Below are 144179 nucleotides of genomic sequence, written 5' to 3'. Positions count from 1 at the left end.
GGCTAAATTTCATATTCCCCTCCTCTCCATATTTAACTGAGTTGTGAAGAATGAGATAAACTGAATTCTGGTTTATTAGAAAAACCCTAACTGAGAGTGCTACTGATAAATACAATTAACTTTGCTTAATTTCATTTCACCATAGTTTGTATATTTTGCCTGTGAATAGTCAGGATTTTAAAATACAACTCAAAGTAATGTTTTTGATAATATCTATTATAATTTAAGAAAAAAAGTGACTATCTTATGTCTCCCCTCTAAAAAAAATAAAAGTGAGGTTGATAATTTGGGAGAAAATAATTACATTTCTAGAGTTCTTCATGAAGTAGAGTGGAAAAATTAGCCATGAATCTTGGATTGTTTAATTGAGAATTTAGGTAAATTTGAAACTTTAGAATTCAGAACCAATACTTTTAAATCCACATTTGTGAAATAAACTGTAATTTATTCTCCCTTACCATGCAGATATTGTTAATCAATATGACAGTGTATACTACCCTGAGAAGTCTTCACAGGCCTTTTGAGCACAGTCCTCGAGGAAGCTACTCCAATAGTCAACCTGACACATATGATAAAATTTATTTGCTATTCTGGTCTTGAGACATAGGTATAGGAAAAATAGAAACATGCATAAATGTGTCCTAATAAAGGTAGCTTTTAAAAACAGCAATAGTATCAGTGAAAGGGATTATGAAAGTAGATTCAAAGAGATTATAAGGGCTTGATATAGTCCACATAATTTCCTTACAATCTCTGAGAAGCCATGAAACTTTGACTACTTCTATTCCAGATTGTCAGGAGTAAGGGATGTTTTAGACAGTATCTATTCTATTTCCCATCAACTTAAAACATGGAAGAAAAAAAAAACTGATGCAAAGATATTAAATGAATTTTACAGTGTCATAAATCAGCAAAATTGATTTCCAGGACCCAAGTATACAGAATTGATTGCAGTTTGTTTCTACTTTGCCCAACTTCTGCAACCTGGTATATACTTTTAAAAACTCCCTCTTGAAATCCTCCTTTTCCTGCATATCCATCATAGAAGAACTCAAGAATGAAGTAGACATCAAAAGAGACCCATGATGAGAATGTTGCCCAACTTTCACTAATTCACATAAAACTGCATGATTTTCCTCATATCCTCACTCTGTACTTCCTGATCACTAGGTAAACGTAGGCCAGGTCCACAGGCTAAAGGTCATTCACAGGGGCAGTTTGTTTGCACTGCATGATGATTGAGAAGTGTTTGCTTAAATGTAACAATGTCAAAAGATCATAAAATTGGGTATCTCTTGATGCACATTCTCAAAGGCAGTAAATAGATGGAACAGAGGTATAGCTGACTCCTTCCAATGAGATATAGGAGTCTCCATTTTGTCAAAATCCTCACCATTCCCTTTCATGTTTGACACTAATATTGAACATCATTTGCCTTTCATCATTATATTTATACTGACATGTTCTTATAGCATATAAATTGTGATCCTGATTGTAGATCTATCAAAAGCTTGAGGACAAAAACCATGTTAACTATGTGATTTTCTCCTTTACTTCTTAACTCTACCTGTCTAGGCCCTATGAACATTTGTGTTTATAACCTTTGGCCAGCCGATGTCTTATAAATTAGATTCATAAGCAAAAGACCATACAACCTTTCTTAAATTGCCAATAATGAAGGAAATAAGAAATGAAAAATTGGTTCACCATTTCCTCTTCTATTACGGGAGCCTGATGTATAATTACTTTCTGTATTCCATTTGCCCCTAAGACATGACTAAAAATAACTCTCCTTTTGAAGTTCAGTATTTATTATGGCTTTGGTAATCCACATAACACCCCTAAATGTCAAAAGATTTAGAAACACATGGCAAAGTAGTTTCTCATAGCAGATGAATTCTATAGGTCAAAACTAGAAAAATAGACAGCTAAGCCTGTAGTAAGTGGTGATGTAGTTGTTTTCACAGTAGAGGAAACCTGTGGCTAAATTATTTTGTCCTTTACCGGAGTGACCTGGCAGGCTGTACTGTGGAGAGCAGACATTTTCTCTTTTCTCAGGTAGTTTCATTTACAATCAACATCTTCACATGAATTTCAAATAATATAGGCAAGTGACAGATAAATATTCCAGATATGGTTTAATAAACCTTAAGGAACAATTCTGATCTTCCCACCAGTTTTCTTTTATATAATTTAGGTATTGACTTAAACTATCTCATTTATTTCCAAGGAAATAATCCTATTAATTGACCTTTTATATTTTAGAATTCAAAGATTATACCTCTACTTTTTTTTTTTAAGATTTATTTTTTAATTTTTATTTATTCCCCCCCTCCCCCCCGCAGTTGTCTGCTCTCTGTCCAGTTGCTATGTGTTCTTCTGTGACCACGCCTATCCTTATCAGTGGCACCAGGAATCTGTGTTACTTTTTTGTTGTTGTTGCATCATCTTGTTGTGTCAGCTCTCTGTGTGTGCAGCGCCATTCCTGGGCAGGATGCACTTTCTTTCACGCTGGGCGTCTTTCCTTACGGGGCGCACTCCTTGCACGTGGAGCTCCCCTGCGTAGGGGACACCCCTGCGTAGCACGGCACTCCTTGCACGCATCAGCACTGCGCATGGGCCAGCTCCACACGGGTCAAGGAGGCCCGGGGTTTGAACCATGGACCTCCCATGTGGTAGGCGGACACCCTAACCACTAGCCCAAGTCCGCTTCCTATACCTCTACTTTCAAGTTACACCTTTACTTTTCCAAATGTAGAGAGCTAATTCGCGAAATGATCACCACCTCTCTTGACCTCTTTGTACTTAAATGATAGTGTAGCTTATTTCCCTGTGTAATTATCCAATCTTCACTGTGAAACATTTGACCTTTTGTGTAATTTTTCTCTGCCAAAGGCTTATGACATAAGCCTCATTTAAAAAATAAAACTCAATGATATAATTCCATCAAGAAAGAGAATCCAAGAGCTGTTTTTAAAGTTAGTTAACAAAATATGAATATATCCTCCAAAATCTACTATTTGGAGCAAAGATGAAAAGATGACACATGTTATACCATTTTCCCCTTGCTGCTTCTTTTATCAACAAGATGAAGAATGGCTGCAGACCAGTCTTATTAAGAATTCTTATTTTTAAAAAACAAATCAATTTTATTGATACATATAAATAAAACAAAAATCTATCCAAAGTGTACAATCAATGGTATTTGGTATAATCACATAGTTGTTCATTCATCACTTCAATCGTTATTGAGCATTTTTGCGGTCACCCCTCGGGCTGAAGTGTGGTTTGCTGGCCTGGCAGGGGAGCGGCCTAATTCCGCTGCCCCCATAATAGGGTGGTTGGTCGGGCCCACCGCCACCCCTGAAGGAAGCTCGGCATGGGCGCAGAGTGCCCTCGGGTCTCCCCTTCTCAGCAGCCATGCTTCCGCAGCCGCCCCTCCTCCCAGATGGCGCCACCCGATGCCTTGTGGGGCGGCACCCTTCTTCTTCCTTCTCCCTGCGCAGGCGCAGGGCAGAAAATTCCAGTCTGCCCTTTTCCCCTCCCCCAACAGCAGCAACAGCCAGGTGTGGGCGGAAAAATCCAGCCCGCCCTTTTCCCTTCCCCCGACAGCAGCAACAGCCAGGCGTGGGCGGAAAAATCCAGCCCGCCCTTTTCCCTTCCCCCGACAGCAGCAACAGCCAGGCGTGGGCAGGAAACTCAAGTCTGCCCTCCACCCCAGCAACAGCAGCCACCAATCCCTAAACCCTGCCCCTTCCCCCAGCAACAGCGACAGCCAATCCCTAACCACCACCCCTCCCCCTGTCCAGTACCGCCCACTGACCTTTCGCTGGCAACCAATCAGAACAGGGCGTGGCTTCGACCAATCAGCCTTCCCCAGCCCCTATAAAACTGTTGCCTCTCCCTCAATAAAGTGGACTTGCGTGTTTACCTTGTCTCCGCGGCAGTTCTTCTGCCGTGCGCCCTCCAGTCCTGAGAGCCCCCGACAAGGGCCTGGTCTCCCTTGTCCCCAGTTCGTCGCCTGCTTCTCCGGGCGACCCCTTCGTCGCCTGCTTCTCCGGGCGACCCCTTCGTCGCCAGCTTTGCCGGGCGACCCCGTCAGCCGAACCGCGCAACCCCTTGTGAGACCGATCCCTCGTCTGCTGCCGGACCGACCCCTCGTCCCAAGTGGGACTGACCCTTCGTCCCAAGCGGGACCGACCCCTCGTCCAGAGCTGGACCGACCCCTCGTCCGCAGCCAGACCCCACCTCTACCGACTGAGCAAGCCGCCGCACATTTTCATTTTCCAATGTATTATAATAATAATAGACAGACAAACCCATCATCTCTCAATTGCTGTATGCTTCCCCTGCTGCTTTTCTGTTTCTCTCTAGTTTGTTTGTGTTTATATTTTATAAAAACAGTCTTATATATGCAATATTACCCATATTCATATTTCACATGAGGTTTTACTAGGTTATGCAGTCCCATGTTATGTTTTTTAGCATTCCTTCTAGTAATACACATGTCCTTAGACTTTTTCTTAAACCACTTTCATAGCCACACAATAACTCTGCAAGTCACACACACTACGATGTGCTTTCACTGTTTCTACTTATTTCCAAAGATTTACAAACAACCTCTTAACCAATTCTGCACAAATTAACCCTCAGCTTTCCATTGTCTACCCTCCTTCTATTTTCTGGTGACATATATTCTAATTATTAACTCCATGAGTTTACACAGTTTATTTAGCTCATAATAGCACAATCAAACAGTATTTGCCCTTTTGTGTCTGGCTTGCTTCATTCAACATAATGTTCTCTAGATTCATCCCTGTTGTCATATGCTTCACGACTTTATTTCTTCTTACAACTGCATAATATTCCTTTGTGTGTATACCACAGTTTGTTTATCCATTCTTTGGTTGATGGATCCCTGGATTGTTTCTATCTTTTGGCAAATGTGAATAACACTGCTATGAATATCAGTTTGCAGATGTTTATTCTTGTCACAGCTCTCAGCTTTTCTGGGTATATACCCAGTAGTGGTATGGCCAGGTTAAGAATTCTTCTTATTAAGAGTTCTTCTATTTTCATGTATAGGGAGAAAGGAAAATGTAGAACTCTACAAAGCACACTATTGGATGTGGAATATTTTTATTTTTGCTACTGCTACCATTTCTATGGGCTGTTTTTCTCTTTTCTGCACTTTTTGTCTTTTTTTCCTTACTCCTTGGTCTTTTATTGTTTGCATCTTAACTATTTTCTTTGGTCCTTATAGAATTATTATATAGTCATGAGTTTGAAGCTCAGCTCCATTAGGTATAAATATGTTAACTATTGTAAATTGTTTATTTTCCCCAAGTCACTGATTTGTCATTTAAAAATGTGGATAATAATAGTTTATTCATGCTATAATGGTAAGGGTTAAATGAGGTAACATGCTTAGCATAAAGTCTGGAATATAATAGTTACTAAATTCTAATACATTGTATCATTTTTAGAAATCATCTTTTATGGATTTTCTGATTTTAAGAGATTTAGGTATTCCTAAGTGCTAAGAAGTTTCTCTCACTTGTATGACAGAATTGTACCTGAAAGAAAAGTATACGTTCTGCAATTTCATTTGTGAAAAAAATGTTTGGTTGGTTTATGTATAGTTCTCTAACTTCCTGCTCAGCCAAATCCAACCCTAGTCAGAAATCTGGTGAACTTCTTTTCAGAACTAGAAGAAAATGAAAAATGATGACACAAGGGCATGATATAAATGCCCTAAGGGCATGTGTGCTCTTCCCTGCCTTTCTCTGTTTTTGAATCTGTTGAACCATAAAGATTCTTTTTCCCAAGAAAGTATGATTTTATAGGGAATGTTGAAAGAGACTAAAATTATGATAGGTGTGAAACTGTATATCAAGAACTAAGCTGAGAATTTGGTGATCAAGAATGAGTTCTACTTAACCCCAGGTTTATACTTTTTTCTTGCATTGTCCTAATATACTAATAACCTGATATAATAAATCATATTTCACAAATATTTGTACTATTTTTACTACTATTAAAAATCAGAAGACCTTATTTACCTTCTGAGTTGGATATGTGTTACTTTCTATCTTTTAACACAAAAGCTGGCACTGTAGTAGGTACTCAATAAATATTTGCTAAATCAATTTAAGAATGCATATATTATTTAAACAGAATTAAGTGATTAAGTGACTAATGTGGATGGACCCTTAAGATGCCAGCAGAGAGAAGCATGTGGAACTATCATTTTTTTTAATTGCAGAAGTAACTTTTCAAAGCGACTCACATATACCAATCTTTAAGAAATGTCTATTGGACATCCTAGAGGGTGTTTTTTTTCCTATACTTTTATGTGATAGAGAGTGACATAATAAAGATGGCGCTATAAGACATCCTAGAAAGGTTTCCCCTCAGAAACAACTAAAAAAGGGGCAAAGCCCACTTGCTTAGAACTCTGGTGAATGATAGAGACTGGAGAAAGACTCCACAACTGCTGAATTAAAGAAATGAAAAACACCATTAAAGAAGGTAGGTGACCTGTGGCTAAGACCATCCAGTCCAGACCCCTAGGTCCTGCACAGCTTAGAGTCACACAGAAATAGCTGTTGGCCCCGGCACTTCCTTCCATGGTCATGTACCACAGAGCCACTCACAGCAGAACCCTATATATATTCAGTCACAGGGCTTCAAGGCCACATAGAGCCAGGGCAGAACCCAAGTGGTCAGCAAGCATGTGCTACAAAAGAGCCCCCAGGAATCAAAAGAGACTCACAGTAGAACAGTTGGCAAATGGCAAGCACACCCCAATCTAATCTCTAATTGCTGGAACACCTAAATGAAAACTAGACATTTCTTAACACTGTCCCTGTCTGACGTCCTGGAGCAATGTGAAAGTTACTGGAGGAACGAAAGCCTCACAGAAAAAAAGGAAACTGCTTTAAGGCAGGATGGGCCACAGGAATGAATATTGTATTGAAAAGGTGACACTAAGCATGGGAAAACATTTGAGTAAACCATGTGGAAGAAAATTTGCACAAAAATAATAGATTTTTTTTGTTCTTCTCCAGTGGAGAAGGAACAGAGGAAAGGAAATCTTCTCTTGGAGGTGAAACTATTTCAAATAAAAGGACAATCTTAAAAGTTGCACCATATGTCCAGAGCAAGACATAGGTAGTGAAGACCTGAGAAATTTTGAACAGTGACATGTGAGCTGCTCTATAGATTCAGTGTAACCTGGACCACACATTGAAAAAGAGCCTTAACACAAAGCCAATATACAATAAGACCTTAGGCAAGAGGGAGAAACCAACTTTCAGAATTAGTACATCAAAACAATCAAATACCCAGACATCAGTAAAATAATCACAAGCCATGCCAATAAATAGAAAGATATGTTCATTCAAGGGAAAATATTGAAACTTCAGAAGAAACACAAACTTTTGAACAAATAATCAAAGAAGTTAAAACAAATCTCTGAAATCAATTTGAGGAAAATATGGATAGAAATAAACTAAAGGATATTAAGAAGGCAATGTGTGAAATAAAGAACTAGAAAGTTTAGGAAGAAAAATAACAAATTATGGGGATAAAAAACACAGTAATGGAGTTTAAAAATATACTAGAGGCATGAAACAGCAGATTTTTTTCTGGCAGAAGAAAGAACCAATGAACTAGAAGACAGGACAACAGTGGGAATGAAAGAAAAAGAAAAAACTGAGCAGAGTAAGGGACCTGTACGACAGCAGGAAGTGTACCATCTGGGAAGGAGAAAAGGGAAAAGGGACAGAAAGAACATTTGAGGAAATAATGCTTGAAAGTTTCCCAATCCTTATGAAAGATATGAATATACTCATATGAATAGCTAAAACCATCTTAAAAAGAACAATGGTGGAAAACTCATTCTTCTGATTTTTAAAACTTATCACAAAGCTACAATGTCAAGGTTTTATAGCACTGGCATAAGGGCAGATATCTAGACAAATGGAATTGAACTGAGAGTTCAAGAAATATATTTACTCTCACATCTATGGCCAATTGATTTTTGATGAGGGTGTTAAGTTCATTCAGTGGGGGAAAGAAACGTCTCTCATGAAATGTTGATGGGAATTGAATATACACATGCAAAAGAATGAAGGTGGACCCCTATCTCACACCATAATCGAAAATTAACTCAAGATGGATAACATGCCTAAATATAAGAACCAGGACTATAAAACTTCTAGAACAAAATGGAATGGATCAAGTTTCTTAGAACAACAAAAGAAAACATAGATAAATGGAAGTTCACCAAAATGAAAAACTTTTGAAGTATCAAAGGACTTCATCATGAAAGTAAAATGACAACTTATACTATGGGTGGAAATATTTGGAAACTGCACATCTGATAAAGGTTTAATATCCAGAATTTATAAAGAAATCCTACAAGTCAAAGATGAGAAGACAAAAACCCAATCAAAAAAGACCAAATATTTGAATAGAGCTTTCTCCAAAGAGATATACAAATTGCCAAAAAGCTCATGAGGAGAAGCTCAACATCATTACATATTAGTGAAATGCAAATCAAAACCACAGTGAGATACCAATTTACACTCACTGTAGTGGCTTTTACTAAAAAGTGAAAATAAGTGTTGGAGAGGATGTGGAGAAACAGTCATGCTCATTCATTTTTGGTGAGAATGCAAAATGTTGCACCCACTGTGGAAAAAAATTTGGCAGTTCCTCAGAAAGTTAAGTATAGAATTATCATATGACCTGGGAATCCCACTTTTAGCTATATACTCAAAAGAATGGAAAACTGGATCTCAAACAGATATTTGCACACTGATATTCATAGCAGCATTATTCACAATTGCCAAAAGGTGGAAAAAACTCAAGGGTCCATCAACCAATGAATGGATAAACAAAATGTGGCACATAATCACAGTGGAATATTATGCAACCATGAAAATGAATGAAATTCTGATACATACAAAAACACGAAGCTTGAAGGCATCATGTAGAGTGAAATAAGCCAGACACAAAAGGATGTATATTGTATGTTCTCATTATATGAAATAATTAGAATATGCAAATTCATAGACTCAGAAACTAGAAAACAGGTTACCAGGTACTGGGGATGGGGAAGGGAATAGGTTGTTAAAGCTTAATTAGTCCAGAATTTCTGATGAAATGTTTTGTTAATGGATGATGGCGATGGTAGTGCAATATTGTAAATATAATTATGATCACTGAATTACATGTCTGAATATGGTTAAAGGGGGGAATTTTGGGTTTTATATACGTTATTAAAATAAAAATTTTTAAACATCTTCCAACCTAGGAAAAAAGTACATTATTTAGAAAACTGAAAAAACTAGAATATGCACTGTTGCTTTATGCCAATGTTAAAGTCCTGTGAGTTCATAGCTGTACTGTATTTAGGTGGTTACTTAGTGAGTGTCTTTGTTTTCAGGAAACATACCTGGTACTGTTAAGTGTTAGAGGAACATGATGTATGCAACCTAAATAAACATGTTTAGATAATAGATAGATAGATAGATTGATAAGTAGGCAGATGGATATAAGGAAGGAAAAAATGGTATAACAAATGTTGCAAAATGCTGAATGTTGGTAAAACTGGTTATCTTGGTGAGGGGGTATATTGGAGTTCTATGTATTGTTTTTCTATTCCTTTTGCAACTTTCTTGTAAGTTTGACCATTTTTCAAAATAAACATTATGTGGGAACACCATAACCCCCTGTAGTCTTTTTTTGAAACTTCCTCACTCTTTTGAAATTGAAGTCTCGTAATTTCAAGTGGCACCCAGATGTTTAAATCAAACATTTTCTCAACTCTTAAGCTCTTTCAATTTTTTTTCAGCATTTGATACCTTTTGCCCTTCTATTTTTTTGTATTTTCACCTCTCTGAAAATTTACTTGAGAATTCACTTGGTCCCAGGCAATATTTTAGTCTTCCATAACTTATTTATTCTTCTTGATACCCACATGAAGTAGGTATTTGTTATCCCCATTTTATAGATGGGGAAATTTGTCCACTATCATTCAGCTTGCATTTGTGAAAAAGAGAATGTGATCCCAGGCCCTGAACCCAGTGTCCACTTTCTTATCACCATGTTTCGGGGGTACAACACAAGAACCAGGGTCTTTTCTGGTTACTTTTCTGTGTCCTTTGGTCAGCTTGGCTGGCTGGTTCCAATTTCACTATCTACCCCTCTCCTTCAAAGTGACAGTAACAACCACAAAACAAATTGTGATTGCCCTCCTTCCATTTTTCCTTTGCAAATTAGTGCTCTTTGATCACATCCTATGGATTTTGAAATGAAGGATTAATTACTATTATTGGTTATTTCTTCAGCAGTTGTGCTTTTCATTAGTAATAAAAGAACAAAGGATGTTTAGAAGGCTGTTTTACTATTTCTGAGGTGCTTTATATCATTTTTTATTTCTGAATTCTATTGATTTTAAATTAGATTGTAGTCATTGGAGGTAATTTTTAATCTTTCCACTTAAATAATTTATTGAGTTTCTCCTTGTGGCCAAATATATGCTCACAATTTTATTAATGTTTCATGAGAAATTGAAAAGAAAATGTACTTGTCTTTTTTCAGAGTACTCTGTTCAATGCCAATTCTCATTAATTTTCTTTTATTCAGCTCTCATGCTATTTATTATTTTATTTGGATAAATACTGAGATTGTGTGTTAAGACACCTTGCTATTTCTATCTACTTTCCTTGCATACCAGAGTATATTGACCCTATATATTTTGTTCTCTGATATTCAAATTTCATAGATAAACCACGGTTATATCTTCACTGTATGTTGTACCTTTCAGTATTATAAAGGTATCCTCTATTTCAAGAAGTCTGCTCTGGGCCAAATTCCTAGCTGTGATCCTTCAGGCCTTTATAAGGCTTTGCTTGATAGGTCTCATGTGAGGAAGCTTCCCTCCCCATACCAGACTTGGTCTAATGTCAATGCATTGCAATTTTTTGGAAGGAGTTGCTCTCAAGGATACCCAGGCCAGCCACATTAATATACTTATCTGCCTTTAGGAATAGTGCTCCCATTTATTGCCCTACTTTCAGAGGTCAATTCCCAAGCTCCTTCACTGAGGCTGTATTATTGGGGCGCTTTGAGGCACTTTTCTCAATCTGACAGTAATTTCCAACTCATACTCCTTTCTCCTCAACCTTTTCCCAGTTGGGTCCACAAAAAGCAGAACCTTTTGCTTGGGACAATCCCCTGCCCTGCCTCTCTCTCCCTGTGCTGTATTTCCTCTGACTCTTACCCTATGCCATTCTGTGGGGAAAAATGCAGCACTGGAGAGCTGGTACTTTTCTCTATTGCTTCTTACCTGTACTGTCCCAGGAAGTGAATAAAGATTTAATTTTTGCTTTCAGTTTGCCTCATTGGCTTAATTGACCATCTTGACACCTCGCAGCTCCAAAAACTGGCAACTTCATACTTAATATTAATTTTAACTATTTCAACTTGAAGAGTAATTAGTGACCTCTGCATATTTTCCCATGTATATTGTATATTATTTAATCTCAATAGAGCTCCCCAGATACCTGATACATAGTTTCACTCCACTACTTGTTGTATAAATAAATAAATAAAATTAGCTTCCTGGGTTTACATGCATGGTTTCTCCAGTCTAGCATTTCAACCAAGAACAAATACAAGGACAAAATTATTGAAATATGTTTCTCTGAAATTAATTTTCGAAAATATATCTAAAGATAGTTGTCACTAGAAGATTATATACTCTTTCCCAAAATCAATATTTTTTAGCCTGTTTTATCCCTTTGGATACTAAGCTTCACAGATGAAAGTTGCTTGAAGGATAAGTTATTTTATTGTCCTGAATTCAACAAGCTTAAGGTATTATAATACCCATGGTCAGTTTTCAGATTGTACAGTATAAATATCATTGTTCCAAAGAAGGCAAGGTGAATATTTTATTTAAACATTACTCTTTTAAATTCACAGTATGATTTACTATTTATTTTGAATTTTTTCAGTGTTTAGCTCTCATGGTAATGTTATTAATCTAATAACTTATTTATTATAATTCAAACAATTCAATATGCCATATTCCATAAGCCTGGGAATACTCTTTGTAGCATAGTTTGATCAAGGTACAATCAATGTCCCTGGATAGAGCTGTTAAATGGTTAGATATGTCTTTGAAAATGTTTTTTAAGTCATTTTCAAAAGAAAGTGAAAAAGTGTGAGAATATTGCTGTTTTCAGGATTTTTGATTTCATGATGTATTTTGTTTTCTGTCTTATGCATTTTATTTGAAATCAAATATTAACATTATTGATTTAAATAGCTTTGATTAAAAATATAATTATCAATATCATTGCAATTTTCTGATAAGTGTGAACATAGGGAAAAAGAAACTAAAACAAAAATTCTCCCACAACTGGTTGACCAACATACCTTTAATTACTTCTACACCTATAGTTACTTTTAGTGTGAAGTCATCTGAACTATACATTCATTCCATTGAATCCAGGGTGTGACATATCTACTTTACCAACCAATGAGATCAGAATTACCACATCAGAATGATTGAAGTTATGGATAGAAGTTAGTAATGAAAGATTTAGTGTACATGAGAATTGAGTGGGCCTATAGAGTTATTCTATTTTAGTTTAAACACCTGACACAGACAAGCATTACTTCTTATTTCAGGAACTTTTAAAATCATCCAAGGGTTCAATAACCAGACTGAGTTCTTATTTAATTCCAGTAATTTCTTCTAAAAAATGATACTGATTTTGTTGTTTTTAAGTGTCATTATACAGTCTTACTTGTGGAACTCAAGCATAACTTGAGTCTGGTTTGCTTAAACAGGAAGCTTCCTCTCAGTTTTTATAATCCCATTTTCTTTCCTTTTTACAGTGTTTCATCATTAAGAATCACAATGCTGGCTTTTACAGAGAAGTCTCCATATGCTCATCCCCAATGCCCTTCTAAATTATATTTTTGTATGTGTGGAAGCAGAGCAAATCTTCAAAATTTTTGCAGAGTAGTTAATACTTTTTTTTGATAAAGTGTATGCAGGATGGATTCAAGGTTGTATTCCAGTACTGACAATCATATTTTTTTCACAAGGATAAAATTCCTTTGAGAAAAGAGAATAATTGTATTTCAGCCAAATTTATTAGTTCCAATGCAATTTCAATGGAACAGAGCTGTGGCCAAAATCTCCCCCTTATTCAGAGAATTGAATTATGAGAATGAGTTTAAAGATTTCCAGGGTCTTTTCTGTCTTTCTGTTTTTCTGTCTCTCTCTCTCTATATTTATGTATGTATGTATGACTATGTATCTTTATATATATATTTATCTATGCATAAATATGTATATAGTTATATTTGCCTATATTTGTATCTATATTTGTATGCTTTATCTACATATATAGACATTTATTTAAAATCAAATATATATGTAATAGATATATAGATATGTAAAACTTTTGATGACTTCCAAGGAATGACAGTTTAGTTAACTCAACCAGTGGAATATGAGTGTGGAGTATTGTATAATTGAGCTGCGCATTTTGCCACTGGCTATTTTTATTATTGGATTATTTACTCACTTGTATTTACTTTTATCCTTACCTATAAAAGGAGCATTTTAATATCTGCCTCGCTTTATTCCTATTTTGGCACATGAAGTGTAAAATGTTTGCTTCTAAGATAAATTGCTACAACCAAGTTTTGATGTTTCTTCATTTTTAAAATGAAGATAGTAATATACTTATATGTAATTTCATAAATAAAATCATGTTTATAAAGCACATGTCATAAAGCATGACACATTGCAAATGCTCAGTAAGAGTGACTACTCTTATCATCCACACCCTCTTGATATTGGAAATGTACCTAAAACATGGGATATAAATTTAAACTCTTATTCTTCCTCTCAACTTTCTGATACTTTGAAATTCATCTCAAAATACTTCTAGCTTCCTTAATATTTGAGTGACAGTTGAGCCAAAGAAGTTTTGCTCCTTGTACAATGGAGGTAAATTTTCCCCTTGTTTCTTTTCCACTTTTCATTTTACCCAAAATTACAGCAAATTTAATAGTAGACTATTAGTTCCAGAAAGATATTTTAAGTCTCAACTTTTACTTAGCAAAGCAGTATATTTAAACATGCACTGTCTTCTAGGCAACTCTTTCTTAGACTTGGAATGTTTATTTTTGTGTACTGAGTCACCAGACATGGCATTGCTTGATCTCTTCCCATAGCTCATTGGAAATTACCTGCTAGTCCTCTCTTCCATTCATCATTAAGAAAGGAATGAAATAAAATGGGTCTAGAATAATTGATCATTTGTCCAAAATCTGCCTAGCCCATACCACTAGGGGGAAAGGATTTCACATCTACCTTTAGTTCCTTGAAGTGATAATAATATAATGAGGACCCTACAGGGAAGACTCCACTGTTGCACCTTTCCCCTCTAGATCATAGAACACTAGACTTGGGCATGCAATATTTATAAAATTCTCAGGTCAGAGAAAGATGTCACAAAAAGTATTTGAGTTAATATTTCAGAAATAGGCTGAAATTTTAGATGATCTCTGACAACTTATCATATCAAATTCAAAAATGAGTCTCAGTTTTTGAAAATTTGTTCCAGATAAAATCTGAATGCTCTATAATATAGTAAACCTACCCTTGGGGGTACCTAGTTAATGTGCCTTTCTAGGACAACAAATAGAAACCTACAGCACTGTTTTCACTAAATTTGAGCCATTAAGGACCATGAAAGATTGACAGGAAGTATGCAGCTTGCCATGTTTGTTTGTGGCAATGCAAACCAAAATTGGCGAATGATCTGATCAGCAGGCATCAGCCAGAAGACATCTTTCCATCTATTATTACATACAACCTAGAAAGAGCTAAGGTATTAATATTATTCTTAAACATAACTATAAAAATCCTGCCCTCTAAGCTGTGTCAGGAAATTCAACTTTATACCTTCCTTTTTGTAGGGTCCTTGGCACTCAAGTTATTGTACTGAGATCCTAGAAGTAACCTGGGCTCTGAATCATTAGATATTTCCATAGTGAATAGGCCATATGCCTGTTTCAAACACTGGATGTGGAAATGCCCTTTAACAATTTATTTGGGGGAAAGTTATTCAAACCTAGTCTGTCCTCATTTTCCATGATAAATTGTCCTTTTAAATTCAATTAGAAAGACTGAAATGTACTTAAATGACTGATAAGAGAACTATTAACCACATTTTAGTAGAAAAGGCAGCATAGATTTAATATGGCAACACTTTTAAAACTGTTATCCAATGCTTAATGCATCTCTGGCATCATCTCTTTTGAGAGGTTAAAGTAAAAATTTTATTCTGCGTGGGAGGATGTTTGCTATGGTTCACTTGTATGGATCAAGCAACATCTGCAATACGGTGCCGCTAGATTAGTAAACCTGTAATTTAGGACTGAAAATATCTATTGCATTTTTTTCCTCTCACACTTTCTGCTTCACTTTTTGGAATAGTTTCTTACTCATTATATTTAATTTAGGCAAGGTTAGAGCTGCTGAAGGATGGAATAAACTGCTATCTTCAGAGACAGCATTTGAGGGTGAACTCATTTCCTCTCCACTGCAATTATTCATGTTTAAACAATATTTTGTCCTCCAGAAAGATTTCAAATTCATGCAAAGATAATTAGGAGTTACAGGCATTTTGTTTTCTCCTTAAACATTATCATTCAGAGATTTAGACTAAACCAGTTTTAATTGCTGTGGGCTTAAACACAGCTTTTAAATGTAGTCAAACCACCCAGAGATAATATTTTTAAAATGTTTTAGCTTGAACTAGCAAAACATAAGCAAGAGACATTGCTATGTGTGATTAGGAGTGTATCTGATTAAAAGGATAACATATAAGGACAGGGAGGAATGAATATGATAAAGAGGAAGAACTAAATGGTTGAGTAGAGTCATATACATAAAAATAAAGCAAGATTGGGCTGGGAATCAGGAGTCTTAAATTTGTAGCCTCACACTGCTTAATTTACCCTTCTTTTTCTCAGTTTCCTCATGTGTAAGAAGCCCAAATTAGGTAATTTTATTGGTTATTTTTAGCTTTGTTTCTAGACAGCATAAGGTAACCAGTGATGAAGGAGATGAGTGCCCTGAAGGGTCATTTTTGTTCATAAAGAAAAAACTGTTGTTTAGAATATTTAGAGAAAAAGAGATGGAGACTATTAAGCATTCCGTTTTTTTCATATAATGTTAAAGCTGCACACAGGATGAGTTTTAATTTGTGGTATATTCTAAGAGAATGGTTCCCAAAGTGTAATCTATGAATCTCTAGAGATCACTAAGACCCTTTCAGGAAGTCTTTGATGTCAAAATTATTAACATAATAATACTAAAATACTGTTGGGGATTATATCCCGACCCCCATAAAGACATGCTTAAGTCTTACACCATGTCCTTGTGGGTGAGAATCCATTAGTAAACGGAACCTTTAAAGATGTTATTATTAATTAATATAGGGATTCATTTGTGAATAGGATCTTCAGAGATCCTATTTAGTTGAGGCTAAAGTGAATCAGGGTGGGTTTTAATCCATATGGCTGAAGTTCTTACAAGGAAGGGAAATCGAGACAGAAATACAGATGACTAAGCAGGAGAAGTAGAAGCCAGAAGGATGCAAGACTTGCAGAGATGCAAGTCAAGGAACCCTAAGCAATGCAATCGAATGCGTCAAACTCCAGGAGAAAGCACAGCTTGTTGATATCTTGACTTTTACCCTACAAAAATGTAAACAGTAAATTCCCCTTGTTTAAGCCAAAGATACTATGGTATTTGTCAGAGGAGTCCCGACAAGCTTAGAGAGATATTTAAAATTTTTTTCATATTTGAGATTTTGCGCTAATGGGACAAAAAAAAAAAAAATGATGGGCCAAACTGCTGGTGCCTTGGGACAAATCAACACAGTAGGAGCAAGCCATACAATTAATACTGAACCATTATACACTCACAGCACAAAAAAAAAACAAGCTACTTTCATATTCTGGATGCACAGTAAAAATGTTAGTTTAATAGATATCAATCCTTGAGTACACATCTTTTTAATATTCTGTGTGATAAAATAGGAAGTGTGCATACAGCACTTCTGGTGCATACTGAAGTATGATGGTTGTCTGAGGTGCAAGCTGAACTAGCAGCTTTTTTCAGCAGGCAGACATTAAAGAGATTTGCAGAAATATGAAACAATGATGTAGTTTTCACTAAATAATTTTTGTTTTTGAATATATATAGTGATTTTTTTTCATAACAAGATGTTATTCATTTTAACATATTATCAGTTTATCCATGATATTTTTTAATGGATTAATAAGTAAATATTTAAAAAATTTTCAGCTTTAATGGTGAATATAGCTAAAACCCACATCCTCTGGAAGGGTACCAGATATTACCTCCCAGCCACACTGAGCCAGCCTTGAGGTTTCTTCTTCTTCCTCTGCTGGGCCAGCTATGGTGGCTGTGAAGACCCTGAACCCCAAGGCTGAGATGGCCTGCACCCAAGTGGCCAAGTCAACATTAAACATGGCACGAGGGCTGCAGGACATGCTGAGGACCAATCCGGGTCCTAAGGGCACCACGAAGATGCTTGTTTCTGGTGCTGGAGACATCAAGATGACTAAAGATGGCAATGTGCTGCTTCATGAAATGCAAATTCATTACCCAACAGCCTCCTTAATAGCATAAGTAGCAAATACTCAGGATGACAAAATGTACTGCAAATAATGCTTCCAACATCCTGATCATTGGAGACCTGCTGAAAGAAGAGATCTACGTTTCTGAAGGTCTTCATCCCAGAATAATAAGGAGGATTTGAAGCTGAAAAGGAAAAGACACTTCAGTTTTGGGAACAAATCAAAGTAAGCAAAGAGATGGACAGAGAAACAATTCTGGATGTGACAAGAATATTTTTCTGTATAAAGTTCACACTGAACTTGCTGATGTCTTAACAGAGGATGTAGTAGATTTCACTTTGACCACTGAAAAACAGGATGAAACTATTGACCTTTCCATGGTTGAGATCATGGAGATGGAACATAAATCTGAAACTGATACAAGCTTAGAGGGCTCGTTTTGGGCCACAGGGCATGGCATCCTGATATGGAAAAAAAAGAGTAGAACATGCATACATCCACATGTGCAATGTGTCCTTAGAATATGAAAAAGCAGAAGTGAACTCTGTTTTTTTTTTATAAGAGTAGAAGAGAGAAACTAGTAAAAAGAAAATTCATTGAAGATAGAGTTAAAAAAAATTGAACTGAAAAAGAAAGTCTGTGGTGATTTAGATAAAGGGTTTGTTGTCATTAATCAAAAGGGAATTGACCCCTTTTCCTTAGATTCCCTTGCAAATGAAGGCATAGTAGTTCTACTCAGAGCTAAGAGGAGAAATTTGAAGAGGCTGACTCTTGCTTGTGGGGTTAAAATTGAGTATCTTAAATATATAACAATCATATTTGATTTGATCCCAGCTTAACTTCAATAGCACACACATACCTTGAGTTAATACACATTTTGTTTTACATTAAAAAATATTCTGACTACTGTGAAAATCATAAAAGCACCTTGTTGGTTTTTAATAGGGTGTATATGGTGAAAATGGTTACTGTAATGTGGTATATTGGAAGATGGGGATTATTTATTTTGTCTCTTTATAGCCATTCCAAGGAAGTTTAAGGAAGCCCTATGTAGAAAGTATACAAACCTCTGGATGAATTTATTAGAGCAACAATTTATCTTAGCTCCAGAAATAACACTGAATCAATAATTAAAGGTAAAATCAACCCATGGAAATAGGTATAACAGATTGTGTAAATGAAGCATAACACAAGCATTATTATAGGTAATTTCATGTGTAAATGCACTGCAGACCAGACCTTATTGCTAATTTACCAAATTACACTGCACAGTGGAGTGAAAGGCAAAAGATTAACAGATTGTGCTTGGAGCTAGGCAGGACGCAACAAGTAAATGGTGATTTGTTGGTGTGCAGGTCATTCGTTAGGGACTGGAAGGAAATTCTGTTTGGGAACATATCATAAATTATAAACTTGTCCTGTCCACAGAAAAACCCTCATTTATTAGTTTTTCTGTCCTCTTTTGTTTTTGCAAAGTATTTTATGATCTGCTAAATGAAACTGCACTGGCTGTTCCCTCAATGGAGCTAAGACAATTCTTCACAAACTGTTCCTCAACTTATCCATGGAAGTGAATACTAAGCCAATATGTAATATGCTTGCTAGATTTCTGAGTGGCAAGCTCAGAACTGGGCTCCACCGCAAACACTAGTTCCTGCTCTGCAGGAGCTTGCAGCAAATTAGGGTATCAGTGACATACCAAAGGGTTTGGAAGCATGGGCTTTTTAAATTCTCTAAAGCAGAGTACACGATAACAGAAGGGAAGCCAGGGAGTAGTAATTGATAGCCTGGATATTGTTCAAAGACTAGAATGACATGATTATAAAAGACTTTTTAAAAAAACTTATGAAATAGTTTCAATGTGCAAAAAGACCCAGACGGTAATTTAATAGTCCTCAAAGTTAACACTGTACATATTTACCAAATGTGAACATTTTCCTTTATTTCTTCAAATCTTTTTTCTCAAAAAATAAGAATTTGCAGGCTCAGTTAAAAAATATCACTTACTCTTATCCTATTACCCTCTTTCCTCACAGTTATTCTGAAATAACTATACCTTTACAATGCACACTTTAAAATTTTTGATAACTTGTATATATGTAAAGCAGTATACAGTAATGTTTGTGTTTATAAATTTACATAATTAGACTTATGTGTATGTATCCTCTTTAAAGAATCATATTGACTATCACACTTATAGTTCAAAGAAATACATGTTTTTAAAAGGAGACTTAAATAATATTTTAAAAAGCCAAAATTAAATTCACTAGTAATCCTGTCCTTCAGACATAAATCCAATATTTGAGTGTGTCCTTCAGGCATTTCCTCCATTGGTGGATATGTATTCTTTGTTCTTTTCCAATAATAGGATCATACTCTATGTGAGGACATTGTATAATGTCTTCTCCCCAAAGCTTCTCCTCTTCAACTCTTTCCCATGAATGTAGCACCTTCAACTAGTAGATTCTAGTTAAGAAACAGAACTTGGAGTCATTCTTAACATTTCCTTCTCCTCACTCCCCATATCCAATCAACCCCAAAGTTCTAATAATTTTATTGCCAAACTATCTCCTAGATCCAGTCAGACATTTTCAACTACAGTACAACTGTGGCCACCAACATTCAACTTACCGCTGCATTTCACCTGTACTCCAGCTGGTCTTACCGTCATCCATGTCTGTCCCTCTAATCCATTCTCCATACACTGGAGCTAGAGTCATTATGAACCAAATATTTTATCTTTAATGCATTAAAGTTCTTTCTATCACAATTTAAATTTTAAGGTCCCACAACAGCCTACATTTTTAGCCACATCTTGCCTTACACTGCCCCTGAAGGATGCTATGTATGGGTTTCCATGTTGTGTACCGCACAACCTCAAGGAGCACTTAACATTTTGTAGTCCATGTGAATGAAGCCACCTGGCTTCTGCAGTGTCAAAACCTATATCACTATATGAAGCAATGCAGTTTCCCCATCTCTCTTTGCTCTCAAGCCTTACTGGCCTTATTTGATGTCCTCAAATGTGTCATGGACCTCCCTACCATAAGGCATCTTACTAAAATTCTTTTGCCTTCTTGGGATGAAAGAATTCTATTTCCCCTTTAGGTCCATGTAGTTGCCCTTTGTATCATGCAATTATTGGACAATTTGTTGCTCTCGCAGGAGTATGAAAGGCAGGAACTATGTGTGATTTGCTCATGATCGTATTGCAAGTGACAGGCACATAGAGGAAGCCCATTAAATTGGTTGACTGATGAGTGTACAATGTCAGAACCACTTTTTCACCTAATAATGTCACTCCTTTTCCAATTATTACATGATTATCTACAGCATGTTTTAACTGGTTGCACAGTAGGTCACCACATACATATTCCATAGGTATTTTGACATTCTAATCTGCTAGACATGTTTGTCATTTCCAGTTTTCTACTAATTTTCATATTGCCTCATTTCATACCATTATTCATCAGGTGGATTAGGAGAGGGAACTATATCCTGGATTAATGTATAGCTGAGAGAAAGGTTATCAGATGGGAAGAAAAATATATTAAAAAATATAGTTAAGAGGTAGCAAAAGGTTAGTAGCGATCTGGGCTTGGTAGGTCCAGGAAAAGATTTGAGATGTAATAAAAAGTAAGTTTCTTATGAAGAGGAAATAATTGGAAAGTTTACTGATGTTGTAATGCCTTCAACTTTGGAGTGAAATGCTTAGCTTTTGCCAAATTGCTCAGTTGAAATAAATTCATTGGTTTGGGGAGAATAGAAAGAGTCAAAGATGCTCCTGATTTAATAAAAAGAGTAACAGTTTATCTTTTTTTGTCTTTTGTGGCAGTTTGAGATTATGAATTGCAAAAGGAAAGATTATGTTTGTAAACTGGTCTATTCCTCTGAGTGTGATCACCTTGGATTGCACTAGATTCAGTTTAGAAGTTTTTTATTAAATTATATTAATATTAGGTCTTTTTTTTTTTTAGTAGGGTGAAACTCAGTTTAAGTTTCCACCTCCAGGTGGGCTATATAAATGGACACACACAAAGACACCCAGAAGAAGATATACGGGAAGAGAGAACTTTGTCATGATATGGAAAAGGAGAGAACTTTGATCCTGTGGCCCTGGGAAGACAGACAAGCTCTACACCCACCTGTAGCTAAGAGAGAAGAGAGCTGAACGCTCACAGAGATCAGGAGATCAGCAACTGTCTTGCTTCAACATGTGGCAACAGTCTTTGGTGAGAAACCAACCTTGAGTTGAACTCTTCAGGGCCTTGTAACTGTAAGCTTTTGCCCCAAATAAATACCCTTTATAAAAGCCAACAGATTATCTGGTACTTTGCATCAGCACTCCTTTGGCTGACTAATACAAAATTTGGTGCTGAGAGTAGGATGGTGCTTTTGCAATTACCAAAAGTGCTGGAAGAGTGTTATAAATGGGTTAGGGGTATTTTTGGAGGAATTTTGAGATGCTTGATAGAAAAGGCCTGGATTGCTTTGAAGAGACTGATGGTAGGAATATGGACACTAAAGAGACTTGATGAGGTCTTAGAAAGAAATGATGAAACTATTATTGGAAACTGGAGGAAAGATCATCCATGTTTGAAAGTTGCAGAGAACTTAGCAAGATTGATTCCTGATGTTATATCACACACATCACATCTAGACAGGATAAGAAGAGATAATATAAATTCCTACAGGTTTCAATAAGTAAAAAAGGCCTCTTTCTAAGGAGCCCATCCAACAAATTCTTACTTGTATCTCAAAAGAATTATGTTTCAAGACTCTTCTTGTGCCAGTTATTAGACCAAAGGGTAGGCTTGCCATTATTAGTTTAGAAGAATCATTTAGAGTTGGAGTTGATGTTTGATAGCCAACCACAATAAGAAATATAGCAAATAAATACTGTACAATATTAAACTGATACAAAGATGTTAAATTATTTGAAACTTCATTAATGCAGACTGATTATGGTAGAGTTGATAAGTATTACAGCAAATGTGGAGACTTCTTTCTAGAAAAATACATGGCTTTAATTATTTTTATGACTTTTCATAATATAGATGTTTTGACAGTTATTTTAACTGCTTCCAAGTTTTAGTTTTCATAGTTTGTTCCCTCAAATCTAGTCTATTATCAAATAACTGAGAAAGGCTCTTATTCATTTAGGAGCTATTTCTAGGTTCTGGGAACGGAGTAATGCACAAAACAGAGAAAAATCCCTGCCTTCGAGGAAATTTTATTTAGAGGTAGGAGGTAGAACATAAACAGTGAAAAATAATATATCAATACTGTGATTTAAAATACTGATGATTATCTTTGGGAAATAAAGAAAAAACATCACATCACACAAGCTACCAAACTAACCACTCTTCAGGCAGGCATTTCAGAAAAAGTGCATATAGATTGCAATTAAAATAAATTAAGGCATGGATCACCATTTGGCTGTGACGAGAATTTGGCTTTGATTAGCGTTTGATTGTGAAGAACTTGTAGCTTGCCATCATGGTATGCAGGACAGATTCAGGATCACTAGCAGTGTGGCAATGCGCCAATTGTTTAACCTTTCTCTATAGTTCAGTTTCCTCATCTGTAAATTAGTATAATAGTACTACTTACTTCAAGGCATTGCTATGGGGGTTAAATAACATGATAGCTGTAAAGAGCTTAACTATGCCTGACATATTCTAAGTGCTGTGTATATATAAACTAAATAAAACAAAATAAGTGAATTTTTATCAGGCAGGTGATAATGCCTGGTTCTCTTCCATTGTATGCAGGGATTAGAAATGGACTTTAGAACATATCTGGTCCAAATGACCTCATTTTAAAAAGGAATAAATGAGGCTGAAAGGGGGACATTTTCAGCCAGAATTAAATTTGAAATCTTTTTCATTCTTGCCCACTGTCCCTTCTGCTATTTTATTCTGCCACAATTTCCATTCACATGTTTTGAGTACCTACATCCTCAGGAATACAGAAACCTGACTTTCTCTGAGGACCCTGTCTTAAAGAGCTGTGAACTTTTGCTGCAGAAACTACCTCACTGTTACGCTTGGGGTCTTGAAAAGGTGTTCATTTCGTGAGGTGTGTATTCATAGCCACAGTGCTATGATTACCTCAGCAAGCAATTCATGTAGTGGTGTTTTTGGTTAAAGTCATAATTAGCCTTCTGTAGCTAATGAGCTTGTGGGATATAAATCTACTCATTATTATGAATGATAGGACCAATTCTTCAAGTTTGCCAATTTTACACTAAGACCTAATTATTTATGAAAAGGCCTTGCCCCAGAAATGGAAAGCATAATAATTAGGTTTAATCTTTCTATGGCTTATGTATTTTTTTCCCCCAGGGAAATAGATGCCTAGAGGGTGCTAATTACTAGTAGCTGAAATTTTCCCAACCAGACAAAGCAGAAAGACAGGATGCTCAATCCTGGAACTTTTAGCCACCACTTAGCCATGTGTCTTTAGAAAGAGGCGATCCACAGAAGCTTCCTCTCTATTAATGGTAGATTTGTCCTATATAATATCACCAGCTGAGTATCTTACAGCTTTGCTTCTTTAGAAGGCAATGGATTTTTTTTGGTGATTTTCATAAATGGTTAAATAGATTATAACAAACTTTCACGAAAGATTTATTGATCTGAATAAAACTGGACTATGAATAAAATATCGTGTAAGGAAATGAACATCACAGTTCATTAGTCAGGACACTGAGTTTCACAGTGAAGAATGGGCTGACCCAAGATGCCTACAGCCAGTGGTAGTTCACAAACTGCAACTCAGGTGTCTTGATTCTCCAGTCTGGATCAAAATTATAACTATTCCATTTTCTTGAATTGAGTACTATAATAAGCATTAATTAAGTTTAATAAAATTTTTAATTTTAAAAATTAAGTAAGATCAAAATATGTTGCTGGTGGTCCTTCATAGCTAAAGATTTTAATACAGTAATACAGGTGAATTAGGGCTGGGGTAATCTTTAGAGACCATTGGTCTAATTTTATCTGCCAAGATCCTGTACGCAAGTTCTCATTTAGTTGAGGATCCTGAGGTAGGGATAGGCTATATGATATGCAGTGTTATACAGCTACTTAGGGAAAATGCTGGAACTAGAGCACAGTTTGCTTGGCTAGTTCAATATGTTGTTGTTGTTGTTGTTTTTAAATTCAAACTCTGTATCAAATATAAAAAAGAAAATAACAGGCAAACGGAAGCTCAACAAGTTATGGATGTATTACTCCTAAAAAGTTCCACCCAGGCACTTTTTATCTCATCTAATTCCAGCAACAAACTCAATTGTTCTGCTAGTATTCAGAAAGACACACAGATGAACACTGATTAGTTAAATGATATAGTCAAGGTCTCCTTACTAAGGAAAAAAATGTAAAAGAAAAAAATGCTAAATCACGTTCCTATCTCACAAAACCAAACCCCATATTCTTTTTTTTGGGGACTGTTTAGCATTAATATAGTATCTTTGTTGCTTTTGCTACAAGAATATTACAATATTGCTAACTATAGTCTGTAAATAATATAGGGAATGTATAACAGTGATTTGGGTGGTGGATGAAGATTATGGTTGATAATATAAATGCAGGGATTTCTTCTATGACTGTTAAGACTGTGGTGACACATGGGAAAAATATAAATAATGTAATTTATAGTTCATTATGCATTTAATTATACCTCTCAGCCATCAGCTTGTCCTTAGCTAGTCAAAATATTCATCCTGCCTGATAATCTTCCCAAGAGATTGCTGTCTACAACACTGACTTCTGCTCATCAAGCCCAGCTAAGAAAGGATACACTTTTTATTAATAGATCCATTTTCAAGCATTAGCAATGACCCTAGAAAAAGAGGTGTGCAGTACATAGGTACATCTCCCTTTTAATTACACTCTGGCTTTCAAATCTTGGCATTGAATCTTGATGGATAAAAATGTGAATTCTGAAAGCTGACTGCTTAGAGGCTCAAATCACACTGTCTTCATAAGCTATGCAACACTGAGCAAGTTACTAAACTCTCTGGGCTTCTGTGTTCTCATCTGAAAGAAATGAGGCCATTAGTAGTAAACACCCCATAGATTTTTGTGAACATTAAATGAATTGATATTCATAAAGCACGTAGAAGAGTTCCTCGTATACAGTACGCTTGCGAAATGGCATCTATTATTTTTAATGACATCAGGCAGAAATATATCAGTATAAAAATAATAAGGATTATAAATGTATTAAGCTTCCAAATGCTTTACATAAATAATCACTTATATTATCTAGAGGCAACCCAGCAACCCTAAGAAGCAGGCAGTAGCCCAGCTTTACAGATGACACTGAGACCCGGAATGATCACCTCACTAGCTCATGGTTTTCAGCAAGGCCCTGAAAACCAGTTTCCAAAACACAGGCTTGTTGGGACACTTAAGCCACGTAACTTTTGCCACTCTATCAATTCAGATTCCACGGGTTGGTGATTACCCTCTAAATATTTAAATTGCAAACATTTAAGAGGCTTTTTTTTTCCCTTAAAAATTGAAAATCATAAGGGATTGACAAAGAATGCTATCTGAGGAGTTTTTCTAGGGCTTTTCAAAAGGACTAAGCTTGTGCTGCCACACCATGCAGGATGCTGTAATTCTTTGGGTGAATTCTAAAATCATAGGGGAGTACTTTATTTCGTATTGAAGCATACCTGGCCTGAGGGATGACCGGAGAAGGGTGTGGATTAGAAGCTCAGCCACCTGTACTGACTGACCCCAGTGTCCCTTTAAGGCCTCCTACTGACAGGGTTATTTTCTAATAAAGATCCCTGACAGAATGGCATCATCTGGCCAATGTCAGAGGAGAGGGGATGGGAGCACCAGCTGCCAGACTTTAGCAGCAGCCGTCTGCCTATACTGCCAGTAACTGAAACATGAATCGGCTGGAAGGGTCTGGGCTCCCAGCTGAACAAATATGCTGCCACTCCCCAGCTTAGTCCTTTTTGAAGTTTTGTATAGAAATACTCCTTTGAAGACTCCTGAAATTCTCATACATCCTTTTATGCTTGGATGTTACATTGATATCTCTAACTCCAGATGTTCTGAAATTGAGCTCATGATGTCTTCATCCGATTACCTTCACTTCCCCAAACAAGGTCTTCTAGTGGTTCTAGCCAATGATACTTTAATCTATTGAGGTGGGTAAACCAGAAATGAGCATGTTACACTTGCTACTTCTCTCTTTTTCTACCCTGTATGAGTTCTCAGTCTTAATTATATCCCCTGTTTATATCCCACATAATACAGTGTGATTTTTTTGTTCACAGAACTTATCAAAATTTGTGATCCAAGAGTTACATTTATGAGTATTTCATGAATATGAGAATGAGGCAGGGACTATATCTCTGTTTGCTCATTGGTGCTTATATATGTTTTTTTTTTTTTTGCATTAATTCCATTGTTTATCACATAGTAATTATTGTATGGATCTTCATTCTCTTTGTTACAGTATTTACAATTCTGTGTCCTTTGAAAAGGAATTGTTAATAATCAGAGCTAGGAATTAGAAATGGGCCCACACTGGAAATGTTGAGAACTCCATCACTGGTTTTCAGCAATATCTGGATGGTCTTCTACCATGTCGAATTTATAGGAGTTTGGAATAGATGATCTTTAAATCCCATGGTTTATGATTCTTTTGTGGTCAATAACGTGACAGTAGATTTGCATAGAGAGAGCTTTGCATTAGAGAGTTAGAAAACCTGGGTTTCAGTTCAGACCTGAATAATCGTGATCTACTCACCTCCACTATTTGCCATCCTTTCCCCTCATCTTTAAAATGAGGTGCACTGGAAAGGAGAGGTCAGGTTTCAGTAAAGGGTTAACTCTGCAGGTTTGGGGAGCTCAAACCCTATATATTCCAAAGCAAGGAATTTGGCTACTGGGAGATAAATTCTGAGTCCTTGGGATATTTTGTTTGATAAGAGTGTGTTCATATTCCTGAGGATTTGGACCCATCCAAATATCCATGTGATTATGGTGGGGTCTTTGGACCATGCTGTGTCAGTTTGACCTCAGGAGGGACTGGAGATTGGTAACTAAGATCAGCCATTTTGACATTCATGCATATATGACTGGCCTTCCCAATAAAAATCCTAAACACCTGGGATTGAGTAAGCTTCCCTGGTTGGTGGTATTCCTTGTATATTTTCATATATAATTGCTGTAAGAATTCATCACTGTACATATGACTCCACTGAATGAGGACACTTGGAAGCTCATACTTGTTCTCCCTTGGATTCCAGTTTTATTCCTTTTACCTTTATTGATTTTATTCTGTGTACTTTCTCTGTAATAAACTGTAAGAATGAGTATAACAGCTTTTCTGAGTTCTGTGAGCCCATCCAGCAAGTGTTTGAACTTGAGGGTGGTCTTGGCGAACTCTAGCACAGTAAATTACCCAGAAATACAAATAACTCCATTAACACATCAACAAAGTTCATTTTTCACTCATTTTTTGTGTTCCATGGAAGTGGGCCTGAGGTTCTGCTCCACATAATCACTCAGAGACCCAGGATGATGGAAGCTCCAATCTCTTAGAGCTGAGCCATGTGAACATGATGCTTCCTCAATTACCTCATCAGTAGATCAGAGAGATTGGAGAACTGCATATATACTTTTATTGCCTAATCCCAGAAGTGAGGCTTATCACTTCTGCTCACATATCGTTGATCAGGTCAAGACACTGCCTCATATAATTTTGAGAAATGTAGGGGAGCAAGTAGATTAGTTGGAGATCATGACTGTCCCTTCCACATGAGGAGATTTTTACTTATTCGCTTGTTTTCTTAAGCAGTTAACACATTTCTTATAATGCAATAAATAAATATAGAAAACAAATAGAAGTGAAGCTATATTAATGAAACCAGAGGTGGCGAGACCTGGACCTCAGCCTGCTTGTTCTCTATGTCGTAGCACCCAGGTCATGTAATTATACTCAAAGCACTTTCATGGAACACCTGCGGCTCCTCTGAGCATTATGTGAAAACCACCTGGCCAGGTGATCGCTAAAGTCTATATTTCTAATTTACAGGTCCTTCTGAAAATTTATGACACATCTGTATATGTTTGTTAAATGCCTGTGCCAATTCTTATGGAGTTTTAGAATTGATTTTTTAATTGAACATATGATATACTGCTACTAATAAAGGAACCTAGTCTACCTATAATCCTTAACAAATTATTTTTATTTACCTTTAGGTCTTGTCAAAATTCATTTATATTTTATATAGCTATATTTACATGCAACTTAGTATTTTTCATTTCACATTGTATCATTTTTTTCATTCTACTGGTCCTTTATATTGATTATTTATGAAAATGGATTGTTAGTGACCATTATTAATGAAATCAATCATAAACGCAATAATACAAAGGCCCTTAACTCAGTATCTAGAAATGTGCCAGTACTCAAAAGTGACAATTTTTATTAATAATAATAGCAGGTTGAATTTTTAAGAGTAAATTATAAGTTAGATAAGCAATTAATAAATTAGGAGAAATTTGCCTCAAGGAGAGCTAGTAAGCTGAGTGATGTCTGTCTGAACCAAGCATATGATCTGAGCTAATATCGGAATTATTCATTTCTTGCTGAAATTATACAAAGTGCCATTCATTGTCCATGCACTTCACATGAGTTACTTAATCCTCACAACCCCATATGAGAGATTGGTAACATTATTTTACAAACCATTTTACAAAGGAGAAAACAGAGACTCAGAGATGTTAGCATTTTGTCCAGTTAGCCAACTAGATAGTACCTTAACCCCAACTCAAACCCCTATTTATCTTTCTCTGAAAACTAGACTGTCAGCTACTAAATTGAATTGCCTTCTGTGGCAGTTTGATATTATTTATAAATTCCAAAAATGAGATATAGACTATGTTTGTAAACTGGTCTGTTCCTCTGGGCATGATAAACCTTTGATTGTATTAGATTCAGCTGAGATGCCTTTGATTAAATTATATTACAATTAGGGCTTTGCTTTGACCACATCATTAGGGCATGAGTCCCTACCCTCTTGTTGGGATGATAAAATAAACTCTTACACAGAGAATTAGATACACAGAGAAGGTATACAGAGGATCCCGAGGCCCAAGGAAGAGACATGAGCCTAATAGTTTTCAGCTGGCCTTGTGAAGAGACCAGAGCAGCTGAGCCCAGAAAGAAACAAATCCTGGAAAGAGATGAGCCCTATGCCAACCTATAGCTGAGATCAGAACAAGTGAACCCATGGAGCCTTAAGAGGAAAGAGGAAGGCTGAACCCTCACAGATATCAGCAGCCATCTTGCATCAACATGTGGCAACAGATTTTGGGTGTTAAAGTATCTCTGATGGTGACTTGAATTGGACTCTTTAGGGTCTTGTAACTGTAAGCTTGTACCCCAAATAAATACCCTTTATAAAACCGACAGATTTCTAGTACTTTGCATCAGCACCCCTTTGGCTAACCAATACACCTTCCTTCCATTAAATTAAGAGATGTTTAAAGGTAGCTGTCCATGGTAAGGACAAATTGGTGAAGAGATGTAATTCTTTTGCTGGCCTTCCCCATTCTTATAATTCTGCATTTTAAATTATCAGCATTCCAAAAATACATTAAAATTTAGTTTGAAGATATAAAACATAAGTAAAATGTTAAGGAAGGTTTTTAAGGGTAATATAATTTAATATGTTTTCCTGGTGCAATTTACCATACAATTAATGAAGGTAAATTAATGCCAAATTACTCTGTGGGTTAATATTGGTCCTGTCTTTTTACCCAGTAAAATTGACTAGTAGAGTGATATAAATCAAGGCTAGCAAGTAAATAAATTATTTAAACTGTCTTCAAACCAATGTACAAAATACTAAGGACTCTAATAGTGTAACAAAAGGGAAAATGTTGTAAATAAATATTATTAAATATTCAAGTATGTAAAAAGTCCAGGCTAAATGATTTTGACTTATATGTATAACTCAACTTTGCATTTAGGAGCAAAGACTATAAAATTGAATATCCAGTTTCTTCTAAGGTCTATATTACCTTTGTGACACTTAATGTAAGAACAAAAGATCAGTCTTGTTGATAACATTTATCTCCTAATGTAGAAATTTAAAAAAATTTTGTCTCTGAGTCAAGATGTGCTCCAAAGGCATGTTTTATGTGGCCCAAGTAGTATTAATGGTTATTTGCCTGTATTTTAAATCCAGAATTGTAGTAGGCAGAATTGTGTCTTCTCAAAGATGTCATCACCCTAATTCCTTGAACCTGAGAATATGTTATGTTACCTGGCAAAGGGACTTTTCAGATGTAATTAATATTATGGACTAGATCTTAAGATAGAGAGATTTTCCTGGATATTCTGGGTAAGCCCATTTTAATCACACAAGAATTTTCTGTGGCTGGAGGAGATGGAGCAGAGGGGATTTTGGAGAGTTTTGAGTCATTAGAGGGACTCAACCTGCATTGCTTAGGTGATGGCATGTGGAAAGCTTGAGATGGAATGTGGGCAAGTCTTGTATCAAAGACTAGTCCCCACTGCCAGCCAGCAAGGAAATAGGGACTTCATCCTACAACTGCCGGGAATTTAGACAACAACCAGAAAGAGCTTGGAAGCAGATTTATCATCGAAGATTCCTAAAAGAAATGTAGCCTTGATGACATTTTGATTTCAGATTTGAGAGTCTATAAGCAGAGAACCCAGTTGAATCACAATCTGGAATTCTGAACTACAGAACTGTGATATAATAAATGGGTGCTATTGTAAGCCTCTAAGTTCATGGTAATTTCTTCTGGCAGCATAGGAAATGAATACTGAGAAATTTCACATAGAAATTCATATTTCTGTATACACTTTCTTGTTTGGCAGCATTGGACTCGAACTGAACAGTAGCAGTCCCCTTTGGTTGGAGCCTTTGACTTTTATTTACTCAAGTTACCACTAGGCATATTTTGTTTTAGTTTCCTAGCTCCTAAAACAAATACCATACAATGGGTTGCCTTAGCAACAGGAATTTATTGGCTCCCAGGCTTTCAGAGTGGGTATTTTCTGGCTAGCCAGAAGATGGTTCCTTGGTCTTTCCATTATATGGCATTGCACATAGTGATAGCTTCTCCTTTCTCTTCTTGGTTCCGTTCCCTTCCAGCTATTACTGCTCCCCAAGGCTTCTCCTTCCCAGTCCAATTTCCTTTGTTTATAAAGACTAAGCCATATTGGAAAAAGGCTCACATTCATTCTGAGCACAGCTTCACTAATAACGTCTTTAAAGTCCTGTTTACCTGGAGGTTCACACCCACAGGACCAGGACTTGAACAAGCCTTTTGTAGGGGACATGATTCAATCTCCAGCAATTTATTTATTTATATAAACTACATGCCCTATTGCTATGTGTGTTTTCAACCACTGATCTAAAAGTTAAAATGGACAGAACTGGGGAGGGATACCAGTGGTGAATCTGGGGATTTCCCAGGCCTCAAGCAATAAACCTGATTTCAGCATTCCTAATTTTATCATAATAATACTCCACCATTTCTCATGAGCACACACTCTATCCCTTACTTCCATCTCTCTCATTTTGTTTACTTTTATTATTATTATTTTTAGCTATTTTTAATTTATTGAAGTATATCACTCATACATAAACAATAAGTGTATGATAATAGTTGTGAACTTACAAAACAAATATATATAACATCATACAGGATTCTCATAACTCGCCCTACCACCAATAACTTGCATTGTTGTTAAACCTTTTTAACTAATGGTTAAAGAACAATGTCAAAATATTACTACTAACCAAAGTACTTTTCCCCCGACCAACCTGTTATTATTATCTTTATATCATTTTTATATGAACATACATAAGTAATTAAGTGTATAGTAAAAGTTGTGAACTTACAAAGCAAACATGCATAACATCATACAAGGGTCCCATACATCAACCCTCCACCAACACCTTGTATTGTCGTGAGACACTGGTTACAAATTGTGAAAGAGTATTGTCAAAATCTTACTATTAATCACAGTTCTTATCTTACATTTGGTGTGTTCCCCCTCCCATTATTTTTTAAATATATTTTTTATGACAGAAGTTGTAAACTTATAAAACAATCATGCACATATGCAGAATTCCCAAACCACACCCCTCCATCAACACACCACACTATGGTGGAACATTTGCTGCTGATAAGCTAATATCACCCGATTGTTACCATGTCCATAGTATATAATTGGCTCACATTTTCCATACTGCCCCATTATCAACACAGTACATCTTTCACAAAAATGCAAGAATATTATATTATTACTGCTAATCATAGTTCATAGGTCACTCAAGCTGTATTTTTCCCATGCTTCTCCACATTCCCAACACCCTGCAGTAATGATGTACATTTGCTCAAGCTCACAAAGGACCCTCTTGAATCTGCACCATCAACCACAATTCACATTCACCTCTTGCTTTACTGTGCTACTCAGTTTCTAGATTATTCTCTCACATTCTGTCAATTGGTATTTACATACCTAGACTACCATTTTAGCCGCATCCCCATTAATAAACTAGCTGTTACTCTCTATGTGTTACCATTCACTCTATACATTCCCATTCTTTTACAGTAAAGCTAATTGAAACTTCTACATACATTAAACATCAGTAGTCCATCTCAGTCTTCCTCTTATCTCCTTTAAGAATCCACCACCTACCACCAGGTCCTGAAGATATTTTCCTACAATTTCTTCTAGAACATTTATGGTTCTTGCTTTTATTTTTAGGTTTTTTTAAAAATCCATTTTGAGTTAATTTTTGGATAAGGTGTGAGATAGGGGTCCTCTTTCCTTCTTTTGGCTATGGATATCCAATTCTTTCAGGACCATTTGTTGAATAGACTATTCTGCCTGAGCTATGTGTGTTTGACAGGCTAGTCAAAAATCACTTGACCATACCTGTGAGGGTCTGTTTCTGAACCATCAGTTTGGCTCCATTGTTCTATATGTCTGTCTTGGGCCAGTACCATGCTGTTTTACAACTATAACTAGGTAATATAATTTAAAGTCTTGAGATGAGGGTTTGCTTTTCCTTTTTATGATGTTTCTAGCTATTCAGGACCCCTTACCCTTCCAAATAAATTTGATGATTGTGTTTTCAATTTTTTTAAATGCTGGTAGAATTTTTATCAGAATTGCATTGAATCTGTATATCAATTTCAGTAGAATTGACATCTTAATGTTATTTAGTCTTCCAATCTATGAGCATGGAATGTTCTTCCAGTTACTTAGGCCTTTTAAAATTTCTTTTAACATTGAGTTGCAGTTTTCTGAATACTTTACATTATTGGTTAAGTTTACATTATTGTGCTTTACATCATTGGTTAAGTTTATTGCTGACTATTTTAGTTTTATCTGTCATATTTTATTTTCGCCACTCTTTTGAAACTTTTAGTTACTTTTATTGATATACTCTTCATTTCTAGACTCTCTTCCAGGCCCCTCTCTCCTGTCTTTTCTTTTCAGGGTCTAGCACACCCTTTAGTATTTCCTGAAAATCTCATCTCTTGCTTAGAAATTCTCTCAGTTTCTGTTTATCTGTGAATATTCTAATTTCGCCTTCATTTTTGAAAGACAGTCTTGCTGAATATAAGATTCTTGGCTGGAAGCTTTTCTCTTGTAGTATCTTAAATATATCAGACCACTATCTTCTTGCCTCCATGGTTTCTGGTGAGAAATCAGCACTTAATCTTATTGGGTAACCCTTATATGTTATGCATTGCTTTTCTCTTGCTGTTCTCAGAATTCTCTCTCTGTCTTTGGCATTTGACATTCTGATGAGAATGTGTCTCGGAGTTGGTCTATTGGGATTTTTTCAGATGGGAGTACGATGTGCTTCTTGAACATGGATATCTATGTCCTTCAATAGGGTTGGGAAATTTTCTACCATATTTCTTCAAATATTCTTTCTGCCCCTTTTCCCTCCTCTTCTCCTTCTGGGACACCCATGACACATATGTTTGCATGCCTTTTGCTGTCATTTAGTTCCCTGAGACCTTGTTCAATTTTTTCCATTCTTTTCTTCATCTTTTCTTTTGTATGTTCACTTTCAGAGGACATTTCTTCAAGCTCACCAATCCTTTTTTCTGCCTCCTCAAATCTGCTATTATATGATTCCAATGATTTTTTTATTTCATTTATTGCACCTTCATTCCCATAAGATCTGCTATTTTTTTTAGTATGCTTTCAAATTCTTCTTTGTGCTCATCCAGTGTCTTCTTAATATCCTTAATCTCTTTAGCCATCTCATTGAATTTATTAGGTATATTTGTTTGAACATCTATGATTAGTTGTCTCAACTCCTTTATGTCATCTGGAGGCTTATCTTTTTCCTTTAACTGGGACATAGCTTCCTGTTTCTTGGTGTGGATTCTAATTTTTCATTGTTTTTTGGCATCTGGATTACTAGAGTATTTATTCTGGGTGTAGTTTTTCTCTTTAGTTTAAGGCTTCCTGCCCTTTTTTCCTTACTGGTTGTACAGTAGGAGCCAAGGTTGTAATTGGTTCTATAGCTGTGGAGGCTCAAGCTGCCTTCCTTATGCGAGGGACTGATGAAGCTTCTCCCAACTTTCCCCTTTGCCAGGGTTAGGGACAGATTCACAGCTGTGTGGAATAATTCAAGTCATGCATGCCTAGACTGTAGTTGCCCAGAGAGACTGATGAAGTTTCATGCCCCTTTCTCCCCTGCCTGGTGTAAGAATGGAGCTGTAGTTGTGGGCAGCAATCTGTGCAGTGAGGATCCACGATGACTACAGTTGTCCCAGTAGACTTCTGAGTTTCAGTCAGTGCCTGCCAAATGTACCTGGAGTTACCTGGATAGGTTGATGCAGGGCCCATAGGCTTCCTCCCTGCCAGAGGTGGAGCTGAAGCCCAGTCTAGGGCTGCAGGCAGATCTGGGTGAAAGAAACTGGTTCCTACCATCACCATGATTTTTGGTCAGCCCAGCTTCCTCTCAGGCTGGTGCAGAGTTAAAATGGCTGCCACAGGCCTCTTTCTGACTTGGGTTGATTCATACCCCAGCTGTTCCCAGGGTTATATCTTAGCCAGTTGAGTCTACCAATCAGTAGCCAAAATTGGCAGCCAACTGTCTCCTCCTCCCCTCTTTTTTGGGAAACGGAGCTTCCAATTCCAGTCACAGAATAGCTCCTGGGGTGGCTTGTGCTGCCAGAGTAGGATAATCACAGGTCTCTGCAGCTTGGTGGGTAACTTCCCGGAGAGGCTGGTGCAGATCCCCGCCAATTCCTTCCTCCTGGAGGTGGCACTGTGGCCTAGGCTAGAGCTGCAATCTGACTGGATGGGAAGAAGCTGGTCCCCACCAGCACTGGCATTTTCAGTCCGCCCCGCTTCCCCTCACGCCAGGCACTGGGTTAAGATGGTGGCTCCTGGCCTCTTTCTGACATGGACAGGTTCAAACTTTAGCTGTTCTCAGGATTATACTTTAGCCCACTGAATTTACTCATCAGTAGCTGAAGTTGGTGCCCAACTGTCTCTTCTTGCCTCGTTTTGGGGAAGTGGATCTTTTAGTTCCAGCTGTAGAACAGTTCCCAAGATGGATTGTGCTTTCAGGGGAGGAGGGGCACCAGCCTTCGTGGCATGGAGCACTCTACTTATGAGTCTTCTCTGCAGGCAGGCAGTCTCCTCCTTCCACTCCTTCAAGGACGTTGCAGGATGCTCTTCTGGCCTCCTGGAGCCCCAAAACAGGTGCTTCAGCTAGCTCCAGAGAGCTCTGGGTGTTTTCTTATTGCCCTGTAGCAGGAGCTGACTCTAGGCACTCCTTACTCTGCTGCCATCTTGCTGATTGTCTCATCATTTTGTTTACTTTTATTATTTTTTAAATAGAGCTGAATGGACCCAACTAAGTTGGTTGCTATAGAAACAACTCTTTATTTTAACAAATGTTTTTAGAGAATAAATGTCATTATGCAATTGATTTCTCAAGTTGCTCTCAAAGCCTCAGTTGCTATGGAGTTTCCTTCCTCCATTTATTGAACCATGTTGGACAAATATTTTTACTGCAGCATCCAAGCAAATTCATTGCTTCAATATTTTAAGTTTAATTAGTTGCTACATTGAAGACAGGGCACTCGATTATATAGGAAGTGTAAATAAGTACATCTTGCTCTTGGTGTTATCGGTTAAAATAATGAAACAAACATCTGCCTCAGCAATAAAAGTATCTTCTGGCACCAAATATTTGGATGCTTCTTGTTCTAGTTGTCAAGTATATCAAAGAATATCATGATTTGCTTTATAATACCTCATGTACCTCTATATTTTATCACTTTTCACAACTGAAAATTTAACATTTATTTGCATACTTAAAATGTTTAGTTTTTTTCCCATGAAATATTTAAGATTTCTGCTACCCATTTAATACTAAGCACTTACAATGAAGCTTGTATCATTACAACTTTCAATGATTCCTTGTTGAATGAATGAATGAAAGACACATTTTAGTTATTATCTAGGTGGATAGAGTTAGGTAGACAATATCTAATTCTGAATCATAATATAACAAAGCTTTCAAGACAAAGCATTCAAGTCTAAGAATGATTCAAAAACAATTTTTTCAAGGAGTTGAGGAATCCAACGTCCCAGATATATTCATATTAGGGTAATGCCTCTGCCAGAGAACTAGGTATATTCCACATCCTGTTAAATAGCAGCCCAATAGCATCACGTATACTATAACAGGAAAATACAGAAATATAAGCAATTGATGATGGGCTACAAAATGTTGCAAAAGGGTGCCCAGCATCAGTTAGTCCCTAAAGCCTGCTCCTCAGAATCTTCAGCTACCCGTGTTGAATGTCAGTTTAAACTCATCTTGTCCAAAGGTCTTCTAGCTGTTCTTTGCAAAACTATAGCTCTCCTGTTGGCCTCTGCCTTAGCATGTCTCAGCTGTCCTGAATGCTGTTTGCCTTGGATCCTTGTTGATCTCACATTTCTTCTACAGTTTCTTTTTTGGTCTCTCACACTGGCTATTGCTCATGAACTCATGTAGCAGAAGATGGGGCTTTTCCTCTCTAAAGAGCTGCCACTGACTCCTGGAGGCCCAGAATGATTAGGTGGGTCCAGAGCCTATTGGTACTAATACCTGGAGTGTTGCTTTTGTGGCCAAATGAATTGAGCCTCACTTTCCTCTTCTTCTCTTTCCAATAAATTAACACTTTCACAAAATTAGTCCTGGTATTGAAAATATTACTACATACTTCCTGGTGTAAAGATTGATACAGAATGTAAGTAAGAAATTAAAGGGAACGTACTTGTTCACCAGTGTTTGTAGCAGTGTTATTCACAATAACCAAAGTGTTGAAAAAAACCACAGGGTCTATTGACAGATGAATGAATAAACAAAATGCAGTATATTCTTACAGTGGGATATTATTACTCAGCAGTAAAAAGGAAAGAGGTTTTGATACAAGCTACAACATGGATGAAACTTAGAAACATTATGTTGACTGAAAAAAGACCCCAGGTACAAATGGTCAAATATAGTATGATTAAACATGTAAGAAATATCTGGAATAAACAAATTCATAGAGACAGAAAGTAGACTAGAGGTCACCAGGGGACAGGAAAGGGAGAATGAGGAGGTATTGTTTAATGAGTGCAGAGTTTCTGTTTGATGCTATGAAATGTCTTGGTAATAGATTGTGATGATAGTAACATAACACTGTAGCTATAATTAATACCACTGAAGTGTGTACCTCTAAGAATGGTTAAAATGGAAAATTCTGTTTTGTGTATATGTTACCACATTGAAAAAAATATATAGAAAAAGCTCATGTTTGGCTACCTAGAGTTATTAAGCTTCCTCATTCTAGAATTGTTTTATCTAGCCTCTCCAAAGCAGCTTGTTCCTACTCTGGGTTTTCCTTCCTCGTTTTCTTATGGTTCTATATTCACCCTGTTTCTTCTTGATTTGTAGCCTTGTGTTCTTCTCCCCATAGACTCAATTTTCTACTGGAGAAGTATCATGGACTTATTATCATTCATTCATTCAACAAATATGTCTTGAATGTCTACTGTATACTATAGGCACTCTTTTTCTTGTTTGGGAACAAAATGGTTTGTAAAGATCCCTGTTCTCGTGAAGACAGATAATACAATAAATATGATGAAGTAAATTATATACTGTAGCATGTTGGAGGTGTTATGGAAAAAAGGAAAAAGTAGAGGAGGGAATGGTGATTGAGAGTGTAGGGCTGGGGAAGGGGGCAGGTTGCAACTTTAATCATGATAATTACAATGGGTCTCCTCGAGGAGGTGGCATATGAGCAAAGGTAGGAAGGAAGTGGGAGGTTAGTTCTGTGAATTTTGGAGAAGCATTCCAGGCAGAGAAAACAGAGACTACCAGGGCGAGTAGGGAGTGAAAGTAAAGGAGAGGGGCGGTCAGAGAGGTAGACGTTTGTAGGGGAGCAGATTACCTAAAGCCTTGAAATTCCCTTTCAGGAGTTTAGCTTTTACTTGTGAGAAGGCGCCCTGGTAAAATTTTGAGTAGAGGAGTGCCAGGAAACACTCTAGCTGCTATGCTGAGAACACTTCTTCTGTATCATATTCAGTCTTATGGCATATTCTAGAATCTAAACATTTTGCAGGTATCAGTGATTGCATTTACCTCTGTGCCCTTCCCAATAAATGGTTAAAAATGTGTTGACTTCTTTCTATTTTTAAAATAGTGACTTACTCAGAACAATGATAAAAATAATGATTTCTTCTCTCCAAATCCAAAATATAAATTGACTAATTTAAGAACACTTTTGCTGACTACTTATTATCACTCTTATATTTGAGATGCCTCGGGCAGTCTTTGCAGGTTTTACCCCATTTTTACAGCTCATAATCAGATCCTACTTAGAGTATAGGAGTTAATTAATTCTTAACAGTTTTCTGCCACATGCATACGCTGAGTACTAGTTTTAATTGGTAGATTTAAAAATAGATATTTGGAGGGGGGGGTGAGGAGTCATGCAATAGAATTGTACTTGCCCCCAGCTTCTCCTAATTCAGGCGAAAATGTTATTGGATATATAAAACATTAAATAAGCAGTGGTAAATAGATCTATTCATATGTGCCTTGCCTTGACCAGTGGGTTAATCGGTTTTGCCCTTGTTTCCCTACTTGCTTTTAATTTGCAGCAGGACTTATAGAAAAGCAAACGTATTGAAAATATGAACTGTCTAATATTAGATCATGATACCTTATAAATACAAGTACAACTTTAACCAATGCACTATTTAAGAAATGTTTCACTTTTTATTGTTGGAAACACTTTTTGTTTGTGAGTTAAATAATAACACTTAAGATTCAAATTAAAGCAAATTTAATTTGTACAGTCTCCTCAGAAAACTTTACTTTTTTATTCTAAAGAAGTAAATTATATACTATGTTAGAAGATGACAAATGCCTTGGAACATTCATGTTTTATGGTCCTCTAGATGATCATTAATACCATATTATATTTGTGTTCAAAGTATCCAAAAGTATTCTCAGAGCTTTTACAGTACAACTGATTTTTATCAACTCTGAACTGCAGTAGAGAAAAAAGAATAGAGAAAAAAGAGAAAAAATTTTTAAAAAGAATAGAGAAAAAAGAGAAAAAAGAACCTCTTTCCTCAAGAAATGCTGAGGATACTAATGTCAGGCTCTTCAAAAGTTTTAAGTAAATATATAGACTAATAGCTAGATGAAATAGATTAAGAAATCACTGAGTCACATGAAGTTTAAAGATAAAAGTTCAAATCAACCAAGTGTTAAAAAAAACATGGACAGCAGTTTCTCAGCTATTTTCTTTCAGGCTTCCCCTGTGAAATAAACCTGCAAAATAAGAATCCAGAGAAAATTACTATATAGCCATTTAATTTTCTGATTGGTTTTCATAAGAAAATTAAACTTGCCCCACAAAGGAAAAATTTTCCAGCACACAATAAATTCATGTAATAAATATTTTCTATGTGCCTATCCTGTGCTAGATACTGTATTTATTAATGGGGAAATAATAGTGAATGAGACACTTGTGTTCCCCATTCTCAGAGATTAGATATTCTGGAAAGAAAGAATATTAAAAATAAACAGATGGATGAGTTAAATAATTTGCACATTCTAGTAACAGCCATAAAGGAAACACATAAGAGACTTAGGTAATATTATAATTAAGGAGAGCCTATTTTTGGTAGGATGGCTAAGGAAAGTTTCTCTGTTGGACTGGCATCAAACTAAGCCCTAAAGAAAAAAATGAATTGGGCACATGAAGGGGTTGGGGTGGGCTAAGGGTTCAGAGAGGGAAAAGGAAAGCATGCCAGACAGAGGGAGTGGAAAGAGCAAATGCAAAACCTCAGGGTGGAAAAATGACATTGGGGTATTCCAGGGTTTAGGGCTTCTGAAGGAGTACTGTCAGCTATAATGAAGGTGGAGAGAGGCTTTGCAGAGTATGGTAACATTTTTTTTTTTTACTCCAAAGTGTACTGGAAATCCACTGGCAGGTTTTAGGCAGAAGAGTGGCTATGGTAGATTGAGGTACCAGAAAAAACATGTTCTTAATCTTAATACCACTCCCGTGGATGTGAACCATTATAAATAGGACATTTTGAATACAGTATTTTTAGTTAAGGTGTGGCCAAATGAATCAGAATGGGTCTTAATCCTATTCCTGGAAGTCTTGAAGGGGAAACTGAGGGAGGATCCCAGAACTGGAATGGAACCCAGAAGACAAAGGAGAGGTCATTCCCATGTGAGGGGAAGGCCAAGGAACCTCGCCAGCCAGAATGCTATCGACCCAGTTGTTAGGCCCACCCATTCTGTGGTATTTGTCATAACAGCTGGGAAACTAGGGGCAGCAGTGGTGAGTGAAAAGTGAATTTATCAGAGATATTTCAGAGGTGATCTCTTAGGGCCTGCTCATAGAGTGGTTGTTAGGGGTGGGCAGAAAAAAGGAAGAATCTAACATGTCTGGTTTGAGCACTTGAGTGAACAGAGACACTAGAAGAAAAACAAATGTGAGAGGACAAACCAAGCACCTTGATTTTGGACATGTTGATATTGAAAGGCTGGTAAGTCATCCAGGTAAAAGCAGGTAGACAAGTCAGCAGTTCAGAGAAGAAGTCTGGGTGAGATGTGAAAGTATTAGACTAAAAAACATACGTATATATATGGCTGCATCAGTAGAGGACAGTTTTGACATTTATTTACAGTGTTTTGCCTAAGGACTGCATCCTGGCTCTTTCCTAAGTATGTATTGGCCTTTCTTTTAGTGCCAGCTTCTCTCTACAGTCTCCTTCTGGTGGATTATTAGACCTCGTCCCCTCCATTTCTTTTTGGTGCAATGACCGATTGAGTACCATTTTCTCTTTTTCACTATGATCTTTAGTTCCCTTCTCTTTTCTGCCTTCATAGATAATGGTTGTGTTGAAATGTATCATTCTCCTATAATATAATTTAAAATGTTCAATGTGGAAAGGTCTTCAGAGAATATTTATTATAAATAGCAGCCCTGCAAACTGCACCTGTGTTATAGATGAGAAAACAAAGAGAAAGCAAAGCAGCTTCCCCAAATTCAAGTAAGTAGTAAGGGGCAAGCAGGGTCTTAAATTCAACTGGGCTGACACCAGCTTCTGTGTTTTTTACACTATCATAATTTTTGTGTCCAAAATGGCATTTCACAAATTAACTTGAAATAAGGATTATGTAATGTTGAAACTGAGATCATCTAAAACATTGGATTTTCTGAGTTCTGCTATGAATCAAATTCCTTTTAACTTCTTTATAAATAAAGGATGACTTTCTAGTTTAAATAAAATATAGTATTTTAGAACTGCTTTAGAGATCAATCCTAATTGAGGCCTAAAGAAATTGCTTATCTTCCTCAAGGTCATGTAACCTACTGAAGAGAATAGCCCAACCTAGAAATGAGGTCTTTTAAAGTTTACTCTAGAGCTTTCTTCACCAACCTCCTAAAGTAATAAGCGTTGTGCAATGCAAGGTAACTTTTACAGTGCTACTCTGCATAAATTAATGATGATTCATTGTCAGATGATTAGTCTTATTTTTTCAACCATTTCAGAATATTAATTTTCCTTTCTGTCTGTCTTGATAGAAGGAAGTTTCTCAGAGTTTATATGGAATAAAGCACGCTTTCTGCTGGAACACGTAAGCCCTCTAAGCATTACCTTTTTCAAAAAATAATTTTGAATTTATTTACTGAACACTTGCTCTGTGGCCAGCTTGGGCAAGAAAAGCATTAAAATCAGGCTGTTTCTCAAAGTGTTCTTCATAAAGGTGAGAGAACAAATAGAAAAGAAAAAGACTATGAAAAGGTTTTGGGCAATTATTAAGCTCTTTGATACAGATTATAAGTGGTAGGTTAGGTCTGAGAAGAGTTAGATTAATCTGAACTAATTAAGACTTCAGAAATCAGACTGAGATGGATTTTTAAGAACAGTAAATTTTGTATAGAAGGGGGTTGGGTCCTATAAATTCAGGTTTGTAGATTTAATTTTCATGAATTTTATTACTCTTTACATGATCAGTCCTGTAAATTGCCTGCCACCTATGATATTTCAGTAATTCTCCATGGTTTAAATATTATCAGACCACCTGTCTAGTTAACATAGCTCAGTACACTCATCAAAAATTACTTTGAATAAAAAGAGCTAATTTAAATATTACCAAATATAAAATGAAAATTTGAATTTTTTAATGCCATGTGAAATTTGGCACTTTACTCATTAATCTTTAAGTGTTATCAATCCCTGCTTAATCTAAGCTTGGTCTGATTTCGAAACTAGATTTCCTTGGGGCTCTATATCCCTTTTCCAAAGTTAGTTTATATATTAACATATACCTTCTTTCTGGTTGTAAAAGAACAGTGAGGTATAGAGACCAGTTCACTCCTCTATGCCTCAAAACACATGGGTTTTAATCCAGGCTAAACCACTAACTTCCTGTGTGACAGTGGTCATGTCTCTGGGTATCTTCCATCATCTCAATCATCATATAAAATGAGGGGGATATATTTAAGGACCTTTTCATATCTGATGGTCCATGAATATGATACGATATCTCTTTCCATCTGCACAACTCTACTGTTTTATTTGCTTAATTGAAATAAAAAAGCTCATTTCCCTTCTTTTGTTTAACAATTTAATGAGTGGCTATAGGAATTGGTTCCCTAGCAACAGTTCAGCATATCTACAGATTTCAGACAACTTCAGAAAATGGGGCTATATATACTTACAGAAAACATAACATTCAAAACCAACATTTAAACACGATTTATCAAAGTTTTTAAAATTTTATCTTTTTTTAAAAGTTAATAGATCACACAAAATGTTACATTAAAAATATTGAGGTTCCCATATACCCCTCACCCCACTCCTCCCACATCAACAATCTCTTTCATCACTGTGGCACATTCATTGTATTTGGTGAATACATTTTGGAGCACTGCTGCACCACATGATAATAGTTTATCAAAGTTTTAAAATAGAGTTGTTGTGATTTCAAAGGAAGTGATTCTGAAGTCAGAGGAGTAAAAGAGAAAATTTGACCTATGTAAAGATCTGTAAAGATATGCCTGAGCTGAATGAAGAATGCTTGTTCTGGGACACATTATAGATAAAACAGGCTTGAAATATTTCTGCATTGTGATTGTGGTGATGGCTACATAAATCTGTACATAAGGTACAATTTCATAGAACTACACACACCAAAAAATGAGTGTATATAAATATCGATAAAATCTAAAGGAGGTCTGTAGATTAGTTAGTAGTATTATACTAATGCCAGTTTGCTGGTTTTAATAATGTACTATGGTTAGATAAAATGTTGACATTGGGGAAAGCTGAGTAAAGGGTATATGGGAACTCTCTATACAATATTTGCAGCATCTTCACAGTCTAAAATTATTCCAAAATACTAAGTTTTTTTAAAAAATGGATTTGAATACCAGATGGAGGAATTTAAGTTTAAAATAAACTTCAGTTAAACTTGACTATAATTAACTCTATTGCCTCCAATAATCTTTTAGTTATTTTTATACCAATCTTTTCAAGACTAAGGAGACATTACAATTGCATAACAAGATGCTAATTTGAGATCAGGTGTCTTTCTCTTCTACCCCTAAGTGCTTTTTGGGCAACTACTATGTGGTTGGATGCAATAATGAGAAGAAATGAGGTTTTGTAGTCAGATGGTTCAGGATTAAGTCCAGATTTGACTGTGCATCAGTTTCCCCATTTGGAAGAATGGGGATGATTACAATATCCATCTCATGGGGCTGTTGTAGGAATTAAATGAGGCACTGCATGAAAATCCCATTGGAAAGAGTTTGGCCCTTAGTAAGCTCATTTGACAATGAAACTGGAAATATGATGCATTTAAAATAATATGAGCCTTTCACATCCCAAGGTTTTTTTCCGGATGGGGAATCAGGCTAAACCATGCCCTGATAAACCTTATCCTGTTCTTAATAATGAGCAAAATAGGAACCCATGAAGGATGAAGTGAACACAGCTAGAGTGAAAGTACTAGAGAGGAGACTGGATTCAGCAAATATTATATATTCTTGGCAATAAAACAGATCTTCAGTTATTTACTTAAAACTTGCCATTATTCTAATCTGTAGAGAGAATATCATTGTAAAGTACCTTGAGTGTCTTGATTGTTAAAGTCCCTCTATATAAAAAGCACTATTATTGTACCCCTAAACAATAGCTGAATCCTAAGAATTTATTTAGTATTCCTGCTGAAGGCACCAAGGTTAGCTGCAGGCGATTTGAAAAACAAGAAAGATAAACAAACTGAAAATAAACCCTGAAGAAAGAGATCCACTTTTGAGTAGTGATTGTATACTTCTTATAGCAGTTTATTTATTTTTGAAGTTCTTTTTGGATAAAGAAAGTTGATTTGTCCTGCTCAGCTTCAGTAGTTCTTAAGTGGTCCTTTGAACTTGTAACTTCTAAAAATTTTACTTCCAATTGACTGCCCTTTGATAATTTTTATGTTGCTATAATATATAAAAGGGGAGTTAATTTTCCTGTTCAATGGATTCAAGTAGGTTTTATGTGTAGGAACTCTTATCAGATATTCAGCTGTATTATGTATATCCTACATAATTGTAGACAAATATTTTATTTAAATCAGTAATCAGTTTTGAAAGGAAAGATTCAATTTCATGTAAGGAGGCAGATAGTAATAAAAGTATTAAAATTGCTAGAGATGGATCAAAGTATCCCTGCTTTTTTGTTTTTCCTATGTAAACCATCCAAAGTCCCAAAAATAAAGCTATGTTTGGACATGGAAGGGAGAATGAAGTTATTCACCCTGTGCAGCTGTGAGTTTAAATAATGGTAATGTACATTCACATATAAAATGATCAGCTTCATCTGCTCACTGCAATAATAATCTCCAGCTCTATGAAAAATGCAATTCAAGCAAGATTTTATTTTCAAAAGACATGAATGAATATTTTACAATGGCAATAAAATAATTTTTTTTGGTTTAAATTTGCTTTTATTGTTTTATGCTGCTTCCACTGATATCCTTTTTATTCTCAGATTATTATACTGAAGATCTCTTTAGATATATCTTCATATATATATATATATAAAGTATATATATAAATTTTTTATTGAGTCTTTTTCTTAATTCCAGACACTGTGCTAAATATTTCTATGCTTGTTCAGGGCCATACTACTAGCAAGTGATGGAAACGGGATGGAAATAGCTTTACTTAAATTGTAAACCCATGCTGATTTTTATTCTAGTTCCTTAACGACAAAGAGTTACACTTACTATAAGACCAAAACTAGAGTTTTTCAGAGGCTCAATTAATGGGCGTTCATAATTTCAAGTTATCTATGAAAATAAATTCCAAAAAATTTGTAATTTTGACCATGCTTTATCAAAGAGAGTATTGATAGATACTTCAATGTATTTCATTCTAAATTCTCTGCTTTTTAAATTTTAGGAATATTTGTTGTTTTTAAAAAATGTATTTAAGAAAAAAGGGAGAGGAGGAGGGTGAGAGAAGCTCAGAGAGCAGAGAAAAGGCCGGCGAATTGCATCCCGCTTCCGCGCTCGAGTTCTTTGTCCTCTCCCTCCGCCCACTGTGATTGGATCAAGGCGCTGAGAGACGTCCTGCCAGGACGGCCAATTGCAGGAGTGTCAGGAGCTTGGTGCACGCGCTCTGGCCCCTTGCCCTCTCTCCACCTGCCGCTCCCCAGCTCACCTCAGCCACTGCTCTGCAGAGGCCGCAGCTGGCGTGAGGCCACACTCGCTTGCCTTGGTCACCCCCAGTCCCAGCACTGCCTGGGGTGGCTGCTCTCGGGGATCGTGGCCCAAGTAGCAATGTCTACCCTGCCAGTTGAAGATGAGGAGTCTTCGGAGAGCAGGGTGGTGGTCACGTTCCTTGTGAGTCTTCTTGAGTCAAAGTGGGAGGAACTGGCAAGTCCAAAGCAGATGTATTTGTTGTTGGAGTGGAGAGAGGCCATGCTTTCACCAACACCAAGAAGGATTTTGAAAAAGATTTTGCAGAATTCTGTATTGTAGAAGAAAAGGCTGCAGATATGCATAAAATGAAATCTACAACCCTGACAAATTGGATGAGTGTAGATGCTGTGGAAATTGAGGCACTGAGAAAAAGTTAAGGATTTTTTTTTTTTATTTTTATTTTTTGCTTTTGCTATGGAAAAACTTTAGGCAAATTAACAGTGGTACTCGTCCCATACCAGATGTTAAATAGACCAGTCGACTATGGTAGTTTAGGGGCTTCCTGAAGAGGTTGTCTTTAAACCTCCTGAGAATTATGGTCTTGAAACCCTGAAATGGACTTTGAAGAACAAAGCAGGGATTTCATTTATCCTAGAGCCAAAGAAGTACCTAGGTGGTCGCCTGGCAGTACCAGATGGCAAAAGGTCAATACTGTCTCCACATGGAAGTTGTGGCCTCATCAAAGTGAAAACTGAACCCACGGGAAGACTGGCATTTCTCTATAATTGGCAGCTGTGACAGTAAAGGAAGAATGAGAAGATCCTGATTGCTATCAATACAACATTCAAGGAAGCCATCATTCTTTAGAAGGCAACATAAATGGAAGCATCAGCTGAAGATTCTATTCAACATGTCCCTTCAGAAGCAAATAACGACCCTGAAGTTGAGGTGACTGTTGAAGGTGATGATTATTTTCTACCTACTGAGAGACCAAAGACCAGTGATCCACCACAGCCCCCAGTTACTGAACCTGCCAGTGCTGGAAAATGGAAAGTGAGGGAGTTCAACTTTGGGAAGGGGGATGCTTGAATTACTGATCTACATAAGCAAGTTGAAGAGTTATTTGGAAAAAATACACTCAAGCAATAAAAACTAGAGATACATGGTTTTTATACCTGGTTTTATATGATGATCCCAAAACCCATTTTCCAGTCTTTAAGTAGAAGGACTTCCTGAAGGAATTACTTTTAAATGGCCATCTACTTATGGAATTCCTCACCTTGAGAGGATATTACTTGCAAAGGAAAGAATTTGTTTTGTGATTAAGAAGCATGAACTTCTGAATACAACATGTAAAGACTTATAACTTGATAAACCAGCTTCAGAAATAAAGGAAGAATGGTATGCCAGAATCACTATATTAAGAAAGATGGTAGATCAGCTTTTCTGCAAAAAATTTGCTGCAACCTTGGGGAACACTGCAGCCAAGGTTGTATCTTACCACTGTAAGTTACTCAGTCATGAACAAATACTCCAGTCAAAGACTGGAAGGTAAGAATTCCCAGTCTACACAGACAAGTGGAAGACTTTTTTAATTTAAAATTTGCTCAAGCTCTTGGACTCACCATACCCTGTGTTTGCATCAAATCTTGAGTTCCTTTATGTGGAAGTTTTGCCATAAGGAATTCCCTTTCGAAGCCCTACCCAGTTTGGAATTCCATGACTTGAAAGGATTGTGAGTGAGAGTAATAAGTTAAGTTTGTTGTTAAAAATCCTGAACTAGTTGTTTCTTATTTGCGTCCTGGAATGGCAAGTAAAATAAACACTAAAGTGTTACTGTCCCAGAAAAGATCCCAAAACCCTGGGAGTAATTCAGAGTTTCCTGAAATTGAGGTCACTGTGAAAGGTCATTATAACAAACTCAAATGGCAGCTGTTTGAATCCCTACCCAGACTAACAGTTCTTTCCTTCTCTTTGAAACATTTTTCTTGAAGTTTCACTTTGTATACATATATAACAGCAGTATGGAAGGGAGGGAGGGAGGGAGGGAAAGAAGGGAAGCAGATGGAAGGAAGAAAAGGAAGAAAAGGAAGAAAAAGAAGAAAAGGAAAGGGGAAAGGAAAGAGGAAAGGAAAAGTGAGGAGAAGAAAGGAGAGGAGGAGAGGAAAAGAAACTACAACAAAAAGGAAAAATTTTAATGGAATTCTATCATACACATCAATTTTTAAATTAAAGTTTAATTTTAGTTCTATAAAGAATGTGAGGTAAAACTGAAGGAACTGTTGAATGCTTCCTCATTAATAAAAAGAATTACTTTCTAAAAAACCACACTAAAATTTAGAAACCTGATTCTATATTCAAATAGATTCAATACTTATCCTTTCTTTTTTCACGTGGTCCTTCTAATTCCTGAGTTATTTATTTTGACTAATCTTTTCATTGGTTGAGTTTCATACTCCAGTGAGAATTTTGTTTCATTTTCTATGGTAGATTCTAGTTCCTAGTTTCTTGCATGCTTGGGCATGTTGGCCTGGGTATAATATTCTTGGGACATAGTTACAGTGCATCAAAATATTTTATATATTGTGTTTGTTTCCCATGGCTCTTGTTAACTAATTTTCATAAACATGACAGCTTAAAAGATGAGAAATTTATTTTATGATAGTTCACGAACATAAGTCTGAAACCCAGCAGGACCATGCTTCCTCTGGGGACTTTAGGGGAGAATCCATTCTTTGCCTCTTCCATATGCTGATGGTTCCAGGATTCCTGGGCTTTTAGTGCATCTCTGCAAACATCTTTGCCTTTGTCTTCACATGTCCTTATACCTCCATGTATCTGTGTGGAATCTCCCTCTGCCTCTTTCCCAAGAGAAAACTTGTGATGACATTTAGGGTCTACCCAGATAGACCAGGAAAGTCTCCTCATCTCTAGATCGTTAACTTGATCTCACTGGCAAAGCTTCTTTTCCCAAATAACATAGCACGTACAAATTCCAGGGATTAGGGCTTGATATATTTTGGTGACCTTTATTCAATCTACTACACACATTAATCCATTGTCACTGAGTGTTGTCATAGAGGAGTCTGAGGCAAATCAGTTTTTCCTTAGGGCATTACTCAATTTTCCTCTTTAGATCCATATTAGATTGATTCATTATTTTTGAAATTCAGTAATCGTACCTCACTATATCACCATATATCAATAGAATACTGTATTAATATATGGGATGCTTTTTCTATCTAAATCTCAGTTTGTTTTTGCTTAACTTTAAGGAGAGTTTTATTATATCCTGAATATTTTTTATGGCCAAAGGAGTGCTAATGCAAAGTACCAGAAATCTATTGGCTTTTTTTTTTCCTATTGACTTTTATAAAGGGTATTTATTTGGGTAAGAGCTTATAGTTACCAGGCCATAAATCATAAGTTATTTCCCTCACCAAAGTCTTTTACTGAGTGTTGGAGCAAGATGGCTGCTGACATCTGCCAGGGTTTATGCTTCCTGGGTTCCTCTCTTCCTGGGGTTCATTTCTTTCTGGAATCAGCTACTCTATTTTCTCCACAAGGTCACCTGGAGACTGTCAGGTGAACAGCTCTGTATCTCTCCCCATGGCTTCTGCCATGTCTAAGGAGCTGTCTCTACTCCTCTGTTCTGTGTATTCACTTCCTGGGCTCCAAATCCAACAGCAAAACTCCAGCGTCACAATGTCCAACTCTGTCCTTTGCCATGTCTTTTATCTGTGAGTTCCTACCCACCAAGGAGTGGGGACACAACACCCTACTGATGTGGCCCAAAGCCCTAACCATAATTTAATCATGCCCAGGTATAGACCAGTTTACAAACATAGTCCAATATCTATTTTTGGAATTCATAACTATATCAAACTGCTACAATTGTCTCTTCTTCAGATATGCTTTGTATGTCTTCCATATTTATCATTTTCTCAATGCAATTTCATGCATACATTTTGTGGTGGCTTGTATTGGATTCCTAGTTAATTTTTAAGAAGTCTGGCTACTTGCTAAAGAATAAAATAAGGAGGGATGAGGGCAAACTCAAAGTGGAGAAGTCTGTGGTTCTAAAGAGAGTCTGCTGGTTATTTGATTAAAATGCAAAAGCTGACATTTTTATTATATTTCCCCTAAAAATTGGCTGTTCAAGAAAAATCTTTGGAAGATTCCCATTCTGTCCATAATGTAGTCCCCAACAACACTTTATTTTTCTCCTTGACCCTACTTTACTTCTAGGAGACTTGGTTATAGGGCAGGTTTTCCTAAAATTGTATTATTCCTTTATCCATCATTGGGATTTTTTTGGTAATATTGATATATTGTCTATATTCATATTAACTGAGTATTTTTTAGATCAATACACTTTTGTTATTTAAATTAATTTATCCAAGGAGAAATCTTTTATCATAGTAGTGGGTTAAACCCTAGAGTCACTTGCTATAACTAGTAACAGGAAAATAAAAATAACATATATTACCTCTAAAAGCCTACTCATCCTTTATGAATGATGTGATTGTCATACTTTATAGAGAATGGTAAAGAAATATTTTTATCAGAGACCATCTTGGAAACTTCTCAGAAGATTGAAAGGAATTGAGAAGAGTAACTCAACTAAAACAGAGGTATATTTTGAACTGCTTTATGTTCTGGATTTTCATGCAATTTTTGAAGACAAGTTTCCACTACTGAAAAGATTTGACTTCACTATTCTAGATTATATCTGCAACTCTGAAATATGGGCAAGGAAGTGAAGTAATGATGTGCTAAATTTCCCAATTTTCACAGGGGAAATTCACTGGATTCTGCCTCTTTCTTGGCAATATTTTAAAATAAAAATATGTAGAGCTATATCTTTGAGAACATAAAGTATGAAAATAAAGACTTCTAAATAATGACAGAAAGCTGGTGCTAGGGTAGATGGGCCTATAAATATAATCCACAGTTCAGTAATTGTGAAAATAAGAGAAACAGCAAAGAAACTTGGATATAAAATGTTTTAAACAAGAAAATAACAGTAAGACCAGGCAAATAAAATAACACAGTACATATAAAAATTAATATTATAATTTCTCTTTTAAAGTCAATGATTTTCAGGATGGGTAAAAAATAAAGCCATCTGCAATGTATATTATATATTCTTACTTACAGGAAATACATCCAACAAAATTATGCCCAGTTTAAAAATAGAAAAATGATCAGAGGCAAATAAAACCCAGCAGAGGACATGTGATGAAGAAATTATGCTCCTAGGTATTTATGGAATTGATTTGAAAATGTATGACCATACAAAGACCTGTAAGCTACTTATAAGTAGCTTTATTCATAGTAACTCAAAACTGAGAGCAATCGAGAGGTCCTTCAATAGTTGAATGATAAACAAATGTAGTAAATCCACACCCGGCATAATATTTAACAATAAAAAGGAATGCACTATTAAACCACAAAAAGTAGTTGGTTGAGTCTTAAATGAATATTACTAAGTGAAAGAAGCCAGTCTGAAAAGGCTATATACTGTACGATTCCAATTACATAATATTCTGGAAAAGACAAAACTATACAGGTAATAGAACAATGTTTGTCAGGAATTTGTGGGGAAGGAAGGCGGGGTTGAATAGGTGAATCAGAAGGGTTTTTTAGAGTGCTGAAATTATTCTGCTGCATGATAGTGCAATGGTGGATTCATGGCACTATACATTTGTTTCATAGCCATGAAAGTTTACAGCACAAAAAGTATCCTTAACACATGCAGATTTTGAAAAAAAATCATATGGGAGTTTGGAAGATTTCAGGATTGAATGCATAATGTGACAAAACAATCTAACTGTATTAAAAATATTTGAGACAGGGAAGGGACTGTGGCTCAATCAGTTGGGCTCCATCTACCATATGGGAGGCCCTGGGTTCATGTCCCATGGCCTCCTTGTGAAGGCAGGCTCACCCGCACACTGTGGAGTGCGACCCAGACCGCAAGCACCGCAGAGAGCCAACTCGGCAAGGTGATGCAACAAAAAGGGAGACAAGCAAAAAAAAAAAGCAACAACAGAAGAACGCACAGTGAATGGACCCAGAGAGCAGACAGAATGCAAAAAACTGCGGGGGGAGGGGGGTGATTAAAAAATAATAAATAAAAAATGTTTGAGACAAATCTTACTGAAGAGGGACTGATGGTGGTGAAGTACTGAACTGAGTAACTAGAAATAAGTGAAGACTGTAAGATTAAAGGCAAAATAACCTGTACTTATGCACACTACTCTAGCTGATAAAGTTCTTTCTATGGAGATATTGATTAGCAATTCTGATATTGATAAAGTGAACAACTAAGTAAGTGGATGATAGATGGTGGAAACCAGGTTTCCCACTATTGGAGAGGCAGGTTACAAATAAGCAAGAGGAAGAGGTTGAAATAATCCATGTGGTACTAGAGTAGAGGTAATGACATCAGTATGAACTCATGTTTAGTTTAATACAGATACAGGTAGATGTGTATAGAAATATGTATATATTTGTGTGTATTCACTATACACATGGGTTTGTACACACGCATATATTTCCTTATTCAGTTAGCTGAGAGAACTTAGGACAAGTACATGCAGTAGCTATGAACACTTGTAGTACCACATTTCCCAGATCCTTGTGTCTGTGCTGATAAAAATAAATAAATGGGTAATGAAGAAATGGGGGAGAAGGGACAAATTAAAAAAAAAAAAAGGATTTCAAATAATTTGTGTAGAAACTGCCCCCTGAAGGAGGGAGCATAAATCTCCACTTCTTAAGTATGGACTGCACACAAGGACTTCCTTCCAAAGAAAGAGTATGGAAATGGGGAAAAAAGGGTAAATTTACAGTGGGAAAATCTGATAAACACTATATCAGTCGAGTGGTCAAATTCAGCATCAATAGTGACTAGGTATGGTTGGTGATAGTGTGTACCTTGATAGAATATGATAATGGCACTTTACGTCTGTGGTCTTCCTCCTCAAAACGCATAACCTCAGTCTAGTCATGAGGAAACTATCAGACAAATCCCAATCAGGGACCATTCTGCAAACTACCCAATGAGTACTCTTTAAAATTTTCAAATTCATCAAAAACAGGCAAAGTTTATGAAACAGTTACAGTCAAGAGGAGACTACAGATATGATTACTAAATGTAATATAGTATTCTGGATGCTACTCTAAAAGAAAATGGACATGGAGGAATAAAACTAAGGAAATCTGCATGAAGTATGGGCTTTACTTAATTATGTATTAATATTGCTTCCTTAATTGTAACAAATTTACCATAGTGATATGCGATGTGCAGGAAATAGGTGCAAGGTATATTGGAACTCTCTATATTCTCTTTACAATTTTTCTTTAATGTTAAAACTGTTCTAGGGAAGTGGATGTGGCTCAAGCAGTTGGGCACTCACCTACCACATGGGAGTTCCCAGGTTTAGTTCTTGGTGCCTCCTAAAAAAAAAAAAGAAAAGATGAGCACACAATGAACAGACAGAGAGCAGACAGTGAGGGCAAACAATGGTAGAGGGGGTAAGAAATAAAATAAATCTTAAAAAAACTGTTCTAAAAAAAGTTTATTAAAAAAGAAAGCAGGAAAGCAGACATGGCTCAACTGATAGAGCATCCATCTACCATATGGAGGGTCCAGGGTTGGATCCCCAGGACCTCCTGACCCATGTGGTAAGCTGGCCCACACGCAGTGCTGCTGTGCACAAGGAGTACCATGTCATTCAGGGGTGCCCCCATGAAGGGGTGCCCCATGCACAAATTGTGTGCCCTGCAAGGAGAGCCACCCCACGTGAAAAAAGTGCAGCCTGCCCAGAAGTGGTGCCACACACACGCAGAGCTGACACAGCAAGATGATGCAACAAAAAAGAGACACATTTTCCCTGTGCCACCTGACAATGCAAGCAGACACAAAGGAACACACAGCAAATGGACACAGAGCAGACAAAGGTGGGGAACAGGAGAGAAATAAATAAAATAAATCTTTTTAAAAAAAGAAAGTAGAAGCAATTAGGTAGTCTATAATGTGGGAAGATATCAATCAACAATCAAGGGAAATAAATTAAGAGGAGAGAAAGTATATCAGTTATCTACACTTGATAACAAACCACCCTAAACTTAGTGACATAAAAGCACAAAAATTTATTAAGCTTCTGGATTCTAAAGTTAGGAATTGGGAATAGTGCAGACTGGGTATGGTTTTTCTCTGCATCATAACATCTGAGACCTCATCTGGGAAGACATGAAGGTTGATGTGACTCTAAGACTAGTACTTGGGTTCATCTAAGGGATTCTTTACTCACACAACTGGTGACTCATGCTGGCTGCCAGATGGGAATTCAGTAGGAGCTTTTGTCCATAGAGGTGCACGTGACCTCTCTTTGTGGCTTATGGAGCTTCCTTCAGGCCTGGTGGCTGATTCTAAAGAGCAAATGTCTCTATGGAATGAGGTGAAAGTTATATTGCCTCTTATGAACTAGGTTCATAAGTGATACAGTGCTACATAGGTTATAGTTATCAATCTATCCAGATTCGATGCAAGAGAACATAAACCTCATCTCTTTTTAAAAATTTTTAAATTTTTTTACATAAATTAATTATTTTACAGACAATTTCTATTATATAAATGTTTTATCTAAAATATAGAGGATTCCCATATACTCTACCCTCTCTCCCTCCCACACTTTCCCCTATTAACAACATCTTTCATTATTGTGGTACATTGATGAAAACATGTTGAAGCAATGCTACTAACCAAGGTCTATAGTGTACATATTGGTTTACACTTTATACTGCACAATTTTATAGGTTTTGACAAAATGTATAATGGCCTGTATCCATCAATCGTAATGTCATGCAGAACAATTCCAATGTCCCTAAAATGCCCGATACTACACCTATCCTTCTCTCTCCCTCCCATCAGACCCTCTGGTGACTACTGTCTTTATATCAATGTTATAGGTTCTTCCATTACTCAAAAAATGTATCTACTTTAGTTTACAGTTGCATTCCCCCATTATGTTTGTTTATTCCTTAATCTTGAGGATTTTTGGGATGGTGAAGTCCACTGTTTCCAGTGGAGATAGGGCTTAGCTCTCTGGGGGCAGATGAGTGGATTTGCCGTTGTAGATACTCTCTGTTTGGGGCAATTGGTGTTGACCATCATCCTTTTGTTAGTTGTCCTGTGTGAGTCCGATAAACTGGAGAGTAGTCAACCTTACCTCTTGATGGGAGGAATGTCAAAGTCACACTGTAAGAAGACCATTTAGCATAAGGAATATTGTTGCAACCAACTCTCAAAAATAAAATCTGGCACAGAAAGGTATGAAGATAAGTTATCAGAAATAAAATGAGTTAAATTAATAAATTTAGAAGTACACAAATAGAAAAATACAAATATTAAAATTCAGTTTTGGGATTTCTGTCTTTAAAAATACCCCAAAGCACTTCTGAAAGATTCTAAAGATGAGGTCTTCTTTCAAGAGCAATTATCTTGGGCTGGCACACTGGATGAGTGAAGCAAGACCCACTCTGTTCTAGAGATGGTCCCACATGGAGAAGAGAATATTGAGTTGCAGGAAAATTGAAAGAAGACTGCAGAACCATAGAAAGCTTTTCATTTTTTCATCTCTAAAACTTGGAAGAGCTCATGCTGAGGGCATGATCAGAAGATTTAAGGAAAGGCTAATTCCATGTGTCATTCCTGCTTGCCTTGCAATGGAGCTTCTACTTTACTGTACTAATATTAAAAAACAAAGAACACACAACTGAATTACATAGAAGCCAAAGGCAGAGGATGTTATGATCTAGGTAAGTCCTTATTTAGATGTGTACAGTCAAGTGTGTGGGAAGAATTTAACTCACAAATATAGAATGAAGTAAATAATATAAGGTTAATTTGGGCATATGTTCTCTGGTGCATATACGGGATTTGAGGTGCATCGTTTGTCACACTGGCTTATTCTAAAAGTTGCCAATAAATCAGTTAGTTTCACATTAATGTTATTATCTCACATGCTTTATCTATCTGTGTTCCTGCCTAGAAGTAAGCTGTCATTGATAAATATCAATGTCCATGCCTTTTAATATAGTCAAGGTGATTACAGCAAATGTAGCAAACTGCTCTCCCATTATTCTGCATATTCATAATATTCCCTTTAGTGAGAAGCTGTCAAAGATCCTGTCTGCTGTAACAGAAAATGTGGATAAAACTGGACTTAAATAATAAAGGAAAAATATTATCTTAGGGTGGATTCTGGAGTTGGTTGTCTTTGTGACATTATATTATCAACCACCAAGTTCTTTCCATCTTTCTGTTTTGCTGATTATAATATGCATTAGCTTTTTCCCAGGATGGCTTTTTTCATGGTTGCAAAATGGCTGCCAACAGCAACTGGGATGACATAATTTCTTGTTATAAACATAAAGAGAAAGAGAGAAAATTCTCATTCAAGCACAAAATATAAGTTTATCTGTTCATTATGACTGGGCAAACCATTAGGAATATGAGGAGAAATTATTGTTAAAGATTTACACAGCTCTCTCTGTCTTTGATAAAGACTGAGAAAAAAACAAGAATTTAGAAAATTTGAGTATGTAATTGATATATGTAATATATAAATATAAATTCTGTATATTACAGAAAATATGTTGATTTTAAAATTAATGCTGATGATTTATATTCTGGGTTCCTAAACAAATCTGAGCAAATTTCTCAAAGCAGAAGATGTATACAGTTTACATTTACCAATATCAATACCATACACTGGAAACAAATTTTACAGTGTTAAGAAGCACCAACATGCTTAAAATGAAATAAAAATCCTATACCCTCAGCATGAAATAGAGATCAAACTCAAATAATATACTATTTAGTAAATCATGATAATTCATTAAACTTAAAAATTATACTTATGCCGGAAAAGCTGTAATCAGATGAAAGTGTAGTGTCTTAATGTTTTTTTATCACTACACAAGAAGAAGAAAATAAATAAGAATTGAATTTAGAAATTATCAAAGGACAGTAATATAAACTGAACAGAATAGTAAATATAAATGGATAAATTCATGAGGTCCAAAAGAACAAAGGAACAGAAAAGGGAAAACCCAACTATAAACAAACATTGGAAGTGTACATACTACTAAAGAAAACAACATAGATTTATGAGTATATTATAAAAAGTATTATAAGCCTCGGAAACCTTTGAAATGGACTAATTTCAAGGACAATACCAATTATAAAATAATTCAAGTTGATGCAGAAAACTAAAATAGACCCATGACTTTGAAAGGAATTGTAAAAAATAGATGGCAAAAATTATGTTCTCCAAAAGGTCATCACTCACTGCACTGTTCTCCTTACACTTCTCATATCTGGGACCCTCTGATCTTTCAGCAATTAAGTATAACCCCTTTTCTTTTCTTTTTGTCTGCGAGGGTTTTCCGCCCCTAGTTTCTTCCCCTTTAGGGTATCCTGCCTGGGGAGCCAGATGTTGTCAATCCAGAAAGCTGGTTTACTTGTTTATGGGTCCAGGCAACAGAAAGTTCACTGAGTGAGCACACCACTTGCCAGCCATTCTCCTACAGTCTCTTTCCCCCCATGGGGCCCCTTTGGTATGCAGTACTCCTCAGGTCGTCAGAGGCTTGTGTTCTGCCCTGTCTGCTGACTTGTGTCCTTGTGCCTAGATGTGGATGTGCGTGGTGTTCTAATTCACTGCTGTGAGTGACTCTACAGTTTGCATCCAAACTGCAGGCCACTGCCTCTGAGCAACTCCCAAACCGTGTGGGACTGAGAGGGGTGGGGAGTGGACCGGCATGTCCAGGATGGAAATTTCCTACCTGATCTTTTTCTTTTTCTCTGATTCTACTTATATGAAGTCCTTCTCCAGTCTCTACCATCCTCCAAAGTTCTAAGTAAGTGGGATTTGTCCTTTTATTCATTGACTCTCTGGGGAGGTTGTTCAGGAAATGTTTTACATTGCCATGTTGATCACATCACCCCTTCTCTTTCCTGAATCTTTTGAGGTTGACAATTCACCGTAACATTTCTGCCACAGGTAGAATGGTAGTCACATTCTACTAAAATAGCCAGAGTGCAACTGAAAACGGAAATGCAATTAACAGCCTTGCCCATGTGTTAGTGATATCACTGGGGCATGAAAGGAGACCACGTGGAAGGTATAATCACACAGAACTAATTATCAGAAGTTTGTATATCTATATGGAGAAGGAGGACAATTTAAGGGAAATGTTTTTATTCTAATTTTTACTTAGTTTCTTGGAAACTGCCACTTCCCCTTTTGCCTGCATCTTGGTGCATATTTAAATTGATCCTTCCAGTGGCAGTATTGAATGTCCCTCATCTTAGTACCATTTCAGTTATGTCATATATTTACAAAACCTTGTCTATTTACAAGGTTATATATTTTCATAACTCTCTGGAATATTACACTTACATGGGACACAGTTGGGTTACAATTACTTAGTGTCATTTTGAAGACTGTCAGGGATGTGAATTCTGATTTGGATCAACTGGCTTTCATTTCATTTTTCTCCCAATCAGGATCCAAGCACGGTCACAGCTATGTAGCAGTTAGAATATAAGGGAACGCTGCAGCTAGCCCATACCTCCATAGTTCCTTCAGGAGATGTCTAAAGTTCAGGGGCAAACATAGCCTGTGTGCAGGGAGGAACTCTCTAGGTCAAAGGACCTCTGAGCCACAGGCTCACTGCAAAGGGAGATGCATCAGCACTCAGAATTCCAATGACTATTGTAGAAAAAGATGCTAAAGGAGTGGATTCTCAAACATTAGCATTGGAATCATGTGGAGGGCTTGTTAAAGTACAGATAACTGGGCCCATCACCAGAATTTTCGAGTTAGTAAATCTGAGACAAGGCCCAAGAATAGCATGTATAACAAGTTCCTCGGTGATACTGATTTTGCTACTCTGGGTACTATATGTTGTAAATCAAAGTTCAAGATTTGCATACTTTTGTGTTTTCTGTCTTACTCTGTCAAGTTCCTGACTTGGAAATGACCTGCCAAAAGCTGTCTGGTAGTGACATAACTAATGTGAACATTAGTTATTAAGAAAAAAAAAACATTAGGGGAAAAAACTTTAGGTTTAAATCAATGTTACCAGAATTAAGCCCTTATCCAGATAATGCATACCCAAGTTCGCTTCTCCCTCAGTTTTATAAGCAGAGCCATGCTGTTGATAGGCAGGGTTAGACACACTGCTGGCCATAAGTTATTCAGGATATAAATAGCATATTCTTCCAGTCTTCACTAATAAATACTGATTTGCATCAGAAGCCTTTGAAGGTCAAAGAACTTGCCATTGAATACATTATTACAGTGAATACAGATAAATGACCTTACAGAGAAGCAGCAGTAATTGCCACACTGAAGACTGTCCAGTTTAATGTTCATTTGTTAACCCAGACAGAACCTGGTCTCATGCTCTGCATTTAATATGGTGGTGATGAAGCTCTAATCTAATAAGGGAACTGAGTTAAATTTGTTTAGCCCTAGTGTTGAAAATGATCAGCAAGAAGTTATTTGGGAAAGCATTTTTACCAAGAGAGACATCTATGCAAGGAAATTTGGCCATGGAATGCTGTAATTAAACTTGAACTTCTTATGAAGAAGCTTGAAACCTAACTTGAAATATAAATCAAATTTAAACTTGTTTTTAAAAAGGTGGAAAACGTCTGTATATTTCAGTGAATAAGGACTTAAGGATATCTAATAAATTACTGAAAGATCTAAGTTTTACATATTCGGATATTTCTTTCAAGAGTTCTCGGGTGGTTTCTTAAATCCATTTTTAATGAGAATTTTAAATAATCAAATCATAAAATGTCCCTTCATTGAGCTATTCTAGGTATAATCAAATTAGAAATCCAGGAATTCCTTGAGATTTCCAATTAAGTTTCAAACAAGAACAGTTCACATTGTAGGGGGTATTCAAAACAACTTGTGGTGGGAGTGGACTTGGCCCAGTGGATAGGGCGTCCGCCTACCACATGGGAGGTCCACGGTTCAAACCCCTGGCCTCCTTGACCCATGTGGAGCTGACCCACACGCAGCGCTGATGCGTGCAAGGAGTGCCGTGCCACGCAGGGGTGTTCCACGCAGGGGAGCCCCATGCACAAGGAGTGCTCCCCGTAAGGAGAGTTGCCCAGCGTGAAAGAAAGTGCAGCCTGCCCAAGAATGGTGCCACACACACGGAGACCTGATAAAACAAGATGATGCAACAAAAAGAGACACAGATTCCTGTGCCACTGACAACAACAGAAGTGGACAAAAAGAAGAACACACAGCAAATGGCCACAGAGAACAGACAACTGAGGTGGGGGGGAGGGGGAGGGGGGAGGGGGAAGGGGAGAGGAATAAATAAAATAAATCTTAAAAAAAAAAAAAGTAAATAACTTGCTAAACAGCCAAACTTAGCTATCAGAATTATTTTGAAACAGCCAGACTTAGCTACCAGACTTAATTCTTTTGAAAGGCATGCCAACAATTAGGTAAATGCAACCTTCCATTATTTTTGTTCCACAGAAATGTTACTTCATTTCCATGAATTTTTGCTAACTACCAGATGATGCAAAAACTTCTCAGTCATTCCAGTACTCTTAAAAAAATTCCTTGACAAATGTGAGTTTAGTTGTCTATGTTCATTTTGTCACTGTGTCAAACTCAAGGAATAAATTAATTAGTGAATGGCATGCTTGTTAGTACAAGACTTTGCTTCCAGTTTGATTACTGCTGAAAATATGCTTTTTAAGACTTTGAAAATAATTAGTTCCATGCTGACTTCACAAACGCCTAGGCAATGTCCTTCTAGTTAGTCATGGGTACAGCTTCAGAGTGATTTCTTCTTGTAACAGTGGCGAGTTACGCTATGTAGCTTACTCAAAGTGGGCATAAAAGGATGTAAATCATTGAGAATCTATCAGGGGCAAGGTGTTAACGAGTAAACCTGCCATAGCTGAAAGTTTATGAACCACATTCAGTGAACTCAATTCAATTACAAGGGTAGAAACAACTGTGCAAACAGTAGGAAGCATGATTCTTCTTGGGCTTTTGAAAAACCTAAGAGAAGAAATGGCAATTGAGAACTTTAAAGAGAGAAAAATGTGTTGCTCTCTGAGTGAGAAATGGAAAAGCATGAATTTTTGTTATAATTTTTGCTCCATTTTTAAAATTTTGAAAAAAATCAGACAATTATGAAAGTGACAGAATATAACTATAAGCTGATCTAGGAAATGCTACTACCAGTTCAGACAATTTCCTTCCAGTCTTTTCTTTATACATATAATTTGTATATAAATGTGTACATGTATATATTCCTGTTTGTATGTATATATATGCGTGTGTGTGTATATACATACAATTTTTACTCACTTGGCATTTTATATACTATTTAATATAATGAGTTTTTCATTTCAAATTATGCCATGAACATATTTCATTATTACTTGATCTATAATAAAATATTAAAATAAAAATGAAGACAAAATTCTCATTATTGAAAAATATGGAGTATATTGGTCTTATACTCAAAGTTATTGCTTTCAAAACTGAATTAGAACATCCTATCTACACAGTTGTATGTTTAAAGTCAAGTAATAATGTGGTTTGGGTTTCTGTTTGTTTCTTTATGATATCGTCATTATATAAATTGCTTTTCCTGTATATCTAGATGGTGATGTTGCGGGATTTTCTCTAGGTTCTTGGCTATGTTACAAAAAAAGAATTTTAAGTTCAAGCCAGTAGTTTAGGCCAGTAGTTTATTAAGAAAATGAGAGAAGAGAAATGGGAGAAAATAACAGATTATGGGTCCCAGGTGAGAGAGGAAAAGGGCTAAAAAGGTATAAAAAGGGCTGATTTACACACTACAAATCCCCATTATAGATTACAAATCTCCAGGTCTACTTGCATGCTAATCTGGGAAGAAAGAGAAAGGGTAAAACAGGGATGAAAAAGACTAGAAAGGGGTAGACTTAACTTCTGTGCTTCCTTTTTAAATCATTAATTATTCCTCCCACTTGCTAATTTTGGGGGAAGAGTCCCAGTTGTTTACTATTTTGATAGCTTATCACATCCATCATTTGACCAGGGGGCCCAATGACAAGGCCTCTTGATAATACCCAGGGCTTTTCCTTGATCCCAGAGGAAATCCCTTTCTGAATGGGGGTTCTTGCAGGGTTCTACCAGCAGCCATCTTGTGGGGTCTCCATGGCCATGTTTTTCACAGCCATGTTTTTCTGCCAGATCTCTCTTTATTCCCTAATCTAGCCTGCCTCTGTGAGTCTATCTATATGAATCACTAACTATGTTAGGGGAATATTTTTGGGTAACCAAAATAATGCATTCCCTGAATCATGGAAATTTTTATTTTTGAGATAAATTGGACTTCATAAAATAAATCATTTTCTATGACATTGGTGAATCCATAAGTAGTAAAGCCATAGCTCCTTCTTTGAAAGAATCATGATTCACATTTTCTTAACCTATATCCGTTTTTTCAAATAGCACTTTTTTATACACATTTTATTTTGCAGGTAAAACTAAAGGATGAATTTTTTCTATTTCATAACAGAAAAACGGCATTAATTATGTGTTCTGAATATTCACCCTAAAATGTGAAGCTAGTTCATGCAGTTGTTATGCTGAAATTTCCAAATGTATTTTTTCCAAATGTCAGTGTGTTTTTTTCCTAAATCCCAAGGGAACTTGTTAGACAAAGTACAGGTGTTATTGTAAAAAATAACTCCACAATGACTAAGGATATTCTCCTCAACACTTTAGCTAATATTCATTCTTTATATTTTTTCTCAATAAAAGATCTTCTATCACAATATGCATATATAGGTCTAATTTGATTAGAAATGTTTTATTAAATTTTTTTTTGAGAGAATGAATATATTCAAGTGGTGAATCTATGTAAATGGGAAACTGATTTTAAATGTATTATATTAATGCAGTGAGGTTCCTATAGTGAGATTTGTTTAGACATTCTGGTGGATAAGCCTCTAGATAGATATTTTTCAAATATAGATATTCAGTTCACTTAACTACTTTGTGGTAAAGGTCAACTTTTGAAAAGTAAACTCATGACTCTTATAGGTACAAAGTAAATATACCAAAGACTTTAGTTAATTCATTAATTAGTGAGGGAACCAGTATGAACCATTTAAAACTGATTCAAAGACCAATTTGAAGAACTCGTGTGTGTTTGTGGGTGTGCATTTATTTGTATGCAGGAACATTAAAATGAATTTGTTAATAGATGCAAATTTGGTTACTATCATATATGACAATACAATGTTGTGTTTATTTTCTATTCTGCAGGGCATACACCAATTTAATCTGCACTAGGCAAAATTAATTTACATTGTTATGGGTAAGAATGATTTGCATTACCATCAGATTTCTTAAATTAATTTTAGTCACCAAAGAAGTATAAAATAGCCTACTCATTAGACTATTAAGTCAGACAATGGTGTCTGGTCTTAGAGAATCAAAACATCCCCAGAGAATTCTCTAGATAATACCAAGCATGCTCCTGTAAGACACTCAAGTAATCTCTTTTGCCCATTTCCACGGTTAGAAAAAATTTTCCTGACATTTGTGATTTAACTGTGCTTTGAGAGATTGAAGTCTGAATGCACTACTTTTCCAGATTTGCCTGTTAAATTGGAACAAAAAAAGTGCATGAGAGGATGTATTTTTAAAAGGCAACTGAGTCCATATACATACTTCTAGCCAATACCTCTTGGCTGTGTTGGAAATTCTTGGTTACATATTCCAATTATTTTAAATATCGTATGACCCAGCAGAAATGTATCAAATTACTTGTTAGTCTTTTAATATGCTCAACCAACTTTTCTATTTCTAATACTTGAGTTGTTTGATATTCAGGGTTCCTAACCCAAACACTTTGGTTTGTTGAGAAAACACACGGAAATTGGGAATAAATGCACGCTTGTGTCGTAGATTGAATTATGTATCCCAGAAAAACTTGTTCTTAATTGATTCCTGTGGGTGTGAAGTCACTGGAAATAGGATCTTTTGAAGATGTGGGTTTAGTTAAGGTGTGGCCAATTCAAACAGGATGGGTCTTAATCTGGATTATTTTAGTTCTTTAAAAATGGAAGGCATTCAGTAATAGTGAGAGAAACCTACATGTGAAGGTAGAAGTGGAAGTCAATGAAACCCAGAAAAGAAAGGAAAGGGTATTGCCATGTAGCAGGAATGTCCCGTACCCCAAGGATAGCCAGGAACCAGCTCCAGAATGTCGCAGTCTTAGGGGAAAAAGCATTACCTTGCTGATGCCTGGATTTTGGCTTTCTTCCAGCCTCAAAATCTTGAGCCAATAAATTCCTGTTGTTTAATCCAACCCATTGTATGGTATTTGTTTTTTGCAGCTGGGAAGGTTAGATGTGCAGTATAGAAAATGGCCCACAGCTGATTATAATAACCCCAAAGGTGTTATTTTGAGTATATTTTAACTTAAAAGATTTCATAACCAAAATACCAAATCCAACTTATCTTCCTGCTTCTAATTACCAGATAAACAAATCAGTTATTCCTTCGATCTGATATTTAGGCCACCCCCTTTCTGTTCTACACCTCCCAGCAGATGGGAAACTTAACATTCCAAAGAAAATAGAAGCTGTTAGGTTGCAACACTTATTACTTGTCTTCTTCCTATTTCTAAACATACTTGAACTTCTTTGTCATTGCATCATTCTTATCTGAGAATAAGCAGTGCATTGTACCTCTCATCAATTCCAAATTCTTTAAGAATTTGCACATTAGTTTTCAACTCTGTCTGCACTTCTATTGTCTTTTGTTTATAAGCATGCTTGGGTATTCCTATTTCCCCTCTGCATCCAAAAAACAGCCAGCACTCACTCTTACCACCTCCCTTAGCTAGCCTCTGATTAGTGACTTTCTTCCATCCTTCTGGAACTTCTAATAATATATATTTATTATTCTTACATCATTGCCTCATTCAGACTCTTCAACTCATTATAACTGGCTTCTATTCCTACTACACAGAAAGTCTTCTTGCAAAATCCAGTTTTTTGTGCTCTAATTTCCAAACTCAGAGGCCTGTTTTTTTCTTGCCCTTTCTTCAGTTTTTCACTGCCTTGACACTGTCCTCCTGCCTTTGTCAATGCAATCTTTTTGTGGCTTCAAAAAAATCATTCCCATTACCAACTGCTCCCTCTCCACCTCCATGCCCCTAGTTTTCCTCCAAACATTAAAAAGAAATTAACAACTTTATTTCAAATTCACAAAAATACGTGAACAGAAAAGGCAGCTCAACAAATTATGGAAACGTTGCTCCTAAAATGTTCTTTTTCAGGCACTTTTATTTCATATAATTTCAACTGCTAACTCAGTTGTGACTCTAGTGTTCAAAAAGATACACATATTAATTAAACAATGTATTTAAGATCTGCTTATTAATTTAAAAAGGGGAAAAATCTTAATCATATTCATATCTCATAAACCAAACCCCATATTCTTTTATAACCTTTAGAATTAATATAGTACCAACTTCACTTTTGCCACAAAACATTACAGTGTTATTGTTAACCTTAGTCCATAAATTACATTAGTCATATTTTCCCCATATATCACCATGTTCTTAACACCATGTAGTAAAACACTCCTGTATTTATATTAACAACAATTCTCATATACCTCCAAAATCATTGTTATATATTGCCAATATTATCTTCCAGCTGTCTTCCTACTAACATTAACCTTCCTAGATGGCTTTATTCAGCCACAATCATATCTATAAATCAACAGTGTTTGTTACATTCATTATAATGTGTTACGATTTAAGTCAAACCAATACTACATATTTACACTTGACCTTATTAAACATTCTACATACATCCAGCATCTTCTCCCCCTTCTCATTTGACATTCCATATCCCACCAACCTACAACTTCATATTCCAATTCCATAGGTCTATTCATTGTATTTATTTCCTATCAGTGAGACCATACAATATTTGTCTTTTGTGTCTGACTTATTTCACTCAACATAATATCCTAAAGATTCCTCAATGTTGTCATGCACTTCCCCAACTGATTTCTTCTTACAGCTGAGTAATATTCCATTGCATGAAGATACCACATCTTGTTTATCCATTCATCCAGTGATGAGACTTAGGTTGTTTCCATTTTTAGCAATTGTGAATAATATCTCTATGAACCTTAGTGTGCAAATATCTGTTTGCATCCTTAATTTTGGTTCTTCTCAATATATTCCTGGTAGTGGGATTGCTGGATCATATGGTTCTATTATTTAGTTTCTGGAGGAATCTCCAGATTCTTTTTTACAGAAGTTTCATCATTTTATAGTCCTACCAATAGTGGAGGAGTGTTCCTATTTTTCCATATCCTCTCAAGCCCTTGAAGTTTTCTGTTCTTTTAATAATGGCCATTCTTTACAGCGAGCTGCTATCTCATTGTGGTTTTGACCAGCATTTCCCTAATGGCTAGTAATGTTTAATATTTTTTAATGTGTTTTTTGTCATTTGTGTTTCCACTTCAGAAAAATGTTCAATTATTTTGCCCTTTTTAAAAATGGATTTGCTTATTATTTTGACATTAAGTTGTGTGATCTCTTTGTATAAGATGGAGATCAATCCCTTATCAAATCTGTGGTTTCCAAAGATTTCTTCTGATCGAGTAGGCTGCCTTTTTACTTTCTTGACAAATTCTTTTAAATAATAAAAGTATTTAATTCTGAGGCAGTCCCATTTACCTATTTTTCCTTTTGTTGCTCATGTTTTGGGTGTTAGGTTTAAGATACTACCACCTACCACAAGATCTTGAAAAAGATGTTTTCCTACATTTTCTTCCAGGAGTTTACCAGTATGCTAAGTAATTTGCTTTAAAGTTAGGAAGTGAGAGTCTGCCAACTTCATTCTTCTTTTAAAAGATATTTTTGGCTATTCAGGGTTCCTCACCCTTCCAAATAATTTGACAATTGGCTTTTCCATTTCTGAAAAAAAAAGGATGCTGGGATTTTTATTGGAATTGTGTTGAATTTGCAAATCAGTTTGGGTAGAACTGACATCTTAATGACATTTAGTCTTCCAGCCCATGAACACAGAATACCCTCCCAATTCTTTAAGTTTTCTTCAGTTTTATTTAGCAATGTTTTATAGTTTTCTGAATACAGATCATTTATGTTCTTGGTTAAATTTATTCCTAAATATTTGATTCTTTTAGTTGCTATTATAAGTGGAATTTTTTCTAACTACCTTTTCAGTTTACTCATTAGTATAGAAATGCTATTGATTTTTGAGTATTAACCTTGTATCTCACCACATTGCTGAAATTGTTAGTCCTAAAAGTTTTGTTGTGAAATGTTAGCGATTTTCTAGTATAGGATCATATCATTAGAGAACAATGATAGTTTTACTTCTCCCTTTCCTTTTGGGTATCTTTTATTTCTTTTTCTTCCCTAATTACTCTAGTTAAAACTTCTAACACAATATTGATTAACAGTGGGGAGAGGGGGCATCCTTGTCTTGTTCCTAATCTCAGTGGAAAAGCTTTTAGTCTTTCACCATTAAGTACAATGTTAGCTGTGGAGTTTTCATACATGCACTTTATCATATTGAAAAAGTTTCTTTCTTTCCCTATCTTTCAGTGTTTTTATCAAGAAAGGATGTTGTATTTTGTCAAATGTCTTTTCAGCATTGTTTGGAATGATCATGTGATTTTTCTTCAATTTATTAATGTGCAGTATTACACCAATTTATTTTCTTATGTTGAACCAGGCTGGCATACCTGGTATAAAACTCACTTGATCATGATGTATAATTTTCTAATGTGATTTTGGATTCAGTTAGCAAGTATTTTATTGAGGATTTTTCCATCCATATTCATTAAAGAAACTATAGTTTTTCTTTTTTTTTTTTTTTTTGTAGTACCTTTATTTGGCTTTGGTATTAGGGTAATGCTGATTTCATATGATGAGTTTGGTAGTTTTCCTTTCTGTTCAATATTTTTGAAGAGCTTGAGCAAGATTGGTTTTAGATCTTTAAATTATTGGTAGAATTCACCTGTGAAGCCATTTGGTCTTGGGCTTTTCAGTTTGGGGAGTGTTATCATGACTGTTTCCATTTCTTTACTTGTGATTGGTGGTGTTAAGGTCTTCTATTTCTTCTGGGTTAATGTGGTTTGTTCATGTACTTCCAGAAATTTGTCTACGTAGCAGTTTGGCATTATTTATGAATTCCAAAAATAGATATTGGTTTATGTTTATAAACTGCTCTGTTTCTCTGGACATGATTAAATTATGATTAGGGCTTTGACTGGGTCATGATTTTAGGACCTTGAGTCTCTGCCCTTTCAGTAGGCAAGGGCTCACAGAGAAAACTATATGGCAGAGAAGAGAGTAAGAGTTTTCGAGCTGGAGCGCTGGGGTATAAACATGCAGGAGAAGAACACAGAGAAGCAGATATGTGAGGAAACAGAGAAGGCTCCGTTAGACACAGCAAAGGCCTGCGAAGAGAGATGAGCTGTTCATCTGATAGGTTTGCAGCTGCAGAGACCAGGGCCCTGAGAAACTGAACCTGGAGAGAAACGAGCCCCAGGAGAGGGATGAGACTTATGTGAGCCTACAGTTGATATTGGAAGAAGCTGGGATCACAGAGTTTTTGGAGGAAGAGGGAGGTTGAACCCTTGTAGATATCAGCAGCCATCTTGGTCCAATACATAGCAACAGACTTTGGTGAGGGAAGTACCTTATACTTTATGGCCTATTAACTGTAATCTTCTACCCCAAATAAATACCCTTTATAAAAGCCAACAGATTTCTGGTACTAGAAATTAGCACCCCTTTGGCTGACTAATACAGTCCATTTCATCATTGTTGTTTAGTTTGTTGACATACAGTTATTTAAAGTATCCTCTTATGATTTCTTTTATTTCTATAGGTTCAGTGGTAATATTTCTCATTTTTTATTTTATTTATTTGCTCTCCTCTCTTTATTTCTTTGTTTATCTAGCTAAGAGTTGATCAGTTTTGTTGATCTTTTCAAAGAACCATATTTTAGTTCTGCTAATTTTTCTCTATTTTTTTTCCTCTCCATTTCATTTATTTCAGCTCTAAACTTTATTCTTTCTTTCTTCTTGCTTTGGGTTTGGTTTGCTGTTCTTTTTCTAATTCCTTCAGGTGTGCAGTTAGGTCTTGGTTTTAGCTCTTTCATCTTAATACAAACGTTGAGGGCTATAAATTTGCCCCTCAGCACTGCCTTTGTTGTATCCCATAAATTTTGTTATGTTGTATTCTCATTTTCCTTTGTCTTGAGGTATTTACTGATTTCTTCTGCAATTTCTTTTTTAGCCCACAGATTATTTAAGATTATATTGTTTAATCTCATATATATGTGGATTTTTTGTTTTTCTGCTTGTAATTTTTTCAACTTAATTCCATTATGATCAGAGAAAGTCTTCCATGTAATTTCAATGTTTTATATTTTTTGAGATCTGACTTATGTCCAATATATGGTCTATCCTGGAGAAAAATCCATGGTCACTTGAAAAGAATGTGCATCCTGTTATTTTGGGGTGTAATGTTCTATAAATGTCTATTAGATCTAGTTCTTTTATCATATTATTAAAGCTTTCAATTTCCTTGTTTTCCATCTGCTCAGATGTTCTATCTAATGCTGAGAGTAGAATGATAAAATCTCCAACTATTATTGTAGAGGCATTTATTTCTCCCTTCAGTTTTTCCAATGAGTGTGTCTCATGTATTTGGGGATACCTATATAAGGTGCACAAATATTTATCGTTGATATTTCTTCTTGGTGAGCGCCAGTTTCACTAATGTGGGGTAATCTACTTCATCTCTTAAAACAGTTTTGCATTTAAAATCTATTGTATATGATATTAAGTATCACTACACCAGCTCTTTTTTAATTGCTATTAGCATGTAGTATCTTTCTTTTCCCAACCTTGCACGTTCAGCCTGATTGTGTCCTTGTGTCTAAGGTGAGTCTCTTGTAGACAACAAATAAATGGCTCGTGTTTGTTTTTTAATCCATTCTATATGTCCATGTCTTTTAATTGGGAAGTTCAGTTCATTAACATTCAGTGTTACTACTGTAAAGATGCTATTTACTTCACCCAATGTGTCCCTTAGCTTTATGTTGTCACCTCTTACTATTTGTTGTCTGTCTTTAAACCTTTCAGTTTCTCTTGCTTATGTTCTTCATTTCTACATTCTTCTCTAGGGCTCTCTTCCTTGTCTTTTCCTATCAGGGTATAAAACACTTTTATTATCTCTTGTATATTCAGTCTCTTGGTAACATACTCTCTCAGTTTTTATTTGTCTGTAAAGACTTTAAATTTGCCTTTATTTCTGAAGGATAGCTTTTTGTTTTGTTTTGTTTTGGTTTAAGGTACCGGGGGCCAGGGATTGCACCTGGAACCTTGTATGTTGGAAGCATGTGCTCAACAACTGAGTCACATCTGCCTCCCTGCATTGGTCTTTTCATTTGTCTTGTTTGTTGTTTGTTTTTTCAGGAGGCACTGGGAACTAAACCTGGTACCTCCCATGTGGGAGGCAGGAGTTCAATCACTTGAGCCACATCTGCTTCCCAAGGATAGTTTTGCTAGATAAAGAATTCTTAACTGACAGTTTTGCTCTTTCAGCTCCTTAACTTTATCATACTCCTGCCTTCTCGCCTCCTTGGTCTCTGAAGAGAGATCAGCACTTAGCCTTATTCAGACTCCCTTTTAAGTATTACATTGCTTTTCTCTTGCTGCTCTCAAATCCTCTATCTTTGGCCTTTGACAATCAGCATAGTAGATGTCTCAGAGTAGTTCTATTAGGATTTATTCTGTTTGGGGTATATTGTCCTTCTTAAATATTAGTATTTGTGTCTTTCATAAGAGCTGGAAAATTTTCAGTTAATATTTCCTCAAATATTCTTTCTACCCCTTTTCTGTTCTCTTCTTCTTGGATACCTTTTACACATATGTTTGTGCATTTCCTGTTGTCATTCAGTTTTCTGAGACCCTGCTCAATTTTTGCATTCTTTTTCTGTCTCTTCTATCTTTTCAATTTCAAATGTCCTGTTTTTGAATTCACGTATTCATTCTTCTAATGTTTCAAATCTGCTGTCATATGTCTCTAATGTATTTTATTTTTATTTTATTTTTTATTTACTCCCTCCCCCCCCACCACCATGGCTTGCTTGTTGTCTTTGCTCTCTGTGGCCATTCACTGCACACTTCCTCTATGTTTCTTTTTTTTTATTTGTCTCCCCTGTTTTTTGTTTTTTGTTTTTTGGATTGCCTGGCTGTGTTGATTCTCTATGGCACTTGTGGGCCGAGGGCACTCAAAAGTGCTTGTGGGCCAGGCGGCACTCTGTGGCACTTATAGGCCAGCAACTCTCTGCAGCATGTGGGCAAGCCTGCCTTCACAAGGAGGCCCCAGGACGTGAACCCAGGGCCTCCCATATGGTAGACAGGAGCCCAACTGATTGAACCACAGCTGCTTCCCTCTAATGTATTTTTAATCTTATATTGTGTCTTTCATTCTTATAAGCTCCATTTTTTTAAAGCAGGCTTTCAAATTGTTCTTAATGCTCACACAGTGAGACCTTAATATTCTTTGTCTCTTTAGTTATATTTTCCTTCATCTCCTTAAATTGATTAAGGTTTGGTTGAACATCATTTATTAATTATCTTAAATCCAGAGTTTCATATATATTATTGGCTTGTTCTTTTAAGTGGGCCATATCTTCCTGTGTCTTACTGTGGATTGTTTTCTTTTGTTAATACTGAGGCATCTGCTTATGTTGATTTTGCTCTGTTGATCAATTTCTCTCTCTTGCCCAATAGTTTTATTTCAGAGCTTTTCTTTGAATTTTTTGTTTAATTTTTTTTTTTAACTTCAATATTGCCCTGTTTAAGAAATCAAAATGTATGACAGGGAGTCATTAATAGAACCCAACCAGGTCTACCTTGCCTGGGAATGAATCAGGAGAGACCAGTCTGTCTTCCTTCACTTTCCTGATTGCCCAGGAAATGGCATTCCTGGGCAAACCCTCCCACAGAGATGAATCCTTCAACTACCACCACCTCTTCTGAGCTAATGAGTTATGGAAGTTACATTCACTGAAAAGAAGCCACAGTCAGCCCTCTGCTACACCCTCCCTCTTCCCTGGGAGGATTCTGTCCTTTCCCTTTTTCACTGACCAATCAGCTGCAGATTTTACTGACGTTATTCACCTCAGGATTGGAGGGTGGGCTGTGTTCCCAGCTTCAGGATTATCAACTCCTGGTTTTCTCTTTGTCCTCTCTGTCTGCATCCGCAGGCCCTCCTGGATGATGTGTGTAGCACTTTTCTGGCCTGCAGTGGTTCCCAAAGTGGCTCTGTCAGACTATTCTCCTCTATTTTGCAAGAGACCTGCACCCTACCTGAGCTACCTTGATACCATCTTGGATTGTGTCTCCTTTCCTCCAAACTTATTGACTCATCTTTACTCTCTTTCATTCCTTGAAATTTGGAATTACCTGAAATTTTATCCTTGTTTTTTTTCTCCTACTCTCTCTGGAGGATAACATTTACTCCCAAAATTTCGATATCCAATATACATCTAAGTGGTCAATTCCCAACTATGTGTCTACTGCACCTGCCCCTCTCCTGAAATCCCCTTCTGTATTTGCAGCTGACTTTTTACATTTCTACTGGAGGTTGCTCAGGAAATTCAAACTTAAAATGTCCAAAACAGAATTCTCTGTCTTTCTGCAGTTTTCTTCATTCTATTTCCTAATTTTGGTTAATGGAATGGCTATTAACTTTAAATTCTATGCAAGAAAACTTAGTGTCATCCTTAACTTTTGCTTTCCTCTCATTTCCCATGTAAGCAATCACAGAATTTATTATTATGCCCTTCAATGTTATCCTTACTCTGTGGTTGAAGTCAAACTACTACATTTATCTACTAAAAAAATGTTTTAAAAAAATTCCAATTTCTAATGTTCCAGAACTCTGTCTTTCATATTTACCACCCGGAGTTGGTTTCTCCAAAATACTTAATTTTCAACTGGGTAGAATCTAAGTACTTTATTTTGACATGAGACACACATAAAAATATGACACATCATTTTTTGGGTTCTTTGAAATGAATTTTTCATGCTTCTTGAGAAGTGATCACCCATGAGTTTCAACATATTTTTCCCAATCTATGCCCTTTCTGGGGATTGCCTTCTCATATTTTTAAGTATGAGAAACTCTTACTCATTCCTTAAGATGTAGTTCAAAAATCACTTTTTCTATGGCTATTCTCTTGACTGACTGCTCCTCTAGGCATGGTTCTGTTACAAAATAGTACCGTATATTAATGTCCTTGACTTACCCACTGTTTGAGAGAAGGGATGTGGCTTATATATCCTTATAGCGTCACCTCCTATTTTATGGATTAGCCCATAGTAAATTCTAATATATATCTTTTGACACAAAGGGGATGGTTGTTTTAGAATAAAAGTTTTGTCATCATTGAAGGGTCATGACATTTACTTCTCAGTGCAAACTTCCTCTCATTTCTACCCATAGAATGGATTTTGGAGCTCTGTACAAGCAAAAGTATATATATATACATGTGTGTATGTTATGTATGGGAACTTAGAGCTAGTCAGACTTCATGCCTAAGGATTCACTTTCCCTCAGCAATAACAGAATTTTCTTTAGGATCTTGGATTTTTGTAAACAAGAACCATTTCAATGCTTATGGCCATACCTCCTTTTTGGTGGTGCTTAAAATTTCTCTTTGTAAGCTGTCATTTGTGTTCTGCTTCATGTTTGCTACATATTTAGCACTTTGAGAAATACTAACACTCATGGCACATCAGCTCTAAATTTTGACTTAGCAAATAATTGGTAATTTCAATTGATAATTGATCATTTATCTCAATTGATAATTGATCATTTTGCTGGCAAATATGACACAACTATGGAAAATGATTTTAATTTACAGTAACATTTGAGAAAGAGGAGGAGGAGAAAAATGACCTGCTTCTTTATGAAAAGCCCGCATATACTTTTAATACAAATAATTTAACAGTTTTTCCAGTGCAAATTTGACTACATAGAATGGGTTTGACTATTTAGCAGAACTGACTTCTCAGGAGAAGACAAGCATATTTTGGGTTAAAATAATCTTGACTTAAAAATAATTTTCTAGCCCAAGGTCAATGAGCAATTGACAAGCTATGTGCAAGTTTGTATCTCTTTTTATCTTGTAGCTACATGCCAGTATCACATTTTTTTTTTGAAAATTGTAATTCTTCATGAAGGAAAGTGTTCCATGTGGCAACTTCAAAGATAACCTGCTGAGGAACCAAGAGAATATTTAATAATGCTTATGAGCAATGAGGCATGAATGATCAAATGAAGGTCTTCCTGGTTTAGCCATTGATTATACTTTCATGGCAGGTAACTTCAAACACCATACACAATCTTTTGAACATTACCTTCATGTCCTAATATTTCTCTCTATCTTAAGAAGAAAATTACTTTTCTTGACCTTCCATAATAGGCAAGTGTGTTTTCTAGTATTTATTAATCTTGTAATAGAATATTCTGGGTGAATAAATGAGACTCATCAAATTCAAATGAGTTATGATTGTATGAGCCTTAAAGTAACCTTTAAATCCTCACATACTTCATGCAGCAGAAAACTTCCAGTTCTCGTAGAAAGGGCTTCCAGGATACTATAAAAACGGACAATGGTTAAATTGTAGATGAGATTGTATTTTATAGTCTTTAACATCATAATGGGAAGCATCATTTGACAAATATTCCTTAACTGGTAGAAAACTAAATTATAGCTAGGTGATCTAGCTTTACGAGTCCTCATGATTACCTCTTTTTAAATGATAAAAGAATTCTAAAAATTAACTTTGAAAACAAAAGGGAAAAAGAAATCATGCTCAATAAATACCATTTAGGTATGGTAGCAATCTTTTAATGAAGGTAACAGCCATAAAAGCCATAAGCAAACCATTTAGTTTGCAATCTGAAGTGCCAGCATAGGCACAATCTACTACCTTCCTAATGTAGCTGAAACTCATCCCGCTGATTGGCTGTAGCTGTTAAATATATTCTGGATAGTATTACTAAGTGTGGCAGTTTGAGATTATTTTATGCATCCCAAAAAGAGAATGATTATGTTTGTAAACTAATGTTTTCCTCTGATGTGATACCCTTTGACTACATTAAATTCAGCTGGTCTTTGATTAAACTACCTGTTAAGATTAGGATTTTGATTCAACCACATTGGTAAGGTGTGACTCAGGGTAAGTCCCTGCCCCCTTGGTGGGCCAATATAAATGGACACTAAAGAAGACATACTGGAAGAGAGATCCTTGTCATTTTTGATCCATCCATGTGACAAATAGAAGAAAGCTCAAAGAGCTAAAGCACTGGGGAGAGATGAACCATTCACCTGATCGTTTGCAGCTGAGCTTGGGAAGAGACAAGAACAACTGAGACTGTTATATAAGGCCCAGAAAGAAATGAGCCCAGTGCTAGAAGAGAGAGGACTAGAAGCCTGGAGGGGAAGAAGAGACCAGACAGAGATCAGCAAATATCTTACTTCAACACATTGCAACTAACTTAGGTGAGCCCAACCTTCTTGAGTTGGACTTTTCATTATTATTATTTTTTAAAGACGCTTTAGATTACATCAATGTACCATCAACAATATAAGGCACTCTTCCTCCCCCCACACTTTCCTCATTAACATCTTTCATTATCGTGGTACATTTGTCACGATTGTTGAACACATATTGAAGCATTGCTACTAACCATGGTCTATAGTTTACATTGTGATTTACACTCTGCATGGCACAATTTTATAGGTTTTGAGCAAACGTATAATGGCCTGTATTCATGAACTGCAGTGCCATGCAGAAGAATTCCAATGTCCCCAAAATGTCCCATGTTACACCTATTCTTTTCCTTTCCCTCCCATCAGAACCTTTGGTGACCTCTGCCTTTATATTGATACTACAAGTCTATCATTACTAGAATAATAATGTCTACTTTAGTTCATAGTTGCATTCCTCCCCTTAGGTTTGTTCTTTTCCTAATCTCGAAGATTTCAGGATGGTGATGCCCACTCTGCTTCCAGTTGAGAGGGGGTTTATATCCTAGGGGCAGATGGGTGGAACTGTCTTCTTCTTGTAGTAGATACTTTCTATTTGGGGGAATGGTCATTGTCTATCATCATCATTTTGTTAGTTGTCCTGGGTGAGTCCATGAATTGGAGGTTAAGTGTTGGCTGCAACTGCTGAGATTCAGGGCTTAACCAGTATATGAGCAGCAGATTCAAGTCTCTGGGACACATATTTAATAGGTATAGTGCTAATTATAGGTTCAAATAAAAGGGGGTATATGTAGGAAAATTATAAATGAATCTAACTCTGATATATTGGGGGGCATAGGTTTTCATATATTCCAAGGTAAGGACCACTAACAGGGTACCAAATTCCTGGGGTTGTCTGCCCTGCCTATATTGTCCAGATGTATCTGGAATCCTCAGGAGCACCCCATACTTAATGCACTGTTTACTGTGGCAGTCAGTGAAATCTTCCTAAGTCATGCATAAGCATAAAAACTCATATTGAAATCTCTTAGCTATAAAAACTCATTTGTATTTAATATTTCCCCCTTTTGGTCAAGGTATTTTTCCAAATGCATCACTAGTTGTTACTTGGTAATAATCTCTTGGTGCCAGAGAGGCCCATCCCTGGTAGTCATTACAACCTTGTAACTGTAAGCTTTTGCCCCAAATAAATACCCTTTATAAAATCCTACAGATTTCTGGTACTTTGCATTGGCACCCCTTTGGCGGTCTGATACACTGAGCAATGGGCTTACTCTCTGATATGCACAGAAACCAATACTGTGACACCAGAATTTTGAGAAAAGAAAAAGATTTATTGTGAAGTCAACCAGCAAGGAGACAAAAGACAAGCTCAAATATGCCTACCTAATCCAGGAACAAAGGGAGATTTACAGGATGGAACAAAGAGCAGTGAGGGTAGTGACAGGGATGCAGGAGGAATATTTTGATTGTTTATAGAACTGTTCTTATATGGTAGAAATAAGCAAGTGGACTGGATCTTACCTTCTTTGTTGAGGGACCCATCACATTTCATTTGCTTCCAATGACTCCTCATCCCTGTAATTTTGGTTCCAAGGAGGATCATTTTTCTTTATAGTGTCTCGGGAATTGTTCAAGGGGCAAGAAGTTATGTGTTTGTGCATGCTCTGGTTTCTTACTTGCAGCTAAGTTTGACTTCCTGTAAAACAAGCTCAGGAAAGAACTTTAATAATGAGAGGGGAGGAAATACTGATAAGCAAGTTTTAGTCTGAGTCCTTATTTTTAGTTATGACAATAACTTAGGACTCCTGGCTATCTCACCCCTGGTTTCAGTAGGGCCAATTATCGTGATTTAGAGTAAAAATATTAAAATATCTCTATAAGCCAAAAATGATGAAATTTTAAATAAAGATATACCACAGAAAGTTGAGGGCTATTGTTGTTCCTTGTTGTTCGTTTCCAACCTGCAGAATCTATATAATATCTTGTCTCTCGCTACAGTTGCTTTATTGAGGTCACGTATCTGTGCTTGTTTCTTCTGATGTAAGAAGCCAGCAGAAAGAAAAAGTTTCTATTACCTTGGATACTTAAATCTGAAGTTCATTTTTTTCCTATGTGCCCAATTTATTATTCTATTTTATTTATCTCTTCATTTAATTGTTTATTTATTGTATATTGGGATTAAAGGAAATGAGCTGAGTGCTCTAGCTGAAAGTAAAGAGGCAATATTTTTATGAGCCCGAGATTAGGCAAGGAAACCTATGTAAACATATATGTGAATCTAGATATTGCTTATCTAGGTTCAGAGTCTGAGTATTTTAATAGTTATATTTACAGAATAATAAGTCAATATATAGAAGTATTCTTGTATTTGTTCTTATTCCTTGCAGCAATGTACTTATTGGTTCTCTGCATTTATATAACATGGAGTAGAACTACAATAATCAGCTTTTCTTTTTTCTATAGACTCTTCCATACCCTGAGATTTACCAATTTAAAAAAAAACACTAATAAAAATGGCCCTTCCTTACATTTATGCAGCACTTTTACTTCTAAAAGCTTCATGATTCGCCATTTCACTCATTTCCATGGCAACCATGTAAGTCAGGTTTCTGGAAACTATTACAAAGGAAAAGAGAAAATCAGGATGATTCTTTTCATTTTTGCTTACCTAAGTATATCAGTTATTTCTCACATATGCCCTGAAGGTCAGTAATTGAATGAGACTTGCAGAATCAAACAGGCAGTCTGTGCTTGTTCTAAGTTTACTCAGTATAACAATATCTACCTTTCAAAAATCTGATAGAGAAAATCAGCAGTTTTCTGACCCTTTACTAGTCCTTTCTCCATCACCAATTCCTCTTCTGTAAAGGTGGGTAGATTTAACATCTATTACAAGATTTTAACATAGTCTCAACATTTCGTAGTTTAAACAGGTAAGTAAAATTGGGAAGTAATTTATGAATATGCATTAATTATACATACATTTGTTGGGCACTGTTCTTGGTTTTGATGATAGAATAATGAACAAAAATGATAAGTTTTCTTCTTTCATAGTAATTATATTCAAAAAGGAGAAAAAAATAATTTAAAAACTAATGGTGATAAGACCTATAAAGAAAATGATACCAGGTGAATTGGTTTGATGGAAGAGCATAACCATCTGATATTAAGGGAAAAATGGCATTTCAGAGGCATAGAATATACAATGTAAGTAATTTTTTCCCTTAAGACTTCATGAATCTCTGCTACCTGTAATAACAGATAGGAACATAACAACCCAGGAAGTCAATAGCCATAGAGAAGGTCACAGCACGACAAGCAATATAGTGCTGCAGAACTTGGTGGTTCTCATTTGTAATCAGCAAGCCCAACCCTCCACTTCTGCCAATGAATGAGACAAGCTAGTACCTATCTATTTCTCTAGCCTCAAGTCTTTCTCTAGTCCTTGAATTTTGCTTTCCAGCTGTATTACATGATTGTATTTCAAGGTCCTTGCCCCTGCCATACTTTCTCCTGCCTTTGGAACTTGCACATTCCTTGGTATCTTGCTGGACTGCTTACCCTTCACGAATCAGTTCAGATGTCACCTCCTTGGAGAGTGCTTCTCAGACTTGTCAAGTCTTTGTAAGGTATTTATTCTACCAGGTTACACTGAAGCAACATCATTTGGATGTTACCATAATTTTTATTATAACTGTTGTAATTAACCTTGATTTATTCTCTCTCATGATAGACAAAACATATAAAGCATGAAGATGGTTAATTATTTGTTGCAGTATCTACCACCAGTAATTTGTATGGTGCCTGAAAAATATATGTTCATTAACTAAATATATAAAGACCAGGGGAGGGAAAGTTGAGACTAATTGTTTAAGAGCTTTTCAGAGTTATAAACCACATATTATACAATTTACCCTTTTAAGTATACAATTCAGTGTTTTATTTTGGACATTGATCAGCTATTCAACAATCAGCATATCAATTTTAGAACATTTTCATCTCCTCAAAAGAAAACCCTATATACTTTTGGCTATCACTTCCCAATTCTGTTCTCCTCTTCCCTTGGTAAACATTAATCTACCTTCTGTCTCTATAGATTTGCCTATTTTGGACAGTTCATATAAATGGAATCATAAAATTTGTGGTCTTTTATGACTGACTTATTTAACTAAGCATATTTTCAAGGTTCATCCATGTTATAGCATGTATCAGTATTCATTCATTTCTATAGCCAAATAATATCCAATTACATAATATAACACATTTTATTTACCAGTTCACTCATTGATGGATACTTTCTACCCTTTGATTATTATAAATAATGCTGCTATGAACATTTATATGCAAGATTATTTGTGGATATAGGTTTTCATTTTTCTTGGGTGCATACCTAGAACTAGAATTACTGGGTCAAGTGGTAGCTCTAGGTTTAATGTAAAAAAAAAAGTTTTATTGAAGTGTATCATTCACATAGGAACATACATAAAAATAAGTGTTTAGTAAAAGTTATGACTTACCAAACAAGCTTGCATAATGTCATATAGGTTTCCTATATGTCAAGCCACCACCAATACCTTGCATTGTTGTGAGACATTTGTTACAAATTATGAAAGAATATCATCAAAATCTTACTACGAACTATAGTCCATATCTTACTTTTGGTGTATCTCCCCCCAACCCACCATATTATTATTTTCTTAAATATATTTTATTACAGAAATTGTGAACCTACAAAACAATCATGGGCATGTGTAGAATTCCCATACAACACCCCTTCATCAATACACCACACTATGGTGGAACATTTGTTACAGATTATGAGATAATATCATCAGACTATTACCACCCAACCATGCTCCATAGCATACATTTGACACACTTTTTCCATACTCTTCCATTATCAACACAGTACATCTTTGGCATAAATGCACGAATATTACAGTATTGCTGTTAACCAAAGTCCATAGGTCATACCAATTGTATTTTTCCCATGCTTCTCCACATTCCCACAACCCTGCAGTAGTGGTGTACATCCATCCATTCTAGCTCACAGAAGGACACTGTTTTATCTGTATCATCAACCACAATTCTCATCCACCTTGGGGTTCACTGTGTTATTCAGTCCCTAGATTATTTTCTAGCTCTCTCTCAACTGACATTTACAACCCTATACTACCCTTTCCAACCACATTCCCATTTATAAACCAGCTGCTACTCACTTTAATGTGTTACCATCAACTCTATCAATTTCTATACAGTCAAGTTAATTAAAACTTCTACATGCAGTAAGCATCAGTAGTCCTTTTTAGCCTTCTTCTTATTCCCCAATGACCTATACTTTAAGTTTTAACTCCATGTATTTATTTTCATATTTAGTTTATATCAATGAAATCATGCAATATTTGTCCTTTTGTATCTGACTTACCTCAATTAGCATAATGTCTTCAAGATTCATCCACGTTATCATATATGTACCAATTTAATTTCTTCTTACTGCAACATAATATTTGATTGTACATATATACAGCATTTTGCTTATTCTTTCATGGGTTGATTGACACTTTTGTTGTTTCCATCTTTTGGCAATTGTGCATAATATGGCTATGAACATCAGCGTGCAGATGTCTGTTCATGTCACAGTTTTCAGTTCTTCTGGATATATTTCTAGTAGAGGAATTGCTGGATCATATGACAATTTTATATTAGCTTCCTGAGGACTCTAGGTTTAATTTTTTAAGTGAAAATGCTGAACTGTTTTTCGAAATGACTGCACCATTAAATTCCAAACAGCAAAGCATTCAGGTTCAGATTTCTTGATATCCACACCAACACTTTCTATTGCCTGTCTTTTTCATAAAAACATCCTAGTGGTTATGAAGTGGTATCTCATCATGGTTTTGAATTGTATGTCCCTGATCGCTAATGATGTTTAGCATCTTTTCTTGTGCTTGTTTATCGTCTTTGAAGACATATCTATGCAAATCCATTACCTATTTTTAATTTGATTATGTGACTTTTTATTGAGCTGCAAGTGATCTTTATGTATTATACATATATGTCCATTATCAGATATATGGTTTTCAGAATTGCCCCCCATTCTTTAGGTTACCTTTTAACTGTTTTGAGATTGTTCTTTGAAATACAAAAATTTTTCATTTTGAAGAAGTCAAATCTATCTGTATTTTCTTTCGTAGTTTTTATTGTGATATCATATATACAAAATCGCTGCCAAATTCAAGGTCATGGTTTGTGCTCATGTATTTTTCAAAGCTTTTTATAAGATTTTAACTCTCACATTTATGTCCTCTATCTATTTTGAATAAATGTTTATATATGGTATGAGGTAGTGGTCAAACTTTATACTTTTGCCTGTGGCTATTCAGTTGTTCCAGCACCATTCGCTGGGAAAAAAAATTCTTTCCCCATTGAATGGTCTGGGTACCCTTGTTGAAAAGCAGTTGACCATAGATGTTTAGGTTTGTTTCTGGATTCTCATTTCTATTGCATTGATTTATGTATCTGTTTTTGTGCCAGTACCCCTTTGTCTTAATAACTACCACATTGCTTTGTGAGCAATTCCTGAGCTAGTGGTGAGAAAGTGGCATGTTCTCCTCAAAGGGAATATCCTGCTTTAGGAGGAGTGGGGTGCTGGGTACAGGAGTGCAATTGTCATTAGTCTTGGTTATTTCTCCCAAAAGTCTTCTCTACAAATCAGATGGATTAATATGATTATGACCCTACTATTCTCGTGTGATGCCCACAAGTAGAGGAATGAGTGGAAGAAGGGAGCGCCTGACCTCTCAGCTGCACACCCCGGAATTTAATCTCTGCAATGGATTGCTGGGGACACAGAATAAGATATGCTTATATCTTGCTATTCCTAGAAGATACCAAAAATACTCTTGACTAGGAGCTGGAGAAGAGGGAGCTCTTTTTTTTTATTCTTTTCCACACCAGCCTGGAATGTAGTTTCAAACATGCTGGCTTGCTTGAGGGGAAAGGAGAGTTGGTCATGGTACAGATTCCGCAGACTTTCACTGGTCTTACTAGGTGTTAGTAGATTTCCTTGAATAAATGTTTCTTCATTTTATCTCTGCCCTTTGGATCATTTTAAAAAATAATTTTCACTAGGTTTGCTGGAAAGCAGGCCTGCAGAAGGCTTCCTTTTTCTATTTTAGAGGTAGAAACTGAGGCTATATTTTAAAACTACCATCTGGCCTAGCCTGGCTTAAATATACATCATTGTGTGGAGGGACTGATGCACTTTATTTTTCAGAGTTTAGTCTTGATGTTGCATTGATCAGAATTTGCTTAAGGTGAAGAGAATACTTTATTAATAGGAGCATGACTACCCAGTTCTTTGACTAGTAATTTGAATATCTCTTCTTAAATCCTCTTTGTTCATTTTGATGTTCTAGTTTGTATAACAATTGATCAGGCTTTCTACTTGTTTCAGCTTTCTAATGAAAAAAACACCCTGAAATATTTTGGATATGGATATATCCATAATATGTGGATGATATATGGATGCTAGCTATAGCAAATCTTTATTGAATGTAATCATCCCCCTAGGTACCATCAGTTCTGGTATTGTATGATGATAAAGATATATGTTTGGACTGAGGTACTCATCAATAACACTCAATAATGACACCTTGGAGACTTGTCATTGTTGAAAGTTGTCACACAGAATTCTGCTACTTTGAGCTAGCTTATATATCCACCCTCAATTTTTTTATTAGAATTTTCAAATATACAGAAAAGTTGAATGAGTATTAAAATGCTTATGCATACACCTACCACCTATAAGCAACAATTATTATTCTGACATATTTGCTTTATTTATCTGTCTATCCATCTATCTACTGAATCTTTTGAAAGTTAAGTTGTATATCTTGTACTTCTTCATTCCTCTATTCTTTAGTATGTATCTCCTAATATATTACTAAGTTTCAATAACTTGTGCTTTTACCTTTAATATTTCCATCAAAAATAAAACATCCATATCTATATGCATTTCATTTTCTGGAAAAGTGGAATACTTAGAGATTTTGCAGCAAATGCAGTACATTGGCTCCTAAGAACTTGAGAACTCTGATTATATTTTCATATGAAATTCATGCACTTCTAATAATAGTAAAATAGTTATTAAAGCATATAAGCAAGGATCAGGACATTTCCAAAGAAACCAACACCTTTACAAATTGATAAGTGCTACTTCGTATTTTTAAAATATTTGATTAATGGCTTATTAAAATAATGAAATAAATGGAGTTTTTTAAACAGTAGACACATTTTAAATGCAAAGTAATCATGAATTTAAAGAATGAAGCAATAAAGGTAATTTAGCTCAAGAAATGGTGATACTTTTATTAGCTTATTGAAAATCACATTTCCCCCATGAATGAATTTAAATGAGCTTCATTGGCTGTTAAGCCATTAATCAAGCTTTTATTTGTATTTGGAGTGTTTGGCATCTTTCTGGTAACCTTTCTGTAAATTTATGTGGTTTTTGCATCTGGACTCTTTGTTTTAGGTAATGAATGCCAACATTCATGAACAGCAAATATGAGAGTGATCTACTATTTTCCCCTAATGAGTGGATATTTGCTTTCTCACCATTAACTTCTTTAACCTAAGGTAATCATGGGTGCTGAAAAAAATTCATTTTGTCTACTGTAGTCCATAAAAAACAATTCCTGTTGCTGTAAGTGAAATGCCTATCACTTGTTTACTCACCTCTGAAATTTGAAGAGTCACTTCACTTTTATCTATGGAAAGAGATTTGTGAAGTTGTAGATAATGAGAGGTAAAGGTTGACACTGAATAAAAATGTGAACATAGATAGGCATAAGAAATATTTATGCTTTATCTCCTTTGATTTGATAGGCTTTAATAGCCTTCGAACTGATCATTTTTATTTTACTGTTTCAGCAAGGTAAAAGTTGCTAACAGCCTCGGTAGGTAGAAAAGATGAATAGGAAAAAGCAATCTCAGTATTTATACTAGGAAATATCCCAAGGAATTTGTTATGCAGGTTTTGCTAACTCTTCTTTAAATGACAATTACCTTATTTATTTCATGCAAGGAGTAGGTTTTGTAGAACTTACTCCTGATCTACTGCTAGGTGCCAACCCCATCCTTGTCCTCCTCTTGTCTTCTCCCTGGGATAGCTCCAAATAGGTGATGTCTGCAAGAGTAAGGATTTATTCCAAAAAAAGAGGTTAAATTAAACATGCCTAGAGATTCTGAATGTAGCTGCCTGTAATTCAGTAGGTGGCAGTCTTTCCATTTTGACTCAAACCGGGGCCTTAAATAGACGCAGCATTAGATAGAGGCGGCAAACCTGACATTAGCGTAGAAATGTGCCCACGGTGATATGATTTGGGGACATTGAAAGATCTTCCTGGCCTGAAAATACTTTACAGAACAGGCTCCCTTGTTGCAGAAGTTATTGTTCCTGAAGGACCATTTTAAGATAGTCTGAGTGATTATAGGCAATGGAATGACTATCAAAAAAGAATATAGTAAATATGTTGTTTGCATGTGGGGAGGGAACACGTAGTGGCTATAGGAGAGAACAGACACTTGGAACTCAGAACTCTGTCCTGCCATTGGGTAAGAACACCAAGTGATAGTGAAAGTGAGGAGTAGGGAGAGGAAAGAGACCCATATATTCAGACTGCTTTGTATCCCTATTGTCTAAGGCTATACCTAAAAATATTTGCTTGCATTAATGGAATTAACATTTCATTCAGATATCTCTTTGAAGTGTGCTTGTATAAACAGGGGGTCTTATGCTTTCTAATTCTCAACATATGCTCCTAAAACAACATTTACTCTTAACTCTAAAATTTATAAATTATATTAAACTGCAACATCTTCCTCAATAACATTTCTGGATTGATATGTTAATAACTAACAATTTAGATTTTCATGGTAATTTCAAATCAATTGTAAAAATTTCTTCTTGTGTTTACTATTCTCTGTTACTTTTTGTCACACATCCATGCAAATAGCAAAAGTATAGCTGAAACCATGTTATTCACTAACTGAAGGAATAAAGTTTTTGAGCCTGGAAAAAGATTTTAGAGGTTATGTGTTAATACTAGAACATCAAATAAAAATAATTGAACCTAAAACATTTGGAGCATTTATAGAGCTTACAGATTATACATTACACGTCCATATTTTCGACAAATATAATGTTTGAATAGAGTCAAATCAAAGATGAAAATCTCTATCATGTAATTAGGGAACTTCTCTAAATAGTTATTACTCTTATGAAATCGAGGCTTTTATGGTTTGGCAATTTAACTACCTGGAAATACACATAGCCCATCTGGACTCCCTAAGAGTTATGACCAAATGCCTGGCTGCAATCTAGAGACATCATCCACCATCCATCCATTCATCCATCAATCCATCCAATTACTCAATTGCTCATCAGATATTTACTGAAAGCCTATTAGGTCCAGAGAAGTGAGCAGACTTCTCCTCTCCTGCAGCTGATAAATATAAAAATGGCAGACCTCCTGTGCCTAATGATAACAATGATAATGTGCCTAATGGTAACAACCAGTACCTGAAGTCATATGTTGGCTTCTGTACATGATGAAAAGAATTGAATGTTTTTATCTATCACCTGGATTCCTTTTTACTGGAATTTAAAATATTTTGAAATAATCTCAAGTTTCCAGGAAAGTATAAGTAAATTTTTTCTGCTTGTGCTATCTGATAGTATGTTGCTGACCTGATGCCTCCACCTCAACATCCAAATGCTGAAACTCCAAGCAGCCATTAGAGTATAGGAAAAGTTTCATAGACATGGGACAGAATTAATGACTATACAAATGTTTTGATATGGAAAAATGTAAACTGGGTGAAAAAGTATGTATAATATAATCCCAATTAAATTTTTCAAGTATGTAATTCATATATAATACAAACATTAGAATCAGGATTCTTCTAAATGTTGATATTTTATTTTTATGTCTTTCAATAGTTCTGGAAAAGTCATAGCTATTATTTCTTTCAATACAGTCCCCCTCTTCATTCTCACTCTTCTTGTTTGATGCATGGATATCTATACTGGGATCTCTGTCTCTCTCTCTGTCTTTGCCTCTGTGTGTGTGTATGTGTGTGTACACAATAATTTTCTCATCTGGTTCCTAACCGCTCTTTAATCTACTCCTGGTCTTTTTTATTTCAATAATTATATTCTTCAGTGCTGGAAATTCCCTTTAATTTTATTTTTAGACATACTTGGCTATTCTTAGTAATACCTTGTTTCCTGTTCATCTTTTTTATTCCATTCTTAAAAATATATTTTAGTAATAGTCATTATATATTTAGTTGGACAATTCTAAATTCTTAAATACTGAGGAGCATATATCTGTTGTTTGTTTTTGGGATTTTTTTTTTTGGTGTTAATTACCCCTAATTTTTTTTAATTACACATTATTTATAAATGTTAGCTCATATGTTGAGTTTAATCTGTGAGAATACTAAATTTCTAAGTTTGGGACAATTTTTCTTTTCGGAGAGGATTTTCAGTTGCATCTACTAGGAGAAAGTGATAATACCCTGGGACCATTTTAGCTCTCTTCATGAGAGGCTTTGGTTTAACCTATGTTTATTTCGAAGTCCAAGCTTGGTATCTTTATCTTACCGAGTAATTGACATTTACTCCCAATTGAATTCTGCATTATTTACTGCTCATAGTGTCAGCTTTCTCTGTTCCTCCTCCTTTCTTGGAAAGTCCCTTTAATTTCTTCAAGATCTTGGTTTTATGCTAGCAGCAAGCCAGTCAGGTAATATAATCCATCAAGATACTGGAGATAGAAGACCACTCACAAATTTATGACCATAGACATCAGTGTTTGTATTCCATGTTACTAATTACATTTTTGCATCTTTAGTTTCCTTATTTCTCCTTTGAAATTTGGATTCTAATCTGATATCATGTGGCTAGTTTCCTTCTAATCCATCATCATTATTCCATCCATCTCTTTTTGCATATATTTGAATTAAGTGTAAGTTTTACTTTAAAACCACCATAGTGTTGCTTTAAGAAAATCATTCGTCTTCAATCCAGGGCAAATCAGATTCCTCTAGGTTCTTGTCTATGTTACATAGAAGAATTTAGGGAGCAGATGTGGCTCAAACAGTTGAGCACCCATCTCCTGCATGGGAGGTCCAGGGTTCACTTCCCAGTGCTTCCAAAAGAAGATAAACAATGAGCAGACATCGAGCAAAAACTAGCAAACAATGAGCAAAAACAATGAGCAGACAATGAGCAAAAAACAAACAAGCAGGGAGCAGATGTGAATTAAGTAGTTGAGAGCCAGCCTCCTACATGGGAGGTCCCGGGTTTGGTTCCCGGTGCCTGCTAAAGAAAAAACAATGAGCAAAAAACAATGAGCAGACAACCAGCAGAACAATAAGCAAAACAAGCAAACAGATGAGGGAGCCATTAGTCAGGTATGGGGAGGAGGAATTTAAGAACATGCTGATTTAGTTAGACCAGTAGTTTATTGAGAAAGTGGGAGAAGAGAACAGAAATGGGAGAAAATAGCAGATTATGCATCCCAAGATGTAGGTGTTGGCTCCTCTAGGCAGAGAGAGATTTGGCTTGTGTGGTTACCTTTATTAAGCTATTAATTATTCCTCCCCTTGCTAATGTTCAGAGGAAGGGCCTCAGCTCTTTGCTTTTATGATTGAGTACTCCTCCCACCAGGAGGCCAATGGCGTGGCCCCCTTGTGGGTATCTAGGGCTTTTCCTTGACCCTGGATGAAATCTTGGTCCACTTGTTCCAAGTAGGATATTTGTGGGGTCCTCCTGGCTCCTTCTTGGTAGCAGTCTTTCCTTCAGAGGGTTTCCGGGCAGGGTTCCGTGGTCATGTGTTTTTCTGCCCGGTTTTAGACTCGTCTTCTCTTTCCCTAAAGTAGCCTGCCTCGATCTCATTTCCCATAAATTTAATCTTGCAAATATCATTATGAGAAAGGCATGATTCCCTTTTTTTCTACCCATACCCAATTAGGATGTTGAGAACATCTTTTATCTGTGGTAATTTTTAAAAAATCAGCTTTATTTCCCAGTTGGCTTTGAAAAAAATAAATAGTAAAGAATATATTTCTAACACCTGAAATGTACAGAATGAACGTGAGAATGTAGAGACTAGTTAGGATGCCTTGATGCTTGACATAAATCTATTTAGGTAAGTGTGGTATTATTGACCTGGATTGGTGTCCTTCAATTTTCCTTATAGGAAGGACCTGCATGGCACTACACTGTCTTCCCACTGCTTTTCACAGCAGCACACCTGGTGCCACTCTGGCCCCCTTACTCTATTCATTCTCACCTCCCTCTGTTCATTGAACAGCACTTCTGTACCTGCTTTTCCTCCTTTCTGGCAAGTCCATCCCTCAACTTGTCATAGGCTGGCTCCTTTCACTCTTTAAGTCTTAGACACAAGTGCCTTATCAGAGATGACTTACTATTAGGAGTTTTAAATTGCGTCCCCCAAAAGATATGCCGAAGTCCTAACTCTCATTAGCTCCATATTTGGTCTTATTTGAAATAGGGTCATTGCAGATGGAATTAGTTAAGAAGAGGTCATGTTGGAATAGGGTGGGTCCTTAATTCAATACAAATGATGTCCTTATAAGAATGGGCAAAGAGATACAGACACACAATGGGAGAAGGTCATGGAATGAAGAAGGCAGAGACTGAAGTGTTGCAGCTACAAGCCAAGAAACACTGAAGATTTCCAGCAAACCACTGCAAGCTAGGAATAGGCAAAGAAGGATTCTCCTCTACTGGTTTCAAAGGGACCATGATCCTGCTAAAGCATTGATTTTCAGCCTCCAGAACTGGAATGCAATGCATCTTTGTTATTTCAATCCACCAAGTTTGTGGTAATTTGTTAAGGTAATCCTAGGAAACCAAGTTACTTCCTCATTCTAAAGTCGACATGACATAGATTCTTTCTACAAACCACTCTGATTTATTTGCCTTTTGGCATTACCACAATTTTAATATTCTTGACTTTATTACAATTTATTTCTTTTTGTTTTTTAGTCTTTTGATACTAAACTGCAAATTTTAACCATGAAGTGGCTTTGCTTAATGGTTTTCTTGTGTATGTCTAGTACTGAGCACATTTACCAGAAAATAGTAGACACTCAGTAAATGTTTGTAGAATGACTGATTAGATTAATATTGCATGTAACCCTGGGTGATATAAACTTTGGTATACATGTGTATACATTCTAGTTGCCAGTTAGAAGAGATGTGGATATGTTTTAGAGAGTTTCAAAGTCAGGGGAAGATTGTGAAACATACATTTGCTGAAATGGGAGGGCAGTAAGATGGTGAGTTTTGAGTGATGTGAACTCAAGGTAGGAAAGAAGTGGTTGCTACTGGGACATTGTTGCTTCTAGACTTCTCAGCAGACAGACAGAAATATATGAGTATATACTAGTCTATGTATACACATATATCTCTAATTATTTCCATATATAGCTGTTTCTATATTAAGCTAAACATGAGTTCATACTGATGTTCATCCAGGACCACATGGGTTATTTTGGCATTACCTCCTTGCTTATCTATAACCTGTGTGAGTAACCTGGTTTCTGTTTACATTTTTGTTCAATTTGTTCAATCCCAGTATGTATGTTCAGTGTTTTCAGAATTGTTAAACTGTATGCCTCTCAGAAACAACTTTACCAACTATGGCAAAATCCTTATCTATAATTTCTTTTGTCTTTAACCTTACAGGCTCCATTCATTTCCAAAGCTACTATTACTGTCATCAACTTCAGGGAGTTTATATAATACATTTATAGTATAGTTATGTTCTTTTGCCAGTATCTGCACTTCACCTTAATTAATTCAAATTAATTTTTGATTTTCTATATATTAAAGTCCACTCTTTGGGCCATAAGGTTATATGGGTTTTGAGAAATGTATAGCATTGTATATCCACCAGTATACTATTATACATGTGGTAAACAAGTCATCTAAGTGAGAATAAGACAAGGAAATTCAGAGTTTACTATACCAAGGGAATCAATCATCATCACTTCTACTTTATAGTGGAAAAAAGGAAGGGTTTCAGGTATATCCTGATTATGGGCTATTTGCATGAAGAAGCTAGAGTTGACTAACTAGAAGTGGGCAATCCTGTAAGATTGGTTAGAGTAGCCTATTTGACTTTCTTTGATTATGTCCTTAGTTGGAAGCAGTGGCAAAAATTAGGGAAGCTGTCCGATATTGATTAAATTCTGGCTATTTTGGGTTGATTGTTACAGGGATTGTGGTTTTGCTATCTGGGCTGGTTGTTGATAGTACTTAGCTTCCTGGACAGGTTGCTGCAGATAATGGGTTAGAGTTTCCTGGTCTGGTTGGTTCACGTAATGTGCCAGAGTTCATTTTTATTATGCTGTCTGGCCATTATGCATCTTACATCCTGTATCTCATACTGAATAGTTTCTAACCTGGAAGACCCTGTGCTTCACCTATGCAAATCCCTTCCAACCACTGACAGGTTTATTGTCTAGAATTTTACCTTTTCCAGAGTCTCATATAAATGGAATCATGTACTATGTATCCTTTTCAGCGTGGCTTCTTTTGCTTAGCAATATTCATTTAAGATTCATCCATGTCTTCACATGGCTTGATAGCTCATTCCTTATTATGTGCAAATCATATTCAATTGCATGGATATACCACAGTTCATTCTTTTACCTTTTGAAGGACACTGTGTTGTTTCCAGTTTTTGCTAATTATGAGTAAAACTACTATAAAGATGCATGTAAAGCTTTTTGTGAGGACATAAATTTTCATCTCAATTGGATAAATGCCCAGAAGCACAACTGCTGGATTATATGGTAAGCCTTTGTTTAGGTTTATGAGAAATTGACAAACTGTGTACCACAGTGACTATACTATTTTGTATTCTAACAGCTGTGAAGGAGAGTTCTTGTCACTCTTTATCCTTATCAAAAATTGGTATTGATATATAAGACTGTTTTTACAAAATACAAATATAAATACACTAGAGAGATGGAAATGGAATATCAGTTATGTACAGAAGGGGAATCATAGAGAGATTGAGAGGTCAGTTTTTCCTTTGCCTGTTTTTGCTTATTATTATTAATTTTGAATAATTACTTCAATCAGTATTAGAGCATTGAATGCACAGCCATGTAATTACACTAAATGCCATTGATTGTACAATTTGGATGGACTTAGGCTTTATTAATATGTATCAGTAAAATCGATTTGTTAAAAAATTGATATTGACAGTATTTTGAATTTTAGTCATTCTCATAGTTAAGCAGTAATATCTCACTGTTGTTTTATTTCTCATTTCCCTAATTATAGATGGTGTCAAGCCTATTTTGATATACTACCTTGCTTCTGTATATCTTCTTTAGTGAAATGTCTGTTCAGATCTTTTTTTTTTTTTTTTGTTCAGATCTTTTGGCCATGTTTTTTCTTCTAAACTGGGTTGCTTGTCTTCTAATTGATGAGTTTTAAGAATTCTTTGAATACTCCATATACAAATCCTTTACTGGATATGTGATTTTCAAATATTTTCTCTCAGAGAGTGGCTTTTCTTTTCATTCTCTTAGTAGTATCTTTTACAGAAGAGAAATTTTTAATTTTAATGGATCCAATTTATGCATTTTTTTTTTCCATTCACGGGTTTTACTTTTGGTGCTGTATCTAAAATCTTATCATCAAATAGAAGGTCACGGGAAACGGACTTTGGCCCAGTGGTTAGGGCGTCCGTCTACCACATGGGAGGTCCGCGGTTCAAGCCCCGGGCCTCCTTGACCCGTGTGGAGCTGGCCCAAGCGCAGTGCTGATGCGCGCAAGGTGTGCCTGCTACACAGGGGTGTCCCCCGCGTAGGGGAGCCCCACGCGCAAGGAGTGCACCCATAAGGAGAGCCGCCCAGCGCGAAGGAGGGAGCAGCCTGCCGAGGAATGGTGCCGCCCACACTTCCCGTGCCGCTGACGACAACAGAAGCGGACAAAGAAACAAGACGCAGCAAAAAGACACAGAAAACAGACAACCGGGGGAGGGGAGGGGAATTAAATAAAATAAAAATAAATCTTAAAAAAAAAAAAAAATAGGTCACACAAATTTTCTTCTGATGGTTATTTTTAAGAATGCAATTGATTTAATACAGAAAACTTTTGATTATTAGAATAGCTGAATTTATTTTTTTATTTTACTCACAAGTCTGTTCTAATTTTATAATAAGAATAATGACTTTTAGTTTGGTGTAAGAGCCCATCTTGAAGTATTGTTATATGTGTATAGAAATAAAGTCAAAGCCATCTAAAGACATTTGTAAAATGCTTCCAACAGCAGTGCTAGCCGGTTAAGGATGAACTTGTTTTGATTATTACTAGAACTGAACAGATAATGTCAATTCCTCCCCCATTGTGTGTAGATAGTTTCCATTATCATTAATTGGAGTTTTATGTAGGAAGAAATGGGAAATATTTAAACTTTATAAGGAAAAAATGTTACCTGCTGTCCAGGGTCTCTTGACCAGTAGATATGATTCTCTATTTTAATGTGAACTTCCCATTTCTGCCTCAAGTTATCTGTTCTGAAGACAAGTTACAAAAACCAGTTTCATTTCAATCTGTGTTTTTCTTGATCTTTGTTCCAAGTTACTATCTTGTCACTCCTATAATAGGAAAAGTGCCAGAGTGTGAAATTGGGGCACTTTGAGAAGTGATAGTGGATAAGCTTCTGTCTTTCAGTCACTTAGCCCTTGGTGTGGGATATTTATCTACTTATTTGTTCAATTCACAGTAAAATATTTTTTGTTTTCACAAAGTCTGACATTTAACGCATATTCTAATTATAGAAGTGGTTGAATAGATGTTGGACAGTAAAATAATAAATGTCCAGTCCACATTAATTCCCATCATCTGTAACATTTACAGCTAACTCTTGAATAGTTCTTCTCTTCTTTGTATTTCATTTTATTTACTAGGATACTTCTAACTTTTTTTTTTTTTGCTTGAGAACATTGAGTCAGCTGAAAAATGCAAAGTTAATACAGGGTATTTAAATTAACCTAAGTCACAGCTCTGAATTCTCAAATTAACACTTAACAAATTATGAAGAATATGCTATTGTGAAAATTGCCAATGGTCCCTACTATTTTCCAAGCTCTACAACATAGAAGAATCCCAAAGGATGGCTGTACCATATGAGCAGAGATTACTTTCAAATACAAGATTGCTCTTGGGCTTCTTATTGAATTTCTAATGATATCAATATCACAAAAAGCCAATTTAGCATACCCCCTCCACTCCTGCTTTACATTAACTCTGGAAATTCCAGTTAGTTCGTACATTATATCTGTGAAGAATAATTTTATTGGAATATTATTGCTTCTTTATTTCACTGCAGCAATAATTATAAACTGTGTACTCAAACTTCACACTTCTGAAAACAAAGCAGATTTCTTAAAAAAAAAACAAACAATGGAAAAATACACTGTCCAGATCTATTGCAGTTCAATTATGAATTGATCTGGAATTTACCTCTGAGCTATTATAATGAGAGCATTAACGTTACTTTAAAACTAACAAAAAGCCATCCATGAAAGTTGATTTTATTGTACTGGTTTGAGCAATGAACTGTATAATTTGTTTCCCTGCCAATAAAAGATTGTTTGGTTAGGCTTGCCAAGGAAAGGACCAAGTAAAATCCTTTTTCAATTAGAGAACCATTTAAAGGACTGAGAGACTTCTATAAGGTCTAACTTAAGTATGACTTTTGTCTGTAACCACACAGCTAAAGTGTACAATTGCCTTGTTTTAAAATCCAGAGAGGCCAAAAGGCTTTGATAATTTTGCATAATATCTTGACTATTAGAGGATGAAGTTTGAGTACCCCTAAATATAATTGCTATTTAAACTGGACAGATCGTTCTATCTGTATGAACACAAAATTAAAAAATATGAAACTAGATAGGTTAAATTTTGTACTACTCTTCTTATTAATAACCTTTCAGTTGTCCCCTGCTCCTGCTTAGCTCCATGATTTCACATTGCAGCTAAAACCAGAATGACATTATCACACTCCAGCTTAAAACACTGTGCTGTTCCGTCATTATCTGTAGAATAAAACTTTAGTTCTTTAGCCTTCCATGACTTGGTCTCTACCTCTTCAGCCACTTTCTGCCTTATGTATTTTTACACACCAAATTATTTTTATTTTCATATGCTGCATAGTTTCACTCCTCTCTATATTTCTTCAAGTTACTCCTTCTGCCTAGAAATCATTTTTCAACCTCTTTTCAATGAGTCTCATTCTAAATCCTGCAGCATTCAGGTCAGGTGTCATACCTCCAAGTAGCCTTCTCTGAGCCAGCATATTTAGTGTCCTTTACTTTTGCTTTTACAGCAAAATGTGTGTACTTATTTCATTTTATTAAGATTATCTGTTTCTCCCCTTCACTAGTTAACTCCTTGAAGAAGATGACTGCTTTGAGTCCATCCTTTATGTACCACCCTGATCCTCAGTAATACTCTGTGCCCTTGCCCTGTATCTCCTTGCTTTCTAACATAGAACCCAGCATTTATACAGGTTATACAGGGTTCAATGAATGTGTATTAAACTCAGGAAGATTTACCTGGAAATATCCAGAAATAGTAGTCAAAACCTGGAGATTGGACAACTGATATGTTTAGTTCAAAGAGAAAGAGGCTGCTAGTGAATTAGATTTATGAATTTGATACTCATGAAAATCTATTTCCTGGCAACATCTGATTCTATTTGTCATTGAAAGTGTGTTCTGGGTCTGTTGTAGAATTTGAGAGAGGCTCAATTATTTGTGTATAGAGAGGCCAGGACTCAGGAATGATTTTGAGAAGGAAAAATGGTTTATTGACGGACGGCCGGACTCGGGAGCTTTCAGTTTGAATCCCGAGCCCTGACAAGATTTTCAAATGTCCTTTATACCGCAAGGAAAGGCCAAATGGTTGCTTTGTTTCAGTTCTCAATAGGCTTCAATTAACATATATATCTTCCACATCTTAGGTAAGCTTTTAGCATGGACTCCAGACATTCTAGATAAGCCTTTAGCATATTTGGTTTGCATTTCCCCTGAATACTTAAAGTTTATAGACCTTGCATTGTTAAACTGTTTCCTGCTCCCCAAGGGCAGGACTGCAGCCTTTCATCATCCCACACCCACAAGTCACAGATAGTTTAGATTATCTCTGAAGAGACAAAGAGCCTGCCACCCATAGCCCACATCATTTCCCCCCTTTGCCAAAGTTTAACTTGCTAAGCTTTGGCATAATTATTGTTGGAGCTATGAGGTGGGTGGCTGTTTGTTGTTTTGATTTATTATTTATCAATCTTTAGCATAGCATCCAGGACTGTTTTTAAGAGTTTAGAAGATTTCATTCTGGACAGCAGAATCCTGGGGCGGGAGCTTCCTGCAGTCATCCTGCGGCCACCGGCGCTCACATGGATTTCCAGTCAGGTTCCAGATCCATCTATTACTTTTATTTTACCCTTGAAGAGTTTACACCTTTAATTTAAAAGGGGTGCTGAAGGGAGACGGATCTCTTTTCTGTAACTGCTTCCTGCTGGCCATGGGCTGTAGTCATTCCCTAATAAGGTGTAAAACTCTTAATTTATTCTAACTGGAGGAAGATGGATCTGGCATTCTGTATGAAGTTGGATGAAGTTTTCATATGGTTAATAAGATGTTCACTCTGAAAGAAACAAACTTAATTAAAAATTTGGAATACCCGTTTTTAAAAGAGGACACATTGGATTACAGAGGTAGACAAGGTTAGGTGCCTATAAAGATGGCACTCCTTAAAAGCTGGTGGGAACAGCATATATATTCTTTTTTAAGTTATCCATCTTTAGAGAGAAATTGCAACAGACACTTAACTTTGTCTGAAGACACATTCCAAGCTGTTCAATGATTGACACTCATTCACTCTGTCAGATGCTCCTGGTGAACTGGCACTCCTTGGGCAACTGGCTTCACTCAGGATTAGAACACTAATTTGGAAATACTCTTAGTTTTCACCTGTGGGAGTGATCAGAACTACAGAATAAAGATTTTTACACCTTGGTTTTCATTGTACAATTTCTAGCAATTTTGACTTGTTCAATAGGTGACTCACCATCAGCAAGCAAGCCTCACTTTTGCTACACAGCAGAGTACAGCAGAATATAGAAGTTGACTGAGACTGGCTGAGACTGCCACCTTATTCTATAGACATGTTTATTAACTGTTTAGAAAATGATTTTACCAGGAATTTAACATGTTTAATATACTTCTGCACTTGATCCAAAATAGAAAAGATAACGTTATAATTATTAGGCATATATTTAGTACAGGATAAAAGTACAGCACTTAATATTAACTAATGTATTACTTAATGCATAAGATTCGGAGTTGCAATTATTAGTTTTGAGTTTCAGGTTTGTAATCTGTAATTACATGTAATCATGTTATCTCTCCATGAGAGCAGGCCATAATGCCAATTGTGTTTAGGTTTCACTTACAGTATCCTGGTATCATGGCTCCACTTAGCATGTTCTTCAATGCAGTGAGCAAGTTGCAGCATCCTTGATCTTAGAGAGATTTTCCAGTATTCTACTAGCCTGGTGCATAGTGCTCTCTGGCACTATGGAACAGTGCCAGTCTGGAGGTGATGTCCATTGTACACTTGGCTGTACAGAGTCATCATTGGCTGCTGCAGGAGCTTGAAACTGCAACGTAGTTTCCATCAACTTCAGGAGCAGAACCAGAGGCTGATGTAGCAAATATTTTTAATTGAGGGCTCAGTGACCAGCCTAGCCAATAACTCACATGGAGAGGCCACCTGTAATGTATACAAGGCCTGGTTCGAATGCACAAGAGTTTGATAATGTTAACGTTTATTCCTTGTTTATATATATATTTTAAACAATTTAATGCAACACATCATATATTAAATGACTGTTTACTTACACAATTTTATTATGAAGATAACAGTAGGTACTTTACTTTAGTAATAGAGGAAAAATATTTTTCATTGTTAAAATGAAAACAGAAGACTTCCAATATAATCAAGATAACCTTTTATTACCATTTATTTAAATATGTACTTTGCAGTGGCCTTCAGACAGGTTTATTATCATGAAGTTATTTCTGCTACCAATACCAATCTAAGTTTCTTTAGTTAACAATGACTTCTCTAGAACTAGAACTATTTAAACATTTTCAGTTTGGCAGATGTTTTACAAACTCCTTATAATTGACTATAACCACATTGACTAGACACCTCATGTTTAAATAAACTTATTAAATTACAATTACCAAAGAAATTTACTCTATTTATTTAAGAGAGCATATCTACAATCTTTTTCCTTTAGCCTAATTTCACCAATGTGAACTTACAATTTTCATTACTCTAAAGATTTCGTACATAATGTTAATTTAGTTTATAAATTAACTATGGGAGATTACACTCAAGTTAAATAAAATTGAAACCATAATAGTTTATGCAAGGAATGTTCTCTTTTTCCCTTACAGGAAGCTAAAAACTTTTCTTTAAGTTATGAAAATTATTAATTTAAAAGCATACTGACTACCAGGTTTTAAAACACATGCATACTGACTACCAGGTTTTAAAACACATTACACAATTACTTAATTTTTTAAAATCATAACCCAGGAAAGATCTCTCCATAGTTTTTATGGACTTTCCTTTACTTACTGAAATTTGTTAATAGAGCCACTAATTACCTTTATTTTGTTGGAAAGAAATCTTCTGGAAGAAAATAAGGCTCACCAGATTGTGGAGAAGAAAATAATTTATTCTCAATCTTGCAAGAAGGGGTGCAGAGCCAGATATGGCTGGTGCCCCGAACAAAGGAAAATGACACAATTTATACCCCTAAGCCTAGCTTGCAAGCTCTTCCTGTTTTTCCATAGATTGGATACTTCAGAAGTTACAGCTTATCTGAGATTTAACTTTCCCACGCAAAAGTTTGATTTAACTGCTTCCTCTATCACATTCCAACCGTTTTAGTTTTTACCTGCTCCCCCCTTTGTTCAAATAAGGAATAGAATTTAGTGCTGAAATGGCACCGACTTAGCTCCTTCTTGGGCATCCTTCCACTGCCCATAGGACTGGCCTAAACTGGTCTCCTCCACTGCTGTCCAACCCGGGAGTGGGAGACTGAGGCAGACTGAGGCAGCAGGCCGCCAGGTTACATCAACATTTTTCTTATGTGAAAATTAACCTAATCTTTGCTTTTTTGCATTTTATGGCTGACAAAAGGTTTAAACTGGGAAATTACCAGGCAAACTGTTCTTAATTCCCTAGCCTAGTAGATAGGTTTAATCTGCTACACCTAGTCTTGCCTTTAAAGCTCTTGCAAAGAGGAGGCCCTTTCCCAATTGTTTCTATAATTAGATTTCTATGACTTTTTCATCCTGCTTAGTTTAATTTGGGCTTTAAGAATATTTACTTACATATATAACTGCATATTTAATTAACAATTTGAATAGAGCTCTTTTAAGAATTTTCATTTGTTAATTTGATATTATTATCCTGATGTATGAAGACATACACTGAGCAAATGGGCAGACACAAAGAGTTAGACACAGAAACAAAACTCATTGATATTATTTATAATTTGCATTATTTTATATACTGTTTAGCTTAATTTGGAGTCCTGAAATATATATTACTTATAACTGCATATTTAACCTCAACAATTTGAGCAAATAGGCAGACATGAATAGTTTGACACAACAACATAACTTTAGTTACTTTAAACTTCTAATTCTTACAAAACAAGTGTGACTGCAAAACATTTCAAAGACTCTTGAAACTCTTAATTTGCACTATGACTGTGCAGTTTTATACTATGACTATGCAGTTTTACACAAGAATTTTCTTTCTTAATGGATTGTAACCAAAATGTTCTCAATGCTTTAGCACTATTTTTTTTTGTTTCAGAACTTTATATTTTACTTTGAATTTAGCAGAATTTTGGATAAGCAACAAGATTAATTTTATATATATTTACTGAGGCTATTTGAAGTCTCAGGGAGACAGACTGCTTTCTCTCATGAATTGCCACTCTTAGGAACACTGACCGTCAAGGCAGGAGACTTCTCTCCCTCTGTTGTAGAATTTGAGAGAAGTTCAATTATTTGAGTATAGAGAGGCCAGGACTCAGGAACGATTTTGAGAAGGAAAAATGGTTTATTGACGGCCGGCCGGACTCAGGAACTTCTGTTTGAATCCCGAGCCCTGAACAAGATTTTCAAACGTCTTTTATACAGAGAGCAAAGGCCAAATGGTCCCTTTGTTTCAGTTCTCAATAGGCTTCAATTAGCATATATCTTCCACATCTTAGGTAAGCTTTTAGCATGCACTCCAGACATTCTAGATAAGCTTTTAGCATATTTACTTTTTGCATTTCCCCTAAATACTTAAAGTTTATAGCCCTTGCATTGTTAAACATTTCCTAGGACTGGAGCCTGTTGCCATTTTCCCTAAGGGCAGGACTGCAGCCTCTTACCATTCCACACTCACAAGTCAAACAGCTTAGTTATCTCTGAAGAGACAAAGAGCCTTCCACCCATAGCCCACATCACCTCCACACCCCCCTTTTTGATTTTGGAGATAATAAAAGTCCAGTGGTCATTTAACCTTATTCTATCAGGCAGCAATTTATTTAGTTTACACTTGAATTCATGAGAGAAAGGGTTACTAATACCAGGAGAGGAGACAGTGATGTCCCAGCTCTTCTCTGGCCTATAGGGGCAGAAGCTATTATGAAGTAACCATAGGCAAAGGCAAGGGGTGAGGTTAGACTTGAAGTAACCATAAACTAAGGAAAGGTAAATTTTAGAGTTTACACTTAATAATTTCAAGCTAAATTCACCCAGCTATAATTTCAGTTATTAACTTTCCACTGTTTTATAACATAAATGCATTTATAAATGATTTTAACTCTTAGTTACAGTTTTTATTAATTTTTTTAAAAAACCTATTAATTTTATAACACCTTTAAATACCTTTCATTCGACTTATAACATATTAAATGAACTTAACCATTACTTTAATTTTTCCTTTAAAGTAAAAGAATAAATCTCTTGCAGTTAGTTTGAAATAAAAAGCTATTTTTCAGGATTTGATTTCTAGAAACATAAATGTTCTTTTAAAAGAGGTAAGACTCTTCTTCAAACACTGAGGAAATGATGAGGTTAAAGCACAAGAAGCTATTTTGTAAAGATTTTCTTTGTATATTGATCTTACTCAATTTTAATCATAAAAATTTTCCTTCCACAAACCTTCTACACTTTCAGTATTCATTCAGGTTCTGTCCCACACTCTACTCTTTCCAATAATCAATCATTTTATCTTAGGATAAAATCATCTTCTGTTTCCTTAACAATAAAAACACACTCCATATATCCCATATACTAAGTTACTAGGCAAACTTCTTACAACATATAATTGCCATTAATACTAAACAAGTTTGTTAAAATAATGAACTTTTCTTCACTTTAAATACTTAGTAGCATGTAATACCAGAAAGTTTTTTTGGAAGTAAGTTGGCAGGGGAGACTGGCTGCCGAATAAGTTTGTTATAAAATTGCCTTTTATTATTATCATTATCAATTCAGTTTTTGTTAAATAATGACCTTCTGCAATTAGCCATTTAAATACCTTAATTTAAACAATGCTTTGTAAAACTTTTATAATTATTTATATCCTGAAGACAAATTTTACCTTCACAGAACACATTCTCTTACTTAAAGTTACTACAATACCTTCTAAGAACCTGGGCAGAATGCAAAGGTATTTTGGCTTTGACACCCTAGGGAGGGAACTTTACTGCATTTTATTCTGATTCTGCTTTTTACCCGCTTCAGGGCAGTCGGGTGCACAGCAATCAAACAGGAATGCAGCTTATGAATAGAAGGTGTGGACTCACTGGAAAGGGGCAAGCCGCTCCCCCCTTCCCAGCTTTCAGGCCAAAATGGGCAGACAGAACCTACTCAAATTCAGCAACTCTCCAGGGGACCCAGCCACCCTGACTGGGGCAGCCCCAACAAACTTGGGTGCTTGGCGGGGACACAGATGGCCTCCAAGCCCTGGCAAAGGGCCAGACCAGAGACAAGACAGCAGAGCATGCACAAACATCTAGACTCCGCAAACATCCAGACTCTTCAGTTTTGCCCCATAATCATTTCACCCCCTTGCCAATGGCAAGGGAGGGCTCCAGCTCAGCTGTAATTCTACTTTACATAAGGACACAACTCCAACACTAGCAATGAGCTGACACAGACAGAAGCACAAAGGTCACTAATCTGACCCACAAGTTTATATATATTTTCACCATGGCTGCCCCCACAGCCATCACAAACCTCAGAACACTTAACATTTGGTATAAAGCAAATTCATTCACAATTTAGCACATAACAAAAGATTTCAGCTAGACCTTTTCCACTGTTTAAACTTTACACCCAGACTAAGCTCCACCAGAAAAGCCGATCCATTTTCCTGTAACCAAGTTTTGTTTTTCTTAATCTAGACCAATTTCCAGGACATTAGGACTTGAACCTATAAATCGCCCTTTCTATTAAAATCAAGACTCCACTCCTTTAGTGGATATAAGACTAGTACCAGATTCTAACATGCAGTTAGACAAACCCAAAACACCAGGGCTTTTCCCCGGTTTTTCTCCTTTTCCCAAGCCTAGAGAGAACAGCTTCCCCCCAATTTTCTGGGGCTACTAGGGTTCTCTCGGGAGGTGATCAGCCTCCCCTTCCTAGCAATTAAAGCTAGGGCCTTCCAGACTGTGCTCACCCGGGGAGTCTTACTTTCTTCCTTGTTCGGAGTTCTTTTTCGTTCCCAGAATCTTTCTCTTCAGACCTTCCATTGCCCTCGATTTTTGTCGGGAAGATTCTGGTGGAGCCCACATCTTTTCTGGATTAAATTTAATCCAGGGGCGCCCAGATTTGGGGTTCACCCGAGTCCTCCCGGCTTCCTCGGGGATTTGGAAGGGGCAGCAAAATGCTACCGTCTCTGGCCTTCGTTTGTTATCCCGGCGGAGTCGCCAAAAATGTTGTAGAATTTGAGAGAGGCTCAATTATTTGTGTATAGAGAGGCCAGGACTCAGGAATGATTTTGAGAAGGAAAAATGGTTTATTGACGGACGGGGGGACTCGGGAGCTTTCAGTTTGAATCCCGAGGCCTGAACAAGATTTTCAAATGTCCTTTATACTGCGAGGAAAGGCCAAATGGTTGCTTTGTTTCAGTTCTCAATAGGCTTCAATTAGCATATATATCTTCCACATCTTAGGTAAGCTTTTAGCATGGACTCCAGACATTCTAGATAAGCCTTTAGCATATTTGGTTTGCATTTCCCCTGAATACTTAAAGTTTATAGACCTTGCATTGTTAAACTGTTTCCTGCTCCCCAAGGGCAGGACTGTAGCCTTTCATCATCCCACACCCACAAGTCACAGATAGTTTAGATTATCTCTGAAGAGACAAAGAGCCTGCCACCCATAGCCCACATCAGGTCAGAAATGTTCTTTCTATGTTTCTATAATGGACAAGTTTCTATCAATCTTTTAATTACCCCTTCTGAGAGATCATCTCACATCCTCAAGATATCTTTTACAGGGAAATGACCAAGTAAAATTCTTTTTCAAGTAAGGAAAAATGTATTCACTACATAGATTTAATGAAATACTTATAAAATAATATTGTATAATCATATACTCATATATCTCTGTGTACATTCTATTTGGAGCTCCTTGAGGGAAGGATTTTTCTTCTTTCTAATCTCTATTCCTTTCCAACCTATTCTTTAGTAAAGAGTTTGGAATATAGTAAATGCTCAAAATTGAATATTGTATATATCAGTTAGTTTCCCTGTGCTGGTCTTAGCTGTTATCTTACAAATATGTTCCAATGATAAGGAGGATTGAAATTTTCATACCACAGCTAACAAATTATTAACAGCTAGAGGAATGAAAACTTAAAGCACGTGATGGACTGAGGGCAACAAACATTAGACACCCATGCCAATTTGCTAGCACATTTGGTATACCTTGGCTATATCACTTATTTTGGTGAGCTTGAGTAATTTATTTGATTTCTCAGAATCTCAGTTTTCTCATTTGTAAAATGTAATTCATTCATAAAGTTTGTTCTAGTCTCATGGTTATAAGTGGCAGAAATCCAAATCCAACTACATTGAACAGAAAGGGGAATTGATTGTCCCACATAACTGAAACCCAAGGATAGTTCTGGCTTAAGGCCCAGTTCATTCCAGAGATTAAAAAGAAGTTTCTGGAACTTGTTTTTCTTTTCACCTCTTGGATTTTGGGGTCTTGCCTTGGCTTCAGTTTTATATTCTCCCTGAGTCAGGCAAGAAGTTCTATGCCATCTCCAAACTTATCTCCACAATAAGCAGCACAGAGGAATTCATGCTCTCAGCAGCCCAGACCATTACCTGGTTGGCTCTGCTTGGGTCAGGCAAATGATGATCTTCTCAATGATCAGTCTAAGATTTATGATTCCTTCCTTTGACTGGAGAAAGTAGGTCACCATTACTACAAATGCCAACAGGATCACATGGTTTATGGAAGGAGTACCCAAAAAGAACTGGAAGAAATAGGGTGGTGGGCATGAAAGACAGATAAAAACTATAGCTTCCAAGGACTATTACATTTATTTATTAAGCTCATCCCTCAGAAGATTGTTGTGGGGGATTAGAGATGATTTATGTAAAGCGCTTAACCCAGAATGTACCGCACAGTAAACACTCCATTAAAGTTAACTAAGTACCATGAATTAATTGAAACCAAAGATAATACATTATGCAAACTTCATAACCCCGCATCTCCTATTCATTTACATTGAAATGCTTCTGAGAGGAAGATTGATTGGAAGATTGACTTCTAACCCTGTGGCATTTAGAAGTCATAGAAGTGTTTTAAATTAACCTTTGCCATTCAAACTCCAGCCTCAATTTCTTTAGAACATTGAAACAAGAATAAGAAAAACAATAAAACTTTCTGTTTATCTTCTCTTTGCACCTGGGCATTTTCAGGCATATATATTTTTTCTCCACAGCAGTAAAAAAGTGAGGACTCTGTGTATTTTGGTGGAAAACTGATTTTCATTATGAAAGCCTACCATCTTTGAAGCAACCTCTCCCCATAGAATCCTCACATGAATTTCATTTTCTATGGTTCTATAGAAAGGTCATGTGGCTGAAAGCCAAGGTGTCACTCAGTTGTGCCCAGGGTTGTGAGAAGACACCTCTCTGAAGGGGCTTTTGCACTTTCCCTGTTGCTAGTTTTCATCTGACTGAGAATCAATGCCTTAGAAAAAAAACAAGAATTTGAAAGTTGTTGGGATCAGTGGAATGTAAATTCTGGGAGAAAGATGCAGATGGAGGAGCTGGTTCTGAAACTTAGGGCCATATGCCTAACAAAGAAACAAGTGACCTACATCCTGGGGAGGACTAATGCCAATTCAGAGAACTAGTTTTTAAGACAGGTTCTAGTTTCCATTTGTAATTTTGAGCTAGATATTTAACATTTCTGGTTGTTACTCTCCACATTTCTCAAATAGGACAAATTAATTGCTAGGCCTAAAGATTTGTGCTTTTAAATGTGCTCACTGATCTTTTTGTAAACTTCAGAAAACTCTGTGCACAGTGTCTCAACTCATTAACTAAACAAAAATATGTAATATGCTTAATTCTTTTTAATTAAAAAACTTAGACAAGGTAACCACTAATAAATCCCATAATTCAGAAATCCTAATACAGAGCTAATAATACCCAATCATGAGACACTTCCTGCCAGGACATTGAAACCTTTATTTAGTTTAATCCATATTTAACCTTAGTGTCATAATAAATCAGAGAGTAGATACTCGAATCCTGATCTTCTCTCAACTTTGCTATATGCTACACTGCCTGCTCCATCCTTGAATAAGAAAATAAATCCTAAAGGAGAAACAATAAGAGAGACTAAGAATAATGGTTAGAAATTAGGTTACATTGTAAGTAGATCAAGAAAATATAAACCCCCTGAAGACCATGAATTTGTTGGATGTTTTTCCACTGCATGTGGGATGGATCTACCTTATCTGGATATTGCAAATAGGACTCTCAAAGGCCAGAAGACTTTTTCTATTTTAAAAATTTATTTATTTATTTATCTCCCTGTCCCTCCCGCCCCTGTCTGCCCCAGTTGTCTGTTCTCTGTGTCTATTTGCTACGTGTTCTTCTTTGTCTGCTTCTGTTGTCAGCAACATGGGAATCTGTGTTTCTTTTAGTTGCATCATCTTGTTGTGTCAGCTCTCTGTGTGTGCGGTGCCATTCCTGGGCAGGCTGCACTTTCTTTCGTGCTGGGCGGCTCTCCTTATAGGGCACACTCCTTGCGCATGGGGCTACCCTACGCGAGGGGCACCCATGTGTGGCACGGCACTCCTTGCGCGCATCAGCTCCACATGGGTCAAGGAGGCCTGGGGTTTGAACCATGAACCTCCCATGTGGTAGACGGATGCCCTATCCATTGGGCCAAATCTGCTTTCCCCAGAAGACTTTGAGACATACGAATTACAACTGGAGTATTTTTTATGGCTGACATACATAAATGAAATCCTATTTCACTCATGTCTTTTTTTAGGATAGGCAAGGGAGTAAAGAGTATTTAATAAACAGGAAGAGAAAAAACAGTACACAATCCTATACATGGTTGTAGGTATGCTACCATGCTACAGGGTGAGATGCTTATGTAGGGTCCCTGGCTAGAACTTTTCAAGGTCTTTCCTCCTCCCCCTTCCTAAGGTTGGGGAGAACCCCCAGCTATTTTCTGTCCTGATTGATTGCCTTATGATCCCTACCTTTTAGCTCTCAGGGGACCAATGAGAGGCCTGTTAGGAGTTACCTCGTGCTTCCCCTTAACCACAGAAAGAGTTCCAAAGGGGATGTCATGGCCAGAGTCTAGGCAGGGTATTTCTGGCTTTCTTCTCAGAAAATCAGGAATTTTCCCTGCAAGGTCTCACCTCCATGTTCTCGGCCAGGCCCAGCTGCCTTTCCTCTTTCCTTATACTAACTTGCCTCAACTCCCCCCACAGAGAGTTTACAGCTATTCTTAAGGGGAAATTGAGGGATGATGGTCATTCTGCTGTAGCTGCTTCCTGCTGGTTATGGGCAGTGGTCACTGTCTGACAGTGTAAAACTCTCTGGCTAGTCTATTGAGGTTGAAGGAAAATGGATCCAGCACTATGGCTGGTGCTGGATCAAATCACTACATGACTAGTACCTTATTTTGGAAGATGTCGATTCTGGAAGAAATAAACTTTGTGAGAATTTTGAAGATACATGCTCCCCCTAAAAGGATAAACAAGAGAATGGTAAGTGGACCCAAAAAGGGAGCCAGCCATGACATACTGGACCATGAGAGTGAGAAAGGCTAGATGCCCTCAGAGGCTGTATCCTCCCAAAGTTGGGAAACAGCATTCTTCCTTGAGTTCTTTTATGCTGTCAGTTAACTCCAGGGAGAGATTGTAGTTTGGTGTATAAAATGCCACACCCAGTTCCCATGATGGTGGTTATGCTTAGGATAGCTAGGAGAGGGGTAAGGAGAGGTGCTGCCCTACACAAACTCACAAAGGCAGTATAGGCAATATCAAGATAAGCACATGGCAAGCAAAATAAAGACAGTACTTAAAAGAGCCATTCTTTTTATCTTATAGGCACATCCATCAACTGCTTAGAAAATGAATTGTTCATCGAAGACTTTTAGCATGTTCAATATCCTTCTGTATATGATCTAAAATAGAAGAGATATATTCATTGGGCATATAGTTACAGTACATAATACTAATCAATGCATAAATCCCTCTTTGAGCTGTAGTTAATAGATTTAAGCTCCAGGTATGCAACACCAAACATGTTGCCTCTCCATGGGAGCAGTCTATAATGCCAATTGCATTTTAAATTCTACTCACATTACTCTGGTAATTCTTGCTCCGTTTGTTATGTCCTTCACACAGCCAGCTTGCTGCTGCACTGTTGATCTGAGAGAGAGGCTAGGAAGTTAGGCTCCAGTGTTTCACAAGCCTGGTGCATAGCATCCTTCCGCACTATGAAACAGAGCCCATCTGGAGGCAATGTCCATTGTAAATCTGGCCATAATGAGCCATTGTTGGCTGCTGCAGGAGTCTAAAACTGCAGCATACATTCCATCTACCTCAGGAGTGTGGTAGATACTTTTGTTGTTTTAGGGATTTTAGTGACTGACATAACCAATAACTCAAATGGAGAGGCACCATGCAGGGTATTTGGCCTGGTTTGAATTCACAAGAGAGTTTAGCAATACTGAAGTCTATCTCTTTTTAATTATTATACACTTTCTAGATACTTCTGATGCAGTTTATAACGTATAAAATGAACTTAACTATTTTAGTACTTTACTTTTTACTTTTATACCTTTACCATGATTATGTTATTTAACAGGTATTTTACTTTAGCAGTACAGGAAAAACTGTTTTCTCTATTATTTTATGAAAACCTAAGATTCCCAACAGTATCAAGATTATCTTTCTCTTACTCTCACCATGACATGCCGATTGAGGTGGCCTCTGACAGGTTTCTCTGTTATGAAGCTACTTTTTGTTATCAGTATCAATTCAGGTTTCTATTTAATAATGGTTTTCTGGAATTAGCCATTTAAGTACCTCAGATTAGACAATGCTTTTATAAACTTCTTATAATTAACCATAACCACATAGACTAGTTACTTTACATTTAAATAAGCTTATTAAATGTAAACCAATGAAATTTACCTTTATCCATTTAAAAGTCTTGTCTTTCATTTCCCATTCTGTTCTGTGAAAACTAGACACTCACTTTAGGACAGGTCTACCTTCCCTTCTTTAACTTTAATTTCATTAAGCACAAACTTACAACTTTCACTATTGTAAAGATTTAATATGTATAATGTTAATTTATTTTATTAGTATCCTACAAACTTAGAGAGATTACATCTGAATTAAATAAAATGGAAACAACTATAGTTTATGCAAGAAATATTCTTTTTTTCCCCTTATTTCATGGGAGGCTAAAGCCTCTTTTTTAAATAAAATTTTAAAGTTGTGAGTAACTTTAAAAGCATATTGACTTCTAGGTTCTGGAATATATAATAATTGTTTAATTTGTTTTGATCATAATTTAGAAAAGATCTTTCCATAGCTTTCAAGGACTTTTTCTTTACTTACTGACTGATGATAATTGGATTACTAATTACTCTAATTTTAAAGCTGTTAAAAGGTTTAAATTGGGGATTACAGAACAAACTATGACTCTTAATTCCCTAGCCTAATAAGCACTTATTTAATTTTTAAAAATTTAAATAGAGCTCTTTTAAGAATTTTCATTTGTTAATTTGATTTTACCATCATGATGTATGAAATCTACACTGACAAATAGGCAGACACAAATATAGAGTTAGATACAAACACACAACTCATTAATGTTACTTATAATTTTCATTCTCTTACAAAATAAGCTTAACTGTAAAATAGCATTTAAAAGATATCCTTGAAAACTATTTCTAATTAATCTGCACTATGACCATACCGTTTTGCACAAGAATTTCATTCTTTTTTAGTTATTGGCTTATAACCAAATTGTTCCCAATGTTTTAAAATACAACTCACAACATTTTTCTTTACTTTAGAGCTTTGCTTATTTCTCATTTTGACTTTGACAGCCCTCAGATGAACAACACTAATTCCAGTATATACTCACTGAAGTCACTCAGGGAAAATTGGTTTCTTCTCATGACCTGCTGCTTTCAGAATTCTTGATGCTCAAGGTAGGAGATCCCAAATTCCCAGTCCTCAGAGATAACAGGATTCCAACAGCAACTGGACTGGAAGAGTGGACATCTAACCCCAAGGTAAGAGAATTCTACCAGGCAGTGATTTCCTTAAAGGTCATGGGGTCCCTCTGGGCTCTTATCCAGAGTACATAAATTAGAGTCCATACCTGGATAATCATAAGAGAAAGCAGGGGTATTAATACCAGTGAAAGGACAGGAGACAGAGGTGTCTCAAATTTGCTTTCCCCAAGCCATGGGGAACTGAAGTTTCCATGGCCACAAAAGGAAGACAGGTTACCATTACAATGGTGAGCAAGTATACCCAAGGATGAGGCCAGTCCTGAAATAGCTATAAACAAAGGCAAATTCAGTTTAGAATTACCATCACAATAACAAGCATTTAGGAAGGTGAGGTTTGACTTGAAGTAAACATAAATAAGGGTAAATTTAATTTAGAATTACTATTACAACCTTAGGTCCAGGAGAGAAACTAGACTCAAAATATCTGTAATCAAAGGTAAGTTCAGTTTATAATTACCATTATTACCATGATTATATTCCCCCCAGCATGGGACATGACTCCATGACTCTGGGATGAGCTTCCCTGGCACTGAGGGATTATGAACAATCACCAACTAGCAATGCAACTGGAAAAAGACCTTGACCAAAAGGGGGAAAGAGTAAAGACAAATGAGATTATATGGCTAAGAGACTTCAAAGTGATTTGGGAGGTCATTCCAGACGTTATACTTTTGCATGTCTCAGCAGGATCTCATTGATTGCCAAAATAAATAGTGCCTCAAATAGAGGAGACATCCAGACCCTAAAGGCAGGGCAGACAGCTCAGGAGTTTGGAGCCCTGCCAGTAGGCCCTACTTGGGAACTTATGCTTCCCAGTGTGATAGAGTTGGACTCAGGTGTGGTTTCCCTACATATGGCTCTTCTGTCCCTTCTATATAGACATATAGTTAGTGCTAGAGTTGATAGGTGTATGCCCAAGGGACTTAAACCTTTGGGCTGTCAATGTGCCATCTGGGCCCTGAATCTCAACAGAGTTGCAACATCTACTCTATAGTTCACTGGAGTCACCCAGGACAACTAACAAGGAGATGATGATGGACAATGACCATCCCACGGAACAGAGAGTCTACAACTGCAAACAAGATAGTCCCATCCATCTGCCCCATGTGATCTAAACCTCCTCTCAATTAGAGGTGGAGTGATCATCACCATCCCAGAATCTTCAGGATTGGGGAATGACAATGGACTAGAGTAGACTTACTGGTATTTTAGCATAGACTTGTGATTCTAGCAAAGGAAAGACTTTTATCATTGATGTGGAGGAAGTGGCCACTCGAGGTTCTGAGGAAGAGAGGGAAAAATGTGTAATGTGGGGATATTTTTGGGACTTGGAATTGTCCTGAATAACATTGCAATGACAGATACAAGCCTTTATATACATTGTCATAACTTACAAAATTGTGTGGGAGAGAACATAAACCATAATATAAACTATAATGCATGCTTAGTGGCAATGCTCCAAAATGTGTTCACCAATTGTAACAAATGTACCATACTAATAAAGGATGTTGTTAATGTGGGAAAATGTTGGGGGAGTTGGGAGTGGGGCATATGGGAATCCCCTATATTTTTAAATTTAATATTTATTCAATCTAAGTATCTTTTTTAAAAATAATAAAAAACTGCATTTTAAAAAAAGGTAAGTTCAGTTTATAATTACTGTTATTATAGGAAGCATACCCAAGGTGAGGCTAGACCTGAATTAACCTTAAACAAAAGCAAATTAGGTTAATATTACCATCACAATAGTAGGTCTAGGCTAAATCTACCCTGTTACAGCATTTTTGGATAATATCCTTCTGCTGTTTTATAATAATAGCATCTATATAATGACTATTGTCTTAATTTTTGGTTACAATTTCTAGTAAGTTTTTATGTCAAAACAAATTTGGCACTTAAACATTACTCACTAAGTAGCTAAAACTATTTTCTTTGTAACATTAATGTTGCTAAGTTTTTCTGCTTTTCCAGCAGTTGAACTAATTCCACTTGTGATTTCTTTTGTACAGCAATTTAATTGTAAGATAATATTGACATTTAAAGTCATTTTTGGGTTACCTTTCACCATTACCCAATTTGTAACAGGAGAACCCCAAACCTGATTTATAAGTTCCCAGGTATGAGCAGACTGACAAAGTCAACGTAAGCACAGGTTAGAACAGAAGAGAGAATTTTACACAATTCGCATAGGGAGAGACCCGACAAAAGCCATTTCCCAGGAACTTTTTTATCTTGATTGATGGCATATGAGGAGGTTCCTTATTCTACAGGGGAGAGGTTTAGGAAACCACCTAGATCTTGATTTCCCATTCACTACAGAGTGGCAGGTTAGGACAGAATAAGTGACACCCATGTTAATTAAGAAATTAATGATCTTACCTGCCATGTCAAGGGTCATCTGAGTCTCCTCCTGGTTGGTGGTTCACATGTGGGTTCAGTCTTCTTCCATCTTCGCCTGGGGCAAGGCCCCAGTGGTCTAAGGGATGAGGCAGCTTGCGGCCAGGTTCCTGCTGACTTTCTCCACTCACTTTTCTTTTTATAAGATTTATTTATTTATTTATTTATTTACCCCCCCCCCACACACACAGCTTGTTCCTTTCTTTGCTGTCTCTTCTCTGTGTCCATTCGCTGCACATTTTTTCTATATCTGCTTGTCTCCCTTTGCTCATCATCTTGCTGCACCAGCTGTCCATGGTGCAAGGGCCATCGTCTCTCCATGGCATGTGGGTCAGTCTGCTTTCACAAGGAGGCCCTGGGACATGAACACAGGGCTTCCCATATGGTAGATGGGAGCCCGACTATTGAGCCACAGCTGCTTCTCTCTCCACTCACTTTTTATGCCTGCATTAATGATTGCCCAAGCAGCTCTTCCTTACATCACTGAAGGGCCTGGAACTATTGCTAGAATTTGCTAGGATCTGGTCTACCACTGTGGATTTGAACATTATGATTTGGCACCATGGGGGCTGGCCTTGGAGGGCCTGCCTAGCAGTATATATATTACAAGGTCCTATACCATATAATATGTTTCTATAACACTTTTACTATATTTCAGCAGTACGAAGGATCAGAGAACGAAGAAAAAAAGAACCACCCAAGCAGCCCTGTCTTTATCTTCTTTTTCTGTGCCTCTTACACTCTTTTTTCAAGCTCTAATTTCTGCTGTTCCGTTTGATATTCTGAGCAGTGCAGACACAAGAAGAAACAGACCTGCAGGGCTGCCTCTGTGAAAAGGAAGTAGAATTAGCCAAGGTACCAAAAATTAAGTAATTGTAATGCAAAACCTACTGGATCAATCAACCCTAGTATCTCTCTATGGTAACCTATTTTTTGCTTGGTTTTAAAGAAGCTTTTTGAATCTGTGGCTCAATTTGTGACATTGACTAAAAACCAAACCTCCCTAAGATACCAAACAGTGATTGTTCCAATTGGCATTTTTCTCCTGTATTTTTAAATGCAAAAACACAGCCAGATCTAGTTTGCATTTGTGACTTGGAATCATAGTTTATAATTTGAGTGATTCAGCCTAACTCAGTAAAACTGAATATGTCATGTCATGTAGTAAAAATGAAAATATGCGTTAGTGTTTTATGGGAACATGCAGTCCTAAAGAAAATAATTGGGGTAAAAAAGACCACTTTATATTTTAAACAATGAGATGCTTACTAAATAACCACTGCATGTGAATAGAAGATGTTAGTCAAGGGTTAATGAAAAGATAAGCAAAGGGTGCTATCAGGCTTTTACCTCATTCAAAGACCTCAATGCATATGTGCTTAAAGAGGATTTTATTAATATTGTCCTACTTTTAGTGTAACAATCATACAATATCCTCATAGATATCTGTAAAGTCTACTTAGCAATGGAAATCTTTGGTGATCCATTAGGAATCACATCTTTACCAACCTCTACAACCATTAGATTGGGGATGCTAGAGATTTACTATTTTTTTCTGTTTCTGAACTTATAGGTTCAAATTTCACTTTTTGTCTCTCTTTTCCTTAAGACGTGTTCCTTAGAATGTTTAAGATTTTCTGTATCTAGGTCCTGGGTAAGTAATTTAGTCATATAATAGACCTAAATTCTTTACCTGGTTCTCTTTTTTAAAGGTTGCTGACTAGCTGTTGATTGGTCTTTAGCTTGATGCTTTTGTTATTGGCTCAGCTCTTCTATAGACTTTCTTAATAAACTCTACTTTCCTTGGCTCCTATGTGTTTCTCCTTCATTTAAGAGTTGTATAATATTTCTCCAGTTATGTTTTATAATAGCCTATTATTAATAATATCCATACCTTATTGGGTACCTACTATGTGCAGAGCACTCTGGTAGGCACTGGGTATAAAAAATGAATGATTGAATGATCAAGGTTATGTATTTGATTGCATGGAACTTAAACTCTAGTTTATCTAAACTTCATAGTAATTTTAAGGGTATGATATTATATCTCCATTTTAAGGAAATTATGACTTAAAATTGAGTAACTTACCTAAGTTAACACAGGCAATAAGATATGGAATCAGAGTTAAAGCCAAATCTATTTGTTTCTAAAGCTATTTCTTCTTTATGGCTCATATTATGCACTTAAAAAGAAAATATTTTGAGAAAATGTTTCCTCCAGTTAAAATGTTAGATGCCATCCTGGATACTATATTCAAATAATGCCTAATTGATAAATAAGTCAACATGCTTTAGGAAATATAGGAAACTTGAAGCCAGATTAGGTGACAAAGGTGATTCATGTGAGAAGTACATAGGTCTGGATGAACTTTCAGACAGGGGTGATAGAACAAATGGAAGATCTAAATAACTTGGATGTTCAATGACAAAGGAAATGTAACACTCATAGGTACTTAGAAAGAAGATTTATGGTATTTGAGTATACGGAAGATTTCTCTTATATTTGGTAGGAGAAGTGATCTTTTTATTTGTTTCTGTAGATGTAAAACTAGTATATCTGTTTGCATTTGAATAACCAGCACTTTAAAATTAAGACTGATTAATACCTTGTGCTTTGGAATTTCTATTGTGATTTGTTGAAATTCAAGGCTACAGTCTGGGATTAAGCCCTGATCAAAATTCCATTCATCTAGCAAAGACACATGATTTTAAAATTTTGATTTGCCTAGTTCAGATTAGAACAGATTGAATATACTTTTAACTGTTTTTCCTTACTGTTTTTCAAATTGGCCTGTCTCTAGTGCATAAACAGGCTTGAAGCAGGAAAAGTATGGGGAAATGTTCAGAGTGATGTTGTGGTAGTCTATAAAAAACATAATGAAAATGTGAATCAGGAGATGGAAGATTGGATAGATACATGATATTTATTTATACTGCTGGATTATGGATAAGGGAAAATCAAAGCTGGGGTTAAAGCTTTGATCCTACCACGATGACGTTACTTTTCTAATAATGGAGACAGTCTTCATTTAAAAGACTTGAATTGAGTCCTAGGGGAAGATAATGAACTTGGTTTTAGGTAGTGTAGATGACCTCTGAAATTAAAATATGACAAAGAGGAATAATGGTAGTGGTTACTGCTTACCCAAAGTTTATTTTGCATCATAAACTCAGATATGTCATTTGTGCATGTTATTTAATTATTGAAATGTCACACGAGCAGATGGTATTAACACTATTTTAAAAATGATGAAATTGAGAATCAGAAAGCTTAACTGTCTCTCCTAGTGAGAAGTGCACAGTCTTAATTTAAACCAGGTCTTTTTGACTTTCCTGTAAAACACTGCCTCCTCTATGAGATGGAATGATATAAAATAGCATAACTATTGACATTGACACTAGATTGAATTTTACTTTTCCTGTATGAAGCTATGCAAACATTTTGATTCTTTCTAATTTAAAATGGAGTTTGCTATTTTCCTGATATAGTTACATTGATTTTGAATGATTGGCCCTTGGAACCTAGACTATTAATATTCTACTTTTGAAATTCTGTTGTCAGTTTAACTAAATTTGTTCGTATTCATGTTGATTTCTTGTGATGGGGATGACTAGGCAGCTACTTAAACCTTTTCTCCTCTTTTTATAATAATAGAGATGTTGTTGAAAGGTGGCTGCCAAGTCAGAAACTATAGTTCCCATCCCCATTCACAGTCATATGTGGTCGTGTACATAGTTTTCATTAATGGAACATGAGTGAGATTGCTGTGGGCCTCTTCTAAGTTATGGCCTTTTAAAAGAATGTGTGCTTATTATCATTTATTTGGCCAGATATAGGGAACAACATAGTCTTAGGAAAGGCAGAATAAAAGAAATGCAGTCCCATAGCACTTGTGCAGAGAAAAGTCACCTCCCAACATCACCTGCTTTGCAGAGAGAAATAAATGAACTTTTGTGTTGGGACCATTACATTTTTGGATCTATTTCTGGAGAATTTTAGCTTAACTTATATCCTTACTATAACAGAGTGGGTCTTTGTTTTATCATAGTAATAGTAGAGCATAATTCTGTATGCTTTATCTTCTATAGAACATATTCAGATGCTTGGATGTTCTTGTAAGCTACCCAGGAACCCTATTAGGTTTATTTGGCATGTTTAGAATTGGGTTGTCAACTGTGGGCTGCATACTCATCAGACGTCTTTCTGTTCAAGCTTTTATCAATCACTCCATATCATAATGAATGTGTTTGTTAAAGTCTTAGTACGTGCCTAATCACTGAGTCTCAGCTTTGCTATATAGTGGATCTATTTATAGAAAAAGACACTTCTTACAAATGTCCCCAATATTATGTACCATGTTTTCTTTTTCATCACCCAGCTAAGTTTGTTCTCTCTGGGTTTGTGTTGGTCTTTGGAAATTTAATTTTTCATAGGAAGTTATCTTATCACTACAGATGTCTCTGAGGAAGCAGCATATGGTCAGGCAAATCCTGAGAGGCATTGACCATGGAGTTTTATGCCAGGAACTCTGCCCTTGAAGGGGTCTTTAAACAGTAGTCAGTCCCTTCTATTCTGTACATCCAAACAGTGGTCTCTGATGTAGGCATTATAAATGCATTGGGGAAGTACTTATTTTCAGGCAAGTTCTCCAGGCGTCAGGGAGAAGAACGGTAACTTCCTTTCAATTCTACTTTCATTTGAATTTAATCATTTATGCCAGTTTTTATCAATAACACTTGTTGGAAACTGAGGCACAGTGGCCTCTCAAGGAGAGACACGCTGTCTCCATGGCTACGCTTACAACCTAAGGAATGCGGTAATTAAGAGTTCCCTGCATGCCATGACCATAACTCCCATGGGTCTCTTTAGCCCTCAAAGGAACCAACATCTGGGGGTTGTATCTGCTTTATCTGTCTCTCTGACTCTGCTCAGTTGTGCATGAGGGCAAACCTTCTGCCAGCCTCCAGACTCTTTTTTAGAAACTCGTAGCCATATAAACTCATTTCTCCTTTCCATTTCCCCCTTACTTTAGGTCAAACAGCATTTTAAAGTCATGGTATTTTATGTAGACATGGATATTCGTGGAATCTGAGCCTCCTCTTGACATAAAGGTGCAATGGACACAACCAATCCAGTGTCCACATAGAAGAGGTGGCATTGGATTGGGAAAAGTGGACATAATGGACAAAGGGTATGGGGAAAGGCAGGAAGAGATGAGAGGTGGAGGCGTCTTCGGGACATGGAGCTCCCCTGGATGGTGCTTCAGAGGTAATCACCGGACATTGTAAATCCTCACAGGGCCTACTTGATGGAATAGAGGAGAGTATGGGCCATGATGTGAACCAATGTATATGAGGTGCAGAGGTGCCCAAAGATGTACTTACCAAATCCAATGGATGTGTCATGATGATGGGAACGAGTGTTGTTGGGGGGGGGGAGAGGGGGGGTGGGGGGGTGGGGTTGAATGGGACCTCACATATATATTTTTAATGTAATATTATTACAAAGTCAATAAAAAATAAAAAAATTAAAAAAAAAAAAAAAAAAAAAAAAAAAAAGAGTTCCCTGCAAATGGGATGAAGCTGTTAAAGGCTGAAAGAAAAGATGAGCACATACCTTTCGTAGTGAATAGAACGCTTAGACTTTGTACCTTGAGATAAGATTTTTAAAAATTCCTTAGACTATGGGTAATGCTGCTTGATGTCACATAGACTGTGTTACTGCTTGATGGTACGGAGGCTACGAGGTCCTGCTTGTTGTCATGTACACTGAGGTATATAGAGAGCCCCTTGTAAACAATAAAGTTGTCTGAGGAGTAACTCAGACAACTGAGGACCCCCTGATCCCAGCTCTCTCACGCGTTCCTTCCCACTTTTCTCGTTCTTTCATTCCCGATATGCTTCGGGTCCAAATCTCCAACACACACTCCCAAATACTGGCTGTATGTCTAGGACCTTCACTTATTATCTTCATCGGGTAATGCTGGAGAGCAGTGTTTGGAGAAGGAGCTGTGAAGGCTTAAAAATTAATTTACGTAAAGGCAGGACCAAAATACTTTTGCTAGAGCATAGCTTCTCATTTAAAGTTGATGTGAAATTCTCAGAGTAGAGCAGGAGCAAAAAGCAGAGCAGGCAAAAGGGGCATTGTATAAATAAGCCCACATCCTCTTGAATTCCTGAAGCTTTTTTCTCATAGATTTCCCTGTCTTTGCTTTGCAAGGCAGTCTCTGCATTGGACTGTACCTTGAAAGGTCTGGCCTCTCTTTGTGTCAGTAACTTTTGTTCTTTTCATTCTTTTTCCCAGTAAGAATTATTTTTCTGTGATCACTAAATTTGGACTAAACTTGGGCTCAGTTTCCTGCCCTGAGGATTTCCAGCTCTGTGTTCTTGAACCTACTCAGTTGGCTCACTTGTAAATTACAGGTGATAACATTTATTACAAATATGAAAGCAAACAAGGTAGTGCTTATAAAGGGCTGCCTTTATAGTTCAGGCCTCCCTAGGTTGTTGCTGGCAGTTGTTTATACCAAAAGTAGGCCTTTGAAGTGAATTTCCTCTTTCCTTCCAATTAGTGACTTCTTTTTCTTTAGACATCTTAATGCATTTAATCCAGGTGTGCAGTGTTGAGAGCATTTTCTACCTTTAGCATGACTCTGCCTTCCTCTGCCCTGATGAACTCTCACATCTAGTGGACCAACCAAGTTCTAGGGGAGGGAGCATCACTGCTGTCACACCCATTTCATTGAAGATATTAGATGTTTCCTAGATGGTAGCAGTTGTATACTTTTGTATATTATTTCAATTTTTTTTTAAGGTGGTTACCAAATGAAAGAAAGGCCAGTTAAATGAAAATCCTGATGCCTATATTTTGAACCATTTAAAATCTCATAACATAGTGTGATGGTCTAAAGTGTGAACCTGGAACCAGCTTGCCTGGTCTGAATCTTGCCTCTGACTCTTAATAGCTGTGTGACCTTGTGCAGACCACTTAACCTCTGTGTGCCTCAGTTCCTTCATCTGTGCAAAAGGCATAACAATAATATCCACCTCTCAGAGCTGTGGTGAGGATGAAAGGATTTAATATAAGTAAAGTGCTAAGAATGGCGCCTGGTTCATAATAAAGGCTATATGTTTTAGTTGTTTTGTTTTTGTTGCTGTTATTACAGATCCCACTGGTATGTAGCTTGATGAGGAATTTGCTATGGTGTTTTACATGGTGACTTGCTTATAATATAAACTGGAAATAATATATAATATTATTCTACTAAATAAATATATTTAGTATATTATAATTGGTTTTTCAGGAAAGAAGAAATGGCAACTGCTATCAGCCTTCTATAGTTCCCATTTTACTATTCAGCTGGTGTATAGACTAAACTCAGTTCTGTCCTTTAAGACTTTTGCCCAGGACTCATCAAATTGTTTATCTTCCCACATTCTCACAGGTTTTATAATGATTAATGGCCTGTTCCTACAAGCACAAGGGAAGCTAATGCTCATGTTCATTTAATATATTAATTGTGGCAATACAATTCTCTAGAATTTACTTAAAGTGTGGTTCCTCAGGACTGGACATTTAATCTTCTGAGTCATAATTTATGATAAACTTATAGTTAGTAAAAAAAAATGATTCAAAGTAATTGATGTTTGGCAAGTGATTTGCACAGGTTATAGATTAAGATCAAGGTCAGATCACTGATATTTTCCTTTTTCTTTGGACATTCTCAAATATTTTTAACCAGGCAGTATGGCGATTTGGTTATGGCATCATGTAAAAAAGATCATTGAACCCAGGCAATACTGATGCCAGCTTGCACAAGCAATGGGCTTAGAGAAAGTTTATGAAAAGCAACAAACTTAGTGTTTACAAATTTGCTTTACATAACTCTGTGTTTGAGGTTTTACATCTGTGTGAACTCAATTCTGTTGTTTCTTCTCTCTGAACCTCATTTTTTCTATAAGATATAATAGTATACCTATCTTAAAGGTGGGTTGGAGGATTAAAATATATAATAACTGTAAAGCAGTCAGCACAATTACTGGTGTTGTGGAAGCAGAGGGATTCAATGATTGCGTATTGAAGGCCAGGACTCAGGAATGTTCTTGAGAAGGAAAAATTTATTATGACTGGCTAGGTTCAGGGACTCCTGTCCAAAAAGCAGAGCCCTGAATAGAATTTCTGGGTCCCTTTTATACAGAGGATATAGGAGCAGGGAGTCAAACTGTGCTTTTATGAAAAAAGGACTTTTCTTTGTTAGTTTCTTAGAGTTTTAAGTGTTTGTTTGAGTACCAGATAGGTTTTGAATTAACATATCTCCCACATTCCAGGCAAGCTTGAATTAGCATATTGCCCACATTCCCTTTGGATGTAACTTTGAAAATACATTCATTCTACATCCTTTCTGAATATTTAAAGCTTAGAGGGCCTATATTGCTTAATTGGCTTTCTAGAAACTAGGCATACTTGGATACAGAATTAGATAAGTTTGAATTCATGTACAGGCTATATTACTGGCACATATTAATTGATTTATTTTTTCTACAGTGGGGAACAAAAATTTATAAGTTTCCTACCCAAGTGGAGGTAAGGCTGGCAGTCAAATAAATAGATGAACAAAAATTGCAAGTGATAAGTGTTTTGAAGAAAAAGTTCATAGTGTCATGGGAATCTCAATTACAAGGTTGATCCAATCATGGAAGTTCAGGAAGGCTTCCATGAGGAAACAATGTTGGAGTTGAGAACTGAAGAATAAGTAGAACTTAAATAGAGAAGAAAAGAGTATGTGTTTCAGGTACTTATGGAGTATGAAGGATCAAAAGATGGCTAGTCTGGCTGGAATGGAGATAGTGAAAAAGAAATTGGGTAGAAAGAATCCAATTCTATTTTAGGGGTTTGTCTTCATTTAGAGGGCATTGGGGAGTCATTTAAACTTTTTAAGTGGGTATGGAATAGTGAGATTCATGACGTCCATTTTAAATGTATCACTGTAGCTTCACTCTTATCTACTTTCACTCTGATTTACCTGATGGAGCAGACCAGATCAATTCAAGTAGACCTACTGGGAAACTATTGTTATAATATAAGCATAGCAAGAAGGTAGCTTGGTCTAGGATAAAATTAATGAATATGTAAAGAGTAGAGAGAAGAGATACCTAGGAGGAAAAATTTACTTGACTTTGTCAAGAATTGATGTGGAAGTATAAGAAGGTAGCCCTTTCAACAATGACACAGATTTCTCTCTTGCATAATAAGGTGAATTGAAGATCCAATTATTGTGATAGGGAAATGGATTAAGAGATAGGTTTGGGAATGGGAAGATCATAGGTGCTATTTTGGGCATGTGGATTTTGAGGTACTCTAGAATCTTGAAAGGGAAATATATAATGGTTAGTTGGACACATTTCTGGAGCTCAGAACAGAGGTATGGGAAGGGGACATTGGTTTGGGGAGCCATCATTGTATATGTTGTTTTCAAAGCTATGCGATAAGTGAGTTCACTGAGGCAGAGGAGAGTAATTAGGAATCAACTTTGAGAAACACCATCATTTCATAGCAAAATAGAAAAAAGGAAAGTGCCTATAAGGAGAGAGAGAGAGAGAAAGAGAGAGAGAGAGAAAGAGAGAGAAGAAAGAGAGAAGAGAGAAACTTCTAGAGAGGAAGGAAGATAACCTGGAGATTATTGTGCATGGAAGTCAAGGAAAGAGAGGGATTCAAGAAAAATATAGTCAAGTTTAACTGGAAATGCCCATGACGTCCATGGAATTTATTAAATGGAGGTCTTGGTGAACTTAGAAAGAGCTATTTCAGTGGAGTAAAGTGGTAGAAGACAATTTGAGGTGATCAGAGGAGTAAGAGGAAAGCAAGTAAATGACAACAGCAAGACCAGATGGCTATTGTAAGGAGCTTGACTGTGAAGAGCAGAGGAAAAACAGCAGAGGTTAAGAGGGACATGAAGGGTCAGGTGAATTTTAAATGGTTTGTTATTCTTAAAGGGGGTACTCACCTACTTATTGTATATAAAGTCAGTGGAACAAATCTATTTAAAAGACAGAGTTTAAAGATTCTGGAGAGAGAGGTGTTTTTAGAGGGGATAAGATTCTTGCAAAGATGGCAGGGTATGGGTACAAGGAATGGATTCTTACCTGGAAATAATTTTGCCTCTCACTGTTCCTAGGTATATTTGGGAAATTCTGGGGAAAATTTTTGTTGTCATACCTGGGGGCAAGTGTGCTACTAGCATTTGTTGTATGAAGCCAAAAATGCTGCTAAACATTTGACAGTGCACAGGGCAACACTCACCCACCATGGCAAATATTTTTCAATCCAAAATGTCAATAGTGCTGACATTGTAAAACCCTTGACAGAAGGATAGACGGTAACTCCAAAGGAAGGGAAGGAAAGTAGGGAAAGAGGCACATTTGTGTATTTATTATGAACATAGTGTATGCTCAATAACTATGTCTCTAGTTAGGTGGTTTCTTCCTATTAAGACCTGATTAATGGGCACTTTTTAAAAAGCTGTTACCTGTATTGGTTAGAGAGTTAATATAAATTATAATTATTATGCAGAATTTGAATATTCTAGGTACTTTTGACCCTTCAATACTAAAATATCTCCCCTTTCATTTAAACTTTTGTAGGCACCATCTGTAAGTAAATTAGCTGAATTAAATTTGAGCCACTTGATAGGAGTAAAATTAGATTCATTTTCTCTTAAATAACATTCAAAGCTGTCTGGTTGTTTTTGAATTATGGAATAGGGATAAAAACTCAAGTGCAAGGGGCCTGTCTTTAATGTCCAGTTCTAAGCACTTCCTAGATAAATGATTTCAGGGATTTAACTGCTGTATTCCATGGTGTCCTTAGCTATGACAAGGAGTTAGGGCCATTCTTCTCTTCAATGACTAGGAACAGCAGAGCATTGAGCAAAGGACTTAGGATATACTAAAACCTCAGCAAATTTTAGCCATCAATGATGATGAAAATGATTATGATGATAATGATGGTAAGGATTTCATTTAGGCCTACTAAGCACATAATAAGATACTCACCGATAGTAGTCCCCATTGTGGCAAATTGGGCTTGAAAAGAAAATTAGGAGTTCTTAGCCAATAAAAAAAATTTCCCTGAAACTTGATTTTCACATCAAGTTTAATTGAGAGTTTGTGAATTTGAAAATAATCAATTGGTTATTCACTTCTGGAATTTATGAAACTAATTTTTCCTTGTTTAATACTATTTCTTTCATGATAAACTTACAGACTGATGTGTAACAATGTCCAGAAACTATCACAGTAAGTAGTTAAGTTTTATATAAAATAATAAAAATTTTAAAACCTCATAAAGTTTTAACCTGGCTTTTGCCAGGAGGTTTTCTGGGCAGTTTGTTTGATTTCCTTATTGGGATACCAAAGTGCAAAAGAGCAAGTGTCCCCAGGTACAGGCTGGGTTCCAAATCAGAAGTTCTGAAAGCATATCTATGATAAAATAAGGCCAGAGTCAGATCGAGACAATTAGGAAGGCATGGGTCAAAGCCTATACTGATATCCTTGGCCTCAATCGCAATTGCCTTCTCAATCTTGAACTGACCCAGGCTGAAATTTGAAGAGCAGTGTAGCATATACTGGTTTTCTTCTTTAACTCCCAAATTTGGTAAAAGCACCCCCTTTTCCTTTTTCCTTTTAAAGTATTTTCTCTATTTTATGCAGTTTTGTTGGGATTATCAATGGAAGAACTCTGCCTTCTCTTAGAATAGCATTCCAAATTAGGCCAACCAGACACCTTCCTTTGTGAAATTGACCAATGAATAGAATTTCCTTGATTCTTATCCTTTTCTGAATCTGACTTACTAGCATTATATTTGAATCTGTGTGCCATATGAATACCTTCTAGTCAATTTATTATCTGTTGTGGTTATTCAATGTTGGTCTCTTCATTATAACCAACAAAATTCTAACGGACATGGCAAGTACTACGACTAGAGGAGAGATAATTATATACAGTTGGGCTTGGAACTAGTGCATGACTGAATAACTATAATTGTTGAGCAACTGTAACTTTTGAGCCAAGAAGAAAGACCTACATCTCATTCTTATATTCTGGATGAGAATGTCTAAATAGGTTCATAAAAAATTCCATTGAGCATTTTTATTTCCATTAAAATATGAATACCTCATTCAATTCCTTGCAAATCTTTCCATTTTTCTAAGACTCTTTTTGCTTGGGTCAGAGCATTTTTCAACCAAGTGAGACACGTTTTTTTGAATGAACACATTTCTTCCTAATGCTTTGAGTTTTCAGTTGCCAAAAGGAAATCAAACCAGCTCATTCATAGAAATAGATTGGGCTGCATGCTCTCATCTTTCATCATTGTGTTGAAGGTGGAGCTGTGCTTCTATTTCAAGAATGAAGAACAAATTTCTAGAAGAGAGAAATTGTTATTGAAGAATTCCTGTGTAATCGGAAGCTTTAGAAGCAAATAATAATTGTAATATTTTACCCAGAGATTAAGCCACTTCAAAAATGATACTCATTAGAATTTTTGTTTCTCTTCTCTGGTCTATTTAGAAGCAACAATTGCTTAATGTCCTGATGGACATAACCAGTGTAAACATGGTGATTATTCCTGGTATGATGCCCATCTTTGCAGATCACCAGATTGAAGGCACCAATTGCTTGCCATATGTCATCTAAGCATAAAATGAATGTTTCCCAATTCCCAAAATGCAATGACACCTATTTAGGGTATGCAAAAAAAAGCCCAAAACAAAACAGAAAAAAAAGTGGGATGATACTCTACACTTTATACCAAAAAATATTTATTATTCTTTTGTTAGTTTCTTGTATTAATAGCAGACTGCAAAGATTCATGTCAGGCCATCCACTCAAGAGATTATAAAATGGTTTACTGTTCTCCACAAGGAAATGTCTATGCAAATATAATAGACTAAGATATGAATAAAGAATATGGTAGGCTCCATTTCATTATTAACTAGTCTGCTTTCAAATTTTGGTTCACTTTTACTTACATATTAGTGTAAAATTTCCCCCCAAATTTAGAGAGATGCCTGCTAAATATATTTATAAGCTTTTTCATTATGTTTTACTTCATCCAGTAGTCTTTTATTAATAGGGAAAAGCAAAAAGACAAAGGAATTAGATCACAAAAGACATTAAATGCACAATTAACACAATTTTATATACATGAAAATATTTTAAGGGGCAGAACATAAATGGTAAAATTTGAAAGAGTCAATTGTGTCATGTAAAAGTCATTCAACCAAAGGCACAATACTTAAAATCTAGATCTGATTTTGCCATAACCTATTATATGACCTTGAATAAGTCACATAAATCCCAACATCCATCTCAGGTTTCTGTATAAAAGAAAGCTGGACAGTCGGTCAGAAGTCTCTTCTAGTCGACTCCAAGTCAGATTTAGTACAAAGAAATGCCTTGTTGCACCATCATGTAATTAAAAAAAAAAAAACTGAATCTGAATGCCTTTCTTCAGGGTGTAGTCTATAATTCTCCATAGTGCTACCATTCTCTGAAGTCTTATATTTTTATTACTTGTATGATCCCAAAAGACAATTGATTTTTTGACTCCTTTCAGGAAATATTCATGGAGGACACTTTTCATCCCCAAATCTTATGATTCTAACCCTCCTAGACTTTATTAAATACACTTGGATAGCAAAAAGAATAGGGGCCAAATTACACATTAATTTGAACATACAGTTGACTGTGATTTTAGAATGAATTTCTAATATCTTCATATGTCTACAAATTCCAGGAAAGTTTTATTATTTAAAAATATGTTTGTTTATATGTGACTCCAGATATATGTATACTATATGTATACTTACTATATAAACTATGAGGTTCCAAATTACATAGCCTACAGAAAGATATACATTCTGGAAACTTATCTAAATCTATACAAACAGTCTCAATCTGAAATGAGATAGACAGTTTTAAATAAAAATCAAACCGAAGTAATTTTCTATTGTGCAATAAGTTATTTCATGAAGCAATTCACTTTTATAATAAAATCTCAATACTGTATTCCTAGTATTAAATCCAAAGAAAAACAATTTTCTCCTTTCAAGTGATTTCTGAGAAGAAACTTTCTAAGGTTTATTTTTAAAATTTTTTAAATTGAAGTTTATCATTCATACATGAATATCCATAAACAATAGGTGTGTGGTATAAGTTATAGACTTATAAAACAAGCATGCATATCATCACACATGGTTCTCATACATTACCCCATCAACAACACCTGGCATTATTGTGAAGCAATTGTTACAAAGTGTGAAAGAGCATCTTCAAAGTATTACTACTAACTATAGCCAATATCTCACATTTGGTGTATTTCCCCCAAAAGGAATAAACCCATATAAGGTTTATTTTTAATACAGAAGAAATATGTCGTTCCAGTAATTGGAATGAAAGACAAATTGAATGTTCAAGTTGAAATGTATCTGTTTAGGATCATGCACTTGACAGTGGCATCCAAGCCTCAAGCCTTCTCTTTGAAAATGGTCTAATGAACAAGACCTAATTGAACTTTTTCTCTCCTTTTGGCCATTCAGAACTATCATCCTAACAGCACATCAGCGTATTACTTGATGATTTTATATTGGTGCAACTTATTTCCACAAGATAGCGATATCTTCTCTGTTGTACAATATTGTTATTTTTAAATACTATTATATTCACAATTTAAAAATTAGCTGATTAGAAAAGTTGGAGAGTATCTTGTACTATCTTCTCTATAGCACCCTGACAGTTGATTGATTATCTAGCCTATTCCTGAACTCTTCTAATGACAGGAGTTTCATTGTATTGCAGTGTTATCATTCCACTTATGAACAGTTTTAATTGCTTGGCATATTTCAACTCAAATTTATTTTTCTACTTTATTGTTCTAATGACAGTTCTTCAGATATTTAAAGCCAGTTTTCATATCTTCCTAAGACTTTTCTATTCTTGGTTAATCATTCCCAGTTCTTTCAAAGTTTGTTCATATGCTACCATTTCCAGACACTTTCTCTATTCCTTCTTATGAGGCTTTCAAAGTTCTGAGAAATGTCTACTTGATGAGACTCCTACAGAGTATGTTGCCCTTGGATTAGACAATCATTCCGTTTTTGTAGTCACAAATTTCATTAGTTAATTTTTTTTTAGCAGCAAGTTAATTGTAATGTTCATTCATAAGATGTTGCTATCTTATTTTTTCACTGTAGAGTTTAGGTCTATTTTCTCCTACCTTAGAACTGGACAGTTGATTTATTTTTGAACAGTTGGCTTTTTGAACTTAAATGCAGAGCTTGACATTTATCTACTCTCTTATTCTCTCCTTAAAATGATCTTGGGAGATATTTAACTCAATTTATATTGATAAAAATTATGACTTACAAAGAAACTTGCCTAAGCTCAAATAGAAAGTTAGTTGCAAAGTTTAGTACAGGAATTAAAGTATTTTTGATTTGGTGAGAAAAAGTCAAACATTGACTGGTGATTTATGGATGCATTTATGTGGTAACCATTCTTGGTAAAAAGAGACTCAGTTAAGATAAGCAGAAAATAAAATTACTGGTTATTTAATCCATTTCCTTCTTTTTAGTTCCTTTCCTATAATAGATTCCTTCATGCTTCTAAAGAAGCTCTTAATTATCTGTAGAATTCTTTATCCAACAAATCAGTCATTTAAAATGGAGTTGTAGATATTAGATCCACAGAAGGCTTTCCAAAACTACAGCTATAACATGCACTACCTTGCAAAGTTAAAAAATTTACTCAGTTTGTGTCTCAGCTTTGACTGTTTATATCATGTGTTATAATGAGAATTCTCTGCTCATCAAGCTAGGAATTCCTGAACATTTTAGCTTTTACTTAAGATGCACAATTAGAAGATAAGAAAATTGACTTTCAGTGACTTCAATTAGCATCTCCCTTTTCCAGAAGATTTCCTAAAGATTCCTATTCTGCAGATATTCTGCACTAAATGGTACTCTCCTCTGAAGTGGAATAGAACATCTGTTTATCAGTCCCAAAGCAAGCTCTCTTTAAAGAACATGAAATAGCTGAAAAATTGTTTACCTGAAAATTAGTTTTTTTTTCCTTTGCACAGTCATGTGTAACCCCGATGTGATGGCTTGTTACCCATCCCCAAGTAGAGATTGGTATGTGCAGGTGCTACTGACAATTTTGTCAGATGCAGCCCAGAGCTACAAAATTCCTTACCCAAGGACACAGGATCAACCATCTCAGTATTAATGCCAAAGACAGTTCTGTTCTCTCAAGCATTCCATTTGGTCTATTTGAGCTTTGCTAACCTTTTCTCTTTGACAGAACAACTTTGAATGCATGTCAGGAGGAAATTTTATAAATATTTATTGAATAAAATAGCTTGTTTGGATAGGAAATGAGTTTGGAGACAGGAATTAAGGCCAGTAAAACTCTTAACTTTCTGGTGTGGAAAAAATGTGCTGGGAGAATGTCCAACATCAAATTTTAAAGAATAACTAAATTTTGTTTTAGTTTTCAAGTTAATGTAATAGTATATTAGAACTAGAGAATCTGCATTTGTCAATAACTCATAAAAATTTATTTAGGAGAGAGAAATCTTTGATTTATATGTCATTAATTCATTTGGCTAGACTTTCACTTCTCAACTTTTTCTAAGAGTGCTTTAAGGTCATTACAACACTGCATACAATATATTTTAATTATATTAAGTAAATCTTGGCAAGGCAAGAAAAATTCATTAGGTCTAGGGATGGTAGTTATCTGAATAAATTGTACTCTATAAAGCCTTAATATTAGGTTTTCGGAGGATTATAGATAGGACCGTGAGCTTTCTAACAACCAGTGCAAAGAGGGAATGCTGATCAGTTATATATTCTCCAGTTTTTATGTGATAAAAACAAGATATTATAGGTTGTTAGAAGTGCAACATTTTTCTGAATGTGAAAACACAGTGAAGATTTTCCTCGATGTTGTGTGATATGGGGAAAACAATTTAATAACTTTCATACAATAAATATAACTTTTCTTTTAACTATGCCTTATAGGTTTTTTTTAAATAAAATTTTATTTTTTTAAAAAGTATATCATTCATACATGAACATACATACACAGTAAAATGTATAGTAAAATTTGTGAATTTTCAAAACAAACATGCGTATTGTTATACAAGGACTCCCATACATCTCCCCACAACTAACACCATGCATTATTGTGAAACATTTGTTATAAACTCTGAAAGAGCTTTGTCAAAACATTACTACTAACTATAGCCAATATTTTACATTTGGTATATTTTTCCATTTGTGAAAAAAGACTTTTGGGATTTTTATTGAAATTGTGTGGAATTTTTAAATTAGTTGGATAGAACTGACATCTTAATAATATTTAGTCTTCCAGTCCATTAACACAGAATGTCCTCCCATTTCTTTAAGTCTTCTTCAGTTTTTTTTTTTAGCATAGTTTTGTACTTTTTTTGAATAAAGATAAATTTTGCCCTTGGTTAAGTTTATTCCTAAATATTTGATTCTTTTAGTTGCTGTTATAAATGGATTTTTTCCTGATTTCCTCCTCAGATTTCTCATAGTAGTGTATAGTGAAACACTATTTATTTTTGCGTGTTAATCTTGTATCCTGCCACTTTGCTGAACTTGTTTATTAGTTCTAGTAGCTTTGTGTGGATTTTTCAGGATTTTCTAGATATAAGAACATATCATCAGCAAATAGTGCAAGTTTTACTTCTTCCTTTCCTGTTTGGGTGCCTTTTATTTCTTTATCCAGCCTAATTGCTATAGCTAGAACAGCTAGCACAATGTTGAATAACAGCAGTGACAGTGGGCATCCTTGTCTTGTTCCTTATCTGAGTGGGAAGGCTTTAAATGTTTCACCACTGACTGCAATGGTAGCTGAAGATTTTTCATATATGCATTTTACCATATTGAAAACGCTTTCTTCTATACCTCTCTTTTGATGTGTTTTTATCAAGAAAGAATGCTATATTTTGTCAAGCAACTTTTCTGATTCAATCAAGAGGAATCTGTGATTTCTCTTCTTCAATATATTAATGAGATTTATCATACTAATTGATTCTCTTGTGCTGAAAAACCTTTGCGTACCTGGGGTTAAAACCACTTGATTATGGTATATAATTCTTTTAATATGCTTTTGGATTTGGTTTTCAAGTATTTTGTTGAGGATTTTTGCATCTATATTCATTAGACATACTGGTCTGTAATTTTCTTTTTTCATAGTATCTTTATCTAGTTTTGATAGTAGGGTGATATAGGCTTCATAGAATGAGTTTGGTAGCATACTTTTCTGTTCACTTTTTGAAAGAGCTTGAGCAATATTGGCATTAGAATGTCCTTGAATGATTGGTAGAATTCACCTGTGAAGCCATCTGGTCTCGGACTTTTCATCTTTGGGAGGTTTTTGATGACTGTTTTAATCACTTCACTTGTAATTGTTTTGTTGAGGGCTTCTATTTCTTTTAGGGTCAGTGTGTATGATTTGTGTGAAATTTTTCCATTTTATCAATGCTGTCTAGTTTTTTGGCATACAATTGTTCATAGTATCTGTATTAGGCAGAGTTCTCTAGGGAAACAGAATCAACAAAAGATATCTGTCAATAGCATGCAATTCTTTCAATCTCTCATATGACCCTGGGGATTCACAAGTCCAGGTTCCACAGGCAGGTTGCAACCAGGGGCTCCAATGAAAGTCCAGTAAAGGTTCTTGATGAGTTCTGGGAGGCACTGGATATCCAAAGAATGGGAAATTCTCACTCAGTGCTGCAATCACTTCCCCTTTTAAGGCATTCAACTGATGGGATAAAACATCCCTCATTGCTGATGGCAATCTCCCTGATTGATGTCATTTTAATCAGCTATCCATGATTTACCACTGCAGTGAAGTCAATGGTTACTAAAGTCAATAAATGGACTTGTATTACAGTTAGCCCAGTGCTTACTTGACCAAACAACTGGGCACAATTACCTGGCCGAGTTGACACAATAGACTAACCATCACAGCCCACCCCTTGTCAACTCGGCAACCATACACATACCTTAACCATACTTAGTGTCTAAGTAAAAACAATAACAGACATGCATATATATATATATATATATATATATATATATATATATATATCCACCTAACAGTGTTTCAACTCTCCTGCATACAAATGGAAATGCATTAATTCCATACAGAATAGGGTGCAAGTTCTTGGGTAACATTCACTCTCAAACTTGACATCCTGAAATTATATGATATGAAACTGATACAACTTGTTATATGGTAAGGGAAAAGTTTGGGGAAAAAGATAAGGAAATTTGTTTTGTGTACATATACAATCACCTTCATAATGAAACAAGGAAGAAAGATTCATGACCATTATAGTCCTCATTTCTGTAACTGGCCACATGGTTGAAGTTCATATTTATCACTGCCTTCTTCCACTACCCATTCCATGTTTCCATTACCCTCAGCAAGCACTTCAGCTGGCACGGTTCTTTGCCTGGTGGGGTGACCCAAACTTTCATTCCTGAAGATTCTGGGCCATTATTAGTCCTGCTTGAATTGGGTTGTTGCAATTTCCCATTGACTTTAATCAGAGGACATGGCAGTACTAGGAGATGCCCTAGAGGATCTCCTGTATTTCAGGCAAACTCTTTTTTTACCCCCACTATGTAGATGCAGTCCTATTTCCCTTTGATAGTCAGGATCAATCACTGAAGCCAGTATGGTAATTCCCTTCTTTGGCTGTTGATTCAGAGGTAAGAGGAGCACAAGTGGCCAGGTGGCAGTTTTAACTTCCAGTTCAATGGCATCATTATTGTGTTCCCTGATGACAGGGAACTTGCAGGAGTTCCTTTTGGGACTAAAACCTGTAGAGCAGTAGAGTTTGAGGTTGCAGGGACAGGAAGCAAAAATTTTCCTATTGGTCCACTAGGAGTAATAGTGAGTGGTGTCACTCCCATTTCTACCCCTTGATTCCTGGACCCATGGATCCTGGTTATGGGAGAAAAAGAACCATAGAGTGGATGCTGATTTAGAGCATACACTGCCTCCTGGAGAACACTGCCCCAGCCCTGCAAGGTATTGCCACCTAGTTGGTGCTGTAACTGAGTCTTCAAAAGGCCATTCTACCATTCTATCAATCCATTTGGTTCAGGGTGATGGGTAACATGGTAAGACCAGTGAATAATGGGTTCCTCCATCAGAAGCAATGCTGTGTGGAATGCCATAGTGATAGATAAGACATTCAGAAAATCCATGAATGGTAGTTTTGGAAGAAGCATTACCTGAAGCAAATGCAAACCCATATCCAGAGTATGTGTCTATTCCAGTAAAAAAAAAAATCATTGCCCCTTCTATGGTGGAAGTGATCCAATGTAGTCAACCTGCCACCAGGTAGCAGGCTGGTCACCTTGAGGAATGGTGCCATATCGGTGGCTGAGTGTGGGTCTCTGCTGCTGGCAGATTGAGCGCTCAGCAGTGCCTGTAGCCAAGTCAGCCTTGGGAAGGGGAAGTCCATTTTGCTAAGCCCATACATAGCCTCCATCCCTACCTCCATGGACACTTTGTTCATGAGCCCATTGGGCAATGACAGGAGTGGCTGGGGAATAAGGCTGAGAATTAGCCACAGAGTGGGTCATCTCATCCAATTGATTATTAAAATCTTCCTCTGCTGAAGTCACCCTCTGGTGAGCATTCACTTGGGACACAAATATTTTCATGTTTTTTGCCCACTCAGAAAAGCCTATACACACCTTTTCCCAGACCTCTTTGTCACTAATTTTCCAATCTTGTTCCTTCCAATTCTCTGACTATCCAACCAAACCATTGGCAACAGCCCATGAATCAGTGTAGAAACATACCTCTGACCATTTCTTCTTCTAAGCAAAATGAACAACCAGGTATACTGCTCCAAGTTCTGCCCACTGGGAGGATTTCCCCTCACCACTGTCCTTTAGGGATGTCCCAGAAAGGGGCTGCAGTGCTACAGTTGTCCACTTTTGGGTGGTACCTGCATATTTTGCAGAACCATCTGTAAACCTGGCCAGAGTTTTCTCTCCCTCAGTCAACTGATTATAAGGGTCTCCCCAACAGGCCAAAGCTGTGGGCTGGGAAAGAGAAGGTAACATGGCAGGGATGGTGACTATGGGCATTTGGGCTACTTCCTCCTGTAACTTACTCATGCCGTCAGGACCTGCTCGAGCCCTATCTCATATATACCACTTACATTTCATTATGAAGTGCTGCTGTGCATGCCCAACTTTATGGTTTGGTGGGTTAGATGATACCCAGCTCATGACAGGCAACTCAGGTCTCATGGTAAATTGATGACCCATGGTTAAGTGTTCAGTCTCCACTAAGGCCCAGTAGCAGGCCAAACTGTGTTTTTCAAAAAGGGAGTAGTTATCTGCAGAGAATGGCAGGGCTTTGCTCCAAAATCCTAAGGGTCTGCATTGTGATTCTCCTATAAGGGCCTACCAAAGTCTCCAGACAGCATCTCTATTTGCCACAGAAACTTCCAGCACCATTGGATCTGCTGGATCTTATGGCCCAAGTGGTAGTGCATCTTGCTCAGCAGCCTGGACCTGATGCAGAGCATCTACTTGTTCCAGTGTCCAATCAAAACCAGCAGCTTTTCTGGTCACCTGGTAAATGGGCTGGTGTAGCACACCCATATGAGGAATGTGTTGTCTCCAAAGTCTAAAGAGACCAACTAAGCATTGTTCCTCATTTTTGGTCATAGGAAGGGCCAGATGCAACAGCTTATCCTTCACTTTAGAAGGGATATCTTGCCATGCCCCACACCACTGGACACCTAGAAATTTCACTGAGATGGAAGGACCTTGTGTTTTAGTTGGATTTATCTCCTATCCTCTCTCACAGAAATGCCTTCCTAATAAGTCTAGAGTCTTTGCCACTTCTTGCTCACTAGGTCCTATCAACTTGATACCATCAATAAAATGAACCAGTATGATGTTTTGTTGGGGGGGGAGATGGTCAAAAATCCCTGCAGATAATATTATGACATAGGGCTGGAGAATTGATACACCCCTGAGGCAGGACAGTGAAGATATACTGCTGGCCTTGCCAGTTGAAAGCAAACTGTTTCTGGTGGTCCTTACTAATAGTAATTGAGAAAAAAGAATTCACCAAATCAACAGCTGCCTACCAGGTATCACAGGATATGCTGATTTGCTCAAACAATGATAACACATTTGGGAGAGCAGCTGCAATTAGAATCACCACCTGGTTAAGGTTATGATATATCTATAGTCATCCTCCAACATTCATCTGTTTTCTGTACAGCTCAAGTAGGAAAGTTGAATGGGGATGTGGTGGGAATCACCACCCCTACATCCTTCAAATCCTTGATGTTGGCCCTAATTTCTGCAATCTCTCTAGGAATCTGCTATTGCCTTTGGTTTACTATTTTGCTAGGTAGGAGCAGTTCTAGTGACTTTCACTTGTCCTTTCCAACCACAATAGCCCTCACTCCACAAGTCAGGGATCCAGTGTGGGGATTCTGCCAGCTACTGAGTATGTCTATTCCAATTATGCATTCTGAAGATTGGGAAATAACCACAGAATGGGTCTGGGGACCCACCGGACCAACTGTGAGATGGACCTGAGCTAAAACTCCATTAATCACCTGACCTCCAAAAGCCCCTACTCTGACTAGGGGACCACAGTGACATTTTGGGCCTCCCAGAATTAATGTCACTTCTGAGCTACTGTCTAATAATTCCCCAAATATCTGATTATTTCTTTTTCCCCAATGCACAGTTACTCTGGTAAAAGGTCATAGATCCTCTTGGGGAGAGGAGGTAGGAAGATTAACGTTTAAATTTTGGGCAGTTTAACAGGATCCTTCCCCAAGGAGACCTGGCCTTCTCCTCATTCAAGGGACTCTGGGTCCATAAACTGTCTCAAGTCTGGGAATTAAGGGGCCATGATTCTCTGCATCTGTAATTTGAGTTAGGGTTTTGACCTAGAACTCTTTGTTTATACAGATCCAGGAAACAATTTAGTAGACTGCCCATCTATTTCACTGCTAAGTAACCCATGATGTATTAGCCAACACCATAACTATATGTGACTCAGACTATTTTGAGTGTGTTTTTTGAATCTGCCTTTCATTGCGGTAGCCATGTCCACCATGACTTTGGTGATTAACTGCCAATATTTGACTTTTACCAGACTGACATCCAATTATCCTCATAATGTTTAAATATTCTAATTCCATCACAGCCCTCCCTACAGTAATATCTGGACTATAGAGAAGAGCAGGCACAGAGCCCTTCAGGGAAGATGGAGTTAGCCTTACAAATTTATTCTTCACAGTCCTGGTTAAAAGTGCATCCTCTGGACTTTCCTGGGGTAGGTGGGCTGCTCTCAAATGGTAAATCCATTCTAGTATTCCAACTCCCTAAGCCTTTTAATTCCCTCTTCTACTATATACCAGGGTAAGTTGGGCCTCTCAACCTCAGACATGCTAGACTATCTTTTGGTCCATGTTTCAGTCAGCCACCCAAACAAACTGTTAGAGCCCTTTCTATCCCCTCAGACATTGAATTCAGAATTTCTGCTTCATGGTCCCATATCAATAAATTCAGCCTGATCAAACTTTATATTCCTTCCACCATTATCTCATACCCTGAGTATCCATTTCCACACATATTCCCCTGATTTCTATCCATGTAAGTTGGAAAACTCATGCAGTCCTTTCTGAGTATATCTTACATCCTCTTGGGTCACACTTTTTATTTCACCTTTGGGGGCTTGTTGTGATTTTAGTCTAGTAATAGGTCTAGAAGACAAGACAGGTGGTGGGGGTGGGTAAGGAGAAGGATTAGCAATGCCTTGCAAACTACTAACCTCAGGGCATTCCCTTGCATTTTCTTCTGGTGAGGCAGGACTAATTTCTTCAGGCAGGGGTTGGGAGGCAGTCTTCTCAGGGCAGACTGGAGGCTCAGCAATGCATGCTGGAGTTTGGCTGATACATGCCTCAGGGCTGGGAGGAGGCCCAGACTCCCTAGGGCAAACCAGACGCTGGACAGGGCATGTTTCAGTTTGGCAGGTATCCACCTCAGGGCTGGAAGTTGTTTCAGACTCCCTGGGCCAGGCTGGATGCTGGATGATACAAGGTTGACAAGGTGTGGTCTGGACAGGGCAGGCCATCGCAGCTTATCTGGTAACGCCTCAGCAGAACTCAGGGTTCCAATGACTCCACCAATATTATTATCATCCCATATGTCTCCATCCCAATTCTCTGGATTCCACTCTTTTCCAATCAATGCCTTCACTTTAACTTCACTTTAACCCTGTGGGGTTGAAATTTTAATTTCCTTTGTAACTCCCATACTCATACAATGGGAGTCTGAGTTTGGTTCTCAGACATTTCAAGCCTGGGGCTACAGGAGAAAAGATTTTCTTTCAGAAAATACATAGAATCTTTTGCATCATTCATGTGGTGTTTAAGTTTCAAATTTGTTTAAGTTTCAAACTAGATCCAGAGTATTTTATGAGGAGCCAACTAACATCATTATACTGTTTGACTACATAAAACTCTGTTAAGGTGTCAAAAACACTCTCACCCAGATCCTTCCTTCTTATAAGTGTGGAAGTGGGGGAATCCAGTTATGATATTTTGCATATCTCGATTGCCTACTCGTGCCATGGACTGTTAGCCTTTCATTATGGGAAAGGGAATCATAGTACCCTTGAGTCAATTTAGAGTAGAGAGCCAATTGCAAAGCTCCCAGAAAGACCTCAAACACTCCATGTTTAAGACTCTGTTCCTCAAGACCCCGCTCCTGGTACCTAGTTGTATTAGTCAGGGTTTTCTAGGGAGACAGAATAAACATGAGATGTCTGTCAATGGTTTGTGATTCTATATAGAGTCTCTCATGCAACCCTGGGGATGCACAAGTCCAGATTCTGCAGAAAGGCTGCAACCAGGGGCTCCAATGAAAGTCAAATGAGGGTTCTTGATGAGTTCTAGGAGACACTGGCTGTTGAAAGAAGAGCTGGGAAATTCTCACTCAGTGCTGGAATCACTTTCCCTTTAAAGGCATTCAACTGATTGGATAAATCATCACTCATTTCTGATAGCGGTCTCCCTGATTGATATAATTGTAATCAGCTATCTATCCTTTACTGCTGCGGTAAAGTCAATGGTGACTAAAGTCCATAAATGCCCTTATATTACAGTTAGCCTAGTGCTTGCTTGACCAAACAACTAGGTACAATTACCTGACTGAGTTGACAAAATAGCCTAACCATCACAGTATCCTTTTATGATCTCTCTTATTTCTGCATGGTCAGTGGTAATGTTCCTTATCTCATTTCTGATTTGATTTACTAGTATCTTCTATCTTTTTTCTTTGTCAGTCTAGCTAAGGGTGTGTTGATTTTGTTCATCTTCTCAAATAACCAAATATTTTTTTGAATTCTCTTTATTGTTCATTTTGTTCTTGATTTCCTTTATTTCAGCTCTGACTCTATCATTTCCTTCCTCTGGCTGGTTTTTAGGATTAGCTTGCTGTTCTTTTTCTAGCTTTTCCAAGTGCATAGTTAGTTGCTCAATTTTTCTTCTTTTTTTGATCTAAGTGTTGAGGGCTATAAATTTCACTTTCAGCACTGCCTTTGCAGAGTCCCATAGTTTCAATATGTTTTGTTCTCATTTTCTTTTGTCTTCAAGATATTTACTGAATTCTCTTGCAATTTCTTCTTTGACCCACTGATTATTTAAGAATGTGTTGTTTAATCTCCATGAATTTATGACTTTTCCCTTTTCCATCTGTATTAGTCAGCCAAATGGGTGCTGATGCAAAATACAAGAAATTGGTTGGTTTTTATAAAGGGTATTTATTTGGGGTAGAAGCTTACAGATACCAGGCAATAAAGCATAAGTTACTTCCCTCACCAAAGTCTATTTTCACATGTTGGAGCAAGATGGCTGTTGATGTCTGCCAGGGTTCATGCTTCCTAGGTTCCTCCCTTCCAGGGTCTTGCTTCTTTCTGGGTTCAGGGTTCCTCTCTTCCCAGGGCTTGCTTCTTCCTGGGCTCAGCATTCTTCTCTTTCTGGGGCTTGCTTCTCTTTCCTTTGTGTGCTAACTTCCAAGGGCTCCAGCATAAGACTTCAGCATCAAACTCCAACATCAAAACTGCAACATCCAAACCCCCCAATTCTGTCCTTTGCATTGCCTTCTATCTGTGAGTTCCCACCCACCAAGGGGTCAGAACTCAATTCCCTAATGACATGGCCCAACCAAAGCCCTAATCATAACTTAATCATGTCCAGGTACAGACCAGATTATATTCCAATATCTATTTTTGGAATTCATAACCATATCAAACAGCTACACCATTCATTATTGATTTCCAGCTTCACCCAATTATGATCTGAAAAAGTGTTTAGTGTAATTTAAATCTTTTCAAAATCATTGCAACCTGTCTTGTGACCCAACATTGTGCTCATCCTTGAGAAGGATCCATGAGTGCTTGAAAAGAAAATGAATGTATATCCTGCTGTTTTTGGTGTTTAAGACTCTTTGGTCTAGTTCATTTATCATATTGTTCAAGATTTCTGTTTCTTTAGTTATCCTTAATCCAGATAGTTTATCCAATACTGAGAGTGGTGTATTGAAGTCTCCACTATTATTGTAGAGACATCTATTTCTCCCTTGAGGTTTTCCAGTGTTTGCCTCTATCCTTTACCACTGCAGAAAAGTCAATGTTGACTAAAGTCCCTAAGTGCCCATATATTACAGAACGCACCTATACCCAGGTTAGGTGCCTAAATATTTATTATAGTTATTTTTTCTTGGTAAATTGCCTCTTTTATTAATATATAATGACCTTCCTTGTCTCTATTAACAGTTTTGTTTTTAAAGTCTATTTTGTCTGATATTAGTATCTCTTCTTCAGATCTTTTTTTGTTACTATTTGCATGGACTATCTTTTTCCAACCTTTCTCTTTCAACCTGGTTATTCCCTTACATCTGAGTTGAGTCTCTTGTAGACAGCATATAGATGGCTCCTATTTTTTAATCCATTGTATCAGTCTTTGCCTCTTGATTGGGGAGTTCAAGCCATTAACATTCAGTATTATTACTATAAAAGCTTTATATACTTTGTCCATTTTATCCTTTGACTTTCCATTGACATATCTTACTATTTTCTTTTTTTCTCTTCAATTTACCCTCCCTAATAAATCATCAATTTTACATTCTTCTCCAAGTCTCTCCCCCCTTTTTTTTCTTTCAGTCTGCAGTACTCCCTTTAGTATCTTTTGTAATTCTTGTCTTTTGGTAACATACTCAGTTTTTGTTTTTCTGTGAAAAGTTTAAACTCACCCTCATTTTTGAAGGACAGGTTTTCTGGATACACAATTCTTGCCTGGCAGTTTTTCTTTTTCTGCCTTAAATACATCATATCACTTTATTCTCTCCATGTTTTCAGAAGATATTAGGCACTTAATCTTATTGAGGTTCCCTTGTATGTGATGTGTTGCCTTTCTCTTTCTATTTTTGGAATCCTCTCCTTATCTCTAATATTTGTCATTCTAGATCTAGTCAAATATATTCTGCTTGGGCTGTGTTGTCCTTGTTGGATATCAATATTTATGTGTTCAGTAAGGGTTGTGATAGTTTTCAGTCATTATTTCTTCAAATATTCTTCCTCATTCTCTTCCATTTCTGGGACACAAATAATGCACATTTTTGTATGTTTTGCATTGTCATTCAATTCCCTGAGATCCTGTTCCATTTTCTCCATTCTTTTCTCTTTCTGTTCTTCTGTCTTTTCCAGTTCTAATGTTCTCTCCTCAAAATCCAAAATCACTAATTCTGTCTTCATCAATTCAAATCTGCAGTTATATCACTCTAAAGATTATTTGTTTATTTATTTATCTATCTATTTATTTATTTATTTATTAGGTACTGGGGATTGTACCTTGGACCCTGTACATGCAAAGCAAGTGCTCAACCACTGAGTTACACACATTCTACACTAATATATTTGTCATCTCATCCCTTGTGTCTTTTATTCTCATAAGTGCTGTTTCTTTTCTTTGCAGTCTTTCAAATTGTCCTTTATGCCTACCCAGTTTCTTGTTAATGTCATTGTATTAGTCAGGCAAAGGGGTGCTGATGCAAAATACCAGAAATTGGTTGGTTTTTATAAAGGGTATTTATTTGGGGTAGGAGCTTACAGATACCATACCATATAGCATAAGTTAGTTCCCTCACCAAAGTCTATTTGGAGCAAAGATGGCTGCCAAAGTTTGTGAGGGTTCAGGTTTCCTGGGTTTCTATGTTCCTGAGGCTTGCTTTTCTCTGGGTTCAAGGTTCCTTCCTTTCTGGGGCTGGCTTCTCTTTCCTCTGTGTGCTGACTTCCCAGGGCTCCAGCTTAATTCTTCAGCATCAAAACTCCAAAATTAAGACCACAACATCAGAAACCCTCAGCTCTGTTCTTTGCCATGCCTTTTATCTGTGAGACCCCACCCACCAAGGGGTGGGGACTCAAAGCCTTAATCATAACTCAATCATGTCCAGGTACAGATCAGATTACAAGCATAATCCAATATTTCATTTTGGAGTTCATCAATAATATTACACTGCTATAATCATTTTATCTCCATAGTTGTATTTTCTTTCATTTCTTTGAATTGATTTAAGAGATTTTTGTGATTATCATTGATTAATTGACTTAAAATCTGTATCTCATCAGGATGTTTCATTTGTTCCTTTGGCTAGGCCACCTCTTCCTGTTTCCTAGTAGGCTTTGTAATTTTTTGCAGATGCCATGTCATCTGTATATGTTGTCGAATTTATTCTGATGGTCAAAATCTCTCTCTTGCCTAGTTTTTTTTTTTTTTTCCCTCACAGCTCCTTTTTGGTTTTTGGTTCAACTTATTTTGAATTTTTAAAATTGTCTATCTTAAGTTATAAAAATTGGGGTACAGACTCATTAATGTGGTGCAGATTTTCTCCCAACTGCTGGGACTAAAGAGAGATCTAAGAGCAGTTTTTCTCTGCAATTTCCTGGCCAGCCAGCTGATGGTGCTCATCAGTGAAACTTTTTAGGGAGATGTTTCAACCTCCACTTTCCTTGTGTTTCTGGTTTGGCCAGAACCAAGTTTCAAAGTAGGCTTTACTAGTTAAATTCACTGAAGAAAAAGCACTCTCCACCCACTGACTCACCCTCACACTTCTGAGGTAGAAAGGTATCTGTTCCCCTCTCAGTTGGCTGCATTGAGCCAAGGTTTTTATCCAGGATGCATGTCTTGAGGATGGGGATAGGTGTGCCCTTCCTTGCCACTGTGGAAGTTAGTAACTCATGTTTGTTGTTTTGGGTTCTTTGTCTCTCTGTCCCTCACTCCCCTGAGGATTGCACAGCACAGTCCTGATCTGTTGACCCAAAAGCAGTTTTCTCAGACAGTTCTTGGTCCTTTCTCCATTTTTTTAGTGTGAGGGTTGAGCTCTGCCTGCCTACTCTGATGTCATCTTCCCCTTTGCCTTATAGTTTTATTGAATACATGTCAGGATCTGAGGTGAGCCATATGTGCACTTTGGGTTGTTTAGGTAAACAGTCTTTTTTGACCTTTCTGATGGCAATATGTGTTTTGAGTCTGTGTATTTTGAAATAAATGCCCTGGTCCCCTGCAGCCTTTCGTCCTACTTCCTCTTGCACAAAACTTTGGCTCTGTACTCCCTCATTATCCCACATTCTCCAATCAATAGATGCTAAACTGCAAGAGTAATTCCTCCCTTTTCCAAGAACCACTACTGAACAGTTATTCATGAAATTAGCTGAATTTTTGCCAGCTCCCTTCCTGCTAAAGCCTTACAGGACATTCTACTCTGATTCCTCAAGTTAGATATTCCTTTGGTGCTGTCTTTTGCCAGGCCTTTTTAAATAAAGACTCAGACTAATGGTGCTCTGATTGATTTTTTTCCTCATCTGGAACAGTGAAAACTGGCAAATAGGAAATGCTCAAAAATCTATGTAGAAGGAAATAAAGTTTTTAGAGAACATTTCAGGCCACCCTAATGTCTTGACATTTCCTACTATTTTCTGTGAAGTCAACCCCAGTAACTAAGGTGTTCTTTTATATTCATAAGTTTTCATGTTTACGTCATTTCTTTTCTTTGCCAGTAACAGTTCTTTTTGCAAATAGATTTATCTTATGGTCTGTAAATTTGAAAAGCTGAATCCAAAACTTTCCTATGTGAGTGGAGTTATCAACTTGCAAAAGAGCTGGGCAGTTAACTTGAATTTTCTTTAACATACCATATTTCTGTTCCAGTATATCATGTAGGATCTGGGCTCTGAAAATTTGAAGAGCTTATACACTTTGTGGCTCTATTTAACATGGGTCAGAATGAGTCACCACAAATCAATCTTTTCATGCTGCAGTATCCTTAAAATACTCAAAATGCTAGAATGATATAAAGGTTAAAACACCAAATCAGGACTTGCTCATTCTATTCATATATGTATTAATAGATATGGGGGTGGAGAGAAAGAGAATTACTTGTCAGGGAGTTAGAGCTGTGGAGTTCTGTACACATTCCTTTTCAAACATTCAAACTACAATGAGAAGTCCTACTATTACGGACTTTAGGGGAGAGAGATTTCAGAGTTGAATAGGATATGATCTCTGCCTTCAAGGAATTTTCAATGTTGTGGTACAGAATACATTGTAGCAATCTCTAAAATTAGGAAGTGTACAATTCTGTAAACACATAATTCTGTGAATGTCAAAACCCACATCATATGCTCTGAGTGTTAAAGATTGACAATTCATAATTCTTATAAACTAGAAGAAAAAGCATCCAGAAATAGAGAAAACAAGAATTTCCAAAGACACAGAGACACTGAAGAGCATATCTTCCCTGAAATCTGGCAGTGGGAGAAAGGCATGGATAATTAAAAATAAAAATATCATAGCTCAACTCATGTGATTATTATATTAGACTTTCACAGACTCTGCCTTCAACACTATCCAGATAGGGATTCTG

At 36.4% G+C, this 144179-nt stretch overlaps 2 pseudogenes; both read left to right on the top strand.

Annotated features, from left to right (window-relative positions):
- The first annotated feature begins 17530 nt into the window (after window positions 1-17530).
- Window positions 17531-18551, top strand: LOC101411397 (T-complex protein 1 subunit zeta pseudogene; annotated as a pseudogene).
- A 7503-nt stretch (window positions 18552-26054) lies between these two features.
- Window positions 26055-134857, top strand: LOC101411839 (general transcription factor II-I pseudogene; annotated as a pseudogene).
- The last annotated feature ends 9322 nt before the right edge of the window (window positions 134858-144179 follow it).

Source organism: Dasypus novemcinctus, chromosome 2 (genome assembly GCF_030445035.2).
Source record: "Dasypus novemcinctus isolate mDasNov1 chromosome 2, mDasNov1.1.hap2, whole genome shotgun sequence".
Classification (NCBI taxonomy): domain Eukaryota; kingdom Metazoa; phylum Chordata; class Mammalia; order Cingulata; family Dasypodidae; genus Dasypus; species Dasypus novemcinctus.
The sequence above is the reverse complement of the archived record's forward strand: the minus strand, read 5'-3'. Positions and strand labels throughout refer to the sequence as shown.